The following is a 134995-nucleotide window of genomic DNA, read 5'->3' on the forward strand; positions in this document are numbered from 1 at the left end:
ATTGTTTGTAGTAACTTGGGTATAAGTCAAAGAGAATCACTGACTCCAAAATGATAGTGTTTGTAGATTCTGTGTCAGAAAAGAATAATAAAGGTGAAAGCAAGGCAAAATTAGAATGAAAAGAAAAAAAAATTCAGTTGAATTAGAATAACATTGAACACCTAAGGGACAACGCAGCAAATGAAAATATGAGAGATAAGAAGGGAAGATAATTTCACCTTTCTTCTGCACATGTCAAAGGATTTTATAAAAAAAAAAAAAATCCCACAAAACCCCAAAAATGTGTATTAACCGATATCACTACTTTTACATCCAGGAATATTTTCACCAATTTGCCTGTTCAGAGACATATTTAAAATAGCAGAGTGTCACACCATACACTCTTAAGTCCTATATTTAATTGCACTCTCCTACTCCCAACCTGTGTATTTGTCTGAATCAAAGGTCTCTTCCAGCATATATTTCATTATGTTATAAAGTTTCTCTTTTTTAAAAAACAGAGGAATTTGCATCCAAATCACCCCACTTTAATCAGTTTAAATTAACAGTAACTAAAAAGAACTCATAAAAAATGTGAAATTAACACTGATATTCAGCTTTTAGTAAGGTTCTTGTGTCATTTCATTTTTTCTATGCATTGAAGTAATCTTCAGGAGCAATAGAATAAATCTTTGTCCATTATTTTGTAACTGACTGAAGAGGTTTTTAGAGAGAGAATAGAAGTTACATAGCAATTTTCCCTTGGAATATGCTAACTTGCAAATGGATATAAAGTCCTTTTTTAAATAGAGGGAGAAGGGCTGAGAGTTATTTTGCCACTGATTTCCCCTACAGTTTTGTCTTTGTGAACGCACGTAACAATTTAATTATGAAGTAGCATCAGATTATTACAGAATTAATCAATTAATAAATAAAAAGGACTCTTTTTTATGGTATCCATCAAGCCTTGCAGCTTGGAAATTGTAAAGAATGTAAAATTAGTACCCTAAATAATTATAAATAAGTCATATAAATTTAATAATCTTCCAGTGTGGTTTTAGTAAATGGAGCCATGTCACACTCATAAACACTAGCATGAGAAGCTTCACAGCCAAAGAACACTGTAGCAAAAATATCTGAGCATAGAAGCCTTGAATCATTAAATCAGATTCTAGAGGGTGAATTAGTTAGTTATGTTATTAGTTACTTATTAGTTAGTGGATTAGTTCAAACTCTGACAATTAGTTTGAAACATGAAATAATACGAGATTTCTAACCTGAAGTAAGATTTCATGCTGTCCCTTTAGTGTCTTACAGACAGGTGTAACCTTGAACACAGTGAAGCTCAGTTGATCTGCACCGTATAAACCTGTGTTTAGAGCTTAAGCCAATGAGCAATCTTCACCAAAAGTGACCAAAAGTATGAATAAAAGTTATACCTCATGTAGAAGACCATGGCAAGAAAAAACCCATTAAATTCTATGTCAAAGATCAAGTAGGATTACTTTTTATTTTCAAAATTAATCACTAAATAATCAATTTTGAAGGCAAGAATCAATTTCCTAATTCTAGATTATATCTAAGACAGAAATATGCTGTTTGAAGTGCAAAACCACACTATAATTCATATGCTTTAAACATTTACATGTGGAAGGTAGTCAACATCAGCTTGGACATCATATGGTAACAATATCGTCAGTTAATTAGTATTTCAGTTGAGAATTTTCAGTTAATATTCCAGTATGTATTTAAAGGTTTTCAGTTCAGAAAACATGACAATGCCCGGTGTTGGCTCGCTATCAAGACAGAGGTAGAAATGGGCATTTGAAAATAAGCTTGAGCAAAACTAAGTTTTAACAACATAATATGCATAATTTAATATTAGCTGTGAGGAAATGAGAAACAAAGGTATACATCTGTCTCTTAGGCAGTACTTGTCAAGCTAGATAGTGGATCTACAGTGACAGAAAATACTGACAGAAACCTTTTTCAAAAAGTATTTGAAAATCTCACCAGGAACAAGTGAAATTATAAATTCAAGGCTAGTAGCGGTGAAAGTACACACTTTTTTTCATATCAATGCTATTACCAGAACTAATACCATAGCTAAACTAAAAAATATTCTCAAGAGCTTTAGGAGATAAATGGTAGCTCACTGTCTGTAGTTTGAGAGAGGAAATGAAACCCTTTCATTTAGCTGCTTCTAAAGCCTACTGAGTAAGTAATTTTGCAAAAGATGCTGTGGAGATAGTTTTGAAAAATCAGTGTAGTGCATCGGAAATGGTTACAGGTTGATTTTTATGGAACCTAAGGGTGAAATGCTGGTGCCACTGACATCAGCAGCAAAATGTGGATTTAATTCTAAAGGACCTTCGGCTTTACCTGAAGACTTTTTCTTCCACAGCACGGCTATAATATGAGCAGTAATAATGTACATCTCATTCCTGTCCGTATCAAACAAGAGACCTCAAAACAGTGGAGATAGAACTGTACTCTAGAGGAAAAGATAACTGTTTCTCCTTGATTTCTGGTGAACTTTTCAATTAAGGTTAATTCTAATAGCTCTTTGTACTGCGTTCAAGTTGTGGGCAAAGTTCTCGCACAGTAAATTAAACTTCTGATTTCTTTAACTGCTCTCCAGATAATAAAGCATTTTTGTTGCTACAGAAAATTCAGTCAGCAACTCAGAGCTGAAAGACTCATTATACAGTAATAAAACCCATGAGATTATTCTTTATGAAGTTCTAATATCCATACTTTTAGAAATCTAGGAAACAGCAAACCAGCTGCAGGTTTGACACTTGTTGCTGCATGGTGTCTAAGTCATAGATTATGTCTAAAAAGTATAAAATTTACCCCGAAGTGTTATTTATTTGAAATGTTCTGCTAAAATGTACTGCTATAACTACAGTACTATGGCCTTTTACTGAATTATGGAACTAATATATTCCACACGTTCCTGGTATTCTCTTTTTCAAATACAAAAAAAAATTTAAAATAGACATCATACTTTCAGGTTTTTGAGGTGGAGTTAATTTCTGAAGAATTTGCCAAGATGTTCTGCAGATTTTTGCTGGTGCTGCACTTTAGCAGCAGAAGTAAAAAAAGATTTTTCAACAGTTTAGTGGAAAATCAATTATAAATTATGTGAGGTACCTCCAAAATTTTCCACAGAAATGGGAACATATCCATTCATTTTCTGTAAAACAAAATGGCAAAGTTCCCTGCAAATTTCTTCCAATTTTTCACCTCGATTTTTAACTAGACTCAATGATATTCTTGTTTCATTTGGGCTTCAGACATCTTTTTACAAGACAGTTTTGTTTGTTTTTCATGTGATGTTTTCCCACTTCACTTAGGTGGTAATTTTACTTAAGTAATGCCCATGAAATCTATTAACTCCAGTCTTTCTGAAATTGGGTTAACCTTTGCAGTGAATACCACGTGGATATTTTGGATACCTGGGCAACACAGCTTGTTTGAATATTCATTCGAAAATGAAAAAAAATTAGACTTCATGCAGTTTTTGTTGTTTTTTTAATCGCAGTGTGGTGGAGGTCAGTAAGTTTGAAAGAGGCAGATGAGAACTTTGCATTTCAAATTGCCAGAGAAGTAGAAAAGTATCTGGAAACAGGGAATACATTTATGTGCCTTGTCTGCCTGAAGAAATGATATTCATTCAGGTAATCTATTTATCCTATGAACCTTCATAGCTCTTTTTCAAATAAATAAAAATCCATTGTAATTGTAATTGGAGTCCATATAAGCAAAACGAAAAATAATCTGCAAATGCAAGTCAATGCCTTATACACATAGCCCTGGTGTTGAAGAAATCGAAATCTCTGGTTCTATCGGCCTAGAACAACTTCTGCTTGTATTGATGGGGTAATTTTAGAGCAGGCAAAGTTCCACTTGAGAAGGAATCACAACACCCGGTCATAAGATATATGGATGTAGACTAGATGTATTCATAATATGAATGCAAGCTAGATATATTCCTTGTATGGTGGCCTAGAGATACCTCCATAAGGGCTACAGCTACTATATCTTCAGTTTGGTAAGTGTGCCGCTATTGCTGGTGTGCTTACCATCAGTTTATTTGGGAAGACAGAGCAGTCACCCAAAATTAATAGAAAAAGAAAAATGAAGCAATATCAAGATGGGAAAGGATAGCTGATCTTGGAATCAAGCTTCAAAGAGATGAGAGGATAACTCAAAAGATTACTTCCTGCTTAAAATTGAGTTTATATTTAGATCATTTATGAAAAAAAAAAAAGTTATTATTAAAACCCATGCTCTTTTCACACAGAAATATAAAAGAGCATTTAAAATACAAAACACGAGCAGATTAGAGGCCTTTCTCCCTCTCTGTCTCTATCACGCACAGTTTCAGGCTTTGTATGTCATAGACATCAAACTAACAAAAATCCACACACTTCATATGCTAAATTACTTCATATTTTGAAAATGAAACATTTGTATTGACAGATTATTAGCTTCCAGTGTCGCCAAAAGGAAGGAACTGCCGTGGTGCTGTACAAAAATTCACAGTTCCAAAAGCAATTCTACAAATCATACAAAAATAATTCTGCATACCAGGCCATGAACACAGCATAATCTTCTTGGGTGGTAGCCTACTCTTACAGTTCCAAGTCTTCAGGGACTGAAGAGAATATGAACTGTCACATTCACCCCATTCCCTCCAGTAGGAAAAGTTAAAGGATCCTCCGACTGAGGTTTTATTTACTGCATCCATTCCCTGTCTAGTGTAAACACTGAGGTTTTCATTGCCATCTTCAAAGCTTGTTGTTGTTTGAACGCTCATACTTTGGACAACTTCTTTTCAATAATATTCCTCCAACATATGTATCTTAATTCTGTTCTGAAGAGAACAAAAGTCAGGGATATGCCTTTCTTCAGAAAAAAAAAAAAAGAAAGAAAAAGTTCTTAACTCCAGACGGAATGAAAACAACCTTTTTGCCTAGACGTCTCAAAATGATGCTATGCCTAAAAGTCCCTTCTCCAGGTCATCTTTCATACTCCACCTTTTCTGTTCTTCCATGTTGCTAAATCCTTGGTCCAGGCCCTCATCATCTCATATGGGGATTTACTTTCTCCAACTATGGCCTGCTGAAAATTTATCTAATCCAAACTACTTGTTTTTCTTCTCTATATATACTTAGGGTATACAGACAGGTACATGTTCAGAGACAGATTCATCTCAGCCCAGAAGGGAGGTCTCAGATGGCAAAGACACATGCAGAGCCTGGATGTGAAGATTTGGAACAAAGCCCAACCCAAAGGTTATGCCTGGGTTCTGGGACTAAGTAAACAGATTAGCATTACTCATACCGATTAGAACGAAGGTGAAAGGGATTAACAGGGAAAAGATTAAGAGTCTTTGTTTATCCATATCAGATTTGAGGTAACATCTGGAAATTGGTAGAAAGTTCTTAAAGAGACAGTAATTAAAGTCAGTAAAGTGAAGCACGTTTTAAAATATCTAGCTGGAGTGTGACCTTAATGCTCTGGCATTATTTTTCAAATTCAATATTTATTTTCATATAAAACGTATATTGGGATATTATAATAATTATCATCACCATCCAATGCACAACTACTACAAATCGCTTCTTTCTTCCAGATCCTTTCTATTGATGTCTAATGCACAGACATTTTTAAGACCTGGAAAATAAGTTCATGTGGCTTTGAGGAAAAAATGTTTTGGTTCTCTGCTAGGCAACAATATATATAGTTTCTTTCAATGTTTTTATTTAATCACTTTAACTGGCACGTCTCCTGTGTCCTACCACTGAAACTGTATCATTAATCTGGAAAAGGTCAACCACAAAGTAAAATTTTAAATTGAGTTAAGCACTGTTCAGTTATATTATTCTATAAAAACTGTGAGACACATTCAGCACACCGAAGATTCATCTAATCTTTTATCTTTCTTTTATCTTTCCTCCTCGCAAAATCCTTATGGGTTGGTGTGTCCCAGAGAGTCTCTGTTACAGTTCCTAGGTTTAATGCACCTCTAATGCATTGTGTCTTTTTCAGCGGCGCTATTGAAGTCTTAAAACCTTGAAATGAGACAAGTTTTTGGTAATGAGCCCTTTATTTCCCCCCATTCAGGAGGAGATTGAGGCTGTGGGTCTTTGAGATGATCTCTGCAAGTCTGAGTTCAGGGAGGATCTCCTATCCATGTATTACTGGGACAATGTCAGGATTAGTCATCTGTAACAGTGCTAGCTATCATCTACTCAGTACAATAAAAGCTTCAGAGAAAACAATTCATAAAGGAATGAAGAACTTCTATGCAGATCTAGTTTATCAGGCAGGCAATCATCTTCTACATGAGGAATCCATATAGAAGTATTGGAGAGCCTGATTAAATTACTTCAGAACTTTCACCTATGTGTTTCTCTAATACAGACTTTTATCCTATTCTGGAATACACAATGTCAACTTTTCATCCATAAGGTTTGGTACAGACAGTTTCAAGATCACGACCTGCCAGACCTCTTTACTCTAATCAAATCAGTATGGGTTATTTCTCAGAGAAAAAAGGCTATGAATCACCCTTGGCAACTGAGGTTAATCACCCTGACAAGCCTCCCTGAATCCATGAACTTTCCCCTTTCCCCAGTAACCTTAGTACCAGCAGAAAATGTTCCTTTACCACCGCTTTTACGCAGGAAGATAGTTCCTGGAAATCTCTTAGAGGTATTTGACAAGCTTTACAGCATTAATACGATGCTTTGCACACACCATGCTTCCAAAGTATCTTTTTTTGCCTTCAATCTTCAATATGCCAAGCTCCATGAATTACAAGACAATGTCATATTCTAGGATATCTTCATTACTGGCAGAATTTTAGTAAAATTACTTTATTAATACAGTAATTACAGTAGTATTAGTAATTTACTTTAATATACACTTGTGTTTTTTTTCCCAGCAAAATATGCATCAGCTTGAATCTGGATAGTTTAGAATGCTGCAGATGGTGTTAATTCCTGATTGTTCATAGGCTCTGTATCAGACATACATACCTCTGAGTTTACCCCTAGAAAAGCAGATGGGAAGGCTGAAGGCTTAAGATCCATCCACTCTGTTATGCAGAGTGTTCCCATTGCAAAAAAGAGAGTTTTGTGTGAAGACTGAGTTACTGATTTATTTCTAAAACTCAAGAATACTCTTCTTTCATTTTCAAATGGAATGCACAGCACAGATGACATTTGACCATTTTGCATCAGGCTAACACTGTTTCAGCTTCCTGAAGTGGGAGAAGAGCTAGCCTTCCACTTATGTGACACTGATGACTATTTCTCGATTATAAAACAGTATTTGCAGTCAGCCTTAAAAGAGACAGATTCTAGCACATCCCCAAATTATACACTCGGCACAATGCCCATCACCGCAAATGATATCCTATCAATGTTTGCACGAAACAGAAACCAAGTCTAACGGTATTTTTCTGGCAAAACAAACAGGCAGAGATGCTTCCAAGTATTGCTTCTCTGATACTTACATATTCTTTTAAGTCTTCTGTCAGTTGGCTACCAGGCCCAAGCTGAAGACAGTTTTGTTCTGAACTAGGTATCAAAATCAGAAGTAGTTCCCAAGATAGATCTGTCTCCTGTTCCACTGCCCCTTCTCCTGGGTACTACACTATTGACACTTGGTTCACCAAGCAGCAACTTTCTCTTCCTCTGTTCCTGTCATCTCAGACTTTTTACCTGAAGGCCACTATTTCCTCCATGTAAGTAGAGGACCAGTCCTCACCCTCACATCCCCATCTCTTCTGGCACCACCCAATATTGTTTTGACAGCAACCATGCTAAAATTTGGTTTATAAATTTCATCTTGTAAATGATTCAGCTGTCTATATCCTTCATAACCAAAAAAGGAATGATGGGGAGGGGAAGAATACTAGGTGAATCCTTTGATAAGGCTTAAAATTAGTGTAGTCCCAAAGCAAACACTAATTGTCTTTAATCAGCTTCCAAGAAGCATTATAGAACACTTCTAGCCATTAAGCACTTCTGTTCCTAGATACAAGAACAGCTATCCTAACATAGTCTGATGCAATGTGAAAAAAGTTTTCTCCATAAAATATTTAATAAATCTACAAAAGCAGAACAGCAGATAATGGGCTACCCCAGTAAATCCATGAAAAGCAGGATTGAGTCATTAGATTTCATTGCTTCTTGACTTCCCAAACAGATTGTCCAAAAAACACAGCCTACTGCACATCAGAAAAAATAACCACATCCTAAAACTGAGATCAAAAAATATGTGGGGATGTTATTATAAGAATTTAATTTGTTTTCTTTACTAATTTGCAAAAATAGATTAGCTCCATCACCAATGAGATGAACAGGTTTCAGTTCTTGTTGAAATTCCTGGAAGGTCTACGTGGATAAAGAATTATTGTGGTTATAAGTACCAGTATAGTATTAAAATATTGCCTATATGAATTAATTCAAGTAGGATAAATGTATATTATATGTAAAAATCTCTCCCATATAAACTAGATATTGAAAATAATCTTGCTCTGGATAGATATAATCCCTAAGGCAACGTTTGCTTACTTTACTCATCCCAAAGCAAGAAATGTGATAGAAGTTCCAGTATTCTACATAATGACACTTGTATAAATCAGGCTGGATTTGCCCCTGAAGTTAAAATGAAATAACTCTGAGAAGGACAAAGTAAAATAATTTACCATAGAACATATCCAACAATCAATAATGGAAAATCTCCTTAGTTTCCAAAGTCTACCTTAGAAGCTATGCGTATTAGTTGGTTTCTCTTCATAAAGTTAGATATTTCTTTTAAATTCAGTAAGAACTGTGAATTTCCTAAAAATACTTATATAACGTGTAAGAAAGGGTTGAGGAAAAAGTAAAACCCCTGTGAGCTGAAACTTAATAGATTGCAGTTGGTTGCTCCAAACTGTTTGTGGTTAAAAGCATTTTAAAAGCACAGTGTTATTACACTATGAGTAAGTCAGGTTTTCTTTCTTTTTTTGTTTTTCTTCTCCAGTGTAATTTTTTACCAGGAATTGTCACCTTGAGCAAATCTTACGTTAACCCGAAAGCCAGATGTTAATTTCCCTAAACTGTTTTTGTGTGACTGCCTTTCCCGAAGTATCATGGAAGCCATAAATCCAATTTCAGGGGTACTGAGCACCCAAAGCTCCAGCTAAATCAGTGGTGGTTGTGGACACTGGGTGGCCTTTAAAAACAGGTTATAAGGCAATGCTGCTGATATAAAGTATCCCTGGAAGCTCCTAGCACAGAGAACACCCATTGACTCATCTGGTATTTCCATACATGAAAGCTTGGAAAACTGCTTTCTGTTCTCAAATCTTTGGAGGCTCTGGGACTTCATTCAGTCTTATTATGGATTTTCTTAGTTTCCATCTCACCAATACACTTATGCATTTTAAAGTAAATTAAAACTAACCTCTGTGTTTGTGTGCGTTTCGGTGTCGTTAGATCTGTGTACATTCCTCCATATTGTATTTTGAGGTAACAAAGATAAACTCCTTTTGCTACTTAGAATCCAGCCCAAAAGAATGGAAACAACATGCATGTATATATTTTAATACCTTTGGCAATAATGAAGAGACGATCTGTCTCGGAGAAAGAGCAAGACAACAAACTTACTGCTGTTCACCTGCCACAGTATCACCACTATCATTTTGGTGAGGTCTTCCAGCTTTGAGAATCTGAGTAGATGTCTCTCTACTGGGATGTCATCTTATTTTTGGCAAATTCAGAGTCTTGCAAACTTTTGCTGTTCTCAGCAAAACTATACAGATGAAACACTTAAGTTTAAAGTAGCTTGCACCAATATTACTAGGAAGCTATTTTTTCAATCCGGGATTGCTAGAGCCCCATGCACATTTCTGTTAGCCATCAAAAAGGAAGAAAGGTGGAAGAAATGTGTCTGGTAACCTGTGGTTCACTATGACAGCTTTAAGTGCATTTGGAATAATACAACAACTTCTTTGCATTGTCAGAAAAGTACAAGGAAGTGATAAAAGGGGTAAGTATGTGGACCTCAGAATAGGTGAGAAAAAACAGTGTCCAATAAGATGACAAAAAAATTTGACACTTAATCTGCCAAATGCCTACTATTATATTTCAAAACTCTGACTTTCAAGAGCAAAAAAGGCATTGTTTCTCCACTTACAGATGCTCTGCAAAGTGAAATTCAAACAATGTTTTAATGGAGAAAAAAACCTAAGACACCTGCAAAAATGAAGCTATCTTAAGTGCTCCTTAATTAAATTAGACAGTATTGAGCTGAGACCCAAATAGGTGTAAAAGGGATTTCTCATGCAAATATAGTCCTCACATAGTGTTCTGAGCAATTCCTTTTAGCCAGTGGCTGGCACAGGGGTAAGGTCTTCCAGATCTTTTGAGAACAGGCCTGAAAATCACAGCCCCTAAAATCTCTTATCTCAAGCTGCTTTTAAATGCTGATTTACACCCTTATGAAAAGATAAGGAACCAAGTAATTTGCCAACAGTTGCCTTTCCAAAAATAAGTCAATGTTTATTGGCTTTCTGGATATAAAACAAAAGCTTTTGAGTTACAAAAGTCACTTCAGCAAAGTTTTTGGTCAGACAGAGAGCAGGTTAGCTGTTCAAGATTTTTTCTGATCTCTCTGTGTCTGGAATACTTCCTTTTATCCAGCTTCTCTATGTGACTATATGCAAGTTGTATGAATGAATGCTTTATGAATGCAAATGTTAACAGTTCATTCAGTGGTAAAGTAGAATTACAACGTTCCTGTCCACTCCCCTCTCATTCTTATCTCAACTGTTTATGGTGCTGCATTGTAAACAGATCACTGAAACAAACAAAAAAAGGCCACCCGGATAGCTATATCAGTGCAACAGGGGGTGAAGTTCCATACTTTTTTAGTCCAACTCATATGCAAGTTGGTATGGAAAACGATAGTGGAAAAGGTAGCAAAAAAGGGTCCGTCTTCAGCCAGATCAGTTCACTGAGCTGACTTACTGAATGAATGGTCTCTCCCTAATGCCTGTAAAGGGGAGGTGGCAGGACAGGAACATAGAGGCAGAAGGCTGGGAAGGGAGAGATTGCTGTTTCAGTGACAGCCCTCACTCATGTTCCATTGAATTGACCCTAAAATCACTCCCTGAGAGGAAAACAGTGTACGGCATAGTGGTAGGGTGAAGCTTGGTTTTGGAACTTCCTCTTCTCTGCTTGTATAGGGACACAAGTAGTACCCATGGACTCTGAAAGATCTTCTCTTTCTTCTCCATTTGTCCTTGCCCTGTTCCCCTCACTTATTTTCTCCCACAGATGTCTCCATTCCTTTGGTTCTCATGGGTTCTATCCGTATAGGAGAAGATCCAGCACCTTCCTCCTCAAGGAAGAAGCATATGGTCTGGTACATATTTTGTTCTTCAGGCAGTCAATCCTACACAGGATTTCTGTGGCAAGAATAGGGATTTTTTTTTTTCAAAATTAAAAAAATCAAGCACATATGCAGGAGGAAGAGGATTCTTCTGGAAGCAATTTCACTTCCAGCAACAGAGTTCAGGTGTGTGCCCTGAGCACTCATCAGGAGGCAGGACTTCAACACAGGATTTATGTCAACATTCACATGTAAGCATGAACTTATTCTGCTATGTGATGTAATGTTACTCAAACAACTAAGGCCTATGGTTTCAATATGAAGACATATTAGACTACTTATAGGTAGAGCCAGGCAGAGTTTTGTCAACGCGAATGCAGCCTCTAGTATTTAAATGTTCAAGCATAGAATAGAACAACTATGGAATCAGCAAAGGAAAATTAAATTAAAAAATCACATAACTGGAATGCTGTCATGGATGGCTATGTCCTTTTCAGGAAAGACAGGCCAGCGAGGCATGGTGGTGGAGTTGCACTCTATGTGAGAGAGCAACTGGAATGCATCAAGCTCCCACTAGGGGCAGATGAAGAGAGGCTTGAGAGCTTATGGGTAAGGATTAAGGGTCAGGCAAATATGAGGGACACTGCTGTGGGTGTTTATTACAGGCCACCTGATCAGGATGGGGAAGCTGATGAGGCTTTCTACAGACAGCTGAAGGTAGCCTCGCAATCACAGGCCTTGGTTCTCATGGGGGACTTCAATCACCCTGATATCTGCTGGGAAGGCCACACAGCCAGGCATGCACAGTCCAGGAGGCTCCTCCAGTGTATTGATGATAACTTTTTGGCACAGGTGGTGCAGGAGGCAACAAGGAGAGGAGCACTCCTGGACCTGATACTGACAAACACAGAGGGACTGGTGGAGGACATTAAGGTAGGGGGCACCCTAGGTTGTAGTGATCATGAAATGATAGAGTTCAGGACCATGGGTACTAAGCACAAAACAACAGGATGTAAAATTACAACCTTGGATTTCAGGAGGGCTAACTTTGACCTCTTCAAGAAACTGCTTGGAGAGATCCCATGGGCTAGGGCTCTGGAAGGCAAAGGGGCTCAAGAGAGCTGGTTGGTATTCAAAGACCACTTTCTCCGAACTCAGGATCGGTGCACCCCGAAGAGAAAGAAACTGGCCAAGGGACACAGGAGACCTGCATGGTTGAGCAGGGATCTTCTGAAAAAGCTCAAGTGGAAGAAGGACGTTTACAGTAAGTGGAAGAATGGACTGACCCCTTGGGAGGATTACAAGAATGCTGCCAGAGCGTGCAGGGGTGAAACGAGGAAAGACAAGGCCACCTTGGAATTAAACCTGGCAAGGGATGTCAAGCTCAACAGGAAGGGCTTCTACAAGTATATTGCAGGGAAAAGGAAGACCAGAGAAGTTGTGGGCCCACTGTTGAATGAGACAGGAGCCATGGTGACAGTGGATGCAGAGAAGGCAGAGTTCCTTCTTTGCTTTGGTCTTTACTGCTCGGCCCAGCCCTCAGGAGACCCAGGCTTCGGAGAAACTAACAGGGAAAGAAGAAGACTTCCCCTGGGTTGAGGAAGATCAGGTCGGGGATCAGTTAGGTCAATTAGATATTCACAAGTCCATGGGCCCCGATGGGATGCACCCGAGAGTGCTGAGGGAGCTGGCGGAAGTCATTGCTGGGCCGCTCTCCATCATCTTTGAAAGGTCCTGGAGAACAGGCGAGGTGCCTGAGGACTGGAGGAAAGCCAATGTCACTCCAGTCTTCAAAAAAGGCAAGAAGGAGGAGCAGGGGAACTACAGGCCGGTCAGCCTCACCTCCATCCCTGGAAAGATGATGGAACAGCTCGTTCCGGGTATCACCTCAAGGCACGTGGAGGAAAAGAAAGCTTTCAGAAGTACTCAACATGGATTCACCAAGGGGAAATCAGTCTGACTAATCTGATTGCCTTCTATGATGGCATGACTGGATGGATAGATGAGGGGAGGGCGGTAGATGTGGTCTACCTTGACTTAAGCAAGGCGTTCAACACCGTCTCCCACAGCATCCTCATAGGGAAGCTTAGGAAGAGTGGGCTAGATGAATGGATAGTAAGGTGGATAGATAACTGCTTGAAAGACAGAGCTCAGAGGGTAGTGATCAGTGGCACAGAGTCTAGTTGGGTTGGAGGTCAGTGATGAGTGGTGTTCCCCAGGGGTCAGTACTGGGTCCAGTCCTCTTCAATATATTCATCAATGACCTGGATGAGGGGATAGAGTGCACCCTCAGCAAGTTTGCTGATGACACAAAGCTGGGGGGGATGGCTGACACACTGAAAGGCTGTGCTGCCATACAGAGAGACCTAGACAGGTTGGAGATTTGGGCAGAGAGGAACCTTATGAAATTCAACAAGGGCAAGTGTAGGGTGCTGCACCTGGAGAGGAATAACCCCATGCACCAGTACAGGTTGGGGGCTGACCTGCTGGAGAGCAGCTCGGTGGAAAGAGACCTGGGAGTCCTGGTGGACAACAGGATGACCATGAGCCAGCAATGTGCTCTTGTGGCCAAGAAGGCCAATGGCATCCTGGGGTGCATCAAGAAGAGTGTGGCCAGCAGGTCAAGGGAGGTCATCCTTCCCCCTCTACTCTGCCTTGGTGAGGCTGTACCTGGAGTACTGTGTCCAGTTCTGGGCTCCCCAGTTCAAGAAGGACAGGGAACTGCTGGAGAGGGTGCAGCAAAGGGCTACAAAGATGATCAGGGAACTGGAGCACCTCTCTTATGAGGAAAGGCTGAGGGATTTGGGTCTCTTCAGTCTGGAAAAAAGACGGCTGAGGCGGGACCTTATCAACACTTACAAATACTTAAGGGGTGGGTGTCAGGAGCATGGGGCCAGGATCTTTTTGGTGGTGCCCAGCGATAGGACAAGAGGTAATGGGCACAAACTTGAGCATAGGAAGTTCCACCTAAACATGAGGAGGAACCTCTTTACTTTGAGGGTGGCAGAGCACTGGAACAGGCTGCCCAGAGAGGTGGTGGAGTCTCCGTCTCTGGAGACATTCAAAACCCGCCTGGACGCGTTCCTGTGCAACCTGCTCTTAGACAACCCTGCTCTGGCAGGGGGGTTGGACTAGATGATCTCCAGAGGTCCCTTCCAACCCTATGATTCTATGACTCTATGACAAGAAAATAATTCCTAGTGTAAGATGACACCCCTTTTTTCATTAAAACCATGTCTTTTCATATGACTAAAAAAGAAAGGAGAAAAGTACAAAGATATTTTTGTTCATTTGTTCAGCTTTAACATAGAGGACAAATAATCTACATGTTGGATGTGGTATTAATATAAGAGGTATCATTCTAATTAGTATGGAACACTGAACTTTTATTAGAGAACAAGAGCAATGAGTGCAGAATGGTGACTTTCTGTTTAAAATATTTGGAAGACAGGCTCACACTATGACCTGCTTCCAGTTTCCAGTGGTATTAGGGATGAAGCCAGTATAAATCCAGTTGTCACAAAAGAACAAGTTATAGTATATATTAAACCACAAAAAAATACTTTCAAATAACATTAGGGGTATGACTTAAGCCCACAAAAGCTAGGAAATTCAGAGTTAGGGCTGCAACTCTGTCCTCAACTCACCCCTTTTTGTTTAGGTATTATGGCAGATATGGAGAGGGCTCCATGAAACATGATGGTTTTGGTTTACAAGGGTTAGCACAAAATTTAGCGTTCATCTGTGCTTTGTAGGATTTGCCAGTTAAGCTAGAGCTGACAAAGCCTTGCATGGAGTGGCAGATTATATGACGAATAAACCAGATCTCTGCATTAAATGTTAATAATAGAACGCATGCCTTTACCTGATTAACATTGTGATCCATGTTCCAGGACTTCAGATAATTAATTTCTTTTGGAGACATTTGCTGGGAGTCATGTGATTAGTGGGCTAACCTGTGTCACGTATACAGGTCTAGACTGAGTGAGCATGTGATCACAGTGACTGATATTTGGGTGTGATGAAGATAGCAGCCAAAACAGAAATGCAGCAAGGTGGGTTGATAACTAGCAATGAATATCTAATGGAGAATATGTGATCATTTGATGAAAGTGATGAGATTCAATAAAAAGGAGACTTAAGAAGTAATAACAGGTTAAGAGATGAGCTCAAGAAGAGACCAGAAGCAGAAAATTAGCTACAGAAGTGAGTTGAAGGAGGTTTTTCTCTGATACACAAGAGTATGACTTACATCAGTTTGAGTTGAAGCTGTGAGGAAAGAGAAACAGAGAAACATATGCGCATGTTTTATTTATCTCTACCTATGTCTTATGCTTGCTAAAGTGAAGAGTGACTGCTTTCTGGAACACTCAAAGTTTTTGTGTATTTGCTATCATGAGTTGAAAAATATTCAGGATTTTCACTTGGTTTGACCAGCCTTGAATCAGTATAGCAAAAATTCCCACATCCCTGAAAATTCTCCATACTTCTTTAGTTTGTCTGTGAGATGTATTTACATTCTGAGGTGTATTTACATAAACAAACATACCTTTTTGCTGACATAACGCCATCTACACAAGGGTTTTCATAAGTATTGCTAAGTCAGGTGACATGTAATTTCTCCACACTCCCAATAATGTAACAAAATATTTGCACAGGGCCTTGGCTTCATGTTCTACGTTGTTTATGTCCACTAGGTACCCTGGCGCTGTCAGCCCCTCCACTGGATTTCACAGGAGCACATCGCTGACTTCATCATAGCAGAATCATGTGATGACTGATTTCCCCAAAGTTCATTCAGGTATTGATTCATGCTTTCCAAAAATTCAGACCATGAGTTACTTTAAGGTTTCCCAAACATTTCAAAGAGCTGTAATGGGTCTTGAATTTGCAATGAATTTCACAACTTGCAGAGTTTTAAGTAATTCCATGGTTTTTGATGTAAGCTTCATTGTTCTTCATAAAATACAGTAACCTGTGATTCTGTGCTTCTTTGCAAGAGCTATGCATGAGGATCTGAATAATAGTTCCATACTTCTTGGGTTGAAACGTGTATTTTAATTTCAAGACATAGCAAAGAGATTTAATAAAACTAACTGATGTACAAGGGATCCCCTTTTTAAAATCTCCCAGTGCTACTTTACTTTGAAATTGTGGTGATTACTAACACTCAAAGTACATTTCTAAGTTTTGATTTCCTTACTCCTTAAAAAAACTGAATTCTTGTAAACATACTGCCATCTATGTCTAAAAATAACATAAATGAACTAACAGCTTTATTTTAGCTATCCTTGTGTCATCCGTTCTCAGAGTGAAGACGACAAAAGTACAAAGTTGTCATCATTCTCCCATTCACGTTTAGAGATAAAGCATGGAACCTACTCTTCCTATGAAGTCCAGTCTCATTCAAGTTTCAGAGCTAGACAGAACAGTTGCCAAAGTTTTTTTCCTTTTCATCTAAGCCTGTAGCTTAACAGTATCAGATCAAAAGGAAAAATTATCGGAAACAGGCAGGCTTTACACAGTTCCCCTCCAAAGAAAAAATTGCCCCACATTTGCTGGAAATCCAGCCTGTTTCACCAAAAAGTTTGCAGCCTTTGTTAAATTCTGTGTAAGAGTTGGGGTCTGTTTACCAAAAGTTTCAAACTACTAAAAAGATAAGACAGACACTTTTTACAGCAAGCTACATTACAGGCATATAGACAACCAAGTTACCACGCACCAGTTGAAATTCTGTGACATTTTATGTTTGTTTTCTTAGCCTCCTTGATATGTGAGGCAATATAACCTTTTTCCTTGAGACTTAAGCTAGATTTTATTAATAAAAGACTGACTGGCTGAGAGGATACACAATTTCAGCTACCAAGACTGAACAAAGCTTCTACAATTCAACCATGTGCCCAAACATTCGTGTTGGATGACCTTGTATTTTCTTTGAGCAGAAAACATCCTCCCATGCTGTAACTGTTGCTTTGCTGATGTATAATTTCTTGTTAAACTAATGTTGCTTTGTTGTGAGTCCTCAGTCTGACCATGCTGAACCCAATCTGTATAAGGCAGTGTTTTGAGAAAATTGCTATCACAAGTGCTGCTGAAAACTAGACCTCGGTTTAATTCCCTGTGGAGTCATTTTCACATTCAGTAAACTTAATTTAAATGAACTACGTTCAGTCTGCCACTTACCTTCCAAATATGAAAATATTTTAACTTTTAGCTTCAATCAGTACCTCACCAGAAGAAAATGAACAGGAATTAGCTTAGAGTAGCATAATTTGAAACATTAAACAGCATAGTTCATTTAACTCGGGACAACGTTCACACCTGCCACCTGAAACCCTGTTAAATTCAGAATTCATTACAAGCCCTAAGTACAACCGATGTTCCTTGAAAGGGCCGCAAATATTCCGAACAAGCCATGACCCAGTTTTCAGCACAGTTGCGCCAAACTATTTTTGTGTTTAAATAAAAATAACAAAAATGCACATTTTTGCATAGTTTCAACACAAAATTGAGGGGGCAGAAGGGGAAGAACTGTGGGCTGAGATGAGTTTCACTTTACAGTTTTGGAACAACCAAAACTCAAAGTAAAATGAACATGTTGAGTGCATAGAACCACAGGAACCAAAACCAAAGAAAAGGTTGGAGTGGAATGTTATTACAGCTTTTATATCTATCAGGGTAGCTAGGTACTATCTGGCCCCTATCACATAGTATTTGAATAATGCATTTCCTTGCAATTTTTATATGTGATTCTCTACCAGCGAGGCCATTACTGGAATCGTGTGTATAATTCTGATGCCCACAATTAAGAAAAGATATTAAAAAATTGTGTGGGGCTCAGGAAAGCAAAATAAGAATGAATCAAGGTGTGGAAAACTAGAATGACGGAACAGAAAAGCTCAGTCTAGTAAATTTGTCCAAGAGAAACTAAGTGACCTGATAATAGTTTATTAGTGATTAAATGAGAAGACTTTTGACAGTGGTTTTGTTGATTTTTAAATTAGAAAAGATAGATATCCAGAACTAATGGCTAGAAATTGAAGCCTGACAAATTGAAAATAAGAATGAAGTGCATCTTTTGGATTATCAATACAATACCAAATAATTTACAAGTGTTATGGTGAAATTATTCACCACTTTAAGTCATTGAATGCAAAAGTGTCTTAAACCATTTTTCCTAAATCCATCAAACGTGATTTAAGACTAAGGTTATTAAGATAAGATTTAGAATATGATTATGAGAACCTCAGTCACAATGCAATGAAAAACAGAAAGGAAAAATTCCCATAAATGTCAGTATATGAGACCAACAGATGACACTGCAAGTTGAAATTCTCTATTTCTCTGAAATTTCCAATGTTTTTTTTTTTTTTTCATTCTGGTCGAAATTCCATCAAAGTTAATACAATTTTTCCTGATGACTTGAAAAGACATACTGTAAAGTAAATTTGAGGGCTTCTGAAAATCTTACCCTTACTCTCACAAAAGCTGACATTTGACAAGGAGCTGGCTGTTTTTCTGCTTTACATTCTTTTAATAATAAGTTCCCTAAGCAGTAAAAATGGTAATAATAGTTCCCCCATAAGGTACTTTTGCTTTGAGAACAAAGTAACAATGCATCCAGCCAGATTAGAAGCCTTAGAAAATAGTTTTTAAAGCTGTATTTCTTGCAGCGCTATTCCTTTCTTCCAGAAGTATTCCGGATCATATTGTTTACTGACTCTCATAAAAAGAAGTTGAGGGAGAAAACCCTGCTTTATCCATCAGTGAAATGCAACCATCCTCCAGTGCAGCACAACAAAATCTCCCAGCAGTTTGCTCATCCAAAATTACGGAGAATATGAGGCAGCTAGCTGGATTAGCAAAAGCAATCATCTTGCAGAATATGCAAGTCATTTCCTAGATTTTGTTTTCACTGAAAAACAATCAAGAATTTTACTCTTGGTCTCCCAGAATGCAGCAGTAGAAACCCAAAAACAAGCCTTCAGCTACTATAAAAGAGGTACTCTGCATCACCAGCAGCTGAGAATATTAAATCAGGCTGAAGCTAGGACATTTTTATGCCCTTTTAGAAGAAGGCTGTTAGTGACCCATTTTTAGACTCAGCTCCTCAGGATTAAGATGGCTTTCCCTGTGTATCTTGCAACGAGACTTAGTAAGCTACTAGAGGTTAACATGGGACAATGATTCAAGTTATGCAGTCAATTGAACAAAAGTTCCTCTCAAATTAGTGGGAGTTCTGCTCAGTTGAAGGACTCAGAATTTGGCCCAGTAATAGAAGGCCCTACTCTAATTAAGTTATTCATTTTTAGCCCTAAGCATTCCTCCTTCTCAGTGGAGCGTGCCAAGAAAACTAAAAAACTGAGCAGCACAGAAGTAGTATTAAACTTTAACAATGCTTTGCACTGACACAGAGAGGAATCTCAGAGCTATTTAGAAACAATGGCATGATCTGCAACTGGAGCCAGGGAATTCACAGTATATGAAACTTACAGATGTGCTTTTCATTGGGACCATCCCCTGTTCTCGTATGCTGAAGTTGTTCTCATGCCTCATGCTCCTATGCATAGTGCTTAACCTAACCACTTAAATCTCACCAAAGTTACTGTTAGTTATGTGCCAAAGGTTATAAATGCCCTGCTGAAAAGTTAGCTGCTTATTTCTTACATGTTACTCAATTGCAGCTAATATATTTCTACTTTTTATATTTAAAATATAATTTAATTGAACTGTATGTTAACATTGCTGCTTTGGCGTCAGTTCTACAAATACTTAAAATTTGTCTAATTTTTATTATGTAGGTAGATCTCTGATTCATTTGTTCCAGAAAAACGTAACAGCAACCAAATCATGACAATATTACTGTACACAGATGTCAGATTTAGTTTAACAACAAAAAAAATACTCATAAAGCTTTTAGAAACAGTTATTTACATTTTGCAAGCATTATTTTTTTTCTAAAGTTTTGAATTTTTTTTAAAAAAAATATTTTCTATTTGTTCAAATCCTTTCAAGTTATTTGCATGTAGCAGTAGAACAACATGCTTGACTGACTTATATGTTCTTCCTAGTTTGGTTGGTGAGAGGTTACTGATTTAATTCTTCCAGGTACATAGGCATGTGCAACCTTTAAATTCAGGGAAATATGCTAATCTTGAATAGGAACAGTGTAAACTCCCATCTCAGATGTCTATCTCATGGAGAGCGTAGCATGGATGACGATCCTTTAGGGATTAACTTAATGGCAATTCTCATTTTTGAGTGCTTGACTTTGAATAAACGCGTATGTTTTTAAAACACTAAAGTATGAAATTGGCAACATCCATCAAATTGCATTATTTAGATACCCACATGGATAGGGCTGCTATATCTTGCTGCATAGCACAGACCACTATCATTTTGAAGAGGAAGGGAGCTAGTAGTTGATTGGTCTTACTGATTATTCTTGCCTTCAGCCCCTTTTATGCCCAGCTGCATCATGAATTTGCCAACCAGTTCCAGTCTTTCTCTGACCAAATCTCCTTGCCTAGCTAGTCCTTGAGTTTACCAGGTATAGATGGGTAGGCTTTTTGATTGGCTTCATCTCATATAACAGTGTATATGTTATCATGTGACTACTCATTTGCAAAGGATTATTTTTTTAGTTATTCGGTAGAGCAAAGTAAGCATTTCTAGAGTATGATTAATCCTTCTAAAGACAGATTATTGAAACAGGTCCCAATAACATTTCGTTGATGATTAAAGGGAGCCTAGGTGGTCAACTCAGTTTTCAATGTTTACGTTAGAAAGATCTAAAGTTAAGTAAAATTAATTCCATCCTTCATGGCCAAATTATATGTGCAAATCAGGTGGTCTGTAATTCAATAAAGGAAGTACAGCCATACAACAAATCCCTATGACTATCCCTGGTAATATTCAAGTAGCAGAAAAGGTTCACTAGTGGCATATTCAAAAGTTGCTGATGTTTACCAGCTATGTCTCATCAGCTAATCTCTATACTAACAGACTGTTGACTGCATTCAAAGATCATATGTAGTCAATAGAAAGGTGAGGAGGACATGACTGCTATTAATTATTAGTTTAAGATCATTTCAGGTGTTGACTATATGAGCCAGCATTCCTTGTCCCTGCCATAGGCAAGCAGTCTTACTCCCACTCCTGTGCTGGCATCTGCATGGCTGTAGTGTCAGCAAACTAATTCAGTCAAAAAGTTAGTAGTCTTTACCTGGATGAGTTCTCTAAAAGTCAAGAAGTGGGAATATGCCACCATGGTCTGGGGATAGGTGAGGTCAACACTTTTGGCAGAAGCATCTACTTAGATCATCTTCAAGTGATTGTGAAAGTACAACCTTAGCTACATGCAGAGAGATAATTCTGATTATCTTCTGCATTGCCACAGCATGTAACCACTCATTCTCAGATTCCTGCTAAAATGCAATGTAAAACTCAACACTGAGTATCATTTGTTAGTGTCTGAGAAGTCATCTGACAACCGGAGAAGGCCCAAAAGAGCACTGAAGAGGTAAAAACCTTGGTGTTCAAGAGTAATCAGAATCAGTTCAGTGGAAAGTTTCATTTTTAAGTGGGAAGAAGTTAAGTGAAGAAAAGCTGTCAGAACAGCCAGAACAACTCATAAAATCCTGAAATTTTAGTTCAAAACTGAAAGAAAACAGACATCCAACATAAAGATCACCTTTTGACAAATTTTATATCCCTACTCCAAAATACAAGGGTTCAAATCTTCTCACTAAAATAGTTGCAATTTTTTTTTTCTTGGTTTCTTAGAAATAACTGAACTATTCAGGGTAAAATTTGCTCAAAAACATCCTGTCTGACATAGATACATATCACAGAAAAGTTTCCTTTAATAGTTAAAGTTCAGCTACTGAAAACAAGATTTTATAATCAGACACATCTGAAAACTTTAATACTAGGCAGTGTTTCCAGTCCCAATAATAATACTTTCATTGTAGAAACCTGTGTATGAAAATTCTGGTGCTGAAGTGAAATCCTAGATGTACAATAAATATTGATTTTTTAAGTGTTCTTTCTACAGATGTTACATGAGCATCTATAGAAATACATATACTGAGTGCTGTGTAATAATAATAATGGTAATAAGCACATCCCATGTAATACTCATCCTTACAAATACATACAGTATACAGAACAACTGACACTCACAAATAGCCCTGTGGATTAAGCATATAGAACTATCACGGTGCAACTGCTTATGAACAAGTGAAATCATACCTCAGAAATAACTTCTAACTTTAGCTCTCATGTCCAATAAGTAAGTATTATTTATTATTAATTTATATCATAGTACTGTTTAGAGTGTCCAGTAAGGCAATGTATGGACATATTGAAAACACAGCCCCTGCCTTCAAGAGCTTACAGGATTAAGTCTGACCTATTTATCATAAAGATGCTGATCCAGATATTCGTAGGGATTTGCTTGAAGTAGTGTTTTGATTGCATGTTTCTCAAGAACACATATCACTTCGAGATCTTCTAGGTAATATGCTGGTAAAAGGAAATTTACCACACACACCCCTCTAAGCCTGCTGAGGGCCCAAGGGCTAATCAAAAACACTACAGGCCTTTTAACAACGAATCTGAATTAATCAAATCATCCCTGCTGGTTTTTGTTAATGTTTGGACAATCTAGCTTTTCTGCAGTATGCTCTTGCTGTCTGAGTAGAGGACAAGGAGCCAGAAACTCCTTGAGTTTTAATGCTGGCTCTGACACTGATTCTCTCTGCGGCTTTGGGCAAGGAGTCATTGTTCTATAGTAAAATGCTTGTATTGGCAAGACGATGAACTACTGTAGATGATCTAATAAAATTTTTCCATCTTTAATTTCTATGATTCTGTAATGCAATGCTAACAACCTAAGTTTCAGCCTCTCATCTGAAGAGAGGAGATAAGTCCTGAAGGGCAAAGGGGTCCAAGAAGGCTGGACGCTCTTCAAGAAGGAAATCTTAAAGGCCCAGGAGCAGGCTGTCCCCAAGTGTCACAAGTCTAAAGGGCGGGGAAAATGGCCAGTCTGGATGAATAAGGAACTTCTGATGGGACTTAGGAATAAAAGGAGGGTTTGCCACCTTTGGAAGAAGGGACAGGCAACTCAGGAGGAGTACAGAGATCTCGCTAGGTTATACAGAGAGAAAATTAGGGAGGCAAAAGCCCAGCTGGAGCTCAACTTGGCCACTAACGTTAAGGACAACAAAAAAAGCTTTTATAAATACATCAACAAAAAGAGAGCCAGGGAGAATCTCCATCCCTTACTGGATGCGGGGGGGAAAGTTGCAACCAATGACAAGGAGAAGGCTGAGATACTGAATGCCTTCTTTGCCTCCGTCTTCAATAGTCAGACCAGCTATCCCCAGAGTGTTCAGCCTCCTAAGCTGGAAGATAAGGATGGAGAGCAGAACAACCCACCCATAATCCAGGAGGAAGTAGTCAATGATCTGCTTCTGCACCTAGATGCACATAAGTCTATGGGGCCGGATGGGATTCACCCAAGAGTACTCAGGGAGCTGGCAGGAGAGCTCACCAAGCCTCTCTCCATCATTTATCAACAGTCTTGGTCAACAGGGGAGGTACCAGATGACTGGAGGGTGGCTAACGTGATGCCCATCTACAAGAAGGGTCGGAAGGAGGATCTGGGAAACTACAGGCCTGTCAGCCTGATCTCGGTACCAGGAAAGATCATAGAGAGGATCATCTGGAGTGAGCTCTCACGGCAAGTGCAGGGTGGCCAAGGGATCAGGGCCAGCCAGCATGAGTTTAGGAAAGGGAGGTGCTGCTTAACCAACCTGATCTTTTTCTATGACCATGTGACCTGCCTTCTGGATGCAGGGAAGGCTGTGGACGTTGTCTATCTGGACTTTGGTAAGGTCTTTGACACCATCCCGCATAGCATTCTCCTGGAGAAGCTGGCAAATCATGGCATAGACAAGTGTACTCTTCACTGGGTTAAAAACTGGCTGGATGGCTGTGCCCAGAGAGTTGTGATTAATGGGGTGAAATTCTCTTGGCGGCCCGTCACCAGTGATGTCCCTCAGGGCTCAGTTTTGGGGCCGGTTTTGTTTAATATCTTTATCAATGATCTGGATGAGGGGATTGAGTGCACCCTCAGTAAGTTTGCAGATGACACCAAACTAGGTGGGAGTGTTGATCTGCTTGAGGGTAGGAAGGCTCTACAGAGGGACCTGGACAGGCTGGATCGATGGGCCAAGGCCAACTGTATGAGGTTTAATAAGGCCAAGTGCCGGGACCTGCATTTTGGTCACAACAACCCCAAGCAATGCTTGGGGAAAGCTGGAAAGCTGCCCAGCAGAAAAGGACCTGGGGGTGCTGGTGGACAGCCAGCTTAACATGAGCCAGCAGTGTGCCCAGGTGGCCAAGAAGGCCAACAGCATTCTGGCTTGTATCAGGAATAGCGTGGCCAGCAGGAGTAGGGAAGTTATTGTGCCTCTGTACTCGGCACTGGTGAGGCCCCACCTCGAGTTCTGTGCTCAGTTCTGGGCCCCTCTGTACAAGAGGGACATTGAAGTGCTGGAGCGTGTCCAGAGGAGAGCTACCAGGCTGGTGAGGGGTCTGGAGACCAGGTCATATGAGGAGAGGCTGAGGGAGCTGGGCATGTTTAGCTTGGAGAAGAGGAGGCTGTGGAGAGACCTCATTGCCCTCTACAACTACCTGAAAAGATGTTGTAGAGAGGTGGGTGTTGGCCTCTTCTCCCAGGTGAATAATGACAGAACCAGATGAAATGATCTGAAGCTGTGGCAGGGGAGGTTTAGATTAGATATTAGGAAGAATTACTTTACTGAAAGAGTGGTCAGGCACTGGAACAGCCTGCCCAGGGAGGTGGTGGAGTCTCCATCCCTTGAGGTGTTTAAGAAATGTCTAGATGTGGCACTTCAGGGCATGCCCTAGTGGCAGAGATTGTAGGCTGTTTGGTTGGACTCGATGATCTCAAAGGCCCTTTCCAACCAGGAAGATTCTAAAGTGCTCGCCCAGTTTGCCTGCACACGAAGCAGGATTAAAGTTATAGGACACAGGACTTCACAGGACTGAAGCTACAATGCATAATTAGTATCTTGTTTAGTATCTTCTTAATCAACAACACCTATAGGGACTGTGTAACACAGAGCCAGATTGAGGAGCCTCCTCTCCTCTCTACTCATCATTGTCCTTGCTGGAGTTTGTTGGAAAATTCTGCCCGTAGCAATCTGGGGACCCTTCTTGTGTGTTTATGCCTTGCTTCACTAGAAAGTTTCTGAGGAGTAAAGAAACCACCAAACTAGCCAATGGTGGATTTTTTTTTCTTCTGGGAAAGGTAAGGGAAGAGGGTAAGCGCAATAGGGCAAAGTTCCTAGAGTGATGCTTATGCCAATGCATACAATGACACAGTTGTTGTACAAACGCCTGCATTCCCCAGCTGTTACAACCAGCTCAGTTACACTCACTAGTTGCTGACTGAAGATGGAGATTCTTATGCATGAGTCTAACTTGACCTAGGCAATGGATTGAAGAATAATAGCTCCGAGTTTAGCATAACCCCCCAAAAAGTCCAATAATAACAATATGCATCTGAAAAATGTTATTAAATTTTCTAGGTCTAGAAAGGCAGAAGGCATGCAGTAAAATGAATGGTCCTGCACATATAATTAGTTTTGTGTTAGCTTAGTTGCTTCCCATTTGCTGCCCAAAGAATGCCAGAAGTAGTAAGCATTGTAGTTTATGGACCCCATTCTACCCTTTCAATGTATGTGCCAAAAAGTCAAAGTGAGACTGCTGCTGATAATACATAATAAATCTTGCTTATCAGCTATACAGCACTATACGTATCACATAGAAGGAGACCGCAGAAAAGAGTAACCAGATCTACCGAAGGACTTTCTCATTGTCCAACCACAGTGAAAATTGGCTTTCTCACACCAGGCAATGCACAGAGGCAACTAATGAGTTATGACAATGTTTGTCAGGGATTTCCTGGCAATTAGCAGGCTATATTGTTGTTTCCACAACTGATTTTTTTTTCCTTAACCTACTTTCTTTGATAAAGGATGTCACCTTGGTCCTTTGCTCCATTGCTATGCATCATACCAAGGTAGACAAAGGAGAAAGAAGCGTGATCCTTGCTTGAAGAGCAGCAATCTCTTTGCAGGGCCAACAAGTAGTCAGACTTTCTTTATTGTCCATGGGGAAAACAGGAGAGAGCAATATAGAGAATACAGAGATATACAGAGAAAGCTTGCTATCGTCGCAGGAGGATATGGTGATCTGCTAGATGAAGGCTGCAAGACAGCGTTCCATCAAACTGACAGGAGTAAATAGGGGTACAAAGATGATTAATGCCACTCTCCAAGTTACAGTGCATTTTGGCGTTCATAATGGTATGCCAACAGCCAGAGAATTACCCTTTGCAATCATGTGACTATCCTGACATGAACATACTAACATTGATGACACATTTAGCTTATAAACTGAAATTCTGCCAAATTAATTTTCAGCCCGGAAGAGATCTCTTTGACATACTGTTTTAATAAGTTATATGACTTGTGTCACTAGACACTTGCTGCATTAAATTAGTCTGTAACATCATGACATCATCGTGAAAAATACATATAATTACTGCTATTTACAGCAAATATTGGTGGAGTTGTTAAGTTAAGCAATCAGGCCAACTACAGAGGAATGGTTGGCTAACCAATTATCACATTTTCTTAGAAATGGATGCATAAACCTCAAGACATACCACAGTTAAAGTCTATTTCAGTCACTGGAAAACAACTGAAAGACATCTAGAAACCTCTGGAAAAGGATATCCCTCCCCCCTGAAAAAATTTACTTCATGCAAGTCACAAGAAAGTTATTATCCGAGCTAGGTCACTGACAAGAGATGTTATTAATGATCCCATTGAAATTATTAATGCATTTAACAATCACTTTGCAAACTATAATATTATATCCTGGGAGAATACTGAATCATGCTGGTTACTTGGATGAAGATCAAATAAGCTTAGGATGAAAAGATCAGACTCTGAGAAAGTTTAGAGCACTTTGTGATTAATAAAAATTAAATGCCAGAACTACTTGATTTGCATTTAAATCCACAAAAGAGTGTCAACTGGACTTTACCACAAGAGTCAGAATTATACAATAACTAAGCACACCTCTGCACACACAAAATATTAACATTAATACAATATAAGGATGAGTCTACTGCTATAGTTATAAGCAAACATGATACAGGAATATTGCATGCAGGTGATGCATATTGAAACCTCTCTTCAGTTCACAAAATGGACATTACCGTAACGCCTTGGTAACACATAACTGTTATGGCACTTTGCAGACAAAAATTTCTTGATCTCTCTGTTTACTTCCAAAGCAATTTAAGGACGAATAGCCTAAGTTTCCTGTCTGATCATGTGATAATAAGATACTGTATGCATACGGATTTATATGGTGGCTTATATTTTACGGTAATTCTTGCAGCCTGTTATTCTGTAACAATCCTAATTCAATTTTAAAAGATCTCATTACATTTTAGATATGATAGGGACAGGGAATGAGAAATATTACTATGAAATAAAAATGTAATCAGTGTAAAAGAGGCAAGTGCTTGGAACTATTCTGTCAAGAATAATTTGGGGATAGTGAAACCTGCTGAGGAAATGAATACTGAACTAAAATGCAGTTTTTCTCAACCCTCTTTAGTTCATGTCTCACTTCCATTAAAAAATTCCTTTGTGCCTAATCACAGCATGGCTCTGAAACAAGCAATCACGAGGCTGCTTCACGTTTCATCTGCCATTGAGAGCACCTCCAAGATGGCATAAACTCCCTGGTTGCAAAGGACATGACTAAATGTTCTCCTGAAGTCTCTTCCAACCTGATTTTCTAGAATATCCAAGTCCAGGAGTCAGGTGCCTCCTGTTCTCTTTCTTCTTATTGTTTCTACTGTCACCTGTGCTACTTGTGCAAGCTCAGCTGAGCTTCTACAGATATATTACCACATTCTGTTACCTCCTTATGTATGAAAAGAGAAATTTTCCCTATACCATGCTCTTCTCTTATTCCATTACTTTCCCTTCAGGCCTTGCATCGTACTTCCTGGCATCCTAACAAATTACATCCATCACACTGGAAATTTCCTCCTCTGCTGAAATTAACTTTCATTGCTACTCACAGTCTTATTACCTGTCCATATATCTCTTAAATCAGACTACAATCCTAATCCAGATTAGGTAGGTAGCGACAGAAATATATTATTCACCAAATAGCATCCCTTGAGCAGTTCACTTCCCTTTACCAAATAAGGCAGGGAATGTCTGTCAAACACTTGTCACAAGTACTGCAGGTCAACAGCTGCCACCATGACTGGAACCTTTTCCAGCAGAAATTTCACAGAATAGCTGTACCTTCACCAGTTGTCTCCGCTCTTATTCCTCTAGGTGGCCCCTCAGGTAAAAAAGAGGTACTTTGGCATGAAAGTGTGTGAGAATTTCATATTGCTGTTGCCTGTCAGGAACCTATTTAGGCAGTGAATGGATTATTTCTGTCCGGAATACAACAGAAAACTGGGAAATATATTTATTGAATTCTGCTCATAAAATATATTTTAAAAACCAACAAAAGAAGTTTTCATGTGACCATATCTATGAAAGCATGAGTGGAAAGAGAGTACCGTTCAAAGAGAAAGAGCCCATTGCAAGGAAAAAGTACTGTTCAGCAGTTAGTGACACACACAGTTAAATGTGCTGTTGAACAGAGATACTCCCGAACCACGCACTTATTTTCTCTGCTGAAATTCTGCAGCCCCCCCTAAAACTCACATATGAAAGAGAAAAGGTAAAATCTCAGTACTACAGGTATTTCCCTCCTTCATGCACACATTTTCTACTCATTATCCGTTCTTAAATTATAATGAATAATCAGAGATAATTATCACATTCCTGTAATGACAGAGAACCTGCACATGCTAAGATAGTGGCATAATTTGATATTTATGAAATGCTTCTTTATTTATGAAGCATCTGTCTAGAAATTTAATTCCCCCCACTGCAGCGTTTCATTACAATTCTAACACAGATGAATAATGAACAAGATTCCTATCTAGGCTATTAAAATTTGAAAAACGAATACCCTTTGATGAATCCAAACCACCACCTCACCCAGCTACTGTATGAAGTTCTTAGTACTTTCGTTTATTTTTCTGTTTCCTATTTCAGTCAGAGAGGTTAAAATAGGAAAGCCAAAAGCTGGAAAAGAAACAAAATGAAAGAGGGACAAGGGAATGGGTGTGTGAAACGTTAGGGAGGTTAAATAGCAAAAGGTTCCGATTACAGTGCATAAAGAGGCCAGAGAAATATTAAAAAAATATGAAGTTTATAACATTGGTCAGAGAATTAAAAAAACATAGAGAAGCAGCATAAGAATAGATAGACGACAGCTGTGAGTGGATGAAGAGAGAGGAAGAATAGGAAAGGCCAGATCTTGTTCCCACAGAAGTCCATGGCAAAGCACTCGTTGACTTCAGTGGGAACTGGAGAGGCCCACAGTGAATGAAAACTCATTGCCACGAGGGAGGGAAAGGGAGGAGAACTGGCGTTAATAGAAGAATGAACAGGGGTAGGGAAAATAAGAATGAGAGCAGTAATTGAGGCCCGAGGTGACAGTCAGAAGAGCATCCGTAGCCAAGGCTGTTAGGGAGCTGAAGGCCCTCAGCACATCACAGGACTGAGGGCCTGGCTGAGACCCAAACTCAAAAGCCCTCCTAGCTTTGGCAATCAAAGATCCCAGAACTGGGATCTCCACATCATTAGTGATTTTGGAAAGTTTTTTCACCAAATGTCAAGTCCTGTCACCTTTGCTTCATAGTAATTTAAAGTAGAAACCACTGGGACAGTTTGTCAGGTAACCTGCAGTTGACTGTAATGGATGGAGTAAGGGTATCACCACGAGGCTTTGAGTCATTGTATGTAGCACGGGAACTGATGTCTACAGTGGAGGCTGCTCAGCACTTTTGAACTGATGACCCTGCTTTCAGTCACCAAATATGTTCTGAAATTTCACCTACTTAGACACTTTTACCATGCAACTTGTAATGCTTGGTGTTTTTCTTAAAGTAGTACTTTTTCAATTTTTTGCCCTCTTAGTTGCAGAAAAAAGTTTGACCCTGGGCATATCCCAAAGCTCTCAGAAATTCAGGGACAAATAAAAGGAAACTAGGCATCATTCTTAGGGTGTGTTTCTATATTTAGCCTATGACTTTCTTAATCTTTACCTTAAGACACCAGTTAACCTACTACCCCCAAGCCTCATAATTTCTTCATGAGCTAGCAAAGACTGTTAAACTCACCAGCAAAGTATGTGTATCCATTCCCCCCTAGTGGAAGATAAAAGCCTTCTGCTACAACAAATTACTTTTTTAGCTCAAGTGCTAAACAAACAGCTGTGTTACACATTTCAAGAACCCAGACCCACTGATGACCCACGTGAGGATCCATAGTATTTCGCAGGATTGAAAGCTTGGTGGTATTTTAGTCCAAGTTTTGTTCCTGTGTTGTCACTGCAATCTAAATTGCTTTATGAAGCCGTGATGTGCCTATCTTGTGCACATGTATATGGATACAATCAAAGTCCATGATGATACAGTTCTTCAAAGTGAAGCCAGGCCTTATTTAATGTATGGTGCTCCAGGCTGTCTGGTGAATGAGAAGAGCTACTAGAGGCCTGCCATAAAGCATAACATTGAGACTGGAACATGCAGGAGGCAGAGGGATCTCCTCAAGGCTAGAAAAGTTAAAGCTTCCCTGGGTAAATGGATTCTGCCTCATCCACTCTTGCAGCCCTTCAGTGCTGCTGAGAAAGTAAAACAATCTGAAATTTTCTGAAGTGGACAAGGTGGTTGCTTTTTGTTTGTTGTGCAGTGTAAAACCACACAGCATGTGTGCTGAGCTCTTACTGCTGTACCTGGGGTCAGTGAGACCAAAGAGGTCTCAAAATGAGCTCTAGTCCTCACTTAGACTATTCTTATAATGCCAACTCATCTGTGTCAGACTCGCCACCTTATGTTCTTTCACTGTTCTAGATATAGTCTGTCGTACTTCTGTGATGATAATAGTCTCTACTGGACAAGACTGACACTAAAATGAAATCATTAATATTTTTAAAGTGCTATGGACTTATTGGAAGCAATAAAATAATGACAGTGGGTCTTCATGTAAATTTAAGCCAGATCCTACTTCTAATTCTGAGATCCTCTAACACCCATTTCTGTTTCCACCCAATCTTAGAAACACCTCATCTCCTTCAGAGTCTCAATTACCTCACAGTGTAACAAGTACCTAAAATTCTGCTTCTGCATATTCACAGAGAGGTATGTCACTGTAATTAGGGTTTATTTCAATACACATGCTTTCCTCAGCCTGATTTGAATCTAGAAACTCCCATCTATGTCTATTAAAAGACTTACTCCCACTGATTTCTGCTAAAACCTAGCTGGCCAAGAGGGTGGTGCCTCCTGTTAGATAACAGTCTAGTCAGTATGGCATTTCTCATGGATGTAGGAGGTACAGACCCAATTTCCCCTTTCTTCTGAGATGAGTCATGCTCAGGGCTTCCACACAATAGAATTTTGGGCAATGTGAGAAAGGGAGGGTAGAAACGCTGATTCCTTTTGAAACTGTGCCACAACATGAAAGGAGGATGTGTATAAACTTTCCGGACAAGTTGTTAGGTTCCATGCAACAGCAGGGCTGGATTAGAAAGCCCTGCACTCCATTGTAGGTTTTTCATATTTTTAAAGTATTCCTTTTTAGGAAAAAAGTAAAATAGATATTCCCTATCTTACGCAGCAGCTGCTCACTCATTTCCACTCCCATTCTCAACTGCATGTTCTAGCCATTAAATTAAGGAATTATGGTTAACATTGTCCTCTTGCTTATCTGATCAAGTAAAACTTAAATGCTTTTTTGCACAGTGGAATGGCTGTTGAGAACACATTGGATTCCTCTGTCAGAGAGATGGAAATTAACTAAACCTGGATTTCTACCATGTCAAGTGAATGCTTAACTAGTAAACTATTGCATCACCAACATCACCGCCACAGTACCATCAACTCCTTTGCTCCCTCCTCCTTTAGTCAAATTTGGAAATAATAGTGTTCCTTGCTCTTTACTCATAGCAAGAACTTAGATACTTCACTAAGGATGAGAGATAGGGCTTTTGTCCAAAGTGCAAGGATATGCTTTCCTGTACCCTTGAGTAAGATACTTAAGTTTCCACGGTGGAAAGACTTAAACTGCACTTTTGTTTTCCATAATCCTCTATGTGTCATCCCTGGACAGCAGTCTACTCAACTTGATAGTCAATTTGCATAGCCCCCTGAAAGATCTTTACTCTTCCTTTACCTCAAGTACAGAGTCTGGTCACATAACTCCAGGGTTCTGGAATCCCATCTAAGGTCACATATTCCTTTTGAACTAATCCATTGGCACTAATGCAAGAACCTAGTAGAAATATTTCTGTACATGGTAAAAGTGCTATATTCAGGACATGGTTTGGATGGCACAGATAAATAATACATAGGGTCATATATTGTAAAATGAGACTGCGAAGAACTACTGAATAAAGACCAATCTTCAATGAGCACCATTTGTCATTGCCATTAATGAGGCTGGATTTCTGTAGAAGGGGGATGTGGCTGTCTATTTGAAAGTGCTATGTAATTGAAACTGATATCATATCACACGTATGTAAGGAGAGCAAATTTCTGTTCAAATAGCAGCTTCCCTGTTTGAAGTTCCTATTTTCTTAGTATCCTTTAGTAAGCTTTTTTTTTTTTTTAGATGACAGTGTAGAGAAAGAAAGAAAATTGTTGAAGGTTAATAGAAAGTTCACATGTAGATATAGAACATCTCTATATGTCTACTGAGTAAGAAACAGACAACACAGTGTACTGCCTTCAGGTCTTTAGAAGTTGTCTTGGGTTTCTTTTTGTTGTTTTTTCTTCCAATGATTCAAAAACACACAAGATGACCCATTTATTACAATTAATAGACTGCAATGGGGTGTTGTACTATGCTGATAATCTCACCCATTTTACAGAGATTTCATGAGGCTTAATGAATTTATTGGCCTGGTCTTGTTTTCTTTATGTACTTTCAAGACTGTTTTTTACACAAGTGGAACTTTTGGATAGTGCAAGATACAAACACACCTGTCTAACACATGAAACAGGTTTTGAAATCTTCCCATAAAAGAAAAAACTGCAACACCGCATACATTGTGATTTTAGCTTAAACCTCATTACAATACTCTTATTGCCATTGCTTATGCATTTTACCTTAGTCCTGTCACTCCCCAGGCTGTCATTTTCAAATCAAGTGTCAATGATTCCCAGTGGTCTGTATTAACTCTTTCTTTGTTGAAAGACCAAAGATTAAAGCCAAGACCACGGGGTATTATCAGATGGGAAATATTAATTTACTAAAGCATCTGAACATTTGGAGTAAATTTGAAAACAGAACCATCTGTTATATAAACTAATCCAATAGACTCCACACTTTGTATAGCCAGCCGCTGTCAAGTAACAGATTATGAAACCAAGTAATAAATCTTAATTCAAAAAATGTTTCTCCATTTGAAAGGTTTGAGAATTTATTCTTCCTTTCTTGCTTTAATGTAAACTTGATGCAAGTTGGCGGAACTCTCTGACCTGTAGGGGGTCTAGTATTCACTCAGATCCCTATGGGAGGCTGTGGATGAAGTCTCACAGAGGTCAATTGCAAGGCAAGTCTTGTGATACGTGCCTCTCGTGCATCACTTACTCTCATGCACGCTATGCGTGAGTTGCTGGGTCTGGTTTTGAGATGGGTACCCCAAGGTGCTGAAATTCAAAACATGGATTGTACCCACCTTTTTTGAGACTAGTCAAAATAATGGAAAAAAAATAATCTTTCCTGCAGCCAAGATTTAAATTCAGGCCTCTATTCATCCTGGACTGCAATCCCTGCTAAAGACAAACACCCTTTACAATAGTCAGGATTTAAATGGACTCCAAACAGACAAAGTTTCCCTCTTTTTGATACAGAGGTTATGGGTGCACATACCAGCCACCAGCAGGTTTCTTACAAGATGCCAGAAAACACTCTGTTCACGACAGCTGGTTCAACACACGTAGCCTTACAATTCCTGCGTCTAAGTCTGCCCTTTCCCCCACTCAATGACTTGGCAGAGATCCCTTCTCCTTCTAGTTTTTGGGTATGGTTTTTCCTCTACCCACGTCACATCAAACTGAAAGAAGTCGTGTAACCCACCCCCCTTCTTCTTTTTATACTAATTTGTGTGTCTGTCTGTTACTGACTTTGTGTGTTACACTGACGTGTTTACATATATTTATTTATTTATTTATTTTTTACTGAACAGATTGAGACAACATGGTTAGGAAGGTCACCAAACAAAGTGTGTTTCCTAAGTACAAGAAGGATTTTAATCTTTGGTTCCTAATATCCCTGTCCAAAATATAACAACAATTGTGACATCATATTAGAAGAAAAATTGTATCTTGGTAGTTGCTGTGAAGACATTTTGCTTTCCTCATTTTTTTCTTCAGAATACATGAGCTATAGGTCTCCTAACAGGTACAAACAACATTCTTATGTAGTTAGCTAATTATGAAACCTGTGAAAAAAAATGGATATTAGTAGATGAGATACTGCAGATTCATTGGGGTTTAGGTTGCTTTGGCTTAGCTCAGGCTGCAGCATGGTGATGTAAGCCAACAATCAGATTACACAAGGGAGGAAACTTTTGAAAACACTGTGCTGATACACAGTGGAAAAAGGAAAATACTGAAAGAAGTTTTTAAACACATTATTTCCTCCTCATCTTTATATCAAGAGCAGTACATTACTTCTCAAGGCCTTCTGCTGCTTTCAGGTATCCCACCTGAAGGGTGAGATACTAATTGTTACGAACAGAGGAAGTAGACTGTTTTCCTAATGTGATATATCTGATTAAATATGTATAATTGGGCAAATTCTACAAAACTTTGTAGCTTTCAGAGGAAGAACTATACTGTTAGCAGAACTCCTTTTTTAGTTTGTTTTTTTTTTTCCTTTTTCTTTTCTTAACTTCTTTACCTCTCTGAACCCACCATAATCAAAGACTGATTAATCTATTCCAGTATTCGCTGAATCCATTAATCACTCAGACTGCTTAATTCACTGTCCAAGATAGTCTTTGGGAATACAGCGTACAATTGTTTTTCACATAGGGGAGGCCTTTCTGTTGGAGTAATATCACTGACAATCTGACCGTGTTAGTGATTAAGTGATTCAGAGTTATATCATCTAGCCATTTATCAGCCCGCTATATTTCACAATTAGGTATGAATTTCTGCATTTCTACCCTGCATGAATTAGGCATATTCTATGTGGATTTTTCCAAAAGTTTGCATATTCTTAAAAATTCTAAATAACAAGAAAAAATTGTCAATGGAAAACTACTAAGAGACATCTGTTCTCCCATCGATTTATTCAACAATTTCCCATTAGCACTGAAGGGAGAATAGGCTCTGCAGAATGCAATAAAAATGTGTTTCACTAACTAAATAAATTCCTTTATATATTGTGGCAAGACAAATAAATAAACCCAGAGATTTACAGACAGCCACCTTGGCTGACATTTCAGAGAGCTGGAGCCTTTAGCAATATTTTTTGCTTAACTCCATCCTAGCAAAGCCCTGTCTCTTCTCCCAAAACCTCATTTCTCAACTCTCCCCTGCTCTCCGCTTTCAGGCCCACTTCCCAGTTTCTTTCTCTTTTTCCTTCCAAGGTGGGATTGCTCTCTTTGCTCCCCAAAGTCTCTTTCTTGATTGTTTTGCTTTGCTTTAATGAGTCCAAGGCTTCGCTCTACTCCAGAAATTGCATTTACCCTTTTTGTTCCCAAGCACATCTGCCTCCTCCAAGCTTTCTCTCCTGTTCTGACCTTCGTGCACTTCAAGATTTTTTTTGCCAAGTTGATTTCCCCTGTCTTTCTAGTCTCTTTTTACTTGTCTACTCTTTTTCTACTCTCAGTGCCCTAAAACCATGCCACTATTTCTTTTTTCTTTTCCCTTTAGCAGTGACAAAATAAAATTTGAGCATGCAGATTTGTAGATTTGTAAATTTGTAAGCACAACAGAATAGCAGTCATTGCTGCATTTTTTTTTCACCCTATTAAGTACAGGGAAGAGGGAGGCTTGTAAAAACTGACCCAATGTAGACATCACTAAAAACAATAGAAACTTTCAAGCCTCATCTGTGGTGTCCTATCCATTGTCAGAAATTAATATGGAAATGCCATTTGATTTTAAACTTACAATTTCCGATTCAATAATGAAATATTCAGTGATGAATGTAATAATACCTACTTATATAATTCAGATTTGATAACGTGGTATCATCTGCATGCTAATTCTTACAAGTCCCTTGTCCTATAGATTTGCTATTTCTTTCATGTGTACTGTGGCATATGATAAAAATTTAAATTTCTTCTGCCTCTAAAATGACCAACATTCCTAGCTTGTCCTTGTCCTACTGACGGACATTACTAAAAAAAACTAATCTGTTAAAACTCTTACTATTTTGAGCAAAACCAACATGTTATAGGCTATTTGCAGGTTACTTTACATTTTACTTTGCTGCTAACAAAGGAATTAATTTATATCAGGGGAGAGGGGGTTCTTTCCTGTTCCCAGTTAATTCGCTAGAGGCAGGATTAGAATGTAGGCCAACAAAATAGATATTTCTTATTTAAATTCATTAATTTCCTAGTGCTCTATGCTACATTCCTTAGCCAAGCAAAACTCCTACTGACTTCCTGTATTAGGTCCATCTTCATTATTTAGCAGATTGACAGAACCAGAGTGGTACCATCTATTACTACTGGCAAATAACATTTGAATTCATCTTCCCCTTATTCACGAGATGACTCATTCTGTGTCGTACACACTTCATTTTTGATTTATGTAAGACGTACATTTTAACATCCTTGCTGAGACTCGCAATTATTTAATCTATTTTTGTCATTCTATTCATTCCCTTATTCAAGTCATTTTGCATTAATAATCAGTCTCCATTCTTCTTCATTATTTAGTATTATTTGGTATAATGGAGTGTGTGCCAACTACGACTTCTGGATGAAGCTTCTGGATGAGTGACACATTTACTGCTGAAAGTTAAAACATATAAAACTTCAGACAGTGAAAAGCAAGATCTTTTAAAAGTACTGTCTAGTTTTGAACATCATAATTGTGACTTGAGCCAAGTTAGTAATAATAGTATGCTTTTCCCAGCTATTTGTATCCATACAGGAAATAAATATGTTCTCCCCAACAATTCAGTACTGAGAACTAGAAATGTAGCTCTTCTCAGTTTTTGAAATACGTTGTTAGGTACGTCACGGGGAATGGGAGATGTTTCTTTAGCAGAAATATTATCTATGAAGAGACAAATAGACATAAACATCTTATTAATTAGACGATATATGTGGTCTACTTTGCCTGTAGGACTGCCTTGTAAGGCTCATGAAAACTGAAGAACGCTGAAGTTTCAAGACTTTTGCTTTACAGACCCTGCATATTGTTTCCTATAAACAACTGAATGTCAAGACACTGCCAAAAACTTCTCACAAGCTAGAAAAGGAAAAAAAATAGGCTTCTTCCAACCAAGAACCCTAGCTATACCTCTATGCTACCTATACACACAATAAGTTCCCCAAAACCCCAGGAAAAGTGTCAAGGTTAAGCTCTTGAAAGTCTTTTCACAGAGTCATAGAATCATTTGGGTTGTAAGGGACCCCTGGACATCATCTATTAACCCTCTAACAATATCAGCTCTTCTCCCCTCACCCACCACCCTTCTGGTATGAGCAGGGTCAACTGAAGCAGGTTGCTCAGTCACAAACCCATTCAGCCTTTTAATATCTCCAAGGATGGAGACTTCACAACCTCTGCAGGCAACCTCTTCTAGCCTTTTCAGACTCTCACTATAAAACCTTTTTTCTGATGTTTAATCTGAATATATTGTGTTTCAGTTTGTTTCCATTGCCTCTTATCATTTCACAGCATGTCACTGAGAAGAATCTAGCTTGACCTTTACTCCCTTTCCCCCTTACCACTTTATAAAATCCCCCTAAGCCTTCTCTTCTTCAGGCTTAACGATCCCAGATCTCTGTCTCTCCTCCAAATGGCAGATGCTCCAGTCCCTAAATCATCTTCATGCCCTTCACTGGACTCACTCCAGTATGTCAGTGTCCTTTTTGTACATGTGGGAGTCCAGGACTGGAGTGGAAAAAAGGAAAGGATCACCTCCCTCCACCTGCTGACAGTGCTTTGACTAATACTACTCAGAAAACTGTAGACCTTCTTTGCCACACGAGCACTTTCTTAGCTCATGGTCCACTTGTCCACCAGGATCCCCAGGTCACCAGGTCTTTTCTGCAAAGCTGATTTCCAGCTGGTTGGTCTCCAGCTTGTGCTGGTGAATGGGGTTATTTCTTCCCAGGTGCAGGACTACACTTCCTTTGTTAAAAATCATGAGATTCCTGTTGACCCGTTTCTCTAGCCTGTCAAGGTCCCTCTGAAAGGCAGCACAACCATTTAGTGTATCAACCATTCTAATTCCGCATTATCCACAAACTTGCTGTGTGTGCGCTCTGCCCCTTTATCAAGATCATAAGTGAAGATGTTAAATAGTATTGTCTTCAGTATCCGGTCCTGGAGCACACAAATAGTGACTACCCTCCAGCAGGACTTCATGCTGCTACCCTTTGATCCCAGCAGTTCCGCCAGTCTTCAATCCACCTCACTGTCTGTTTATGTTGTTGTCCAAACTTCATCAGTTTGTCTATGCAGATATTACGGGAGACAGTGTTGAAAGCCTTGCTAAAGTCAAAATAAACAACATCAGCTGCTTTTTCTTTTTGTCCTTCTTGAAAACAGGAGTGTCTTTGCTGTCTGCCAGTCCTTAGGAATCTCTCCCAACTGCCATGACTTTTCAAAGATTTTTTTAAAGCAGCCTTGCAATGACTTTGGCCAGCTACCTCAGCATTCTTAAATCGCAGTTTCCTCAGCAGTGTTACAACACATTTAGAAAACACTATCAAAGCATTCCTGTAATTAATTGATATGTATACATGGAAAACAAATCTTGAATTGTGACATATGTGTTTTCTGATTTATGTTGCACAGGTAAAGAATGTGAATCTCTTTCAGACCATTCTCAGCAAAGACAGTAATTACTTATTCTTCCTATTCTTCCCAAGATGATGAGAGTATCACCTGACTTGAAATAAATCACGAAACAAAAGCAGAAGAACATTCATTTCACCAAATAGGTGTCATTTTTTTAAAGTGTTCATTGTAGGAAAGGATTAGCTATGTAAAGGGTCAACAAGAGATAAGGTCAACTTGGCTTCTGCTCGTTAAATGTTAAGAAAGTAAGCAAATAATTGAATATCATGTTAGCAGACCTTCACTTCTCACCCAGAAAGAGTATAGTTGGAAGGAGTAACTACTCAAATCTGGGATCCTCATTATGACAATGCTGGCCATTATTGGACATTGCCATTTGGCATCAAAAGGTAGTTATCTTCGTACACTCTAAATTATCTATAACAAGGTGTCAAATTTCCAAAGCAAAATAATATAATTCTTTTTTGACACAAACCTGTATGAATTAGCTACCTAGAAGAGGCTCGCTAATCCTTCATCATTAGGCTAATTCAGACATCTCAAAGATATATGTACTGTGAGCAGAGCCAAATATTTTTCTAAGGTATTAACAGTAATATCTTCAGCACAACTGATTTCCAGTTCCTGCATTATTTGTCCTATGTCACTGTTTTCCATATCTCTATAAGTGTTCATTTTCTGGCTTCTTCCACAATTGAAGTTCAAAAACCATCAATCACTCTGGTGACAGCAAGGAAACCAACAATGATAATCAGTCTTTTAGGGACATACATATTCTTTTTCCTGTTTAAATTCTCTGATTCCAGTAACCCAATAAAATGTCCCACCATTAACACGGGCCTTGTTTTGTAAATCATTATATATGCATATAAATCAGCTTTCTGATTATAAATTATAAATCTAAGTTCTACAAGGCAAATAGCTTTTTAGAATATTTAGGATATCTTGCCATAAGGACTCAGACCCACCATCAAGTTGCTTGACATTATCATACAACATATCTTCTTTGTTTGCCAGTTCACTCTTAGCCAGAAATAAAGGGAAAGTATTGGGACTTAGCTTAGTCCAAGAAAACAACTTAAACTGTGACTCTTTTTTCCAAATGCCACAGGCTAAGAAGACCCACTTACATTTGCCACAGTTCAGCTGACAGCCAATAGCATTTTAACTTACTATAACCTGATCTGAAATTGAGGATGGTGGAATAGGACTAACAACATTGGACCTTCAGCTGTGCAGAAGATACAGGGCTTTCACTGCTGTTGGAAAGCCCTGCTTATTTTTGTGTCTTCTAGAATATTTTGTGGAAGAGAAGATGCCACCCAAGATCTTTAATTAGCTAAAATTTATTAACTAAACGAGTAGCCTGGATTACCTTCTGCAGCACAGAAGAGTAAGATTGAGAGTGCCAAAACTCATGCAAGATATATATATATAAAAATATTTATCTTAGAAACAGTGGCTATTTATTGGTTTGAGATAAAATACAGTTCCTAAAAACATTCACTCTCTTTCTCCTAGTTCCTTTTTCTCCAGATGTTCAATACAAGTCTTTACAGTGAGGTATTATTGAACTGTAGTATCTCTGTGATTTTTCTGGATAACACTACGTGTAAAAAGTTCCCCACAATGAAGAACATTCCACGCTTGATCGGGGTGTTACTAGCACAACGTAAGCTAACAAACACATAATAATAAAGTGTTTTACAGTGAAACATTGTTATATGTTTCAAGATCATTGAAGCGGTTCAATTAATTTTGAATATTCGTCTAGTAATTTGAGGGGATTCTAAAAGTATTAAAGCGCTTAAGTTCTGTTTGGCTAAAATTTCGCACAGTGGTAGGTTAAACCTTTTCAATGATCTCAGGATTAGCCTTAGCTTTCAAAGCTCATACAAAGGAAAGTTCTATAGTCCTTTCATCTGAGATCTTATTTTCTTTAGGATTATGAGATAATGCATCTGGAACAACATTCATTCATCCAGGTTTGTGGTTTAGCTGAAAGTCAGTCCAAATTCCTGTAATCGCAAATGACATCTGGCTAAACATGCACTTGGGTCAAGTTTAGACCTCAGCCACTATAAAGGGCTGTGGTTAGATAGCATGCTTAACTTGACACCTCCCAAACAGAGGAATACATGCTCAGTCCACACCAACACAAGAAGTTAAAGTTACACATTCTTTTTTTAATTTTTTTTATTTTTGTCCCCTGTGGCTCAACTTTTTCTTTCAATAGCCTTCAAGATTTATTGTCAAAAGTTTTTGTAGTGCTTGCATGGTGGTTTCCACAAGAACTTAAGCTAAAAAATGCTCACACCTATACCTGATACCTCCCAATGTTGTTCAAATCATATATCAGGTTTCCAGAGCATTAACCAGTAGTTCCATGTGTAAAAAGTGTGTTGCACAATCTGAGCAAGCAATTTGTTTATGAAACGGAAAAAAAAAATGAACTACTTTGACAATGGAGAACATATCAGAAAAATCTGTAAAACCAGAAGCATCTAAAGTTCAACTATACTTTAGTCAAGTTGTAAAAAAACTAGGGATCTCCAGGTCTGCTTGTACCAAGTGTTTCAGATGAGACTTCTTAGAGACAGGTTCTAGCCTCTATCATTCTCATTACCCATTTTCTTATATGGATGCATATTGACCTTCTCTCATCATTATTTTCTTTGAATCTGCGTGAGAGACTGAATTTCATCTCATAGTTCCTCCAGGGCCTGGAACTGGTCAGTCTTGCTTACATTTTTAAGGGCTAATACAGAAAAATTACTCTTTTTGAATCAGCCAAACTGATAAATCTCTTTCTGCATCTTACTTCGCTGGAGAAGTGAAGAGTAATAGATGAATGGAAACTTAAAGAGGATCAATTCCAATCCTCAGCTATTGAATGATATCTGTGTACTGACTAGAACACAGTTCTGTTGGGTAAAGACCATGAGAAATGTAAAATGGATGATTGTGTCTGTCCAAAATGTAGATTTTAGACTTCCAGTGAATACCTATGCTGTTACATGAAGTTCTATTGTGGATGTGTTTGATGGTTTCTTTTTTTTCATGTTAGTTTTGATTAATATTTCAGCAAGACATTGAAGACATGCTAAACTATTTTAAGGCAACACAGAATTACAGTCCTTGCTGTCATTCCTCCTAGGCTAATTACACCACTCATCCTACATCTCTATATTTTCCCTTTATCTCACAAGATTTCAGCTATCGCTTCTTCAGTGGTCATACCAGGCAAATCTGTGTCCCATTAAGCCTTGGGCTTCCGAGTCTTAATATCAAGTGAAGACTTTTTCTGGCACAAGTTATTACCCATGGCATTCAATGACTGGACACCCCCCATATCAAAAAAATATTGTTTCATTAGAAAAAAAGCTTTTACAAGAAAAATCTCCTGTATACCAACTTCTACCTGAAGTTCACTATCCCAAATCCTCCATATGGTTGCAGTTAGTAAATAGCAGTGAAAAGGAGAATTTATGCTTAAGGAGGCAGACAGCCCATGGAGGTACACGCTAATAAAAGCGAAGAAGAGCACATAACAGAGGAGAACTAAGAAATACTTGCTGCACTGCTAAATATACAGAAGGAGAAAACAGAAAATTGTATAGCAAGAGAGAAAAAAAGGTGCCAAAAGCCTACTATAGGAAGAGTAGAAGAGAAAATTAGATGAGCCTTGTATTTAGGTTTGGGGTCTGGGGGTTTTTTGGTAACATCTGATTCAGCTTGACTTTGGACAAATCTCAAACTATTTCTACACTTTTCTGCTTCTAAAAATGTGCTTTTCTTTTGAAAATGTATATTTTCTATTCCTTATATGCTCTCTACTTACTCCTACTACTTTTATTAAGGTGGACCTTTATGTTATTATATTTACAGCTCTTTCCTACTCCTTCTCCCCAGAGCATGTTTTTAACTGCCTCCTTTTCCCTTTGGCTCCAAACTGAAAGTAACACCTACACTGTTGATGGCTTGGTCACGGTCTTATAATTACCCCCAGCTGTTTGTCCAGGAGGCTTTCTTTCTAGAACTTTAACTTGTTTGTTCATTTTTCTATTGGTCAGATATGGAAAAGCCTGTAAACCCAAATAACTGTACAGTAATTAATTTACTAACCAGATCACCTTCTATTTGCATATGATATTCACTTAGCATTCTCTTACTTTCTTAAAGAGAAGCTTCAAGTTCAGCTTTTTTTTTTTTTCATTTAGCATTTCCTAAAGGTTTTTCTGGGAGTTGGTCAAGTACCCGTTTGTAACAGTTTTCAGTATGTTAATATTTGGTAATACTGCAAAAAGAGTTTCATGAGGAACGAGGAGAACCCAGGCAGTGTCATTGAGAATCAGGACTTTTTTTTTCCCCTAAACTTCTGTTTGAGATCCTGCATTGCTGGATGCAAAAATCCATTCTACCATATGGAGTAAATGTAGAGAGGTAGAATATTTTAAACCAAAATCATACAGAAGTATATATCCTTAGTGAGATAAAACACTTTCCTGTAAAAATCAGTAGCTTACACAGAGTTAAATACCAGCCATCCAACTTTAAGGCTATGAACACATTCTTTAGCTCAAATTCTCTATCTTTTCTTGTCAGTATGATTAAAGGCTCAGATTCAATGTAACTGATGTCTAAGGAACTTTAATTTTCCTTTGATAAACTGACAAAAAAATCATTTCTTTAATGTTAATCCAAAGGGCACAATGTTACAATGGACTCCTTGTGATACACTAAAACATGTGAAAATCTGTTCTTATCTTCAGAGCCCTTTACTAGCAGACACTACAATACCCTGCCAGATACACGGGTACATGCAGTGGATTAGTCTGGTGCAATTAGCTATCAACACTTGGTATTCATTGCTATGGTGGGGAGAGAGGCGTATATAATTTCCCACAACTATGACAGTAAAATAATAATTGGTTCAGCATCAATCTCGAAGAACAGGGAGCATACGAAAATCAGTAGGAGAACCTGAGGCCCAGCACATTAATGATATCTTCTCCTAATGAGTGTCAGGAGTGTGTGAGGGGGTACTAGTGGTGGTGTTTAATTTCTAGGTTCTACCAAATTCATTGCTTTTTTCTTGCTGTTCTTTCACAATTTTTTGGACAGATGCACACGCAGCCTTAAAACGTTTGTGCAGAGTAGGGCTACACTACTGCAAGCATTATAAGGGAATTACAGGATATGAAATTTATAGCAAAAGTGAAAAACGGAGTGTTGTCTTTGTGATTCTAGGCCAGTGATATAATGTAGGACCACATTTCTACCCTCTTCTCCATAAATACATCTATACTCCAGAAACGTACATACCCATATATCCAGTGGATGTGTACATGGCACATGTAACATTTATCTATATTTTAATTTGTTTCCTCTGATATTTTGTGCCTTGCTTCATTTAAGAAGAAATACAGCATGACAGAAGTTGGGCTCAAAGGAATTCATGTCTGTACCGTCACTGGAATGAAATGTCTCTTTCTCCTATCCCCTGTTCCCATTTTCATTCAAATTGGACGGAAGAAACAGCCCTAGCAGATTCAGCTCGTCAGCTATATTGCTGGTAAAAATCTGTTTGGAAACCAGATTCCTCCACATGAAAATGTGTGTGTTAATTAGCCCCTTTTGTGTCAGCCTGTTTCTGAGCCAAGTCTGAAGAGTCATTTGAGGGCACCGAATGTCTGTTCTGAGGAGAGGCTTACGTGATTGAGAGTGTCATGACCACTTGAAAAACTTTCTTCAAGGATGAGAACTTTTCTGTTGGCAACATGTTATCAGGAACATCTAGTCCAGCACCATCAAGGATTTTTCTGTTTATTTTAAAAACATGCAGACACTACAACTCCTTCTGGTTGTAGTGATACAGGGAATTGAGGGCAGAAGAAAAAACACTCCGGAAGAGATTGATTTAATGAACTAAAAGCATTTTACCATGAATAAGTGCCTGGATTTAAGTGCCACAAGTTTACCTATCAACTCCTGCTCCATCTGTAATGCTTTTAAGCACAGACAAAACCCAAGAAATACAGCTACGGCTTATGAATTTCAGCCCCTTCAGAAGACTGGCAATGATCAAGTGAGGGGTGTTGGTCAACCTATTACCAGCAGAAAGAATAAAATCCAGGGGTATCTGCATGGTATGTGCCCATTTTTACAAAAAGGGCAGACTTAAAAACCTTCCCTTTTTGGCTTTTGTGGCCAATAAGGACAGTGTATTCCAAGCCATCCTGACTTCATTGGCTCATATAGGGCCCCAATCCTCTGGATCGAACTGGAGTGAGCAAGGAAAAACTAACCAATTTCCTAACAAAACCAGCAAGTTTCTTCATTTCCTTCCCCCACACTAAGTCCATGAACTCACTCTATCTTTCCCACAACTCTTGTCTCAAAGAGGCACAAGGTTTATTTTTTCTCATAACCACCCCAAACTGCATTTCTGAGAGGACGCTACTTCCTTCCATTCTCAGCAATTTCAGAGGCTGCCAGAGGCTGCCCCTCTTCCCAGAAGTCACTCACAAAGTCAACAAGCAGTTTACCCTCTAACTGTTTTGATGTTGGCCTGCCTTCCAGCAATTCTCAGTTGGCACATAGTTTCCTGCAGACTATAATCAGCTTGGCACATGTTAAAACAGCCATGCCAGGGCTATGGCCAGAACGAGTCGAGTCAACGGCTGTGTTGCAGTTACAGCTTGCCTTGTTAGAGTTTCAGCAGCACACTCAAGACCAGATTCTCCGACTGCCCACGTTGCCTAGCACTTCAAATCTCCTTTATGTTGAATTGAGAGCATCGCAGTTTTAATGTCAAGAAATAAACCTCAAGAGAACTCTCCTCCAGTGTGCTCTAAATTCTTTACACAGCTTAGATGATCTGCAGTTCTGCCAGCACACCCCAGTATTCCAAAACATCACACCTAACACAGCATAGACCATCCTGCCCCGAACTCATATCAGACTGTTAACCCCCGTACCTCTACACAAGATACGTCCCTTCAAAACCCTGCTGAACAGAACAAACTTGTGAGGCAGGCTTTTTTTCCTTTGGAGACAAGATATTCAAAACTGGGAGATGGGTGTGATCATGACCTCAGGGACAAGCAAGAGGAAGTGGACTACATCATTCCTTGGGAAGGGAAACGTAAAGAGGCAGATACCCATGTCTACAGTCGTGAGGATGCAGATAAAGGCAGTGGAACAGCTCTCCTATCTATATGGCCACAGTCCTTTTCCTGCTAAGGCACAAGGACAGCCTTGGTAGGCAGGATCAACATTCAGCAAACACGAACAGCCAGCACAGACTGAATTGGCCACTGTTAGTAGGATTAAACACAGAGCAGCACTACTCCAGCTCAGCCCACCTGTCTAGCTACTGCAGTTCTGTACATATACAGCACCGGGGAGTCCAGGCAAGTGATTTTACCCACATGACAAAGAAGAGCACAGAGGGAGCATCCAGAATATCCTCAAAACTGGTCAGTAAAGTGACTGCTAGGTACAGGTTTCCCAAAGGATTATTGACAGTTGTGGATAAAGGGCTGCTCTTGACTCTTGATTTTGTTTTTTGTAAGGCAGGATGTCATGTTTGCAGTCATATACAGGAACTGTGATAATAGACATTTTTCAATGAATGCTCAGTGGAGAATTCAACAGTCTGTATGACAGAGAATGCTGGTGGCACTCAGTCTTTGCCCATTGTTCTTCCACAAAACCAAGTTGCTGTTAGGGGATGCTTTTTTTCTTAAATACTTTGAAAAAAACTTGTCACTACATGACTCATATTTAAATTTTCTGGTTTTCCCTGATCAAACTGCAAAAAATCATTATCATGAATGAAAACATCCAAATAAGGCAGCCCATCAAAGGCATGAACATGTCACAGTGTTTCTGTAAAAAGTCAATGCTTAATCTGACTGTGATTAATATGGGTAGCCTTTTTATGTAGATTCTGACTGTGTTGGCAAAAAAACCATTTTCTGTTTTTTGCAAGGGGAGTATTTGCATTTAGCAAGAGAGAAAAAAAGGTTTGTCTTTCAGGTTTCACCGCTTTTTAACAGTCCTTTTATCCATGTAAGGCTAATAAAATCTGCTTAAATTGGAAAACAGAAGTGAATGTTACACTCAACCAAAAAAACTGGCTTTGCTGTTTACAAAAAGACTCTATTATTTTGGCCTAATGCACAATATATGTTGATACAAATGGTATATTCCCCTTGCCTTGCAAGAGCAGTATCTACCAAGGTCGAGGTCTTCACTGCGTTGGAATAAACAACGACAGTCCAGGCTTCTCCCTACTGGCATTTTGAAGAACTCCGTAGTCCTGAGTGATCCCTATAGCGCTCTCCACACTGCCAGTCCACCTGCTTCATAGGCAATGCCTTTGTGCTTTGAGTGAACCAGAGGAAAACTCAGCAGACATGTGGCAGCTGTTCCACGTAGCTAAATTCCTTGTAGTCTCATTGTATGATGGAACCAAGGATGCTCACAATGAGCATCCTCACAGTGAGCATCCTCACATGAATGACTGAGAGACAGTTGGTCTTATGTTCTTGGTGCAGCAAAGAGAAACTGGGACCTGACTAGAACAAGCACTGTCCATAAGACACAGTCCTCGAGATACGGTGACCATATGTGCAGAGGGCAGAAGAAGATTGTTTTATTTCTGGTTCACCTCCTTCCTTGGAGCCTCCTGCTTCCTTCCTCACTCCTCTCTAACCTTGCTAGATATGACTAATCAGAACATGCAGTCACAGAAAGATCAATAGCAATGTTGAAGGGAAACAGTGAGAAAGCTCCTTTATGAAAAGTAGCATGATGGGCTACAGAGCGTTTGCTGTACAAAGAAGAGAGCAAGTATCCTTACGTGAGGTGCTACGAGAGACTATATCCCAAGGATAACCTGTGAATATGAATGATATGGTTGAAAATCATTGTGGTCTTGTACAGGTCCTCTGCCTGAGATATCCTTGTAGGGGAGGTCGTCTGGAGCAACGTAGAAGAGCTACATAAATATAGGAATCAAGGACCCATAAATAACTTCCTTTCTTGAGCTTGTCCTAGTGCAGGAGAGTTTCTGGGCCATCATACCTTTTCCTAATTTATGCAGAGAGGAAAAGTCCCAGAAAAAGGTATTTCTTACAGCCTATGGTAATGACTGAAGATATTTTCCAGTTACTACTGGAACATAGATATACGCATAACGTTTCACTGCCTCCCAAGATCCGGATTCCTTTCTTTCCTGAAGTTATAACCCTTAAAATCAATGTTTATTTAACATTATGAACAAGCCTGGACATGTCTATCTAACAGAAGTCTAGTAAAATGTATCCGTGTTGCCAATGAGCCATTGAATGTCAAATTTCTCTTGGAGGAACCTTTGAAATAAAAGCAACTAATAAATAAATGATTCTTTGTTAATATAGGTCACTCAATCTTACAGTTTATCAAAAGTCAGTCATTTAATGGTATGCTTGAATCCGTGTGTGGTTTGCTTTCTTTTTTCCTTTTGATACTTTTGGTATTAGCTCAATTTCAGAGTTCCTACAAATTTACTGTAAAGGATCTGTTTGACAATGAGAGAAGAAGTTGCCAGCCATGCCAATTATAGTGATTTTGTGGTGTGGGACTTTAGGCCACTGGGAACTAAAGGCCCATGCCAGAAAAAGAAAATGCTTTTCTAGGCATCTCTGCTTCTTTCACAATTGTATTCACATATCCAACTCAAGCTATGGCTTGCTAGTATGTTATCTAAAGAAAGAGATAAGGTTTGCATTAGGACTTTTCCGAGTAATTGATATTAAACAGGGGCACAGAAGAAATTGGGGGTTTTTAAATCTTCTTTTTTTTTTTTCCTAGGAAAGTAACATCTGGAACAAATAGAGTCTTTAACTGATTATCATTAACACAATTGTGTTGTGTTCTCAAAAAGCTATTAAAAAGTGTTAACATGGTTACATCATGAACTTCAGCTGGTTCTTATAACACATGAATCAACTCAAACCAGAAGCGTTCACATAATGCATGTTTATAATACTGTATTGTAAAACATGATTTTGAGAACATTTTCATTAATATTAGCATTACTTAGCAGTTCCAACAGTTATTTTGAGGATAGATTTCACTACCCATACTACACTGAACAGTATTTAAGCATAAATATAAACATATTTGCAGTTCTTTAGGTAGTAAGCCAGTCATCAATCAGTTTGGATGGAAGAGACAAAAGCATGATTTTTTTCTTTTTATAAAACCATTCTGTCTCACCTGTTGTTCTGTAAACACTGTAACTTCTGTAAACACTGCCTTTAAAAAAGGATCACACATGATCAAAATCAAATACAGACTTAATTAGTTTTGAAATAAATTAATAAATATTCATAGTCAGTATGTGTCTCGGAGGGTCTATAAGAATGTTAAAAATGTCTCCCTGTATTAAGCCCCAGTGGAACATCACAGTTTTGGGTTTGTTTTTTTTTTTTTTTTCTCCACTATGCTCAGCATGGTGTATCAGTGCAAGTTAGGAAGGAAAGAAAAACATAACCATCTGTAACTGCAAGGATAAATTCAGGGACCTAGGACCCATCATTAACATCTGCTAAAACCTACTCTTTGTCAGCAGTGTATGCCCTCACACCTTTATGGAGAATAAAAGTATCAGCTAAGCCATTTCTTTTAGCAGACAGATCTTGACAGAGCTTCCCAACTAATCATGAGAACACCTTGGTTAGTTTGCCATACATAGTAGCGTGTTAGCCAAAGGCCACATGCCTGCTGAGCTACAAAAGGACTTAAATGTGTTTTGAATGAAGATTGCTCTAGACTTCTCAACTCACCTGATAGCCATGAAAACCCAGTAGTAGTTAGCAAGTACAAGTAATTAGTATGCAATGCATCTGTATCACATCTGTTCTTTTTACATACAAGGCCACGTAATGGTTGCCTCCAGGAAGACTGAGCCACATTACAATTACAGGAGGCTGTTTCCCAGGCAATATTTAGTCAAAGAGGTTCCTGTGACTACATACAGACAGTGAAACTGAGAAGCACTTCCAATTTCTCTAGTCAAGGTGCAAATCTTGAGCCTTGAGTCAAGCCCTGAGCTCACACCCTTCTTTGCTGTGGTTTCCAAAGAAAACCCGCTTTGTGAAGCGTAGACGCAGCCTCCAAAAACAACATCTCTGTTAAGCATGGCATGGAACACAACAATACAGGCTGTTTTTTTTTCCCATCTTTGAGCACTCCATGGCATGTGCAGCCATGGAGAAGCAATAATAATTTTACTAAATGGTGATGAGTTACCACCTTTGTGGTAGGAGGAGTAAGGTATGAGCAAGAGGAGTGAGTCTCATGCTCAAAGCCCAAAAAATGACATGTTTGCAATTCAGGTGGATGTTTTGCAAGACTGCAAAGTGGTCTTGGAAATGCCAGACATGTGGCCACTCTTGTAGCCTTGAGTCCATCCTTTTATTAACCTGTAATTACGTGACCACACAGTATTTCCCCCGAAGAAATCCTTCTTCATTCAGGGAAGAAACAGAATGTACAGTGGGGGATGATGAAAGGGTTCACATGCAACTGTAAATCTTATTTTTTTCCTATCATGTGCCTGATTTTTCAACCATAAAATCTCCCTTTTTAACTTAGTGGGGAGGGGATGTTATTTTTATATAGTAGCAATGTTATACATTCTTCCAATGGAAGAAATACTGGCAAAACAGACAAGTGTTGTTCCAGTAAAGAATTGAACAGTAAGTTTACGTGTATTTCAATATGATTAGAGTCATGTATCCCTATCACAACAAAAAGTAGACAGAAAAGCACTCAGCAAAATTTTGTTGCCATATAAAGAATAGGTTTATAGAATAAGAATAGAAGAAAATTATAAAAATTATCAGTAAAGTTTAGAAAAAGAACCCAGAAACCTATCACACCTATCAGAGCACTGTAATCTTCTACCAAAAAATTCAAAGATAATTTTTTAAATAAAAAAAACCACAAAAACCAACTGATTCTACACCAGTATGTTCCAATTTTGCTAGAGTCCATGGTTCAATGATTAGCACACTCAGTTTTAGCGCTTATACTATATAAAAATATTCCAGACATACATGACACAAAGCTTCAAACAAAACTCACTGTGCCTGCTAAAATTTGCTCAAGTTTTGACAGATTAATTTTGTACCTGCAGTCTTTATGCCAGCTCACATAACAATTGCCTGCACCCCTCTAATGTTATGAAGAATAAAATACCATGTCTCCTCCAGCATAAAAATCATATCAACACTGAATTCTGCCCTGCCTTGTTCATCTGAAATTTGATCTTGTGTTCACAGCCGACCTGGCCTAGACCCGTGTTTCTGAATGACCCAGTAGCACATAGATCCAGTATTAATGATTATAGAAACATTAAAAAAAACCAAAAACAACTGTTAAAAATCCAATCATTCACCAAAAGATAAGTATAAAAAAAACCCCACAAACATTGCAAAGTATAGGTAGATACCATGCTTTTATGTATGCTTTCTTTTCTGTTAAAAGACTAAAGAATGGAAATAGCCATTTATAAAGAAAGAGAAATCTTTTAAATCAAACAATAAGCAAAGATTTTTCTTCCACTGATAAAATTTGCTACACAGCCTGCCACACTTTTCAAATCTCAAAGGAATGTTTTGAAACACTGATGATGTTTGGAAGCATCTAAAAACTGCACCAATATTCAGGTTTTTACCGTAACGGCAATGTTGTTGCCCATAAAAAGTAAATTTTAAACAGTAACAGTTTTCTAAAGAAGCAGTAATAATCTTTGATCTAGAAAATATCCTACGTAATCAAAAAAACATGCAAGAAAAAGAAAGATTTAGCAAACTAAAGATGTGATAGCTGTAGAAGTAGACATGGAAACAGGAAATTCTGGTTTAAATAGGTAATGTGGAATATGAAGTAGACGTGTTCTCCTCTTAATCTTTTGTGAGAAAAGCTAAAATGCTGAACAATGAAATAATTTGGCTCAAGACTCTTTTTTCTCTTCATCATCTAAACTTCTGACACTTTATACTTCTCACAGAACTTGCCCCTCTAAGGAAGGTGAAGCATGTTTTCTTACTTCTTTGTGTGTTTTTTCATGTGATAAAACCTTTCATATTCATGATTTTTTATTTTGATTTTTAAAAAGATCTAGAAAAATATTCTACATAACACTGAAGGAAAAGAGATTAAACTGTTCTGGAAAGGGTAAGATTCAAATCGATCTTACCGATCTGAAATGGTAATCACCTATTAGTATCAAAAGCAGTCAAGTCAGCGCTGCAGGTGCTCATTACCACTGAAAAGCAACCCAGACAAGAGCCTCTTTGCCAGCAAGTTTTTTTTCCACACAGGAGCATGGCTCAACCCATAGACAGGTTCAGAGACTGAAAAAAGGTTTCATGCTAATGAATCTGCTTGTAGAATCATGAGTTTATTCTATAAACCAACTATGCATACACATTTAGACCAAGGATTATTTAATAAATTGTTCCCTATATATCCCAAGCACTACATAAGTAACCATTGCTGTCTGCCACCTCATGGGATGCAATTCCCTTTCCCGTTATATTTCACTTTTTTCAGATATATTACTTCTCACCTACCTAAGTTTAAATAACAACATTGCTTTCTTGAACAGCAGAGTAATGAAACATAATTTTTTATCATACTTTAATATTAGTCTGCTATAAAGAACAATCATTCCAGAAACAGTTTTGCAAAGGTCATTGATGAGAATACTTGTGAATGATGTAAAAGAAAAAATAAGAAAGTAAGAAAAAGGAAGCATCTGTTGGGAATTCTTCCAGCTATGCTTAACACTTCTGGAAGATGACAGAGACATAATACGCACAGGGCTAACACAGTAACTTGTCACTTCCTATAAACATACAGAGGTGTTTTTTGGCCGCCATGATGTTCTCCAAAAAATACATGGTGTGGCTTGCTCTGCTTTCTCTCTACAAGTCTCAAAGTATGTTACAAAACATTTCAGAACGGTTATTCCTGTTTCACAGACAGGCAAACATGGAACTGATTGGGGAAATGGCTGAAGTGGCTCAAGGTAGTACAGTAATTCAGAGGCAGAAATGATAATAAGAGCCAAGTTCAATGCAGTCGTATTTAAGATACGTTAGAGATCAAAGCTGCTTTTTTCTTTGGTTTTACGCATTCACATGCGGAATGCCCCAAAATCCAAACCCAGAGATTTGCAAAGTCAGACTCAATGGCCTAAGCCACCATTGCCTTTCAGAAAATCTAAAAACATACCCAATGACAAAATAACATTATCAAAGACAAAGTGGATGAAAATAAATATCTTTTATTTGGGGCAATTTTGTTATTCTGTGGGTTCCTTTTAGTAGTTCCATAGTTAAATGAATTATTCAGTAGTTTCTTAATGAAAACGTACTTGACCAAAGTCTAAAAATCATAATTAGGTGAGGTTGTTTATGGGTTTGGGTTATTTTTTTTCATTATCTCTTAATGCTTTGATCAAAATAAACCAGACCATCACTGTAACTAATAGGTCAAACTAGAGGTGGCCAACGTATTTGTAACTTCTATTTGAAGAAAATAGAAGTGAAAATGTCAATAAGAGGGCTTAGTCTTTGAAGGTACAAACCATACTGGCTTCAGTCCACAAAACACTGTATAAATTTTATGAGATAAGTCCCTTCTGAATAGTAAATCGTGGAAGTGAAGAGAAATGAACCTAGAAGAAAGCGTCCTGAGCAATGCAGTAGGAGCCAGATTAATTGTAAATTAAAGAAAATAAAAAATGTACTAAGCAGATGTTCTTTTTGTTTAGAGACATCTTATTTAACCTCCAAATAGTGTTCGTTTATAAGCGTACACTTCAGAAAGTGTTCCTTATTGTAACTCATGCAAAATCTCTTCAGGCCAAGATAAAATATATAGGCATTTTTGCCATGTCCTCACACTGTCTGCTTTCTGTGGAAATATACAACCTGCTTGTGACAAAATTTATAGTATTCACTTTGTTCTCTTCTATCGTCCTTTCTCAGTCATAAAACCAAAAAAAACCCAAAAAAACCATCACGCATAGGCATTAGAATTCATGTGTCTAACTCATGGAAAAAGCAAAGTACCGTTAAATATATCTGCTAGACTGTATTTTATAAAAATCTGTGAACATGGATTAACCCTTGAGATGACTTAGGAAAAAATGAATATGTCTCTACATTTCATCTAAATGGCAAGGTAAAGTTTAGGAAATGAAAGAAATGCCTAAGGCCATGCATTTTTCACTCTTGAGTGACTTTTCTCTTTTAAGAGACTTGTGCAAATCATCCCTCATCTACCAGGAAGCTATACACATAGACGTAAACCCCAGCCTACCACAATTCCCACTTGTTTTGCATTCCTTCTGTGCATGCAAGCATAAAACTTATGCAGTCATATTTCTCAGTTTTCTTCCTTTGTTAATTCTGACTTTTTGCTTCTTTTAGGAATAAAACAGAAAGCAACTATTTGGAGCAAAGATGATCTATTCAGTGCTTAACATTGGGAAAGGGAGAGCAAGACAACAGACAGTTGAAACTGGGAATTTCCAGTTTAATGGAAAATTCTGGTATTCTGATTATTCTGAATCAGAACAAACTATTTCAAAATTTCCCACAAAACAGAAATTAAAAAAGCTAAAAAAATGCTTTCAAAAATGTTGAAACACATTTTGTTTGAGCTTTTTAGTTTTGTTTATTTAATATTACTTTTCATACTTTGGGGCTTTTTTACCAGTCAACACTACCCATTGTCTCATGCCACTTAATAATAATCAATAAGTAATTTCCATAACATTATATTTCTTTAAGAAAATTATGTGTTTAAATTGTGAAAATAATATACCCAATAGTCAATGTATATTTTGTTTGAGTAGGAAAATAAGATCAATATTTGGCTTTGTATTATTTTTACCAGCAATTGTTTCTAAAACCTAGGGAAACGAATGTACTAACACAAGGATATTCAAAACAGTAGCTACTTTAACTTATACCATAAATTAAAATACAGCATTCAATTTTATTCATCACAGCATTCTAACCACACACTTTCTCTGCATCGCAGTTGCAAGCAATAAAGTTCTTGCCTTCTTGTGAGCGAAGCTGTTATTCCTACTCCACTCAATGTGAAGTACTCAGTTCCTTCAGTTTACTAGTCCGTGGATTAATTCCGACCTGTTACTAGCGCCGATCGTTTCTACCGCTACTACCTATAAGCAATAATTCTGGACCGAGGTTCTCACGTATCCATCCTACTCCTGAAACACTCACGTTTTTCTTGATCACTGCATATGAGGGGGTTTCAATTTACATGATCCTTATTTAATCGTGAAACTTGCACTTTCCCTGTTTTGCCCAAGCGAGAAACTGCTTTTCATGGCACTGCTCTCTCCTTGGTGTCTCTTCACTATTGCCAATGTAACAACAGCTCAAACTGCATACCTTCATCTTCTCCATCAAATCTGCTACTTGTTTTTCATGTAGCCATGATGCTACTTAGGCCACCATGAGAAAAATTGTTTGGAGTTTTTTTTTAAACAGCCCATTAGCTCAAATGAATTAGTAAAATGATTTCTTTCTTCATTTCCTAACTTTTAACATGATGAAAGGAATTTTCCAGCATATACTTGACTTATCGCTAACGTCAACACAACATTCCATATTAATAAAATACTCTCTTTCACCCCTTTCTCCAAAGTTGTTTCCTAGAAAAGAAAGCCAAACTTCTCCAATAGTAAACACATAATATTTTACAAATAATTCACTAGAGACTATAAGAGCTAAACAATCATTTGTGTGTTTCAGGAAATAATATTAACGTTGTAAATAACATTTTATCTTATCCAAAAGTAAGCAAGATGATTTATGAAGCAAATAAAAAGAGGCAGCTCCAAACCAAAAAAGCTTAAACTGGAGGCTAAGCAAAGGAGAATAAGGAAAATATACACTCAGATCATGCTGAAATTAAATGAAAATTGTTGTATTCTCCACTTTAAAATCTCTTCACAAATAGATCACAAAAATAGTAAATGACAGAAGACAGAGTACCTCTACTTATGAGGAAGCCAAAGGTAACACTCAGGCCAAAGGCTGCACTTACAAGAATCCCAGATCAGCATGCCAAAGGAAGGCCTTATGGCAGGGTTCAGTTACCTGCAGGTGCTGAAAGCCATTTGAGATGCCCTAAAGTATGCAAGAAATCTGTATGAGGTCAGCAGATAGGACACAGAGACTTATGGGAAATAAGTATCATTCTGTAGTGGAAGCTGAGGGCATGAAGGATATCCCGCAGCACTAAAAATGACACTAGATTCAGGCAAAAATAATGTCTTTAATGTCTAATATCATGATTGGGACCTCAAAAAAAAAAAAAAAGACACAAAGAATACAGTTCCCATTGGCCCAGTGAACTGAATTCAGTAACCAGTCAGTAAGTTAAGGGAAGACTGATAAGACATCATTCCTTCAAAAGGCTCTTCTGGTTTTTGGTGGGGGGCTGGAGAGGACAGGGGCCACTTTACCCATGGCATTCAGTATAGCTCCATCATCTCTTCACACTGCATGAATCTTACTGCGTCCATGTAAGTTCTGTGCAGGATGAATGTCCTTAAACCAACATAATAAAAGGCAATCTTGTCTCTGCTATTTTCATATAATGAAGAACAGCTGTTCAACAGCCACTGTGCTTATTGTCTTCTTCCATCCTGTCTTCCACCATGCTCTCAGCCCTATCACCCTCTCAGGTGATATCTATTACAGTGCTTCTGTCTTGGTTCCAGAAAATTTAATCCCAATGTAAGAAAAGAAACAACAGTTACAGATAACAAATAACTGCATATAGGTAACAGTGATCCAATATGAAAGAAATTGCAAGAGGATGGCATACCGGTTGCTTTACTACAGTTCAGATTTTTTCAGGCATTGCGGCAATGTTCTTACCTTTTAAGGAAGGATTTAAGGTGGGGGGAGGCGGGGGTGGTGGTAGTGGTAATATATTAATTAGGATAATTGATTAGTTGTAGGTTTGCTAACTGTCTTCTATAAAATGGAGTTCTTCCCTGAAAAACTGATACATGAGCTGTACACCATTACAGCGCGTTAGTGACATCAGGAGTATTAAAGTGCAAAAGATCAGAATACGTGAATTCTTAAATATCTGACTATCTCACATTTTTCATATATCTTTGTGGCTATTGCATCACTACAGGTTATACTTAAGAAGTCAAAGATATATATGCTATTGCCTTTTAATGTAGAATAGTTATGCATATTCCAATTAAATAATTTTTTTTGATCTGGACATCTTTTGTAAGTATTTTGCTGGCTAACGTACATTCTGTAGTTTACAGATGCATTTTATTTAAGGTAATGTATGTAGCCACATAAGCATTCAATCATAAAGTAGTAGTCATACAGTACTTTATTCTAAATGCTTTATAAAGTGAAAGGTATTATATTTAACAAAGGAGAAATGAATAAATCTCCATTAATCAACAGATTGCTGTATTGACTAGAGTATTATCACCAGAAGAGAAGCTATATTTTAGGAAAGTAGCAATCCCCGGATGGATATGTCCTGAGGAATGTTGAATTTTCTAGAAAAAAAATGGAATTATTTGTTAGTGAAGAAAAGCACTGCACTAACAGTAAGTCTACAAATGACTACGAAAAACCTCTCTTGAATCTATTCTGTTTTCCCGCCTTTTCACAACACCACTTTAAAACAAGAACTAAAAGAAAGACGTGAAGTGCATGAGAAACTTATGCTGGGTTGGGTGGAATGAGGAGAGAAGTTTGGTATGGCGTTATGGAAAGAAATAGTTTTAGCAGTTGTGTAGAGACACCACACGATTCTCTGGCTACTCCGAAAACCAAAAGTTGCATCTTCTACTGCATGCTGCTCTCATGACCAAGAGAGGTCTGGTGAAACCTAGGAGAAAGCAAGCAGTGAGGAGAGAAACGAGGGTTTGAAGCTCAGGCAGTGGGGAAGCGATGAATGAGCGGATTCCTTCTGTTACTTAAGAAGAAAAAGTCAGAATTATGTGCACCCATCTGTAGTACTGTAAAAGTCAAAAATAAAGAATATCAGAGCTTTGATAATTTGTCTTCCCACATTCTTCTATTAGGCTGGTGAAATAAGTGATACGTGTGCTACGAGTTGCAGCAGGCTACGTCAAGCTATGTATAGAATGGTGCCACTATTCAATGACCTCTGAAATGCAGAGGGAAGAATAAAACAGACGAGATTATTAAAATACAATACCTGAAGTACAAATGTGTATTAGAATACTTGAAATATTGGTATTACCTGAACTAAACAAATTTACCTCAAAGCCCCCCGTGATTCCGCCATTATGCTACATTAGACAAAATCCTTCCAAAGATTAATCAGCTTAGCTAACCATACACCGTTTAAAACCGCACAGAGCAGCGTATTAGGCATTCATAGAGAACACAAATAACCAAATGTGTCCTTTCTGCCTGGCAAGCACCATATAGTTCAAGGTGGATCTGAAAAATGAGAATGGACCAGGGCCAACATGATCTCAATTGTTATTTTCAATAATAAGTACAGCTAGCACCTCAGCATGCAACCCTCACTTGAGTGGAAGGGGAAAAGAACAAAATGCAATGTTCTGAAACGGCTTTTGGGGAAATCATGCATTGTTTGTGACATGTATTTGGCCTCTGGAGCTGCAGTCTTATTTAATCCTCCACTTTTAAATGCCATCTTCCAAAACCAAAGGGTAACAAGTACGAATTGTATCTATAAAACAGCATCACAACTTTATTCTCAATAGCTAAGTATTGAAATGCAAGCATACATTATAAATAGAAAAACAGCTGGCTTGGAGCACATTGCAAGCCACTAGCACAGTTGAGGGATTTGAATGACATCATAACCCGTGAGAGCATGTTGCTGGCCAGCTGGTGTTATTTATAATATACTCATAATTGAGGAAAAATAAAAAGGCAAAAGTTAGGTATTGCAGAACTGACGAAGTTGAATTCTTTCTTTCCCAGTGTCATTTAAATTGTTATCAAGAGTAATTATGGAGATTACTACACAAAAGCAGGGAAAATCACTTTATAATTAGAATGGCACATTTAAGATAAATGTCATGGAAGCCCCCCCAGACTGGTCCACTAGTGTTGCTATATTCATAGTACTGTAAATTCTAGGAAATGATACGACTTCTCCTGTGTGGGTGCTAAAAGATCACAAAGCTATTTTGCCCTATTTACAAGTAGCGCTCAACAATTCTGTTATTTTTAGCAAATTACAAACTGCTATTTTAGGGTTAACAGCACAGAGAGTTGGAGGCTTTAATTGTTACTCAGCATATAGGCGTGCCAAGTTTAATAACCTAGAGATGAATTAAGAAAAAAGTACATAACCGACTGCCTGTCTTTCTGTGCTGTATAAAGAAAATACCTGTGCCCCTATGCATAAATAAAATGTGTACGTATACACAAAGGTATGCATATACACAAACAATGCCCTTAGGTATGTAAGTTTTCGTATATTTGAAATGCAGACACACATACACACAAACAAATACAAACGCACACATAGCTATCTGAAAGTTAACCAGAACACATTTTCTTACTTTTCATGGCAGCACAAGCTTTTTTTGTCTGCTAGCCCCTCAGTCACTAATTCACATTCTTTTAAAGGGAAAAAAATATGCTTCTGTGCTCTAGTTTTAAAATGCAAAGGTATGATGTTATTTGTCACCGTGCCCAAAAAAGTCCTTACTCGGTAACTTTGCCAGAAGAGGGAGAGAGAGAGAAGGCAAATGCTCCCCCAGCTGTTTCCTGTCTACAGTGTCTGTGTAATGTAGATAAATGTGAGGATTTTCTCTAAATCCCTCTTCTGTTTGCTAAATCTCACTGTCACTGCTAAAATCAGAGCAGATAGAGCCTGCGCAATGGAATAAAGTCCTCAATATTGAAATGTGACATTGCTCTCAACATCTCACATCTCTCTGGATTTCTTTTTTCTCATCATTACTGCTAACAAATTCATTTCCAGACTTTGCACTTTTAAGAAGCAATGGAAAAAATCAACAGTCTTTCAACACAATTAGTTAAGTGCTGCTTTTGTGATTTCTTGAAGGTAAATCTTTATTACTATTTCAAATATTTTTTTTTGTTTTATTTTACTGTGTATTGTCTGCTTCTGGTTTGAAGAGTATTGTGCACTTTTCAATAACATTATTTTAGAACTGAGAATTATTTATAAATTGCTGAACATGCAATTTTATGTGATCTGGAAAATGGCTGTATGTAATAGTTGCAATTACATAGATAACTGTAAGGGTAAACTATTGCAGATACATGTCTTAAATTTCACTTCTATTCAGAGAACTTTGCAATATTTCAGTTATGTCATTATTAAAGGGTCCAATTACATCATTGTCTCTATTGTTAATTAATGCTTCTGAAAACGAGAACTTTTAGCTATTTTCTGCAGGTGCAGGGTTTTATAGGAAAAAAGGTATTATTCACATGTTAAGTTTCTGCAGTTTTATTATACACAATTATGGAAAAAAATGTTCATGTTTTCACAGGGAAACTTTTAAGGGATGTTGTCACTGCAGCAATTTTCTGGCAGCCTTGTTACATTTACTTGGTTTTTGCTTTCATAAATTAAAAGTAAATGTGAAGTTCAGTTTGTTTTCTACATTAGAAACCAGCTGCGACTCTTGCTGACCTTGCATATTTGTGTAGCTTAAGCAATGGTACATAAAGAAAATGGAAATTCCCCTACATGTTCATCTCCAAGTTTTCCCTTGCAGGGAGGGCTGTTTCAGGAAAGTTTGCATGTGAAGTTTCATGTTATGACCCTGTGATTTCTACACATTAATATAAACTGTCTCTAAGTAAATTTGGCTTCATTAGGTGCATTGACCTCTGTTTCTGTCAATTGGCCCTAGTTCAACTTTCCATTATCAGCAAATTTATATCCTTCAAGAACTTTTTTTCTTTCATATTTTGCAAGGACACTTATGTAGTTGACAGAATTCTTCTCTTTTAAGTGTTTAGGGCCTAATTATTTTTTTTAGAGTGTCTTCCACTTTAAACACACTTAGCTCATTCCTTAGTGGGATTCAAAAGAGAAGGTCTGTAATTGCAATGGATGAAACTATTCTCTTAATGTATAAATGGGCATCCCTTCCAATGTACTTGAAAGATGAAGCTGATTTTTTTTAAGTATTGAGCAAGGCACTAAGAGACATAAAAGTAATGTGCTAGCTCCTCAGCTGGTGCATCCTGCCAAGCTTCCTTGGAATCAATGGAACATATTGATTTAGGTTAGGATGTAGCTCAGATTCTTAAATCAAAGTTAGCAGTATTTAAACCTTGATTCATTCTAGGGTATATATGCTTTATTTATACAATAATTACTACTGAATACTGTTATTACATACTAAATACATACTTCTACTATGGCTTTGTAATCAGGTCCAACCTCTATGTAGCAAAATGTAATATTGAATATAACTCTTGATTTTTTTTTCTATAGCATATACTATCCCTAAAAATGTTGCCCCTTTCAAGATATTTCTAATTATTGTAGATGGTCTTATGACCAAGCATGTGAAGAATCCTTATGCACGACTTGTGCCAACCAATAGTTTGTTAGACGAAGAGGATTTATATAGAAGAATTAAGAAGTAAAAGAAATGTAGAGTGTTCATATATGACATTCTTCTGTGGTGCCACTCTTCTGGACCATTAAAAGAGGAATGCAGCAAAAGCTGGTTATTTTACTGAAAAAAGAGGAAATTCCAGCTGTGAAAATATGGTCAGTCATTCTATGCAACTAAAAGAAGTGCTTAACCAGGCTCATCCTGAACCTGTATTCAATTTCCAAATGTAATTAGATGCTTCAATAAACCCCACCCACATGCCAATGCGTTTTCTTTTAAACTCTCAATTTTCTAGTCAAACTGGGGACGTTGCAAGCACCCTGCCTGTTTGTAAAGAACCTGAAGCAATATTGGATTACAACTTTGTATTTTCTTAAGAATATTCCCCTCAGAAATAAATGGGAACTTTGATTTTATCACAAACATATTGAATCAACTAATGTTATGTTTAATTAAAATGACGAAGTAAAGCTCAAGTTTTAAACTATGTTCTGGAATTAGTTTTGATGAAACAGCACTTAATTTAACAAATAATTCATTGAGCCCTAGAAACATGTGAGTCTGTTTTCTTTTCCCCAAAGTTTTTACTTGTTTGAAAGTTCTTGACTCTTTTTAAATTTGGAGATAAAGTTAAAAATTCTCTGTGGTTTATACTGTGCAGCCTTTTTGGCTTCCACTAAAGGAAAAACAGTAGATAATCTGTTTTGTTGTAGTTCAGTGCTGATATTTATCTGAAAATGCAACCCAGCTGAAAAGTCTTGAAAAATACAAAATTGTTAAATGGCTAAGATTTATGTTTATTCCTGGCCCAAACGTTATACAAGAACAAATTGTTAAATACAGGATGTATTTGTAATGTCAGCCTTCTGAGGCAGTATGCTAAACAGCTCTCTGCTTTACCTCTTCAGAGCTGGGAACCATCTTAAACTGCAGGTGCATCACATTCACCTTAGAAATGCAAAATTATGGCAGGGGAAAAAAGAAATTGATGTTGTTAAGATATGGAATCATTACAGGAAATAATGCCGCGTGTTATCATCATTCATTTATAGTCTGCTCTTCCTCCACCTGCCATTGAAGTCATGTCCATGCATTAAAACTTGCTGGTTTTTGCATGGCAAAGTTGGCTAAATACCCTTGTGAATGGGAAAATAATTATTCTTTCTTCCTTTTTACGATATATCATGGGATTTAGATTTGTTCATTATTTTCACAGTGGAAATACCAGGGGGAAAAAAGGGGGGATAAATTCTGACTTATTTATAGATTTGTCTCTTACTCAGCTTTGATATAAGTTGGAAAAGGGAACTCGTCCAGCAAGGTGCTAAGATCCCTTGCCAAGAAAATAAGAATTCTTAAAAATTATTGACTACAGAAGGCTCAATTCCACACTGGATGAGATCCCATATGAGCAGAAAATAGATAATTTCATCAGTTCTTCAAAAGTTCAGTGAAAAAAATAAGATTAAATGGTCCCCGAAACCCTAAAAGAAACTTTATGAAGATTAATCAATTTCCTCCAATTACTTTGCACTAGTCTGCTAATATAAAGCAGTTTTAAGCCATGGTTAACTGTATGTGCAAGAAAGATTTCTAACTTCTTACCTGACTGCAATACTAACATTAACCTTGAAACAGAACGAAATTTAATGCAGATTTACACCTTTTGAAACTAGCATTTTTGGCAAGTGACCTAAATCAGTTCAGAAAACACATTAAGCACATTCTTCACTGTCCTGCTACTAAACATAAATAGCTTTTCCTAGTATTTAAAAGAAAATGTTACCGTCTTTGACATATTGGGTAAGACCTTTGGCTGATATAAATTGATATAAAAATAAGTAGATAAACAGAATGGTGCAAATTTACACCCATTGAGGATTGGCCTTTCTTCAAGCATAAGTCCAGGAAAAAGATAGTTTGTAACCAAATGTAAATGAGAAAAGAATTATCACCTCTGTGTATACCTCATAGCCAAACCTGACTAAGAGGATATAATGGACGTCAGAGAAAGTATAGCTGCTTCCATCAAGTGCAACTGCTTAACACTCCCACTAGTGCTCCCCTTAATTTCTTGAATCCTTCCAAATGCTGCCTTGCTAGTAAGACAGGATTGTAAGAGTCACTGAATGGGGTCCCCTACTATGGAAGGTCCCACGTTAACTCTTCTGTAACTTCGGCAAGCGCTGCCTTGAAACTTTTTTTGTCCTGGTATTTCCCTTTTTAAGGTGGTTGCAGAACCATGGAGTAATAATTATGACTCCTTTTCCTACTGGGCCAAGTTTCCTTCCATCCACTTTACAGCCATTTACTCTTGTGCCAGTGCTGTTCTTTATTTTAAATAGCCCTTGTCTGCCTATGCCACCTCCATCTCTCACAGTACGTTGTCAGGCAACTGTCATATTCCCTCTTAGCCTATCTGGTCTCAGACAAAACGACAAGGTTGTCTAGTCTTTCTCACTCAAGTTATTCCGGGCTTCCCCTTGCCTGTCTACTGAACTCTTCCGTATCCTCCTTTTGCAAGAGCAACCATAAATCATAGTTACTACGAGGTTCTCTAACTACGTGTGAATGTGAAACAAGAATATTCACCAGAGGAAGTAATCAGTTTACAAACTACACAGACTAGAATATGTACAGTGTTGCAAAATTATGGTGAGGCATTTCCTGATACTGTGTTTATTGTCTAACAAATTACAGCACGTCCACATCCTCAACTTGCAAGGGTGCAAGAGTCATTTTCTTTAAGGAACCTGTTGGGAAATTCTGACACTGCTTTTGCTTCCTTGGCAGGTGAAGATGCACACTGCGTCCTACATTCATTTCTTCTACCTTGGCCTGTGTTTGCTTACCTTAACCAGTTCTGCTGCTGCTGGCCCAGAAACACTCTGTGGAGCTGAGCTGGTTGATGCTCTTCAGTTCGTGTGTGGAGACAGAGGCTTTTACTTCAGTAAGTCAACCCTTTCTTTCATTCAACCACTAAACTGTGCCATGTAATCCATTGGAGTTTGCACTAAGCGGCTTAGAAATTATCAAAACAGGCTGCCAAGTATGACTGGTATCCTCTATCTCGGAGATGCCCAAGTCTTCAGTGACCATGAAGTCTCAGTAAAGAATAGAGCTGTGCCTGTGTTCAGCCCCTCTGAGTTTCTGACAAATTTTCCTTTTCAGATATGTTTTTAACCACTTTCCAGCTGTTGCTGTTCCACCTGCCATATTGCTGCTTTCTGCTGACCTGCCACTGAAATTAAATGAATGAAAGCACACGGTAGACCCAAGATATTCATGAGGCAGAACTGCACGTACCTGTTATGTCAGACTACTCGTAAACAGTTTAAGTACACATTGTATCATATTAAAAACACACTAAGCTTCAACATCTGGTTTGGAAAAAAGAAAAGCTGGAAGGTAGCAAGCAGAAACTTACCACATCCAAGTATCCACACAATTCATCAGTTAAAGACAGGTGAAGGAAAATTCATGCATGGTGAGATAAGGGCGATTAACACCCATACAGACAACAGATACAATTAAGTCTGTAACAATGTAGATGTATTAGTACTCGAGTAACTTTTCCCAGCAAGACCTACACTTTGGAAATGAACATCACATTATTTTTCCTTTGCTGTGTTGTGCAAGGCTGGAGTAGTTAGAAAAGTAACTCTTCTCCCTTGGTATCTTTTTACAAGTGCTGTCAAGATCAAGAAATACACAACTTGTAAATAATAGAAATCTATTTCTTATTTTCAGCTATTTGCTACTCAAATAACATAAAGTTAATGAAACTTTTACCTAGGAATATATTAATTCTGAATTCATTCATTAAAATATTTATTCAAAACATGAAAGAATTTGTGCTTTTAGAGCCTCTGAAGCTAGTGTTTCTTTTATTAATAACATATACTTGTCCGAAGTTAGCTCTCCTTCAGGGCCTCAGTTACCTCTCCAAACAAGAATATAACTAAGAAAAGGAAATATGGGGTGGTTAGGCTATAAAGACAAGAAATTAACTGAAGGGAGTTTTTCCTATTTATTTTTGTATTCTTTGTGAGGCCTAGCTTTTCTTTTTTAATCTTTCTTTTTTTTTTACACTTTTATAATCATCATTTTATCCTAATAATTCTTGCCTTCTAAGCTATCACTTTTGTTTTTCTGATCTTACCCACCCCATTCCTATTAATTTCTATTAGTGGAGTCATTGCTTTCAATGTTTCTCTCCTTGTTTGCAATAAAAATAGAATTAATGAAATCCAGATTCTCGCACCTTTAATTTACATTAAAACCTGATTTCCTCAACATACAAGCTGCAGACATTTGCACTATCTTCTTGGCACTTTCTATTGAAGTTTACCTTTGAAACTGTGAGCCTTAGTTTCATATATGCAAGGTAATTCACTAAAGAACCCTTCTTTTCTGTATTTAACACTTTAGGTATCGTTAATGAGCATCTACTCCAGGGTGCTGTTTAACTTAGTATTCTGGTGCGAAACACAACATTAAAAATACTGGAATCTCTCATAAAGGAATTTGCATGTTCATTTGAACACCAAATCTGTTACATTTGTCAGCAGCTGAGTTACACTTAAGGGTCTATTTGAGTGCCCTACAAATACTTTCTCTTCATGGTTGGAAGGAACATAAACCCCCTCTTGTTTCTGCACCAGAAAACAATGAGACAATATACTGCATCCTTAGAACAGCATAGCAATCTATTTTATTTTTTTTTACCGTGCATGTGTCTTAGACATTTTCCCAATCATTCTTCTCCTGGAAAATTATTTGCTGCTTGTTCAGAGAACTATCACACTTGCTTACCACAAGAGTGGCTGTTACTGCCAAGCAATCAGACTTACTGTTACGTGTACTCTTTGTGTCCCTCAAGGTAAGAGGACACGTGAAATTCTCATCATCGGCAATAACTCTCTCTGTTTTCAATCTCAGTTATTCTAAGGTTGCACAATCTGTTTCAAATCTGTACATTCCCTGAACTAGATCATCCTTACTTTATACTACCAAGATGGGTTTCTGAAGTTTTAAAGGAGATCTTTACCCTTGCAATCTTGAGGTTTATCTGCTGTCGGTAATGACCTCGTCTCTCAGTTTTCTTTCTTGTTTTCTTATGTTCTGAGTTTTCACTTGAAATCAATGTAACTGTTGACACCATAATGGTCTACCTTGTTTTGTATGAAAGACTATGGAAGGTTTTACCAATGAATGACCACCCTGTTTTACAGAAGTCTTGCACTGTTGTATTCAAAAGACTGCAATTGCAACATTCAACAGGAATTTTATGAAGTTGATACACGGCCCTTGGATGTTAAGTAGTGTGTGTCCTCTACCTGACTACTTCTGATTCATGAGGCAGCAATTACATCTGTTTTAGCCTTCTCCCCCTTATTTGTTAGTGTTTAGTCTAAAATATAGAACTATAGAAAAGTAAACTCAGTAACATTGGTAAAATGACTTAAGATCCTTATATCAAAGGTACTACAGAATGTATCATACTATTGGAAGTTAAAATTATTGCTCCATTTCATAGAACTTTTTAAGAATGCTGTATCATTTACAGAAGTAAAAATCCAGTCAACTTTTTTCTTTTGTTGTGAAAAGAATGTCACTTTAAATTGTATTTTAAGCCTTCTATTCCCATACTCTTGTTCCTTTATATAAAGTGTAATCAATGGTAATGTTTGCCTTTAACTTGCACAGGAAATAGCTGTGAGTGATGGTTTTTCTTCCGTCATTCTGTATTTCACTAGAGACTCCAAATATAAAGAATACCTTTTGGTTGAGGTGGAACCCCTGGTTCAGATTCAAGGTCAAAGCTTCTGATTATTCCTTGGGAGTTGTGGGTGGAAATGAAGATAGAAATAATTGAGTTACTTTCTGTTGAAACTCTGTACTCCACAACCACAAGGCTGTATCTATGTCTAGGACTGGAAGAAAAAAAAATTTCCTTTATATAATCTGCTCTGCCCAACTTCCCAGCTATAAAAGGAAATTCTTTACAGCTTCTGAAGAGATGCCCCAGCTGCTTACCACACACAAAGAAAAGTATCGACTTCAAGAGGAAGTCAAATGTGGTTTCCACCACTCCCTTTCTTCATGAGGTAGACTGGCAAGGAATATTGAAGTTTTTTTTAGGGGAGGACACTGCACAAATCCTGAAATGGAGCATCTGCTTTTTCCATTGGTCACATTTAACCCCAGCCAGCACTGGCTACTGCTTGGACAGCTTTTTCTCTCCCATGATTCACCAGTGAAGAACAGGTTTTTGCCACCTTTCATCTAGAAACACCTCTCTAGCACAACTTCTGCCACTCAAGTTCTTGTGTGCTAGCTTATGTTAGGAGAAGCCAACACGCAGAGAGCCTGGCCACAGATGCACAAATGGCTACACTTAAACACAACTCTTCTCAATTAATGTTTCTCCAGTCTCAAAAACTCTGGATTCAATAGTCATGAGGCAAAATGGGATAGTTGTTATGTTCATTTGAATTTTAATGCCTAGAAAGGTGTAACATGCCACTACTATTACAGAACAATGCTGAGGGCATAGAATGTCTGAAAAACTGGAAGGACACTTACAGGAAACTTACAGAAGCAGTAGCCCAGTAGGGGGGAAGTTTTGCTTGAAATACTCTAGTCTTATCCCAGGAATGACTGGGAAAATAGTCTAGTCTTATCATTTTATTTTTTTTTACTTCATACAAGCTGAGTTTAATGGATAATCATTCACCCTTGCTCATGTTGTTCCCTGAGAACTATTACTACGATGAGAAAGGAAAGCAAATGTAGTTTGCCCCAAGGAGCAAATGCTATATTCTTTTTTATTTAGTTTCTTCTCCTTTGAAAAGATACCTTTTCCTTTTCCAATAAACTGATACCAGTTTGGCTAACAGCACACGAATGCCAATAAATAGCTTTCTTATTTCTTTAGACGCTTTTGGTCATTCTAATTACTAAAGCCCAAGTTAGATGGCAATATTTATTTGAAACTATGGCAATCAATTCCATTAGTTCATAACCACCTTTTTTCTGTTAAAAAAACCTGCTTTGGTCTTACCGTGAATCTTCTGAAGCATCACTTGTACAGAAAAGAAAGAGAATATTTCGACACCTGACACAATGGAGTTCCTCTGGTATTCTTCAGAGAATGGAGAATGATGTGTCACATGCTTCCATATGTAAAAAAGTGAATCCCATAAAAGACAGGCTTTTCTGGTATCCACCCTAATGGTCCTTGTGTCAACTGCTTTGTGGAGAAGCATTACAGACTTTTACTACCTTTTTTTTCCACTAAAACAATCAGAATTGTGTGTTGTCCTTGGGAATATCCCCAGCTGTGTGCAACGTAGGACTATTGGTTTATAATAATCAGAAAATCAGGATAAGACAGTGAGCATGATTTTGGGTAATCAATCAGAGCTGTCACCAGATATACTAAGGTATATAGGGAGGAACTGCTGCCTTAGAGAGGAGGAAATAAAGGGCATAGCAATAGGCAATCATGTTTTGCGTTTTCCATTTCTCTTTAGTTAACAGCTTCTTGTTTACTTCGGGAAGTCTGCTTTTAAGATGTTAATGAAGGTTTCTAGGCCTGTCAAACCTATCAACTTAATTACAAGAGATGGCATGGCATTCAGTTCTCTAACTGCTCCATACCTGGAGGAGCTGTGAGTCATTAGCTCCTCTCTGGGTCCCTGATTGAAAGGAATGTTAATGTTACAAGCCCAGGAGACCCATGCTGAAAAGCTGTGGTGGACACACACAGCCTGTGGTGTCAGTGACAGTCTTACAAATCTTTGCAAAGGAATTCTGGTCATCTTGGCTATGTTCGCACAGAAAGATTTGAGAGAGTTTTTAAGTTCCTTGGTCTGGCTACATGCCCCATTCATGTCTAAATCCTGTATCCATGTAAGAGTTGAGTGTATTCCTCAATCTTTATCCACAGGTTCCTTACTTACAGGAAAGCTAGCCTGGAAAGGAGCTAAGATATGCTTTACCAGACCGGAAGGGTCAGTGCTCAGGGCACCAGGACTATAGGCACAGTTATTGATATACCTCTGCAAGAAAAAAATACAGCTATGGCTTCTGGAATGGTATCACTGAATAGTCAAATAATTGATACGTAAGTTTGGTGTGGGCTCCGTAGCCATTAGTAGTAATCATTGAGGAATTTCTCTGAAAATAAGACAGTCTTTGAAAGAATTTTGTCCTTTTTTTACCACCCTAAGAAAGGTTAGGGAGTGTTCATAAAGGCTAACCTTAGTTTAGTGAAGTTAATCTTCTTAAGTTACCTCTTTAATAACAGAGAGAGTGGTTCTGCCTTTTTTCTCCATGGATCACAGAGTGGGTCTAGGAGGATTTAGCATCTAAAACACACTAAATTTAGACACAGCAAACAGGTCTCCTCTACAGCTAGTTCTCAGGTCACCAAGGATTTCATAATTTTGTGACCTTCTCATTAAGAGGGACTGTAGTAGTAATGATCATTTTAATGAGGTGACTGGAAGCAAACCATTGATCAAAATTTCAGCAGGAAACATCTCTGCAAAAAGTCTCTACTACCAAACCCAAACAAGTACGGTCTCTCCAGAAGTTCAATTTATATGTGTCCTTATTAGCTGTTAGATGTTAGAAATGCTAATGCTTTTTATGATGTTTGCCTTTATCTATGCACTAGATCAAGTTTCAAATTTCATCTCAAATAGCAGAAAGCTGTTATTTGACATTTGATTCCCTAACTGCTATATGTTTATTTAATACATTGTTTAGTCTCATGTTGGATAAAGTCACTCAAAGAAGCACTTGGCAAGATCAGCATTAATTCTTGGCATAGATGCCCCTCTTAGTTTTCCACTGAATCTTAAATACCAAGAAAAACCCTTCACTGACTTCAGTTGTGGCGTATGCTTTCTGCAATTGGCCAAAACCTTTGCATATGGACCTCTTCATTTGTTCTGGTATTAATAATGCATTTGCAATATTTGATTAACGGCAACAAGATTCGCAATGCAAATTACTCAGTTTAGCAGAACCACACAGCCTCTTAATTAAAACCTTTTGCATTAACTACTTGAGCATCTAGGGCAATCCATACAGAGTGCTCATTCAAAGAACAAAGTTCATGCAGCCATTTCTCTAGACCTTATTCAGCACTTTAGCTCTTATGCATGCTTCACACCCCCTCACATAATTGAAAATCAAAGACTTAAGGCCATTTTAATTTCAGAGCTTTGCTAAAAAAGGACGGATCTGAACTTGTTTATTGAACCATACCCAAAGGTCAATATTTCCCTATGATACAACCTTAATTGTTCAAAAATACGACGACAAATGAAAGGGTAACCAACAGTTAAGTCGTTTCTCAGTCTAGAAATCAAGACAAAAGAAATACCACAAACGCATGCTTATTGAAGAATTTATGCTAAATTTATCTCTGGTAATAACCACAGGAACTTCCAAGTCAAAAAGACGAAAAAGCCATTAATTCATACTTTCTTTGTGGTGCATTTAATGCAAAATCACTTCAAGATATAGCCCAAGTACTGAGTCTAATTGTTCAGTAATGACAGGCATATTTCATGTTTGCATCAGTGAATGAGTTTCTGAGAACACGAATTTGAACACATCCATAGCCTTTGGAGTGGCATAACGTATACTGACCAATGGGTCCCGCCAACTTATAGAAAATTTTGCATTGTCACTGTAAATAAAAGTTTAAAAAATTGAAACCAGCTAAATGCCTGTTTCAACCAAGAGGCTATACCTTAGGCACTGGTTAACACATAACTCTCAGAATAATAGGGTAAATTGCTTCTCTTACTATATCGAAGCAAGCAAAGTGAAATGCTAACTTCTTTTCATACTTTTTTAAGTGTTAGACAAATTACATTGGTGAGCTTATCTTGTCAATTTTATCTGAGTAACTCCTAGGTTAGATTTCTTATTGCCTCTCCAGTGTCAGTTCCTGGTAAAATGGTTTGGAATTCCTTTGAAAACTGCTTTAAATTCCTTAGTAAACTTAAATTCCTACAAAATCAAACACAAGACTGAGATACTTGCAGTATTTTCTGATTGAATCCCATGTACAGTCAAATTTAATATGTTTTCAATGTTTTTGCTCTTACAAAACAGAGTTGAATCTGTTTGTTTACTTCATGTTAAATCCTATGCTAGTGAAAACTGGAATAGCTTCCTTTTATCAAAGAAACAATTTAGAACTCATCCCTTTTTTTTTTTTCTGAATCTACAGCATATTTACGTATTTCCCATCTTGCTTTTGAAATTCAGCTGTGATCCCAGTTTTCCTTTCTATGTAATATAACTGCTCTAGAGTAAGAGAATGCCTCCAGAGAGAAGACACTTCTGCTTCCTTGTGTGCCCATAAAAGTGTGTAAGTAAGGAAAGTGTCCTGTTAAAGCACTTCCATTAGGAAATAGTGGCTCACACCCAAAACTGAAATTATATGATTTTTTTTTTTATGCAGAACTATTTTTTATAGTGTTTATGTCTTTGTGTGTTGGGCAGAAATTTACACAAGGCTGAGTATGCAGAATAAAGAAGGGGTTGGCTCAGACAATTCTGACTCAATCCAGCTCAGTGAACAAAACTGTTTTCTTTCTGAAAACAAATATTCTGGCAATGCTTATTAACTATTTCTATCTCCAAAAAAGTAAGCACTTAAGTAACACCCTCAGCTGCTATAAACAATAACTTCTAAGGAAAGTAAATACTACTGAAAATTGTTTTGAATTCTAAAGAATGTTAATTAACAGCCATATCTTACTAAGGCAACAGATAAAAGCTTAAATTACACACACAAACTCTGTATTCCACAACAAGTCTGTATTCTGAAGAATATTTCTAAATGTATGGCTTATGCAAAGGTAGAAAAAGAGTAAGTGTTGTGGGGAAAATTGTAGAGAATATGTCATTATGGTTGTGGATCTGAAAAGATGAGTACATTCCCAATTAGCTCTGATGGCTGTGTGGTACTGTGTATAATAAAGCCAATTTACAACAGAGGGATTTTTTTCAGACTTGCATTAACTATACTGAAAGTTTCTTTTAACTCAGCCCCATCAAAATGACTGGATAAGAACTTCTACTATTGTTTTTGTAAGTCTTCAGTGACTACTTTAAGTTACATGGAAGCTAATAAGGACATCTACTTTAAGTTAACATAGCAGGTTTAAGTTGAATATGTTTCTGTCTTGAAACTTCTGTAGACAAGTAAGATATAATAATTTGTTTCTACTTCCCCTGAATTCCTGAATTACTAGTCAACAGGTCTTCCATGAAAAAACTTAGTTTTTCCTACGTATTTCGAGTTTTATGTTTCTTTCCATTAAAGTTTCCAGCCTTTCACAGACATATTTAGTTTGGCAGGAAGAATCTGGTGACTCATAGACTGAAGAGATTTGAGAGCAAGCTACTGAAAATGTATCTAATTTCTTCTTGTGTAATTTGGGAGCAAGCTACTGATAGTATGTCTAATTTTCCTAGTTTAATCAGATGTATTATTGGCAAATACATGTCCTGAATAAAAGCCATGTTTATTCCTGAAATATATAGCTAAGTTTAAATGCAAAACCACTATATACATTTGCTTTTAGAACAGTTCTGCTTTTTCTAATTGTTTCTGGCATTTTACTCGAAATCAATAGGCACTAAACAAAAACAGAGGTACTATTGAAATAATTTGCATTATGACCCTACTTATATTTTGGAATTCAGTGATATCAAAGTATTCCTTAATGATGGTTTTTGGCAGTTTGGGGTTTTTTTCTTCTTTTTTTCAAGGGAAGATAGAAGTGTAGGAAGAATAGGTGATGTTATTATACCTCCATGATGCATGTAGAGAAGGACAGATATACTAGAAAAGCTCTCATTTGTATTTTATGTTGTTGATTGTATTGTTCCTTTCACCCCTTTTCAGGCAAAGACTTTCAAATTCAGTTCTTTATAGACAGACAATCTCTGACAAACATCATTTTCATTTATCCACATATAGACTGAACCTTCTGAGTGATAAAGACTAAACAGAGCTTGATCCAATATACACAGGGAGATTCTGGTTTAGATTCATTCCATCTACTTTTGGGCACGTAAACAAGGTATCTGAGTTAGGATCCTACTCAAGCTTATTGTATAGAGAGCGAGAGGAGTTAGAAACTTTCAGAGCTCTCTTTAAGTTCTGAGTATCATATAGGAGATACTTCTCCTTCTCCACTAAATTAAGCAAGGAAGCTACGGCAATTGTAGCCTTAAGTTAGTTAAGTCAGTTGAGTAAGGACCCTCCATTAAGAGCCTAAATTTTGGTGGGATGACTCTATTTAAAACCACACAGTGTGGAGATAAGGATGCACTCATATGGACCACATCTCAGATCAAATCAAACCCAAGCTTATTTTAGCTGCCGTGCGATAATACAGTTAAGCAAAGACCCAGAATGTGCCTTATGCAGGTAACCCAGTTAGAGTTGCTCCTTTGGCCTTTAAGAACTCCCAGGCTTTGTTCTTACCAAGTGTGAATCTTGTTCGAGAAAGCACTCCACTCTCAGAGAGGAAAAGTAGAAGGGAAAAGCTTATCTATTATCCATCTTAATAGAGTAGATAGTGTATACTCTTACATGCCATAATAAGTAACGCTCCTTCGTGTTTTATTCCTGTATAATGAGACAAGGTGCACTTACCCATGCATAAATAATGAAGCAATTTTTCACTGCTGTTCACACGGTTTCATGTCTATTCCTATGAATATACATGGCCCAGCAGTTTTTTAAGAAATTGAGACAATAATAATATTTAAAACCTGGAGTGACATCTAAATAGAAGGCGTCATTAAAGAAGCATTATCTCCATTAGAATGCTCTGCCATAAAGTATCACAGAATGATGCTCAAGTACAGTTTTGAGATACTCATTGATACAACAAGCATGCAGTTTTGAGATCTCAGGCAATCTGAAGGTTTAAAAAATAGCTACTGCTGACCTAATGAGCTCATCTATAAAAGCAGTAATATGACTGTAGTAAGACAGAACCCCACCTGAGGTGTTAGCCATCCAGTGAGTTGAATCAACAGCACAAAGTCCCTCTACCTTCCTTGCTTCAGTACCTCCCTTCATCCAAAGCAATACAGAAACAGTACAGAACCACTTCAAAGATAACAGCATTCCATGGTCTTCTCTAAAGTGACCCCTTTGCAGGGAACAGTAATTGCAGTAGTTAAAATTTCCAAACCAGATATGGGGGATAGGAACTGTACTTTAGGTTGTTCAGATCTTGACAAACCTTTTTCAGTAACTGTATTGTTTTGAAGCAGAGTACAGCACTAAAAACCAGAAAGGATTATTTATATTTGCTATGAACAAATATGTATATGATTTAGCTTATTTCAGGCTACTCTTAATATTGTGCATTGTACCATTCTTAGTTAGCCTGGCTTGAGGGAAATGGGGTAGAAATGAGGGTAGTGTTTCCACAGCATTCTCTCACTCGACTGTTATGTATTGACTTCTGCATTTAGAAGTCACGAAGGGTGACCTTGTACGAGATACTCACATAAACGATTTTCATACGCTTGTAGAATTCCACTGCTATTTCAGGAATTAGATGCAGTAGATTTCATATAGCTATCCCAAGCTATAATAATTTAAAAAATTGGAGTGGTCAAGATAATACGGTCATTCAAAAAATAATAGAAAGATGTTTTTGTAGAATTTGATCCTTATCATTCTTTTTGCAAACAATGGAATGAAATTCTACAACTGCAGCTCTAATGGCATTATGTCAACTATTATAATTTTTGTTACACGGTCATCTTATTTTAGTTTTTGAAAGCAGTAGGAGTTCATGCAGTAAAAAACTACTATTTCCTGTTATCACTAAGATGAAGACTAATAAAATTAGAAGAATTCATAACTGGTAATATTCTTATTTCCTGCTGCTCTTTCAAATAGAAATCTACACTCAGGTATGAAACAGATAAAGCTCAGATCTGTGAAAAAAAGAGTGAATTTTTTTTAATAAATCAGGCTTGAACTCCCCATCAAGAATCAAATAACCTGCACCAGGTTTGAATGCAAAATTATTATCTTGAAAGAATAAAACAGTTGGGAGTGCCCTTTTTGGGTTTTTTAGGATATAATATTACAAAAAAGTGTATATCTGTACTTTCATATGGCAGAGAAGAGACATTGTCAAGGAAAAGCTGATATGTACTATAATAAACATGGGACAAATATGATACGAAAAAAGGGGAAAATAATGATGTTAATAATCCAGGCTGGTCCTGTCCATGAGATTTTTCACTTCATATTCCACAATCAGGAGCCCATGGATACTTACTCAAGGTTATCTGTTAACTTCAATTGGCTCTGGCTCAGTGCACTGAGGATAGCATAAGTGAATTTGAGGAATTCTCTGTGCTCACTAAAGAAAACATTGATCATTGATTTTCCTAGGTCTTTTGGCCATAAGTATCATTGCACCACAAATATTTTCCCTTGACTGGATTCCCACTGTTTTCTAACCAGCCATCTGTTTTTCCTAAGAACTACCAGCTGAACCTCTGATATTTTTCCTCCTGTATTATAAATATAGCAAATAGAGGCTCTTTTGAGCAATCAATAGGTACTACTTGTGCCTGATTTTAAAAAGGTATGTGCACATCAAAATCCTCCTCATTTTCAACATTCATTCGAACCAACCTGAAAGGTTTGTAGTGTAATTTTAAAGTATATCTATCATTAATGGTACAAACTATTAAAAATTATCAATTTTTCCTACATAAGTGTTTGCTGAAGTGTCTAAATTGTGCCTAAATCTACACTAACCTTTCAGAAGTGCTAATCTATTTTCAAAAACTAGTACGAGTCTCATGAAAAGTCAGTGAGACCTTGGAGGCTCCTAAAGGCATGTGACGCAGATTTTCAATGTTTTTTAGGCACTGAAGAGGCAGATGGACACTCAAGAGATTTTTCAAAAGCAGTCATGTATCTAATTTCCACTGAAATCAATGACAGGTGGTCCTAGGCAGTTGGGTTTTTTTAAAATCCTTCAAGGAATAGGTCCGTGGTTTTAGTCGCTTCGGTGTCTTTGGAAATATGAGTCAGGGTCCTTAGCTACTTGTCTAAATTTTGCTTATGTACCTTATTGACTACTTGTGAAAAAGCTATCACTATTAAAAACTCTTTAAAATAAGAATTGGCGTAATGACTTGGCTTCCTCTCTGACGTTAAACATACTAATACGCTTAGTATGAAATCTTCTTATTTCTAGCATAAATATGTGAGGCATCAGATGAAAGCTAATAATTTCCCAAGTGAGCTAAAAATAATGAAGGCTGAATTTGAATAAATATTCTAAGAGGCATTCTGGAACAGACAGTGGTTAATAAGTACTGTAAATGCTACCTTTCTACTAAACTCATTTGCAAGATGCCAAAGCCTAAACATGGACCACAAACAATCTGGGATAAAGATCAAACATGAGAAAAATTATAATCATTGCAGGAAGTTGGGGGCAATGAATATTTTACCGTTTGCTTTGTCTTAGGATCAGAAAAACGTAATTAAAAAATCTCTCAAACTTCTTTAGGATGTCTTAATTTGGAGTTTCGTGTACTTGTGACTTAGACCTAGTCTCAACTGAAATGAGAGAGCACCTAAATTTACTGCAATAATTCTAAATACATTGTAACGTAAGGAGTAAGAGAATTTGCAGGTTTTATTAAAAAATTTAGTTTGTGTAACCACAAGTAATGCAGGAATGTATGAATTAAACACACTTTTTAAACATGTGCTGCCACTCAAACAGAAGAGCTTAATGAAAGAACTGGTGACTTAAGACTTAAGAGTTTTAAGAATCTCTTAAAATCAGGGAATATTAGCCTTCATTTTGGTCACAGGCCAATCAGTTTTATGTTATGATACAGTCCATAACTAAATGACTGGAGTCTTTAACAAAAAATTGTATCTGCAGTTATGCAGGATGCATACTTCTTGGGAGAAGCAAAAAATCATTCAAATATTTATTCTGTCTTCACTATGTGCTGGGTGATCTCATGCCCTATTGACTTCCAAGATCCAAACACTGCAGACAATAAGAATTAATATTTTCCTCATAAACTCCTCTAGAGTGCTCATCATAGAAGTATTTGATTGCAGCACTCAGACAAATACATTATACCCTGCAATTTCCCAGGAAATCATCTGTTTCTCTAAGCATTTGTAAGTTGTTGGGGTTTTTTTCCACTAGTAATTGCATATCCAACTGGAGATTGCAAGAATTAATTTTCCAAAGTAATTTTAACATTTCTGCTAGTACATTGTATGTTCAAAACAGAATACAAATGTCAGTGAATTTAACCTAGAGATGCAGTTAAGTAGTACCTTCCCTTTATACATGGCAGACTGGAGCAAAAAGGCAAAAGCATATTTTAAAATATGCAGCTGCAAGTGTGCCACTTGCTCAATAGCAGCTTTAGCATATACCCTCTCCTACCTGAGCTAACAAAGCACTTCTGCCAAGAAAGCTGGAAACAAAAGCAATGCAATAGGTCTCTCTTTTTGTTCAACTGTAAGCATCTTTCCAGTGAATCATTAGCCTCTTTCTGCCTTCATTGGAGCGAGAGAAATCGCCTCATCCTTGAGAGCTGCATAAATTCTAGGGCTGCTGCCGTGCAGGGCAGCAGCAAAGCATTAACCTGGAATAGTTTTTGTTGCCAAGTGGCTGGTGATAAATAGAATTCGGTGGTTCAGAATAATTTAAAATTTTAAATGATTGAAATCTCTTGGTCAAGAGATCTGACTTTAGATGAAAAGGTTAAAAACAATGAAGAAAGAACATAAAAACACTTCTTTTCCTTTACAGCTAGTGAAGGAGCTCATGAAAGGTGGTACAGAAAAGCCCTATATATGTTCACAAAAAGTTCATCAAGTGCTGTGATTGTGTAAACACCTCTCAGAGTTGCATGCTAAACCTTCGGCTGGAATAAGTAATTTCCTTTCTTCAGTAATGACAACATAAATTTGGCTTATCCATTCATGGGTAGTCAGCTGAAACTACCAACTGGACGAGAATTCATTCAAGTGATTTTATGATGTGAGTGTTAGCAGAGACCACCGGTGCGTTTCTCAACAGTCACTGTATAAACATAATGTTTTTCACATAGCAAGCTTTGTTGGCAATGGACAGTAAACTACTAAATAAAAAGCCACTTTATCTGTCAATTTGGGGGTTTTCCTGCTTTCCCAATGCTGCATCAGTATTGTATGCAACACTTGGAAAACTGTTTGTTCTGAACAACCTAAACAATAATATTTTGATAAAGTTTTCTTTTTGCCATTTCCCTATAGTCTCAGGAGACGGAGAGATGTCTCGGAACATTAAGACCTAATTTGTATCAGCAGTAGATTGCTTTCTTGCTGAAACAACTATAATCACAGAAACGTTGTGACTGAAGCAGGCAGTTGAAATCTGAAAGTCCCATTGTTTCTTATTTTGAGCCAGTACAGAAAACCCACCTTTCCTTTGAACCACCTCTACCTCTTCGGTTTGCGTTATATCCTCATACCTTATTGAAAGCAGATTCATAATGCTGTTTTAAAATACTGCTTTGAATTCATTTTAGACACATATAAACTACAGTAATTTAGCTGATGGCTGCTTGATTTCACTGCAGTGAGTGAGAACGCAAGCAATCCAATGACCCCAAGTTCACTGAGATTGCTGGAAAATAAAAACAAGGGTTTGGAAGGCCACTGCTTCAACACATAAAGAAATATATTGAGTACTTCAAAAGATATAAAATTCTTAGAACTGTTGGACAGGCTTCTGTGTGTGAACATTCCTGTCCAAGTGGCATTGCTAAATACCATGACACCAATCAGAGGGCTGACATCATGTTGTTGTGTAACTCATAACCATAGCAATGTCACTTTAAAAAATGCATTGTATGTGCATTCGGCGGCTTAAAATCTCAACTGTGTCAGATGTTAAATGAAGTACAATTCAGGAGATTTATTTTGAAATGTGAGCTCTTCATATTTTTTTTATACGGGGAAAAGAAAATGTAAAGCTTCTTAAGCCAATGTTAACACTGGAAGCTTGGATTCAGGCAACAGATACAGTAAGAACAGGTTTCATTGCCAATATAAGTCATAGTGATATAATCTGGTAAAAGAGCTAATCCTCATCATTTCAATGGACAACAACAAACATGAGCTTTTGCATTACAAAGGGACCATGATGCACCTAAATGTATACAGTCAATAAATAGCATAGTACTCCCAAATTGCTGAGCAAGCGGTTTATGCGTCAGTCCAAGTTAACTTAGTATAGGTTAGGTCTGACAACTACAAGTGATGGAGAACAGCATGTAACAGAAAATGGGAATGTAGTCCGCCTCTCCTTTTCTTCAAAACTAAGCACCCATCCAAAGAATCATTAGCCTCTTTCTGCTCTCACTGGAGCAACAGAAATTGCCTCATTCTTGCGAGATGCAGAAATTCCAGAGCAGCTGCTGTGCAGGGCAGCAGCAAAGCATTGACCAGGAATAGTTCTTGTTGCCAAGTCACTGGTGATAAACAGAATTCAATATTGCCAGGTACTAGTAAAGGGAATGACATGTACCCTTTGCCTCAAGTGACTTGTGATAGGGAGTATCTGGTGTTGTCTGTTACCTGCCGCCCTTTGAGAATATCAGTATATTGGAGCTGTACATCAGAGGCACTATGTTGGACTCATTGTCCCTTTATGTGACCGCAGTCATCAGCAGCGGTATAATGTAGCCATTCCCCTCTTGATGATCCAATGACGAGACAACTCACACGGTTTTTATGATGCATAAAAATATGAAATAAAGGCTTATTATACCCCGTAGGCTGCATACTATTCAATGAGTTTTGAATCTATGCTCCAACAAGCTAAGGGATGATATGCCCCATACAACACCATCATCTGGGGTAGACTGAATTACAGCTTCTTTAGCAAAGATAAAAGGACCTGAATTTCTCTGGTAACAAATAACGAGACCACCATCTTTTCTTTCAAGACTTGGCAATATAACTGCTACTTGAAGTGCACAAGAAATCTGTGCAAAGATTACTTCCAGTGTCAAACTCACAGCCACTTGATTTCTTGATATAGAATCATAGAATAGTTTGGGTCGGAAGGGACCTTTAAAGGCCATCTAGTTCTAATCCCCCTGCAATAAGCAGGGACATCTTCAACTAGATCAGGTTGATCAAAGTCCTGTCCAACCTGACCTTGAACATTTCAGGGATGGGGCATCTACCACCTCTCTGGGCAACCTGTACCAGTTTTTCATCACTCTCACTGTAAAAAGCTTCTTCCTTATATCTAACCTAAATCTACCCTCTTTTGGTTTAAAACCATTATGCCATGTTCTATCACTACAGGCCCTGCTAAAAAATTTGTCCCCATCTTTCTTATAGGCCCCCTTTAAGTACTGACAGGCCGCTATAAGGTCTCCCTGGAGCCTTCTCTTCTCCAGGCTGAACAACCCCAACTCTCTCAGCCTGTCCTCACAGGAGAGGTGCTCTGGCCCTCTGATCATTCTACGGCCCTCCTCTGGACTCGCTGCAACAGATGCATGTCTTTCTTGTGCTGGGGGCTCCAGAGCTGGACACAGTACTCCAGGTGGGGTCTCACCAGAGCCTTTCATCCACCAGTTCCCCCAAGACCTTCTCCTCAGGGCTCCTCTCAATCCCTTCATCCTCCAGGCTGTACTGATACCAGGGATCGCCCTGACCCAAGAGCATACGTGCTGCGTAAGATGATCGTGTTGCTAACCAATTTCTTATATGTACAGAAAATTTGTTTATTAATTTTACACCAGAGAAAGAAATGGTGAGATATTGAAATGCATGAGTCCAGCAGCACACAATTATGGCTAACACGGTCCCTTTCTGTGCAATCCATGAATCCAGACTTCTGAATACGAGAAGCCTAATTGGTGTAAATTCTCTCTAACCTTTTATATTTCAGAGGACAGACCAAGTGCTTCTGTAGGTAGGCAATGGATAAAGAATAAAGCAGCTGGGAGGGCTATGGCTATTTCTAGTTCTGGGACTAACTAGCTTACATAACCTTGAACAAACCAATTTTATCTGTATTTGTCTTACTTTCACCATGTGTGAAAATGAGGCAATGATATTTATTCACCTTTTAAATGCTTTTGAAATCCCCCGATTCAGGTAACCATTCAGATCCATCCAAATACTATTTTTTAGAGGCTCATCCATATATAACTCAACCACTGGAAGGGTTAAAGTTTTAAGCAAAATGCCACATTTCAGTAAGGATGATAAATTATAGGTAATAGTCTATCAGACTAAGGAAGACAGTTCAGTAAATACAATAAAAATAGATCTGTTTATATAAGGGATAAAAATTGGCTACTACTTTCAAACTAGAAGTTAATGTATGCCATATTACTGCAGAGAATCCCTCAAGCCATTTTTAAACAATACTATAACAGTTACATAAAACTTAATGGCAAGTTAAGTAGATCACCCCAGCAGGCCCTCTGCTTACTGCAAGTATATGGCACAGAGTTCATAGGTTACTTGAGACTCATTCTCCGAGCCAAAGGAGTCAAACAATAACACTTCTAGGCACTGAAACACTTTTCCTTGGATTTCAGCAGAAGCAGATGTGGGGCTGACTACACGCTGAACAAAAAGAATATTTTGAAAAGAGGATGGCAGCAAAAATATAAGCTCAGCTTGCAGTTTATCTGTAATCATCCTTGCTTTTCACCTTGACACTAGCTTTATAATATTACCCTCTTCATCTGAAGATCAGTGCAAAGCTTCAATGAATCGGAAGCTCATTTCTTCATGTGTGCTTCAGATTCCTCCGCTGAACAAATTGGTGCAGTGTTTCAATCTTCATTTTAGTTTGGGGTGTAAATTCTGAGTCATCATCATTTAATTTTCTCCAAGCTCGTGTTTTCTGTTTTTCTTCCTGGATGTGTCATAACAACTGAATTGTACCACCCCAGTAAAACGGTAAAGCCCATAAGACATCTGCCAGCAACAAAACACTGCGCTCTCACTCTAATTCCCCACACATTCCACTTTTCACACCACTTTCCCTCGCATCCTCTCAGTAAAGTGATAGAGCTTAGTAAGCAATTTCTTTTCACTCTCCACAACACTCTGCCAATGCTAACACAGAGATGAGGCAATAAATCAAAAGATTCGCCTCAGAGAAGGGCGCACTTGCCTTGCATGCTCTTTTTCTAGCCTGCTTTCTATCAATATTCCCATGAGGTTAACTTCCCTGAAGTCAGTGACTTCCCTGCAGGTAGGATATCTCTCAGTTCTGGGTCAATACTGTGTTAATGAATTGTGAAGGTACTATTTTTCAGAATCACTAAGTAATTTTGATTTGGTAAAATCAGTTGAGAAAAGTTTCACTCTTTCAAATAGAAACTTTGTAGAAAAGTTTCCAGTATTGTTAAGGCAGGAACAATAGAAAAAAAAATCCCTTAGTCTGAGCTTTGAGATACCCATCATTAATTTAAAGGTGTCATTAATCTAGTATATTTTTTTGAAAAAGAGTCATTATACACCAGAATTGTATGCAGAAGAAAAGAAGGCAAGACCTAGCAGTAAGAGAAAGCAGAAAAATTTCATTTGGAAAGAGGTAAAAATAATGAATCAAAAGAAAATATAATTTAAGACAGAGGAGCCTTTAAAAGTTGCTAATAAAGTTCTGTATTTGGCAGCTACCTTACCTGAACTAGGACTTTGATTCCTTTGAGGGTGAATCATCTTTGAACCAGGTTTCAAGGACAGTTCTCCTCTCACAAACGCACAGCACATGCAACTGCATCCAATTTTTCTTACCAGCTCTGGGTTGGGGAGTGACTGCACTGTGTACTAGCAATTGCATGTCAGTGGATAGCTACAGAAGTATCAATCTTGCAGTCCTGGTTAGCGCGGACTGTGAAGAGGAGCATCTCTACAGAAATACTCACACCAGATCCCCTAACCACATTTGGTTAACTTCAATCTCAGCAGAGTCCAAAAAAATACGTTTTTAAGAGAAACTTCACCTCAGTGTTCAGATGGGGAAATGTCGATATCGGCCAGCAGGTTCCATTACGGCAGCAGTAACAAATGATAGCAGCCATTCTAAAGAGCAGAAGAGTTGCCAGATGACGGCTCCTTGAAATTATCATGGGGGGGTTGTAAAAAGAAAAATGCCCAACTCGTCAGAGAACTGAACTGATAAATACTAATACCGTACTGGTAATTACCTATACCTACCTTTACTGATAAATACCTCAGAACCTTGAAAATTTGCAATTTTTAGGTGAATTTCCACATGGAGGACAAAAGTGCACTTGTCTGAACAAAGGCAATTTCCTTTTTGCCTCCTCACAGAAGCACAAGGGTTATTCAATAAAACAGCCATACACTTCAGAGAAGAGAGGATTGTGTTTTAATAGGGGCAAACCCATGTGGCTTCTAATCTTATTGTTAGAAATTACTCAATAGTTTTAGCTGCACCTTTCTCTCTCCCATTCCTTCACAAGAAGAAAACAAAAAACCTCAAAAACTTATCAAAGATGCTCAATGCACAAAACCTGAAACTCAGACAGTTAAGGATTGGTGAAGTTATAACAACGTTAAGGCAGAGATTAATATTAGAAAGTGTCAGGCAATCTGAAGTTTAGGTGGTGTTACCTGCTCCAACAATTAGTGTCAATGGCAATATTATGGTGCCAAATAACCATAATTTATATGTATTATTACCAAACTTTGTGTTCTGCTGCTCAGTTGATGATAGTGTTACAGGATATTTAGTTTGCTTTTGTAGAAGTATTTAATTTTCAAACACTTATATGCACTTTGTGCAATGAAACAGGATGAATTGTTCTTTAGGGATTGGGCTGCCCCTCACTGATTCCAGCTTGAGCTATACCAGATGCCATATAGCCCATCCAGAAGACCTAACTCTTAATCTTTCTTCTTCTACATCCACTAAATATGACTTTATATAATTGCGCCAAAGCACTGAGACAATAATGAATGAATGGTCCATGAAGAACTTTGGAGAGGTTTCAGCAATTTCTGTAAGGAAATGAGTCAAAAAGAATCTGAAAAAGATACAGAACATGGTGCAATAATGTCTGGTTTCTTCTGAACAAAAAGAAAGAACAAGTGTCCTATCACTGATATTTTATCTTGAGCCAGTATGGTGTCTAATGTGAAAATTTACAATGTGAAATAATAAATTAAGAACGTCTGTTCTATTAGGAAACAAATACAGTACTCAATAATTACTAACAGCTTCAACACTAAAATGTTAACAATATGTTTGAATTTTTAAAGACTGCATTTCTTAGCAATTTCACAGTGTATCACTTTGAAAGACCTTGTAGATACTTGCCAGATGTGATACAGTGGTAGAGGAACACTGCAGCAGGCAGCTTATTTATCCTTAGATCACCCCACTCTCTTTCTCTCAAACCAGAGAAATGATTTCTGAATTTCCTAATGATCTTGCAAGATAAACATCGAAAATTAGTAGTGCCAGAAATTACTACCTTAAAAGGAGTATTATATTCTTTAATTCTAGTGCTAAGAACATAAACCTTTCCTAAGTCCTACTTATCAGTACAATGACGTCATCCCGGAGTAGGGGGAAGGATAATCTTCCTTGTTGCTGCATTATTGAAGAATGGCAAGGAGTTCTGATAAATACACTGCTCATCATGCACATAAGTTTAATTACAACCAATACTAAACAGTCTTTTGCGCAGGATGGAATATGTCGTGGATTTTAAACACCGTATATTCTTTTCTATATTTCTAGTATCTTTTCTCCCTACAATACAACAACATGTTCCAAGCGTTTTTCAATGCTCCCTCTCTGCTCTTTGCCTTCACTCCACCAGCTGTCACTCCACTGACATTTCCCAAGCATGAAGCTGACAAAGAGCAGGGTAGGGCTTAAGTGCTTAAGCTGGAGGGATCAGTAGCAATATTTTAAAATATCAATATAACTCAGTGTTTCGGGGACTATTTCTGATATCGTTACTTGAATGGACAGCACTGTGTGCTACAGAACCTCTTGCACTGAATACAGTTCAGTTATTTTAGAAACTTAAAAGATTACTAAGCTGCAGCACACAACTATTTTATCTGTAAATTTCCTGGTTTTCTACCATAATACTTCATCTAAACTAGAAATGAAGAAAGCCTAGCCTGATTAATACTAAAAAATTTCTGTATAGGCAATTAAGAAAACTATACGTAATGCAGAAAAGAGGCCAAAGGACAGAGTACAGGACACATATTTGAGAAGTGTTTTACTTCCTGATTTGCACATCTTGTCTGCCAACTTGTTTTTCAAATTCCAGAACTGTATTTACAGGTCAAAATTATCTAAAATTCTAGTCTAAAAAACATCAAGAAGAGTTGTCACATGGGGGTACCTTCCTCCAACAAGCTTTCTTCTCACTTTCTAGTTCTTGTCTGTTATTTCAGTCACTGTAATCCACGATCCAAGTACTGACAGGAAAAACTACTGCAGCATGCAGAGCTAGCATAAGCATTTTCTTCAACCTGTAAAAATCCTGGTCCCACTGCTGAAATTAACTCAGACGCTCCAACAGCAGAAAGACAAGCCAACGCGATTTTCAATAGCCTCCAAAAATCTTACCTAGTGACCATAATTTTAGGAAACATTCAAGGTAAGATTTCCAGTTTGCCAGCAGGCTCGATGACAGCATTTACCATTCTCATGTGTATCTATAAACCGAACAGGGAGGGAATCTAAACTTCTCTTTGCTCAGCAATAGTTCCATAGGGTTTCTGCTCTTCCCACATTATGTGGTAAGAAGGAGGGAAAATGGTCACAAGCCTCTCTGATACTGCTCATGAGGCGACAATATCGTGATACGCAGAAGGAACATCGGTGAAGCAAACACACGGCGAGGCTGTTGCGTCCAATAGTGCGGACATACCCTTACACTGCAGCATGTTTCCACTGCTCTGACTTGTAGGCGCTGCCACGCTGCTAACCAAGTGTGAAGGAGCCCTCTAGTGTAAAAAAGAAACCGAATCTACCGCCCATATTTTGCACACAAGTGAAGCAGCAAAACAATGACAGCAATGCCACTGTCAGTCTCCAGCAACACACACTGTCCAGAAGTTGCAACCATTCTAAAACCTCCTGGATCTCAACACTGAAGGAAAAAAGGTATATATACTTACAGCTGGTCTTAATGGGTGTTACAGATAACGTGATTTTAAGGCTAATGTGTCACTGGCCATAAAACCAGTCTTAATTGAAAAAGGAATCCAAAATCTCGAGAATGATGCAGAAATAAACTGCAGGCCCTGTCAGCTAAATATTTAAATTTTTCACTACACCTTGAGGATAAGAACAATTGATAAAAAGCATTTACAGGACAGAAACCCTTTTGTAGACCCTGTGTACTAGGGTAAATTTTATCTATTATGTGCTGATCACTCAAATCTTTCAGAGGTGTAGCCAGTTTGCTCTATAATATAAATAATACCAGGAAATTCCAGTGCTCAGACCTATTTGCTAGTGATGCAACTTCATTACAACAGCTTGACCTCTTTATCTTGTATGATATAGAAAAAAAACCCTATATATATCACTATGGGGTTTAATTCATGTAATATTCCCATAATATATATACAGTAGAAGACACAAAAAGCCACTGGAGAGGCAGCATATGCCCCTATGGTACCTGTATTATTCTATGAAGACACTGCATAGTAGCTGTTGGCAAAAGACCACAGTTATGCATGTAGAGAGACAGACACATAAAGAGAGAAAATTAGAGATTCAGTCCCACACAGGTCAATAATATGCAGCTATTTGCTGCATCAAAACTTTTGGTTTATGATTGGTATCACTAAGATTAGAGAAAAACAGCTTATGATGATGCTTATGTTGATTGTATTTTATTGTCACTAATTCTAAATGAAATATATGTTAAATTTACCTGGTCTAAAACCAATATTGTTCTGAAGTTGTATAGAGAAAACCATATGCAATAGTTTATTTTTGTGTTTTTAATCTTTAGAGTGATCACAGTTGATTGCATAGCAGTTTTATGATGCTGGATGGAAAGTCAAAACAATTATGAAGTTTAAATTGATAACAACTTATTTAATGCCCTGCTGTCTAACTGCTAGAGGGATAAACAAAGAATACCTAGCACGCTGGAATGAGTTTAGGAAATTCATTAGAAAAGTTATGAAGTGATATTAGAAGAAGACAAGAAGTAATGCATGAGAGGCATAAGCAACTGACAGATGAGGAGAGATTGCAAATAATTAAGCAAAATCACAAGAGATGCAGTTTAGATAATCATTTAGAAGCAAAGAAGAGAAAACTCAGACCCATTTTAGACAAACAGAATTGTAAAAGTGACTTCATTTTACTTCCAGTTAGGATTTTATCCTGGATGCTGACACGAAACTTTTCTGAATCTCACAAACGGAGAAAATGAGTTCTGCAAAACTAGTGTCACCCTGGTTAAGGCCCTTATGCTGGAAATCTTATGTGAACAGCCACTCTCACTAAACTTGCTGAACATGTCACTTCCGGACAGGCTGCACAGCCTCCTTGGGTTATTTTGGCACCTCCTTTTCTGGCTAGCAAAGAGGAGTTCAGAGGAATGCAAAAAGAAAAACAACGGGAAAAAAAATCCAACTTTCCCAAACCACAGAAAACTTTCATTTGGTATACATTTTGGCCAAAGGTTCAGTGAGAGCAACAGTTATATTTTATCCAAATATCACTCTCAATGGAAAGTACCCTAAAAAGTTTTGGTACAAAAGGACTAAGAGAAAGAAATACTGTACTGCTGACATCTACATACACACTCAAAGTCTATAAATAGTAAAAGTGCAGGAGGTTGCAAGTATTATCACAAATAGCACTTTTAGGAGGCAGAGTCAGAGGAAATTGTATAGATTATTCCACTTTTTAATGACATTTGAGTGGCTAATGACAAAGTTAATTGGAATATGTTCTTAGAAAAACCCAATTTTTAACTGCACATCTACAATATCTGAAAATGACTTAACCTCCCCTCAACATTTGCCCATTCATCTAGTCGTATCAAATCAGAGAGAAGAAGTAAAGCAGAAGACGTTACAAGGATTTTGGTGTTTTGGTGATTTTTTTTGTGTGGAAGTATTGTTTTCTATCCTATTTGATTCAGTTTATGTATATCAATATCAATTTTAATTGAAGGATTAACTAAAATTAACTACTTAAGGATATTTATTTGAAAATATTTGTGACCTTATTAAGTCAAATTTGGGTACCGACAGAGTATGCGTGAACATAATTTTCCTTTGTACAGCTTGATTCTTAATGTCATATTTGAATACTGGATTATTAATTTCAAATACAGCTAACTGACTTGTAACTACAGAACTAAATATCTAAAGGCTCAAAAGAAAAACATTTGAAAAGGCCTTAATACTAATGCCTATGTCCAAGAAATATCTTCAGACAGAACTCAGTATCTGTGCTTTCAAATGATCAAAAGCTTTCTTCAAAGTCCTCCAGGCTTTGAGATTTATTAACATTTAAAGGAATAAAAATTGAATGGTAGGTGTTGAAGGCTCGAGAATTAAAAGTGGCTGTGATTTCTAATAACCAATGAAGGAATAAAAGAGATTCTTTAGAAATGCACTTCATAGGAATTATTTGGTTCTACTTTCTCATTTTCTGTGATGCCATGTAAGCCCTCCACTGGCCAAGTATGCTTAAAACAAGTATTTTTTTCATTTTCCCACAATACTTTTTTTTTTTTTCCCCTATAACCACCGTAGCTCCTGAGCAGGGATCGGCTCAGCCTGGTGAAGTGGATGTCATGATGTGCAAAAATACTGCCCCAGTGTTGAGAAGAATGATTTTGTAAACTGAAGTACATGTAACAGAGTTATCACTTACATAGGATCATAGAATCATAGAATCATTTAGGTTGGAAAAGACCCTTGGGATCACCAAGTCCATCCATCAACCCTACTGTATAAAGTTCTCCCTTACACCATATCCCTTAACACCTCATCTAAATGAGTCTTAAACACATTCAGGGATGGTGACTCCACCACCTCCCTGGGTAGCCTATTCCACTGTCTAACCACTCTTTCCGTGAAGAATTTTTTCTTAATGTCCAGCCTAAACCTACTCTGCTGCAGCTTGAACCCATTCCCTCTTGTTCTATCGTTAATTACCTGTGAGAAGAGACCAGCACCAGCCTCTCTACAATGTCCTTTGAAGTAGTTGTAGAGAGTGATGAGGTCTCCCCTCAGCCTCCTCTTCCTCAAACTAAACAGTCCCAGCTCCTTCAATCGCTCCTCATAAGATTTATTCTCCAGGCACTTCACCAGCTCCGTTGCCCTCCTCTGCACTCGCTCCAGCACCTCGATATCTCTCTCATATTGAGGTGCCCAGAACTGGACACAATACTCAAGGTGTGGCCTCACCAGTGCTGAGTACAGGGGGACTATCACCTCCCTACTTCTGCTGGTCACACTATTTCTAATACAAGCCAGGATGCCATTGGCCCTCTTGGCCACCTGGGCACACTGCTGGCTCATGTTCAGCTGCTTGTCAATTAGAACCCCCAGGTCCTTTTCTGCCAGGCAGCTCTCCAGCCACACTTCCCCAAGCCTGTAGCGATGCGTGGGGTTGTTGTGGCCCAAGTGCAGGACCCGGCACTTGGCCTTGTTGAAGCTCATACCGTTAGCATTGGCCCATCGGTCCAATCTATCCAAGTGTCTCTGTAGAGCCTCCCTATCCTCATGTAGATCAACACTCCTGCTTAGCTTCGTGTCATCTGCAAGCTTGCTGATGATACACTCTATGTCCTTATCAAGGTCATCAATAAAGATGTTAAACAGAAGTGGTCCCAACACTGAGACCTGAGGGACACCACTTGTGACTGGCTGCCAGCTGGATTTAACTCCATTGACCACCACTCTTTGGGACTGCCCATCCAGCCAGTGCTTGATCCAGCAGATCCAGCAGATCATATGCTCATCCAGGCCATGAGCCACCAGAGTCACCATTAAGCATACACATTAGGACACCAATAAGATAAACGAAAAAGTCTACGCCATTGTAATCATAGCGATTCATCCTACTTCTTTTCTGCTGAACTAGACTCCCCTGCTTAAGTGATTGTGGATGCAGAAAGTTTTGGCTCCAAAGAAATCAGTGAGCAGGTGTAATTTAAAAGCCAGATCAACTTCAACATTGCCACAGCCCTTTTAAAGTTTATAGTATTCCTGTATGACCCACAGAACAAACCTAGAGAAACAAAAGGATAGCAAGAATGCCAAATAAGAGAAGGCATTGAATAACATCTTTAACTGATGCGGAGGTTTCAGTCACTAATCAAGTCTAAACAACTTGGAAAGGAAATAGTAAAAGAAAGGAATAATTCTGGTTACTTAGAAAAACTTCTCTTTAAATGGAAATGAACTTATAAAACCTTTGAACTTCCCTGAAAAGGTCATTGAAACTTAGCAAGTGAAAACTTAAAAAAATTTACTCAGAAACCACATTCCCTTTTAAAAACTATGACTGGGGAGGGCATCGTCAGCCCTGCAAAAGAAGGATAACTTCCTATTTACTTCATAAACCAATTTTACTGCCTATAAGCACTTGCGCTTTTAACGATCCTACAGAAACTGTAGGTTTGGTATTTACGATGTTATACTGGAACCAATTTCTGCCTGCACTATACCAGTGTTTCTTTATAATCCCCCTGCATGTCTTCAGTAATAACAAGGTGAGCTGGGTGGTCAAGGAGAACAAGAGCAGTTTCATTTATTATTCAGCAGTGACTTCTTTTTCTTTATGTTGCTGCCACTAGAACTGATTCTCCTAGCTCCTACTGCAGTATTAAATCACTACAGAATGGAGCTACAACTGGTAGAAAACCAGTGTGAGTGAAAGGCGAATCAGACATGACAGTATATTTTAGTTAGGTTTAGTTCTAGATTTGTTTCCAGACACAATTCACTGTCCCTTTCTCATCCCAATGACTTCATCCTCATTCCCTAATGACTATGTACTCCACTGGAAAGTTTCACTTCTTCTTTTTAGACAAGTTTAACAGGAGCATCATGACCTCAAAGGAATGTTTCATTTCAAGATTAGATTTTTACATGCCCTACTGACTCAAAAATAAGGTTAAAGGAAGACGGGTATATGGTTTAAGTATTGGCCTGGTGCTTATTTTGATGTAGGTTCAGTTCCTGGCACTGTCACAGCCTTCTCCTGTACAAATAATTGAGATAGATTCCATAAATATTACTCAAAATTAAGTACTGTCTTTCTCTACAAAGAGCTGTTTAAATTTAGGATAAAGTACTGTTTAACATCAGTGAAGATAAAATAATCTGTCTCTTAATCTTTCTGTCTTAATTCCCTTTCTGAATGTAGTGGTTAATTTGTCCTTGCTAATCAGGAATCTTGTAAGTCGATCTTCACAAGTACCCTGATATGCCAAAAGTAGCAGACAACCGAAAATAAGTTTTCTGGAAAATAATTCATATTTAAAATGCTGGCCGTGAGAAAACTACATGCTGGACTTTTATCAAAAGCATGAAGTCATCTTACCATGTTTAAAGTAATTTTTGAAGTAATTAAAGTAATGTCATTCTGACTTGTACAGAAAGGTTCAATAACTGACAGTCTAAACAAGATTCAGACAATACTGCACAGGTACAAAGCTGAATCTTGTTTATTCCCTATGCTCTGTTGCTGCACCATTGTACAAGGTTGGATGCTTCTTGCTGACAAAGCCTTTGGCAATGATACCAGATCTTACTAAACAGAGCTTGTAACTCTAGAGCTTAGAGCACATTCGAGTAAAACCACTGAAGTTAACTGCGTTAGACAAATACAAAACTAGTGCAAGTGAGAAGTGAGCCAGGCCCTTGCTGTTGTCTTCTTTCACCCTCCTGCTTTCTTTTCTATTGTCACACTTGTTTCTAATAAGGGAATGAAAATTGTCTGCCTCTATAGTAGATAAGATGACAGTGGTCTGCCCTCAACGGCTTACCCTCCTGTAAGTGCTACTGCTGTATAAATAGAAATAAAAATTGTAATGTGTGTCAATAGGTGCACGCCTGGATAGTCAGGACTTATTTAATGCAACAGCCATTCACACCTTCTGCCTCTAACCACATGGTGATTCCAAATGCAGGAACAAGGGTACCATCTTTGTCATTTATTATGTCCTTTCATTTCTCAGAATACAGCTGAGAAAGAGTACCTATAGAGATAAAAATCTTGATTACACAGCACAAAGCAATGTCCTGCTTGTTACGTGGTCAGTGGCACTAACCACATAGCAGTCATTCTGCTTCGCACTGCAGATCAGTATTCTTTTGTTCTTACCTCCTTCAAGGAATCACACCACATCCCTTCCCTGCAAGTCTTTCTAGATGCGACTGAGATAGTATTTACTCACTGAATTGTAAGGTTGGAAGACAAAGCAAGTGATTGTTCATTATCAGCCTGATGCAAAGCCTACTAAGGGCAACAGAAGTCTTTTCATTGACTTTAATAGGCCTCGGATCAGGTTATCTATAAGTAGCTTCTGGCACTTGATTCATCAGGACATAATCCTGAGTGCGCTAAAATATTTCCCAGGGACTTCAGTGATACTAGGATTTCACCCCGATATGGTTTTTGCATTGTTATTCACTTGGTAATCCAAATAAAAGGCAGTTTTATATTGGCTATGGGATAAGAAGGGTATGAAAGCTCCTGTCATGATTGATCATCCTTCCATCACACACAAGAGTAAGCAGTAATTATTTACTGTGAGAGCATATACAAGAAGAGGAAAGAATATATTCTCAGTATGGATGGATGACTGTATTACCACTGTCCCTCTTGATGCACTATAAGGGGCAATATTCAAATGTAACAATGACCTACTGGTTTCTAATTATCTTGTCCTAAACCCCGATAAACCTGGCTATTCTTGCAACAGTGAATTTCTTTCCAGCAAAGCATTTCCCTTGCCAAAGCATATATTTTTTGGCAGCATCTGGCACTTTCCAGCCCTGGAATCTGACGTAGGCTTGTAAATTGTGCTAGGTTGGCAAGGTTTTCACCCTCTAGAGCACTGAATTGGTGTAAAATAATACATTATATTGTCTCCCACTCTTTCTGCTATTTTTTTTCCTCAAAAGAATTCTAAACTCTGAAATTTCCGTTTTGTATCCCAGTGCAATACTCACAAAACTCTAGGTCTTTCTCTTCACACGTTGCAACTGGCTTAGGAACTACTGTGTGAAGCATAATGGCTCTATCACATGCTTAGTATACTTAATGGCCTCCAAAGCAGCATGCCATAAAAAGGGCAGAGTACGGCGCAGCTATATGTGAGAGGAAATTGTTACAAGTGCTATGCTTTGGAAATAAGTTTAGGGGAAGAGGATATTTTTTTTTCCAATTAAATACACAATGAAGAATAAAAATGCTTCTGAAAGCGTATTTCTAGAGGAAAATGTTACCTTCTTCAACTGTGTGGCAGACTAAATAAACACATTGATACAAATTAAAAATTAAGACACCTTTTGGAATAAATCTACATTTGTTGGATAACTGACCTTAAAGAAGTGAAATAGTTGTTTTACCCTCCATTTGAAACCTCAAAGAGTTTTCATTTTTTCGTAAGGTCAAGTTTATAAATCTTAATTATTCAGACAGAACACTCTGTGAAGTCTTGATAGATTTCTCTTATAGATTAGTACTAACTGAGTGCCTATGCTTTCCCAGTCTTACTCGCCTAGAATTTCAGAGCAATGAGCAAACATCTTGCCTTAAACTCAGTAATTAATGCAACCCAGGATTCCACAAAGCAGTAGCTGTAGTGCAATATCTCAATATTAACAAATGCATATGCTTTCATAAAGATTTTACTTGTGCATACTGATAAAGCTTATCCTCTATTCTCATGCATATTAAATTAGACTTCAGAGCTAGAGCATTCACTCATTGAGCATTTATGAATGCTAATATATGCTCATTTTGATGAATACAAACAAAAATCAGTCTAAGCATAATTATTTTTTGGCACTAACAAAACATCGAAGGAAAATGGAAGCTAAATATTAAATATTGTAACTTCAAAATGCATGCAACTTATTTACATGAAAATCAGATTGCCTACTTTGCAATGTTTAAACCTTGAGGTATTTCTGTTAGGGGACTTTACAACAGTTCACAAGATTTGTTGTTTGCCTGTTTGTTTGTTTGTTTGTTTGTTTTAACAGTTCATAGAAGTATCAAAATACAGGCATTTCCTGCTGATTGAACATTGACTCATAATTTTCCAAATACAGATCAGAAATTCCAGAGTACCCTCAAGAAGTATTACCAATTTAACATTAAACTGTTTGTCTAAGATCACGAGATGAAAAGTGATATCAACAATCTCTTATTTTGCATATGCATGCATTTATAATGCAAAAATAAACAAGAATACTAGCCTGATATACAGAACATAGTTGAAGAGGTATGGAGATACATAATTAAACAGTAGACTGGCTGGTGTGCTTTTTAGGATAATATGTGTCATTGTATTTAACTGTAAAAATGGAAATAAAAGAGGATGGCTTTGTACTCCACCAGTGACATACATTTTGCGATTTAGGACAAATCACTTTCAACGGAATTCATTTTCTTTGACTTCAGTTACCTAGAAGTTGTGCGTATACTCAAAGACTAGATCAAGTATCTTCTTCTGTAGTCGATGAAAGAACATGGGCTCTTTCAGAGGACAATTCATTTCATTCGAACATTCAAAACAGGAATAAGTCACTCTCCAGACACACCTGCTTGTTGACTTGACCATCTTAAACTAGATCCTTAATTTTCAGGTAGTAAAGCTGAGTAAGGTGAATCTCAAACTCAGCATCCCTAGTCTTCCGTGCCACTGTAAGGCAGACAGTACATGCAACTCAAAAATACTCCAACCACCAGCTCCCAGTCTGGATCTAGCGTACAGGATGTGCTTGTTCGGTTACTACATTGTAATACAGCACACCACCGACTCTCAACCTGGTTGTTCAGGCCACAGAAAATTTCTGTCTGAACTACTGCGTCATAGTACGCTTACATACATGCAGATACTGTAAGCCACAAACTGGTAACAGTGGTAAATGAGCAAAAAAGTTTGTCACCGCACTTCTTTGGAGGATCCCTCACAGAGGTACCCCAAAATTGCTATCAATGCTTAAAAATTGTACAAATTATATTACCCTGATGTTTTGATAGAAACGTTTTGAGTTTCTCAGTACAAGATTATAGTACACTAATAGGTCAATAGACTTTCACATTACTCCAAAAGGTGCACTTACAGCTGAAGATTCACTCTAATAGTAGGTTAGGAATAAGTTCACTGTTTTTCAGATTTATAATGTTTTCCTGAATTACAGTCTAAATGTCATTCTTGGGTTCTATTGCTGGCCCAAAAAAGATGCTATGTACAGCAAATATAAAGAGTCGCATAAGAGCTACAGGACACATTACCCCAGTTTTAACTAGAGTCCTCTAAAGACTAGATTAGCTTTGTGTTTATCTGTGGATTAACGGCTAATTAATCATTTAATTTCCTAAAATGAATGCTACACCATCATTCTCCACAGAATCCCTAGATAGTTTGACAATTGAAACTTCTACAGTCCACCTTCACCAGTGCTTCTCACATTGAAACCATCAGTAGAGCAAAACCAATAGCAGCACCAGTGAGATATTTTGGAAGGAAAGGGGCGAACGAAGAAATCAAGAGTAAAAATGCCCTACTGAATTACTACACTGACTTTGCATTATTTAAAGGGAAGTACTGTTAGTACCGAAGCCAGCTGTTTAACTCTTGGAATTCTGTACCTTGGCCTGCTTTCAGGGGACTTCAGAACAGTGTGACTAGACTTTCTATCTGCTTGTAGCACATGGAAAGAAACATTCACATATTTGGTACAGTCGATTAAATGAGAGCCAAAACTTGTATTAAGTAAACTTTGACCTACATGATATGAAACCTCTTTCGAGCTAGCAACTGACAAAAAAGGAAAGAAACCTCCAAGGAAACCAGTGTACATCAGCAAAAATGAATGCCTAGGACTGTTATATGTCCACAGGCAGCACTTTGAAGGTTAAGTAAATATAAGGAACTTTTTGATAACAGCTGGAAGGCAGCACTCCAATTGTGTCAGAAAGATGAGAAAGAACTATATGGGTGCCCAGTATACTGACACACCAGGATCAGTCAGTATTTTAAAGCAAAATCATAAAAAAAAATAAGGAACAGAAAACTGGTATTAAATGTGCAGAATCACCAGACGTACTTACTAATATGGATTTTGGTCTAGAAATTAAAACTTAAGTGCTTAGTTATGTCAGTTCCTACGTAGGAGAGCACTCAGGCATGTGCTTACTGTTGAATATGTGCTTTAGTCCAACAGACCGTGTGGGAGCTTGAACATTTGCCTAGATCTAAGTGCATAGGTTGGTAACTTGATGAACTGGGACCATCTGATCCTGCAGTCCCTCCAGAAGAAGATGAGCCAAATACTGATAAAATCTGTAGAAGTGGTAGTGTCTCCTTGTAATTCTTTATCTCATCTTTGTCTGTGATAGCATCTTTTGTATACTGCAGCACTCGGGAGGTCAGCAGCAATTTAAAATTTATTGGTTTAAAATTAATTTAGACATCAGATGCTTCTCAAAAGCAGAGTCCACAATCATGATTACTGAAAAAGAATCATTTTCCCTATTTTTTTCTATTTATCTGCTCTGTCTTTTGTACAGCACTTCAGGTAATACCACTTTCTATTTCACATGAATTTTAAGTATACTTGATTGCTTAGGTCTTTCAAAAAACGTTGGGAAAAATCTTTGAAGGAAAAAATCTTTGAAGGAAAAAATCTTTGAAAGAAAAAATATAAAACTATTTGACTTCACAGCACTGTTATCTTTTTATGAAGGATGAGCATTTAGTATGCCATGTAATACACGAGTATTTATAAGTCAGTCAAGTTCCATTGCTGACCACATCACTGATGTGTTAGTGATTCCATTCCAAACTTGTTACATGTACATACAGGTTTTTTAAAGAGCTATAAGATATCATAGCCTCCTTCATAAAGTTATTATTCTGATAGAAAGAAAAACAACTCATATATGTCCTTGGTCTGGCTACAATAAAAATAATTTTGAAGTACACTGAGATTTTCAGCTGAATTCCAGGATTCAGGATTTGTATTAATTATTTATGCATATGAGAGTGCAGGAGAAATGTTCCTACTGATAACTAAATGAAGCAGGCAATGCTTCAAGATATTTTATCAACTTCATAAATGGTTAAATCTATAAATGGTTGAATACAAAGGGTAAAATAACTTCCATGTAATCACACAACAAGATAGTGGCTCCATGAGAATAAAGCTCAGAATTGGCAACTTCCAACTGCCAAAAAAACAACGTGTGAGTTCCTGCTCGACTTATAGCGAAGACATCATACACAAATACATAAGTGATGTTATTAAAAGTTAGAGTACATGGCTCTAGTTCCTCTACTTTATGTACCACCAAAGAAAAATCAAACATATTCCTGTTGAAATGACTCTATTTACCAAAAAGTCAAAAATTTCGTACAAGAAATGATACTGATAAACTGGTAGAATGATATATAATCCATTGCATGTCACTGTTTTTTCTGATGTCTTGAGTAAAAAATAATTAAGGAAAGAAGAAAGCATCAGATCATATAATTGAGCTAAATTTAAAATGCCAAAATACAAGCAATGCTGTATAAGTACAGGCTCAACACAGACAAATTGGAAAGAACTATTGATTGTTAAGAGAGATGAAAGATTATTCAAAAAAAATCACCCCTACCAACCATTTCATCTTTGGCTTTAATCATGACAAATCTAAATGTTAAACATATTAAATAACAAAATTTTGAGATCTTCCAAACTTTATAATTTGTTTGACTGTTTCCTTCACATATCAAAAGATGCCACTATCAGTCCTTAGTCCTCCTTAGAAGACCATTCGGACCAAAACATACCACTAAAAAAAAATGCCCCAATAAGTGCTCTACAGAGTAGATAATTGGCTTCAGTAAAGAACAAGGACACTTATTTTTCTAACAGATTTTACACAATAAAGACATTTATAGCCTTGCTACTCATGGCACGAAGATTTCTTCTATCAAATTCTGTTGTTAACTCATGGAAGTTCCTGGCCAACACATTTCATACTATTGATTCTAAATTTTGTCACCTGGAGGTAATATTATCTACCTAGCATGAATGTCATGAGGAGCTAAAATCTGTAAGATTCTTAGAAGTGCAAAATATTGAAACAGTCTCTTCTCCCAAGTAGCAAGCGAAAGGACAAGAGGAAATGGCCTCAAGTTGTGCCAGAGGAGGTTTAGATTGGATATTAGGAAAAATTTCTTCACTGAAAGGTTGTCAAGCACTGGAACACGCTGCCCAGGGAAGTGGTTGAGTCACCATCCCTGGAGGTATTTCAAAGACCTGTAGATGTGGTGCTGAGGGACATGGTTTAGTGGTGGACTCGGCAGTGCCAGGTTAATGGTCGGACTTGATGATCTTAAAGGTCTTTTCCAACCTAAACAATTCTACAATTCAATTGCTACTAATCCTGAAATCTTCTATTGGATTGATAGCGTATTTTTTTTAATAGGTAACTAGGTAGAAAAGTCACAATAAGCCAGATGAAACTAACCAATGAACTGTCCATCCTTATTTTATCCTTAGCAGTAGCCAGGGAAACAACCAAACCTCTATGCCTGCGAGCTGCTATGAAACACTATTTAAAGGAAATTTTTTGAACAGAAGCTTTTAGAGTGTGTTTGCTTATGAAAAATTGGCAGACTGAGAAAAGTAAGTTAACTAATCAACCATTTGTACTTACAGCTCAGTTGTATCTATCAGGAAGAGTTACACCTGCATGTCCAGGAACAGAATTTGCCCTTCCAGGTTTTAAATGGGAGCAAGACAAAATGTGGAAGAGCTCTGGGTATCCCTTACAGTAATGACACTCCACATTTTATCTTGACTGATAAATTTTACAAGTATTAGGCTAAGATAACCTGATTAACAGACTTCAAAAAATCTCCAGGGAATAGCTTATATTTTATATTATAACTCAGTGAGTGAAAATAGCCTAGAAAAAAAAAAAAACACACCAAAACTCTGTGTCTTAATATTTATCATACTTTTCAGTGATACACAGAAAACAACACACACACACAAAGGCAAATTAAAATATTACTGTAATCTACTCCTGGCTTGCCTTTCTGTTCAGTCTTATGAAATGAATAATTTAGCAGGCAATGTACACTATAGAGGCCCTCAGTGGATTGCAATATACTAAGTAAGCATGTTTTTCTTTTTGTTTAATTTATAGTCCCTGGAAGAAAAGACGTTTAAAAACCTATTGTCTGGGTTTAAAAAGCTCATAGGGATAGTTATTTCTTAGCTGACTGTACTGCTGGCTAAAACGTTAGACATACTTTACCACTAGAGGTCTTTTCATTTATGGATGTACTAAGGCCTCAAGGGTTCTTCATGAGCGGACATATGTTTTAATCACAGACAATTCCAAAATGCAATGTTGTCTTCAAACTGACAACTGCAGGACAAGTACATGGATATTAACTTAGAATTTGCTGTATAAGCATCGGAGACAATAATTTCCCAAAGAGAAACGGAATTTTCATATTTTTTGCTACCCTTATCCTTCATCTAGCTTGAGTAATTTCTTAAAACGTAAACTTCTGCCAAACTCTGTGAATAACAGATTTTTTGGTCTCAGTGATAAAACTGAAGGGGAAAAAAAAGGCAAGAAAAAAAATTGGTAGAGCTGACTGAACTGAGTTACTTCATTTTTTGGATCTTGGTGCAATTTTCTTTCCTTTTTTCCATATTTTTGGATTCTTAACCACTGTGGATCACTTTGTAAATGGAAACATTTAATGCTGAAACTGTCAAAACAAAACATTTAACCTTTTCAGAATTTTACTGTCTGAAACCAAATTCTACCAGAATTTTAAAATAGATGTAGTAAGTAAGAAACTACAGTGTTTTTTTGTGAATTCACTGTTCCTTCATTTCTAGTTAGTCATAACATGGCAACTGCACATCCAACTGGGCTGCATACAAACAAGCCCAGGAAATAACAGGTCTGTAATCTTTGCATAGTATAGCAGAGAAATCAGCAGTTCCTAAAGAAATCATAAATCACTGAGGGGAAAAAAAAAAAAAAAAACAAAAAAAAAAAAAGAGAGAAGAGCATAAGAGTTCTATGAATAAAAATGTCACCCTTTATTGCAGCTGCGTGAAAAATGCAAAACATTTGCCAATCGAGTACTTTCTACAGACGCCCAGTACAAACAAAAAACACAGGGAAGGATGTCAGTCCCAATTCCCACCTTGTGCAAAGCTATAGAATGTAAAACCTTCTCCTTTTAACTCTCCCATCACCCATCTTCGTATTTTTGCTGTATTTCTTGGTTATTTTGTTACTTTATTTCCTGCTTCCCACTAGTTTTTGAGCTTGCAGATCTTACAGCCTGCGCAGTGGTATACAGTATTTATCTCCCCTGTGGAACACACTGACTTCACATAGTGGCTCAGTGTAGCCTTTTTCATTAGAAAACACTTGCCTACAACACAGGCATGATCTATGATCTTTAAACACCAGCTACCTCAGTCAGCTCAACCAGTTTTCATCCAAAAACTAAAGGGCAAATTTCCTTTGCAAGGCTTCCAAATGCCAAATTTTAACTGCCTCCCTCTCCATTTTCAATGCCAAGACAGTTCAAGAAAATCTTCTAATAATACTTTTCTAAGAAGATATAATTTTGCTCAAAAGCTTAAATAGCAACCACCCATAGACAGAGATCAAAGCTGGCCATTTCCAGGAACATCTTTCGAAGCTGTATGGAGAACAGGGTCAGAATAGATACACACAAGCAGCCTCTACAACTGTCATTGGTTGTCATTCGGTTAAAATAATGCAACTTATTATGATTACTGCTGAGATCTTTGCATTTTCTTTCTAACATAAAAACTTTCCATTTGTGTTTTGAATAGGTAAGCCTACAGGGTATGGATCCAGCAGTAGACGCTTACATCACAAGGGAATAGTGGATGAATGCTGCTTCCAGAGTTGTGACCTGAGGAGGCTGGAGATGTATTGTGCTCCAATAAAGCCACCTAAATCTGCACGCTCTGTACGTGCTCAGCGCCACACTGATATGCCAAAAGCACAAAAGGTAGGCCAGGTTGACAAAAAAAAAAAAAAGCCCTACCCTGTTTTAGGGAAGGAAAATTCTGTCAAGGCTGGTAACATCGCAAACAACTGATGTGTTCTGCCTGCTAAGGACACTGAGATTTAGTGGGGTTTTGGAAATAGTGTCCATCATAGGAAATGGTGTATTTTATCTCATGTCCTAGAACACTGAATAAAATATGGAATCGCTAAGATAGTAGTTGTGAGGCTTTATCCTGCTACTGGGTAGTAAATGAAAAGTACTCACATCATCCAACCATAAATGGCACCTAAGACTTCTTTCAAAAGAGAAACCAAACACTGAATGTTTAACAACTGATCTATCCAGAAAGTCCTCACCCATCCTTCCTTGTCAGGAAGATGTAGAGAGAATGATAAGAGGGAAAACACAGCTCTACTGCTATTCATTTTACATGTAAATGAACAAATGATTTTTTTCTTTCCTCATTATTTTTGTGTTGATTTTTTTTTATTTATTTATCAGAAATAAATTAACTGGATAGTCATTGCAATCATGACATACTTCATTTTAACTATTTGACGTTTAACATGTATATTCTCCATGAACTTTAAATATTCATTGGTACTATTTGTATAGTTATAGAGTTCAGAGTATCCAGATTTTTGTTGCTGTCATACTAGATATACTGTGCATATATGTAGTTAAATCTCATCTCACCTCAACAGAGCCTATAGTTCAAAAAACCCATCTTAGACTAGGCTACCATTAAGCTCATGTCCAACTGTCTCTCCTGTTTGAGTTGTGAACATCTGTTTTACATGCTATCTGTCATCTGCTGTAAGCCTCTAGTGATATATTTTATTGCTGTTGACCCTGCCTGTCCTACACATACATTGGCCCCACTCCTACAGTTATCTGAAAATTTTTTCTTATAAGAAATGGAATCGCATGAAATCCAAAGATTACATAGGAAGTTAGGAAATCAGCACTATATACTAATTTCCTTAATATCATCTTCATGAAAAGAACAATTGTAATTGTTCCAGCATCAGTTTCTTTTCCATAAGTCAATCCATAGAATGGAATCCTTTCACCTCTTCCTGAAGAGTTTTCAACCTTTTAAACTTCTGGCTGTATGTTTCTTCCTGGGAAGTATCACCTTAGCCATGAACATCCCAGAAGGCACACATGACAACAAGAGAAGTCTTCTTCAGGTAGAACTCAACTATAGACAAGAAAACCCTCTGGCTTGTTTCTGTCTGGGCACACATATATTTAAGACTTGCGGGAAAAGAAGAAAAAAGGCTTGGCCAGTAATCTGTGTGCTCCTTCCCATACTTGTTGCTAAGGTGATGGGTAAAACATTCTGTAACTTCAAGTAAAAGGAGACAAGATACCTGCCAGCTCTCCACACCACTTTCCTTGGAGGGCCAAGGAATTATGTCATTCTGTAGGCAGCTGTCCTCTTCCCAGCTCGAAAGATAGTCGGGAAAACCCTTTTCTTACAAACAGGAAGGAACAGAAGAAGGGCCTTGCATCTTTCATCAGCAGCAGGGGAGGTGGTGTTCAAGAGGGGATGCTGGAAGAAGAAAAAAATTAGGGAGTATGCAGTAATTGAGAGAACCTAGATGCATAAGAATTCATCCAGAAAATTAAAAGGAGGAAAAAATCAAGAGGTGAAAAGGACAGTAAAAAGTCAATGAGGAATGAGGAGCAGAGTTAAAAAAAGGGGGAGGAAATTAGATCAAAGAGGCTGAGAAAACGCGAAATATTGAAGAACTGAATGATGCATGGTGCATCACACAGAAAAGACAGAATTTTTAGAAAAATAGAGAAAATAAAATTAGAGAAAAATTAACATTAAACGAAACGCCACCTTTAAAGAAAACACATGGGGAAAGGAGGAGAGGTGAACAGAAGCAGAAAAATTATAAATGCTTCTTGATGGGAACTTGGCAATAAAACAACAGAAATCTGATGGGAAAAACAAACTGAAGTTTTCATTAATATCTGTGGACGGAGAAAACTAGATTGAGGAAACAAAAATACAGCAGGGATAGGAGAAACTATTATTCAGATTTATGATCGATAAAAGGAAAATACAGGGAAGGGAAAAGGAGGGAAAAAGAATTCATTAAGAAAAACTGTGTCAAAAAGCTCTGGTACATATTCTCATATAATTATTTTTTTCTTTCTTTTTTTCTTTTTTCAGGCAGCTGTACATGCCTCTATTAAGAAAGATGATGCTATGCTCATACTTTCTTCTTTGGATAGGAATGCAATATGAATGCATTTAGCAAATTCATAGTGTTGCTATGTCACTGATTTTAATTAAAAAATTAGTATACTAAAGTCATATTATTTTTCAGTTCAGCAATGTTTTTCTGCTTCAGAATATTTTTCTCTCTTAATATTATATCTTATATAGGAGATACCTATCTTATAAAGTGAATATATATATGTAAGATAACATATATGACCTCTTTCATATTTTCTGATTTAGATATAAGATTTAAGGAAGGATTGAATGGAATATATAAGATGTACAGTTACTTTCAGATTTCATACACAATCAGTTTCTTAAGCTTTTCATTCTTCTAATGCATCTCCTCATAACCTTTGGCATCTCCTCATAACCTTTTTAATAGACAAATCCAGGATCTGGGTTTTGGTTTAAGTGCTTTTGTAAGTGGTCTACTTTCCCAATTGCTTGAGGAAATCATTCTTCCAATGCGCAATTTGGTAGAATAACTTACTTCAGTGGAGCAGGAACGTTCTTCTGATTATAGGTTATGTGAATGCCGATCTTCAGTCACTACATTACAAACAAGTGTTGCTACACTACTTGCACAAATCTGAATGATGAGGGCCAGGCAATGAATGATTAATGTGGGCTGGGAACCCCAAAATGCCTATTTGCTGCTATAAGGCCAACATCAAGAACTAGTTTTAATCCAATTACAGAGACTGTATGTGTAGAGTTTTGTTTGTTGCTAATGAACAAAATATTTGTTTCTCTATAGGACCATTATTTGTCCTGTTCTAAGACCTTAACCCACAAATAAACATGAAAGTATATTGAAAAGTAAAAAATAAACACTTTGTTATGATATACTTAAGGGTATTATATACATAACATACTTTACAGATTCACAAAAAAAAATGAAGAAAGAAGGCAGTTAGAAGCATTGAGGAGCGATTGAAGGAGCTGGGACTGTTTAGTTTGAGGAAGAGAAGGCGGAGGGGAGACCTCATCACTCTCTACAACTACTTCAAAGGACATTGTAGAGAGGCTGGTGCTGGTCTCTTCTCACAGGTAATTAACGATAGAACAAGAGGGAATGGGTTCAAGCTGCAGCAGGGTAGGTTTAGGCTGGACATTGGGAAAAAATTCTTCACGGAAAGAGTGGTTAGACAGTGGAATAGGCTGCCCAGGGAGGTGGTGGAGTCACCATCCCTGAATGTGTTTAAGACTCATTTAGATGAGGTGTTAAGGAATATGGTGTAAGGGAGAACTTTGTAGAGTGGAGATGATGGTTGGGCTCGATGATCCCAAGGGTCTTTTCCAACCTAAATGATTCCATGATTCTATGATTTTGTTACTGCCACAGCTGCTGTATACAATGGAGAACATACCGAGCCTTATCTCTGTCCTAATTTAGATGCCCAGCTTCCACAACCTCTTTTGCACTCATCCCGTGACAAAATTACCTTAAACTATAGGAGCCAGGGAACGCAACAAACACACATAATAGCTTGCAGAGAGGAATCTTTTATTGTGCATCAGAGCACAATGTGATAGCTACAGGCTAACCACCCTAAAGTCTTCATGAACAGATGGGATAACTCAGATTATCTTTCCGGCTGGGTTTCAGCACTATGGGCCTTGAGTAAATTGTGAACTACAGTAATATGTAGTTTCTGTTAGTGCCCAGCAGTTGAACATCCTTCTCAGTCACCTATCTAAAGGATATCAAACTCTCACCAGAACACATCCTCTACTTAAAACGAAGTATCACCCCAATACTTTCTATTTTTTAAGCCAAAGCCTACAGAGGTCACTTAACTATCTGAGTCAGCAACTCTGTCTGGGATGAAAAAAATGTTTGCAGTTTGAGAGGCTTCTGGAGCATTCAAATCACTTTCTCCAGTGTGAAACAATAAATATGTCCAAGCTGGGTTACAGGAAATATAGAGTGAAGTGGAAAGTCTGTTTTTAAAGCTCAATTCTGTCAGAAGAAAAGCTGTCTTCTTGGTGACAATTGTTGGTCAATGAGAAAATGCTTTAGTTTCATACAAATTTTTTTCAATAGCCTTCACACATTGTTGTAACAATCATATCTGAAGTAGATTTTATATAAAACCAACATACCTGGCTGAGATTTAGTAAGCCATTCACTTTATATCTTTTGTTTCTGTTCCTCTGAATTTGATCTGCAAAGGTAGATTGTTCCTTTAAAATAGAATAGAATCTATCCATATAATCTACATTCAGCCAATCTGTGTTCTAGAATATATTGCCCTGATCATTCAGATCCCTCAGCAGAAGAGCAGCTGACCAGAAATATAGAAATGAGACAAAATATGCAAGAATTACAGGTAATGCAATTAGTTTTCTCTAATAGACTTCCTAAGGAAAGCTGGGTGATTAAATTTGATTTTCAGTCTAGTATTCAGATTGAAGAAATAAAAAAAATAAAATTCAGGACAACTGTTCTGGACTATTTAGATAAAGGAATAGAATACTTTTAGTTCCTGTTGCAACACGAGACCAAGGGTGATAAAGATCGGTTTTCTTTTTTCAGTTTATTTAGTTTACTTTGATGTATATACCTTGCTAGTATTAATATTTATGTTATTAATGCTAATTAGTTCTCCATATCTCTACCGTGCTGAATGAAAAAAATGATGTTTCAAAAAGAGAAAGTCAGAAGTTTCATATTGGAACTGCTGCAATTGAATATTTTGGTATTTCCAAAGAAAAAACATTTTAATCTCAAGAATGCAGCTTTTTGATTTCTTACAGCTCTATCTTTTTTGTGGTGAAACTGATCTTCATTAAGCTATTTTCAATCTCCACAAATTTCAGGGAATTTAATATTACTCAAAGTCCCCTTACTTTGCTTCTAAGCATTTTAATTAAGCTACTGAAATCTAGTACTTCACCATTTTGCATTAATTATAATTCTGTTCAAAACAGGATGCCAGTTAAAAAAACAGTTAAAATACTGTAAAAATTAAATTTGATTAAAACACTTGTACATTTAAAGAAATACGTAATTTTTTGCAAGATCACAATCCAGCAAATATTCCTATCAGTCTTGCAGCAATTTTCTTTTGTAATAAATTTCATTTGAAAATTTATGAGAATGAATAATATTTATTTTAAGAATAAGGAAAACCTAAACATTTGATCAAATAATCCAGCCAACCTGCAGGATACGTTGTTCACTCATTTACTGATCCCTCACCAGTTATGCTCATCCAAAGCCTGTTTTCTTTACTTGCTTGCTATTTGAATACTCTGTTGAAAGCCTTCAGTAGAATTTTAACTGTTAAAAAATGAGAAATACTTAGGTATTCATCTTGCCAGAACTGATAAAAAATAGGAAGTGATCAACTGCATAATACAAATCCATTATAAATTCTATCCCAATTGCAGTTAGTTATAAGCAGAGATTATTAAGAATCATGTGTCACCATTTCTAAACCCAAGAAAGATGTCCCCGAATTTTTAACAAAGAGAACAGGTGTGAAACCAAAGCACATTACAAATCAAGATTTTTTCTGTTAACCTAAAACTATGAGAATAATTGTTGACATTCCCTTCAGTTTAAAATCTCATTTAATGAGCAAATACATCAGCTAGTAACGTAGGAGTAAAGAACAGGGAGAAACTTTTGTATTTGTGCTGGAAAGCAAACTAATGGTTTCACGTATTTTAACACTAATTTTATGTTTAGGCTTTTAAACTGTGAAACGGGAGCAAGAAGGGGAATTAAATTTCTGTCTTCAGTGTACATGCGCCCATCTAGATCTTCTTTCATTCGTTTCTTTCTCTTCTGAGAAATGCTAATAAAAGTTTAGTCTATTGACCCTTAAGTGAATTAAGTTTTAACAGCAATTTGGAAAACTAGCGAATAGAACTTAGAAAAACAACTGTTCTCTGTTCAAGCAAAGGAAATTGAGCTATTTCCACAACAATTGTGTACCTGAGGGAAGACTGTGACCTTTTTGAATGAAGCAGTATCACAGAATCAGTGGCACAAAGTTCTTATAAGTTTAAGGCTACAAGGTACCTTGAAAAATATTACACGAATGTGAAGACTGGCAAGGCTAATTTTAAACTCCAGTAAATAAAGAAGGAAAGCAAAAAAACACAGTGCCGTGCCATGCCATGCCCCCTGAGCAAAAGGATGAAAGAAGTGTACATCTTGATATAATTTTGCTCTTCCTCAGATTTTTAGTGCTTATTCTTCTTTAGGCCTCATATGTGGAAAATACACATAAATACATGTACAAACAAAGTATCAATAGGAAGCGGATTGTCTCAAAAATACATTTCAGATTTTATCTATTCTTCAAAACTTAAATAAATAGTAAGTGGGACTAAGAGAGAGGGAAAAATGTTAATATTTTTAGTGTAAGAAAATGCCATTAAGAAAACAGAAAAAGTACTGCATTATTTCTCATTAATCTTTCTAAGATTGGCAGATTCTTTTCTATTTGGCTCAGTATCAACTCACAGATACATTTACAGGCCAAAATATGCACAATGGCACTAATCCTAATTTCTATTACAGCCATGCCACATTAGCAAGCCAATGAGGCAACGTTTAGGTGTAACAGATAGAAGAATTTGGCCTCCTCAGAAAATTATTTTCTCCCATTGCTTACTTTCCAGCCTTGTTATTATGTTACTAATCACACTGCCCACAGAACTAAAAAGCTTTCAAAGAGACCCCAGAGGGTTCGTAGCTAAGATATCATGCCTGTTACTACAAACATTAGACTTTCCACTTATTACCAATAAAGCAAGAGATCTTTTAATGCCAATATGAGGTTTGAATGTCCATCCTAATAGAAGAACACTGTTACATGTTTCCCAGTACCCTCCCATCTTCGTTAAATGACCTCTGCTGTCACTGAGGTAGTTGTAATCCTTATGTTAAGGCTGCCCCATCTCCAAAGACCCAAGCTTAAGGTGACAGGTTAGCAGTCTGCGCTTCTCTGTTCACAAACTGACTTATGCAAAGTTGACATTTTGCATCTCATCTTAAAATACTTGTCTTTGTCTGGGTCTGAATATCAGCTCAGAGGATCTGATAAGGAAACATGCATCACAGATAGATAACAATTTTATTTCTAATTACCTTTTTGCTGAAGACTTGAGAAATCAGGCAAGCTTTTCTATACCAGTGCAAATGCAGGTCTGAGAACCTGATTCAGGCATTCACACTTTTTTTTTCCCAATGGCCTCAACATTGCATACTTGAAAAAATGTGCTATATGGGTCAAAGCATTTTTCTGGCGTGCATGTTACAGCTGACACCACCAGTGCCACTTCTTTACAGGTATTCATCAAAATGCTGATTCTAGAGGAGAAAATGTTCTAAAAGTAACCTGCCATCTTCCCTTAATTTCAAAGGTAGCCTGTGAATTATGAAAGCTCTTTTTCCACCTACATGACAGTATTCAAATCTATAACTGAAACCCTGCTGCATCTTAGTATTTGCTTTATTTAGATGATAAAGCCATTTTAAACTCGGACAACAACAGTAGTGGAGAGAATTTGTATTTTCATTTGGGAAACATACAGTTAATTTTCAATCTAAGTGTACTTTGAAAGCCACTGCAATGCAAAATGGCTGTTGTTTCCATAATAAGGCTCTCACTGTCCATTTTTCAGATCACCAGTGTGCAGCCTTTAATAATGTATGACTTTCTGCAAATAAAATGTAGCATATAACTTTTCCTATATGCTGGTAAATTCCCTTCAAAGATGAGCACCTAGGGGCAGCATTAACAAGGATAGTTTGCTTTGTTGCCATGAGGAAAAAAACAGGGCAGATGAGTCAAGGAATTCCTGTTTTCTTAGTTCACTGTTAACAGTATAAGCATTTGTAGCGTAAGGCAGGATCCTTAACAGTGGCAGACTCCTGTGAAGTGCCACAATGATTTTAGTGAAAATCAGTAAAAATTGAAGGGTTCATCCAGAATGAGCACTTCAGGGCGAAATTTTTATTTAGGGAAAACTAAAGGCAGAAAAGGTAGTGGTGGAAAAGCTGGATGAGAAATGGGCAACAAAACAGCAAAAATTATTTTAATTTATAGATAAGCAGAATTCTGTTGGCATTTCCACGCGAAGGAAGCTATTCTATAGCAGTATTAGCAAAATTCAGTGAAGTCAAGCCAGTATCCTACTGAGCTGGTCACAGGAACAGTGACTAGATGATTAACCTCTTCTTCATCATTTAATATTGCATTTCAACTAAGAACATCTAGAATGGCAGATTCTTAACAAAGACATTTCTTCATTATGAATTCTTTGCTATTAACAAATTTGGCTTGTCAGTCATGACACATCTTAGTTTGGCTCAATGTTCTTACCTGTTGGTGGTATAATTAATTTAACAATTACTAGTACTGCTTGGCTGGGGATTTTATATTCTGAAAACAATAATTCAACTCATATCCATTGGACCCCAATCCAAAACCAGTGAAAATTAATAAGCTCTACAGGAACTCAAGTTTTGTGACCCTTTGCCAATTTCTGATTTATTTTATGTTTAATAGATACTGGAGGCAAATGGAAAAGTTATATATAGAACAGCATTTTATATCAGGATCATAAAAAAAAAAAAAAAAACAAACCACAAAACTACTGTAATCCACAAAATCAGCTTCCATTTTCTTTCTGTCATTCAGAAAAGCAGGCAAAGATTTCATTATTTTTTAAATTTTAGAGACTACATTTCCTTCTTTTTTTTAGGGCTTAAAAAGCAGATAATGCAGTGGTATAGCTGCATACACATGCTTCACCTTTCTCAGAGAGATTTTTTATTTTTGGCTTTTCTTTGGACAACAGACATGATTTCATTTAACTAGGAATTTTACTTCTGATGAGGATTATAAATATGGAGAGTCACTTAACAATTCTGCAATTCTGCCTCTAGTCTGGTACAGAATGTTCAAAGATTTGGGCCCAGCTAACATTTACTAGCACGGCAAGTAAGGAAATCAAACTGAAAGATACATGCCACACCCATCACTGCTGCTGGAAACTGGCCTGTGCATGGAAAGACAGTGAAGTGAGGGCATTATTCATTCCAAAGAAATCTTGATTTGCCTGGCACATCACCCTGTCTCTTTTTGAAAATACAAATTATTTGGCTGCAGCTCCTGCAGTGAACCCCCAATTTTTATCCTCCTAAAGGCCTTATCCAACGAAAACCTTACGCATCTAATATGCCATTTATGCAAAAAGTAGGTAACAGAGTCCCACTCAGCAATTTTGAAAACCTCTGGCCACTGGGTACCAAAGCCCAGCAGGCACCATAAATCCTGCAGTTACAACTCCAAAATTCCCTGGCCCCTATACACCCTGCTTTTGCAAATGTCCTTGTTCTGAAAGAAAGAAAATTTTTGGTACCTACCGTATGTCAAAGCCCATCCAGGTTCCAGTATGCAGATGTTTCCTCTGCCAAGATCAATAATGACAGCAATCAAAGTGTTTATGCCTAGGAGAACAGGGAATTTAGTGTACAGAAGTTTTGTATAGTCCAGTCCTCTGTGAACTGGCAGGAGGGCTCTAACAATTGCAGCATTCAGGATAACTGTTTTCTCACTAATATAAATTTTGTGGTCATACAGCATACTAAAACCTATCTCGAATAATTGTTTTTTTCTACACCTTCAGGAAGTGCATTTGAAGAACACAAGTAGAGGAAACACAGGAAACAGAAACTACAGAATGTAAGAACATGCCATCCACAAGAATGAAGAATGAATGTGCCATCTGCAGGATACTTTGCTGTAAATAAATTATTTGTTAAACATTGGAAGACTTAAAAAAACCTATGGTTTAATAAGCTTGATGCAATCTCAACCGATGGGCATTCTCCCAGTGAACAATGCAACTAAACATTCCAATATTAAGTCGTTAGAGAACAGAACATTTTAACCAGCCCAGAGCTAAAAAATTCTGTGGCTGATATATTACTGTTTGTTAACCTGTTTTAAATGTCCTGCACAAAATCTCTTAAAGTCCTGTGCCCGTCAAAAGCCTAAAAAATTACGGGCCTTTGATGGCTCCAATTGCACTAAATTAACCTATGAACACTGGCTGCTGGAGTCATTCATCAGCCTTGTCTAAGTGGTGTTTTTTTTATTTGCACTTCTATACAAGCAACAGGCTGTTTGTTTTACAGTGTCTGATAACATTGTTTGTCTACCCCTTCATATTTGCACAGTTTGACATTCCCAGTAACAGCAGCAGTAAGGTAACATATACAGTTTAAAACATCCATTAATTCCATCTGTGGCATTTTGACAGAATATGGGTTATAGATGCATTTGTTTTAAGACAGTTTTATTTTTCCTTCTCTTGCAAAGATGCAGTTTATTGCAATTTGTGAGACAAAAGATTTTTAAAAGCAGTTAAAGCATACATAGGCTCTCAAACCATTAATGATTCTTCCAGGTAATTATTTTGCAACAATATAGGTAACTTCTTTCTTCCTCCATATAATGCAGTATGTAAAATTTAGCATATCAGTAATACACATATATCAAACAGTATGTTAAAATCTCTGTTTTATAGTACAACGGTGCTATTTTATAGTTTGTTACATGAAAGGGTCTGGCCAAAATGGTAATAGGTAAAAGCAAATACGGAAAGACCAAGCCAAAGATTAAATAACAAAATTGTTTTAAAAATATTCAGTTTAAATGAACTAAAATGGCTTCATATTCCAACATGGAAATAACCTTCCCATCTTCCAAAGAAAATTCAGATACTTGTTTCATTTTAGATGTTTGAATATTGGTGTTTCCACTTACACCCACTTATGTGGAACACAAATTCATAGATGCCTAGGCCCAGAGAAGGCAATCTGAAAAACAACCCGCAAGTGACTTCAAAGTGTTGCCCATCAGCGCCTAAATCTTTCTGAAATATCAGCATTCTATTCAAACGTAACAGAGGGTTACTCAAGTTTCTCTGCCATTTTAATTCTTCCCACAACCAGATGTGACTAAATTGACTGTTGATTAGGCTGCTGCATGTCTCTGTAAATTAGAGAAGCTAGTCTAATCACCAAATTACAGTGTAGAAAGAGTTCTCAAGAAGAGATGAGCCATAACGTCCTTCAAACTGCTATTCACAATAGCTATTCATGCACTCTTGTGGGAGACATATATTTCCAGATAACCTCTGCCGTGTAACCTTGATAGGTACTGCACTGATTCGACTCTGAATAACACTGTGTCCTATGCTCTATTTTAGTAAACCATCTCAGTGCTTGATGGGCCAAGCAGTAAAGGGGGATAGGTAGCCAACAGTGTCCCAAGGTGAGCAATAAATTTCTCTGTGAGGGAAGGCAAGAGAAGGCAGGGGAGAATGGCCTATTCCATCCTATCCAGAACTGCAACATGGTTCCACTTGCCTTCTTCTCCCCATCACCGTGCACGCAGTATGCTCAGACAATGGATGAAGGATCACCTGGTCAGCCCCAAAGAGGGCAGGGAGAATACTGTATGAAGCGAACAATTAGGGAGATGTTAGATTAGATCTGTAAAAGAAGTATCTCCTTCTAAAGGTTCAGATCTGCCTTACTTCCTGTGACATCCATGGGAGTAGATGACTGAACTATTGATTAAAACACAAGAGAAGAATATCTGTAGATTGCACATTGTACAGCTCCTCAATAGTTTCCTGTGAAACAGACAGGGAAGGTAGTCTTAAAAGTCTAACAAATTATTATAGCTCCTTTTTTTATTCCCATAGAAAATTTGGGCTTCGTATTTTTCCAAAGAAAGTGCAGTGTATTCCTATGCAATTCTTTAAACCCCCCGCTTTCTGTGAGATACATGTTTATATGTACAATAGGCTGCCATCACAATGTAAAAGCAGAACAGTAAATGAATAAAAAGAATATGTCACAGGTATCACTGACTGAGATAGTTGTGTTGCACAAGGAAGAAAGTACAGAGAAACAGATGGGGAAACTAACCTAAATTATTTACCACCATTTCAATAAACAGAAGTAGCAATTCTGATATCTATCACAGCTCTTCAGGCCTTCTTTTGTCTGAGGGGATGGAGGGGCAAGTATTTTTACTTCAATGGCTGTTACGAATTCTGAAATGCATTCTAAGAATAAGCCACTATTTAGATGTCACAGACATAATACATATTTCCCTTTCATGTCCCATGACTCTTTCTGTCCCCTACCTCCTCTGAAGTTCTAAGGGAAGAAGGGAGGAAAGGTGTGAGCACAAAAAGCAATTTGCACATCTCTGTGGTGGCAAATTTCTTTGTAGATAACATTTTACTGATGCATTGTTAACATAACTGAATAACCGTACATCATTGTGCTATTTAATTTCTGTAAATTAATTCAAATTTTGGTCTTATCTTGGGATTCATGCACTCACATTCATGCCACCGTATTTCTCCTGTTTAAAAATCAAATTAGAAAATGTCACTCAGACAGCAATATCTAACATCAGAGCTTGGCAACTGTCTAAACAAATTAGAACAACTCTTGAAAGAAACTACAATAAATAATGAATAGCTACAAGCTTCACAGGCAACGCTTTGCTTTACTAGAGAATAAATGTTGTCACAAAATTGAGAGTACCTCCACCACCGTAGAGGTGAGAAATGCATGGATGGGAAATGCATACTTGTATAAGAAATCTGCAGTCATATGGCAGGGAGCACATGATATACCAGTCAGTGTGAAAGATAAAGGGCTGCATTAGCTTAATAATCTCAATAAATCCGCTACTTAAAGGAAGTTGAAGCATGAGCCAAAACATCGCCCTCCCAAAAGTACAAAGTAGTCTGGCTTGAAAAACTTCTAATTAGAGAAAATGAAGGGTTCAGCTGGATTTTCAAAAGCACTCCAGATATTTAGGAACAGGGCTCCCACTGGATGCCACTGATTCTGATAAAACAATTAAGTGGTAAAGAAAATCCCACTCCCCATTCTTCCATATCATGTAAATCACATGACAGAAGTCACAGATTTTTGCATTCTAGAACAGACATAAAACTCCAATTATTACACAGAATGTCACTGAAGTGCAGAAGTAAAAATGTAAATTAAACCTCATTATTTTCAGTTATTTCCAAAAGGACTGCAGATCTAAACCCACTGAAGTTAACATATCTCTTTCATCAAGGTAGCAAAACTTGAGACTCATCTCCATAGTAACCATAATTAGTCATTAAGAGTTTAAATGGAAAATGAATAAATTTCATATTCTGCTCAAAATGTACTTACAAACCTACACTTACATTTGTGTGAAAGACTTGTATGAGGCTCATTTGTACCATTCAGTCAAGATAGAAAAGAAAATCAAATAATGGGATACTGCATTCAGTCCCTGTAGATAACGTTACAGTAGGCTCCCTTTGCCCAAAACAGATTACAATTCCATTTTAGAGATTAAAGGGTAAATTAGTGCTAGGCTTTCTTTACAGAAGTGAATTCCATACACAACTAGTAGCTATGTTCAGTTTCCCCATGAGCTGGTTGTTGATTTAGTATCAATGGTTAAAGTTGATTAATGAAGACTCTAGGCCAAGCACTGTGTCTTCCCGGCTCTCCATTTTAACTAGCAAGTGCATGATAAGACAAGTTTAGAAACGCGTATGCATATTTGCTTTACCTCTTACTGATTTGGCCAACAATGCCAAAGTGGTGCTATTGTTTTGTTTAAGAAAGTACTTGACTAAAATATAAAAGAAAGCATAAATATTTTTTTAATGTATGAAAATTACAATTATATAGGTATGGTTATTAAAATAGAAATAAAACTAGCCATAACTTTTCAACTTTTTGTCACTCAGCAATGGGAAAGAAATCTTAAATCGATGGAGATGGGGCAAGAATAAGAGTCAAAATGCCACAAAAATTCATAGACTTGAAATGCAATTCTGAATCTACTCCAAGTCAGAAATGCAGATGAAGAAAAGCATTTAAAGTCAAGGAACAATGGATATAACTGAAAGCCTGTTCAGATTAATGCAAGTCCTTTATCATACCAAAGATTTTTAAGCCATACTCAAGCCTGAAATCAGTGTAGAGTTTGGCTTAAAGTCAGTGGCATGATATGATCGAGATTTTCATTAAGCCCATGTGGTGGTTTTTTACCTAATTCCTTCTCACTCATGGCACGCCCCCAAAAAGTCAATAGTCTTTAAAAGAAAAAGCACAAAGAAGTGCATCTGGTTTTAACAAGGAACAAAAAAATAAATACTCCTAATATGAAACTGATGCTATTTTTAATTCTCACCAGTTTCAAATTGTGAGAAAAAGTTGAAATATATGGCTAACAGTCTGTGAATTTTTTTTAACTTTATGTGGTCACTATGAACATCCTAATGTGCAAAATTTCACATTTCATTGTTTTGTTTTGAAATGATGGTAAATTAAGCCCAAATAGAGATTCTTGGAACCTATAGGCTAGATAGAATACTTATGTTCTGACGAAGGTATAATCAATATATTTAAAATGTTTTATTTTTAGTCTGAAAAGGAATAGTAATAATTTATTTGGGGACTCAACCTATACTGGTCCCTCTTTTAAGGATATTGTTCAGTGCAAAAAAGTCTTCCAAACACCAAACCTTTATTCAAAACCAACATTCATTCCTCCCTCCCCCCAGAAAACATACTTAAAACATTATTGTAACATAATTTTATTGTTTGTCTGTTTGTTTTGGGGGGGGTGGCTTTGTTTCAATTCGCTTTGTTTTGATTTGGGGGGCAGGGGTAAGGAGGAGGAGATGAGGCTTTCAAGTGATTAAGATTTTTTTCCTCTTGGGTACAATCCACAAAAAATAAAGAATTTGCCTTGATGAGATTACTAATTATCCAATTCCTGTGTGCAAGTAGCATTAAGCAAAGCAACTAGATTAAAGTTGTCTTGAAAGAAGGAAAAAAGTTATTAACACAAAGTTTTTACTCATTCTAATCCTACACTACACATTTTGCTTCTCACAGCATTGAAATATTCTACTGGACTATGACTGTCTGAACACACAGTATCTGATATATATAAATCTTCTTTGATTTTTTACATGAAGGGTGTTATGGAATATCTGAAACTTGATTACATATAGTACAGTATAGAGATACCAGTCTAGCAGAGACCAAAACAAGAAGGACCTCCCTGATGCTTACATTAGGAAATATTTTATTAGTTGCATAAAGGGTGTGTGTATGTATATATACACATATATATATACACATATGTATGTATATGTGTATATATATAATGTTGTAAGGTGTGTATGTGCATGTGTGTATGCATGTGTATTTTATGCTTTTCTTCTTTTTCCTCTGAAGTAAAATTTGAATTTCTTGGTTTTTACACATTATTTCTCATGGATTATATTCAATAATCCAATTGGAACCTAATTTTAGAAGAACATTTTATAATATGGATGTCACAAGTCAGATCCTACCTTTGTTTTTCATGCCTAAAGAAATGACCTGATTTTTAAATCATAAGACACGAATTGCTGTCATCAGGCAAATCTATTTATCTGTTTAAGTACAGATATAAAATACTAACTTTGAGAGCCTTATTATGAAAACATTGATTTAAAAATTTTCTTTTATTTCATTCTTCTCCAGATAAATTCTGTTAAGTGAGATTTTTTAAGTGTAAGCATCCCTTCAAAGTAAGAATAATGGGTAATATAAACAGAGAAGAATGAAAATTTCTGTCATTTAATTATATCACCTCAGTTATTCACTTGTCAATTAGATTTTTTTTTAAGAATAATTCATGCCTCTCTATAGCACCCTTAAATATTTCAGAAGTGGAAAAGACTGAGCACTGTAAATTCCTATATCCCAAATTATTTATAATAATTTTTGATTTCTGTGTATTCTTCAGTAACTTTTTATTTTGCCAGCTTGGCTCACAAAAGCATCAACGTGATACTTCTGCTGCTAAACATTCTTTCCCAAAAATATTTAACATACATACACCCACGTACAATATTTACTTACTCACATTTGATTGAAGTTCTTAAGAAACAGCATAAATATGGTTGGGAGATGTTTAAATTTTTTTTTTCCCCACATTTTAAAGGTATGAATCATTTTTTTATCTAAATCAAAGACATTCCATCTTACTGTATTTTACATTCATTAGTATCATCTCATTCCTCTAAAGCAACAACAAAATACCTGCAGAACAAAAAGAACTCTGTCTTGATAAATAGGATCATGCTTCATGTGCTTGTGTTAAAGAAAAAGGTTTAACCAGATAACTATATTTACAACTGATTCAATGAAATTCATATTTTGTAGTGAAATATTTAATTTTGTAAATGTTAAAATCAAATGAATGCTCCACTCTTCCTGTTTTAGTGGCATTAACCTGTTTTATGGTATGAAAAAGCCCACTTCAACAATGATCAAAGACAAAGGATCCAAGACCAATAGACTAAAATGCTACCAATGAAAGAGGTACAAGGTGCTTATTTTGTGCACAGGGATGAATTCTATCTTAATTTTTTTTTTTTTTTAGATTAGAATTTCAAATCAAGTTTACAGGAATACTGCATAAGAATTATAATACTCTTCATTATTTCTACTTAGAGACAAGTTTAAATATAATAAAGCACATGCAAGTTACACTGCATGACACAGTATATAACTCTTACCTTTTCATTTATTACCATTTCTAAGGAATTAGTTCTACTGAATTCTATAGAAATCCTGTGCAAGATGAAAAAACAGTTGCTAAAAGTGTATAATGATAATAGTTGCCTGATTAAACTAAGTCTCATCAAACATGAGTCATAAAATGCTCCACTGAAAGCATACTGGTACTTCATAATGTTCTGAACATCTTCACCTGTAGTCTGACACTTCATGTTGCTTTTATCAGAATGTGATGGTTCTGTTTCATAGTTTCTTAATCCCTGGAGTCTTTGGGTTGAATATTAAACATGTTTATCAAGCCTCAGGATTTTAGGAAATTTAGGAAAGTTAAAGTAAAAGAAGCAGCACCACCTGCTGCTGATAATCAAATCATACACGAGCTTTCTTTCCTCCCAAATTATCTGCAAAGCCACACAGAAGTGCTAAATGAAGAGATCAATAGCACTTGGTTTTCAGGAGGACACCGTTTCCAATAAGAATATTAACTGTACTCCCTTTCTTCAGTGTTGGACTTCAATTGGTATCCTGACTAAAACTGGGGTTTCCATGATGCAAGCATGAATGTGGATACATGAATTTCTGATTTCACTACTGAATAATGCTAGTATTAACATTTCAAGTCATTATAACCAAACAGTGACAAGTGTTAAATGTTCATTCACTAAAAACCATTTAAACTCTCGATTAAAGTTCTAACTGGATTTATTCTTTCTTTTTTATTTTCTTGTGCTTACTCATAATACAATGTCACTACTTGATGACAAATAATATTTCATACTGTGTATGTAACATCATTGTGTTGCAGAATCCCCCAAATACCTCAACAATGTCTTTGTTGCGCTATTCTCCCCATTTAGCACTTATAAGCTTTTCTAGTAACAACCAATAAATCAAAAAACGGAGCTCTTAATATGTACAAATATTAAAAAAAAAAATATCAAGGATTTTTGCTAGTTTGCAGTTCATGTAATGTCATCTTGACCATTCTCTTCCCCTCTCTCTACAAGCTGTCTAGAACAGTAAACTTTGCTCCATAAATAATAGTGTATTCATGCTTTTAAAGGCTTTTATATGCATTTATGGTAGGTAAAGGTTGGAAGAGGTAGTTGACTGATTTTCACTTTTATCTACTTTGATTTCAGTAAAGGGCTTTGTCACTCTGTATACATAAAGGCTAATGCACCCTTCGGTTTGTAGAATGTACTGAAATGTTTGCAACCCTCTTGGTATCAGGTCCAAAATGTGAAGCATTACTGTTAAGAGGGTATCTTTCTAATGTATTTGTATGTATAGTTTACACCTCTGTGAGGTCTAATAAAGGATTATGGTTAATAAAAAAATGCGTTGAAAATTCCTCATCCACATAGATTTTGCAGTAATTCACATTCTTCCTTTCTCTTCCCTGGCGCGTACGTTTAAATTCTCAGAAAACACTAAAGTCAGGACATACCTTAACAGGATGAGCAGACTTCACTCCTAAGGTAGGACTGACATGGAACGTTAACGAGTGGCTCAAGAGCCTTCATAAAATGAAGTGTCAGCAGAAGTGAATTATGGAACCTAAGGATAAAATTAACAGTAATGAATGACCAGGAACAAACTGTATTCATTCACAGATGAAGATATCTGAACTCTGGTACACAGCCACTCACTCAAAAGCTCCTTGTTGTGTGAGAACTAGGTGGTAGCTAATGTACACTGACTCTTCCAAAGATATCCAAGGGACATTTAAGGAACTACAAACTACTACGCCTTATATCTCTCTCACTTAAATTGTTCTCAAGAATAGAATCTGTAGGTATATGAATAAATGTTATATGATAAATATGGTATCTTGCAGGAAAAGGAAGACTGTTGTTGCGAAGTTAAGCCTCAGAAATCTGCTGGGAGTTCTTTGAAGAAAGGACAAGCATGTAGTCAAGAAAGATCAGGATGCTCTTCCATTTCCAAAATTCTTGTAAATTACATCCCTCATCCAAAGTTCTTTAAAACACTAGACTGTCATAGAATGAGAGGGAAGTTCTTCATATGTGCATAGCACTGATTAAAAGCAGAAAAGATCAATCAGGAAAAATGTCCAGTTCATAGTGGAGGGGCACCATATGTGAAATCCTGCTGCAATCTGTTCTAGCACCCATGCTGTTCAGCCCTTTCCTAAACGAGCTGGAGAAGGGGTCAATGGTAAAGACAGAGTTTGTGAATGATATTAAGGCAATCGGGTTGATCAGGCATGATTATGCCTTGGTAAACCTATGCTGACTGTTTCACTTGTCGTCTTGTCCTTCATGTGCTTGGAAACAGGTTCCAGGAAGAATTTTTTTCTATAACTTTCCAGGTACTGAGGCCAACTCATATCTCCACGAATCTCGTCCCTCTCAGCTGGGTGCAACCTTTGCCTTTTTTCAGTCACTATACTCCCACAGTTGTCATAACCTTTCTAGCATGATGGAGAGCAGCCTCACAACACCACTGCGTAGCTCCTTCATCACCTTCATGTGTATCCCATGTGGTCCTGAGAACTTGTGTATTTCCATTTAGCTTAAGTACTCCATAATTCCACTTTTCTTTGGTGTGGGCAATGCCTCACTCTGCCAGTGAACTCATGGTTCTGGGAGGTCTGAGAACAGTCTTAACACTGCAAATGCAAATAGACACAAAAAACGCCTCTGGCCCAGGAAGTCCCTAAATTGTAAATCAATGAAAGGTAGGGAAGTTTCAATACATGTTGCCTTGTTCTAGCATTTTCCCCTTTTTTTGGCTACAGTGCAAAAAAGTTTCCTGGACTGGTTTTCCCATCTTATCTTTACTCTGACTTCTTGTATTTTTATCCTGCTGGCATTCTAGACTCTAAGCACAAAATCTCTAAGTGCACAATCCCTAAAGTAATATCCTTCACACAAAATTCTTTATAGTTAAATATTCACAGCCAATAATTTTTAAACCCACACTGTCTTACCGTAATACTTGAGTAATTTATGGAGACTTCCATTTAAAAATAATCACCCAATAATAATAAACATATTTTCATATTTTCTTACTGATGATGCAGTTAATGGGGACTACAACAACTTGTGGATTTGGCATGTGGCCAAGGAACATTTTAAAAATCCATTAATTTGTATTCTTAATCACAGTTTTTTAAAGTTTTTAATCATATGTATTGCATACATTACCACAAATTTTCAATCTTGCATGAACAACATGTACTTGTTAATAAGTACAACTGTATGGTAAACCATGCTAACACAATCAAAATAAGAACAGTCCACAAAGATTAAGAAAATGTCTAAGAAATCACTAATATTTCAGAAAAAAATTAGAACTTTAGTGGCCAGATCCTTTCTTCAATTGTGCACTTCCTCAGATGCATATAATTTAATTTATAGAAATTTTTGATTACAGAGTTGCTGCAGATTAACCAAGCCTGGATATTGATTTACTGGGAAATTACCATATTTGTTGTCTTAACTTGGAACTGGTTTTAGATCACAGCTAAAGAGAAAAATCAATCTAGAAATCCATTGCTAATTGAAGGCCAGCAGGACTTCTGGAAGCTTAGTAAAAAATAGGACTATCAACAGCAGCTGTTAAAAATGAAGAAATTCTTGTTTTATTAGTGTAAAGTTGACATTGTGTCTGGAGAACTAAACTGATTATTTTTTTTTACTTGGGCAACTTCATTCAGCTATGTGTGGTTTTGTCCTGTATTTTCATACTGGTTTACGCCTAGTTAAAAATGCCTTTATTCACACATTATTGTCTTAATTTTGGCTTACGACCTTATATTTTTACTTGTTGTATCTTTTGTACATACTTTTTAGATAAAGTTGATTAGTGGTGATTCTAAGCCAATTTTTCATCCCTGTGGAAAGTAATTACCTCTGAGAAGTATGTTTTACCAACTGAGAGGATGACAGAGCCATTAACATTCATAACAATTTGCACATGTTGCGCTATGCATCAGTGGGACACAGATTTTCTGCTGGCTTTCTGAAAAGAAGTCATTTGTCATCTCTGTATTTTGACAACCAAAATGTTGAGAAGAAATTGAAGAGAAGAGGAAGAAAAGTGTTAGTGAAACTGAGATAAAACAAAGATTAAAGCAGGATCTCCAGATTACCGCTGGGTTGGTTTTGTTTGTTTGGGGAGAGCTTGGATTTAACCTTTAACAGAACAGCTATTTCAATTAAAATGCTCTGTCTCTACACCAGACTCCAAGCCCTCCTCTACCCACCTTCTCAGCACGTGCTCTCTCCACTAAGTAATGTTTTCACTGTTTTGTTTGCTTTTTCCTTCTGTTCCATATATCACATATTCTTGCTACATAGTGACCCAGTGCAATAGGAAAAGCAGAAAATGCCTTCCCAGCCCTTCCAATGAGAAGAGCTGATAAGTTGACTGATTTGGGCACGATGTCAAGAAGCGAGAGGTAAAGGTTTGAATGCCATCAGGCTGAAAATGGAATCAAATGAGATCTCCCATTGATTCTACGCATACTGCAATTAGCCTGCAATTTGAAAAAAAAAGCAACAATGCCAGCATTTTTTGGGTGCCTGGTACTGCACCATTAAGCATGCCCTCCGCCTTCTGATAAGATCAAGACCTCTGAAGACTTAAATGCTATACAGGATAGATGCCAGATCCCAGTGTCACTTAAAGAAGAGGGTCGTATTTTAATTCTCAAGGTGGAACAGCTCTGGGCACACAGCATGCTACAGAACTCTAATCACTTAAAGATGTTTTAGGTTTAAAAGCAGATAGAGCAGGGAAAATCAGTTATCTCCACCATTACGAGGCCACAGAGAAGCTACTGACATTTGTTGAGTTTTGGTCTAGGCATTGGTATTTCAGACACATATCTTCTTTAATTCTTTCAAATTGTTTATGTTTCTATCGCATCCATGATTTGTATTCTAGTTCACATTACAGAAGTATCAGTCTGTTAGCCGTGTTTGGATTCATATGGATTTTATTGAAACTCCTTGACTGCAGAATACCTACCAAAATCTGTATTCATACTGTGCAAGGGAGACAGTTTTCTTCATTTCACATTCTCCAAATCCTTGTTTTTCTGAAAATATTTTATATCATTGCCTTTCTTACAGATCTTCACCTGTATATTGTTATCATTGTTGGTACTTCCCAGCTTCAAATACTTTTTCGTACACATAACTGATTCCTAGTTCTTAGAGCCAAATCAGTCGGTAAATTTCTTTGTAATTTAATATGCTGATCACAATTCTGTACTGCTTTAAGCACATCCCATTGTTGTTTTAGTAGTCAATAGATAAGCGATTGACTTCAGACAAAAGACATGAATGAGCCCTTTCTGCAAATATAACTTACTAGCAAACACATTTCCTGCTGTTCTTGTTCTGTCTAAACAGCATTTATCTTTTTTACCCAGCTTTTAAACTTAGCTCAAATAATGCATGTTCCCTGCTATGCCAGCCAGAACAGTGTCAGTTAATATGAAAACATTTTCTCTGATCCTTACTTTCACTTTTTGCTCTTTCTATTTCAGTGTCCACACTGTCTGTAGTCACAAAATCAAGATAACTTAATAGCTGAACATGCAGCATGCTAACCCTACCACTACCCAAGGACAGTGAGTCAAGGAATTTCATCAGCATCTCACAAACTTAGATCTCATATTCAAATGGGGACATTTCCCTTGCCTTTCTGGGTAACCACTGACATCTAGGGTTTTCCTTTATACCAGTTTGAAGCTCGTATTTCTGTGCCCTGTAGAACGCCAGGGGCCAGCAAGTCTGGCTCTGAAATACTGCTGAAATCTTGAGGATAAAGTCAACCTGCTTTCTAACCGTTCTATTCTGAGATGGACTGAAACTTTCCTGGGCACTAAATAAAGAAAATCTCTAGTTGGCATGATTTGTCTTTCAGTCTTTTTGCATTTCTATTTCCTTTTCACAAGGAAATGGACTGGTTCTTCAAACTTATTTGCTCTAAGTGCCAGTGCAGTAAAAGAATTACCAGTACAGAAATGCCATCTGAGCCTTTGGCAAAGATTCTGTAAGGTACTTGAATCAGTACATAAATATGTACTATAAGTAGGCCCATTTAAAATGTTTCTCAGTAATGAAAGTGATATTATTAAAATCGTTATAATTCCATGTCCATAAGCATTTTTTCATGTAAGTCTATTAATATAGATATACTATTATATTTTTTCTTTATTAACTCATGATATACCTTTTGCTACTTCAACAGAAAGCTATGCAATGAGTTTTATTCTTTTTTAATTTCTCTCTTTGATACTCTTTTTACATACTTCACTGACATTTTTCAACAATATTTAATAAGAAGTACATTTAAAGCTTATTTTATTTAAGGATTTAAAATTACTATATGCCTTTCAAATAAATAACAAAGTATAAACTTCAGGCTTCCTATATTTCATATAGCTCTGATTCTTTCCCCTGTGAGAGTACAAATCCTTTCATTTGGTTTTGTTCTGCTAATTACCTTTTTTCATATGTGCTGTCTTACTTTTCTCTGTTCCTTTACTTTTTATTTCTTTCTATTCCCTTATCCAATGCAAAAACTACCAAATCCACATATTCTTTCCCTGATTTTTGAAAGAGGATTCTCATAGAGTAAGGTTTTTCACTGTCTTCTAACAACAGACAGACTCTTAATTTGCTTGCACTCTCTGTTTTTCTTTATGCAGCTGGATCTTTGCTTTTCGGGTAACACTGTTAATTAAGGAACTGCCACCATCATTTGTTAAAGTTAGCTTCCTAGAAAGTATCCATATAATCACATTTAGCTAACACATTAGAACCAAGTTAAGAATGCTCTGTTAATGTGTGTTTACATTTTTATCTGAAAGTACTTTTACAACGTATTGACAAATTATTGCCTCAGAAAATGTCATTTATTACATATCTTGATCTAAAACAATCCTTTTTGGCATCTCTTGAGCATTCAACAGTACTGTAAGTGCTTTCTCTCTCTTTTTCAACTGCTGTTTTGTGTGTGCACAAGTTTCTTTGGAGAAAAGATTTCAGTGCTAAACATTTTTCCCCCATCCCTTATGTTCTAGTACTTAGACCATCCTGAGAATCTTTCAGGAAGCGTTTTCTATGCTGTCTGGTTTCTGTGTGAGAGTAAGTCTATGCCACGAGAAAGAAACTTTGTCCTTCCCTTTGCAGTGCTCACTATTCCTTCAAGCTTCCCAGCAGCAGATAAACACAGCAATTTATTTGCTTAAAGCTGAAAATTTCCAAAGAATATTACAAAACCTCCCTCAAGATGGCTCTCACATCCTCAAGTGTGGGAAATTAATGGCTATGGTTTTACTTTGTTATGGTTTGGACAGAATAACTTCCCCAATGTCACTCAGCACACCAGAGTCAGATACAGGTAAATTGTCCCTGGCACATTGATTAAAAAAAAATAATCAGAGTTATCCAATGACACCACAGTGCTTCTCCAGCATCTTGTGATTTCTTCTTGACCTTTTACATTATTTTCTTAAATTCTCTCAAGCACCAGAAAGGATGAGAATGATTAGAAGTACATGGATGTATGCAGCACAAGCTTTTGTAGATGAGGGATTTTCCAGCTGCGCAAAAAGCTGACTTGATGTACAGTACAAAAATTTGAAATGTTCATAAATCTATCAAGGCAAACAACGTAACAATCAAAGGCAGCTTTTATTTGAAATGACTCTCCTACTCTAAAAAATTCTGTTCAATATTTGGCTAAAAATGATACTCAATAATTTATAATAATACACTGGATTCTTTCCTATCCAGCTTGCCCCCTTACACAGAAATATTTATTACTTGCCCAATTTCAGAGTGTACATACAATTACAGATACTACTCAGGAAGAGAGTAAATCTGCAAAATTTTAACCTCAAAAGTTTCAGGAATCTGAAAGGCCAAGTGCAAAAATGTAAAAGGTGAAACATAACAGTAATTATATAATACTCTATGATGAAGGCCCCTCTAAAACTCTCAGTTTAGAAATGTGTCATGTGGTGCCTCAAATTACTGAAGCCTGAACACATTATCAAGGTGGTATGCCATATAATTTGAACATAACATAAAAAACTGACAGTAACTAGTACAGATAATTATGTTATGAGATCATGAATGAATAATTCTTTCTACTTATGGAACATCTCATGGTGTTTTTCAGAAGAAAATGAAGCAGAATTATCTTCATTTTGCATCAGATGAAAGTGAAAGACCAAATCCTAGCTAACTTGCTGAAAAATATACAGCTAGTCCATAACAGAACTAAGAGCAGCATTTCAGAATTCCAACTCTGTTTTTATAACTGCTGTTAAAAAAAAATATCTTGCTACAGACATTCTACTATTCTAGATTGGGGAAATAAAGCATCAAGTGTAGGTGAGATCAGATGACAAAGCTACTGAAATCAACGGGAGGTACTTGTGAGGCTTTGAAATGTTTATGACATCCTTTTCCAGTTACAAAGAGATTATCTATCTTCATATGTCATGGGAAAATGCTACTTTATACATTTATGTTTGTTGCTTCTTTCTTTAAGTTTGCCCTTTAATTGTTCCTAGTCACTGTTTCAAATTCTGTCTTTGTTGATAAAGAATTTAACCTGTGTACTAAAATGCATACATAAAGTCACCTCAGACCTTTCAGAGTAACTTCAAAGAAAAATAAAGCTATTGCATTGATTTGAACATAGCGTTAGAGAAACACATCAGGTATATATACAGGGAATATATTTATCCTACTTTTACCATATCATCCTAAAAGTTAAGTATAGAAGTCTCAGCCATCAGAATCTACCAGACTGCAAATTCAGAAGGTGAAAGACAGTAAGCTGGTATCCTGACATCAACCTAGAAGTCTTACTGAAAACACCATATAGTACCATCCTCAGATAGCACAGACTTCTAAAAAGTCCTCCAAACAAAAACAGATATAGGTTTCTACAAACATTGTAAAAACTTACACATAGCAGTTTCAATTGCAATCTAAACTACATATATATACACTCCTAACAGGTTTCTTTTTATTATTCTTCTGCCAAAAGATAGTCTCATCAGTGTCTTGGAAAAACATACCCAGAAATTCAGCTACCAAAAGGAATGGTAAAGGGTTTTTGTATCTCTCTCCAATAATCTCTTGAGAAATCAATGCCTACATGGGACCAAAACAGAATTTACATCGTGTAAGCAGTCAAGTGATATTTAATTAGGAGAAATCAGCAACTGCTACATATTTCTCAACATTTGCTCTGTCAGTAGGGCTGCACAACGGTCATTACAGGGCAAAAGTTTCAAAACAGACTAAAAAGAAAAATGAGCTAATTCAAGATGATAACAAAGCAATACTTTTTGAATCACTAGTAACTGAGACTACTTTTCTAACCACCATGTGGCTAGTAAGATTTAAGAGCCTTGTAATATATTTATGAGGGAAACAAGAGCATCAGACAAAGAAGCTATAACAAGTACACACTATTTTATCAGATGATTAAAGTTCCAACTTTAATTGAATAAGGAAATGCTTAAAAAAAAATCTCAGTGTGAAAACAATTCCTTCAGTCTCTGGAGAACAAAACTGTATTCATATAAGAGGAAAGGCAAACATGTGATTTAACAACATCTTATCAAAAGCAAAAGGAGACAATGAAAAATTGAATATTCATCAATACTCCTAACAGCATTCACAGAGGTTTTTTATGCTTAATCAAGTGACATGTGGACAGTTTTTGAATATGGAAAGGACAATACTACACTAAATTCACATGCCAGTTATTTGTCATGCCCTTTGCTCAGAAGAGGTCTAAGATTTTGCTTAGTTTAAAGGCTTGATAATGACTTATCTGTTTACACATTACGTCAAGAAGGCGGCAGTAAAAGCATGTAAGCATCTCATTATTGATTGAAAAAAACCATTCATCTCTCCTTAAATTCAAGATCTGAAGAAGATCAGGTTCATAAATAAGAAATTATAGTGCATGTTTTCCTACTTTTAAAAACGTCAGATGACTGCCTCAAACGTATTTGGAAAATATACTATGGAACTTTCCAAGAATTTAAACATCTAATTGAAAAAACATTTGGATATAGAAGATTGTGTGTATAGTTTATGTATTGACCAAGCAGCAGCATTTTCAGGTGAAAACATTTGTTTCAAAATTCTCATTTTGATGTTCTATGGCATGCAGAAGAGCTAATCGACAGTAGAAACTTGAAGAGGAATGCCATCTGACCTAGGGACACCTCTAAATGTCATGTTAGAGCTTTGGGATTCAAGTACTAATTTTGGTCATCCATATTAACAAATGCACACCTACCTCACTGTAGAATTTTAGACATCATGAGACACTGAACAAGTAATTTCTGATTTCTACATTACAACTGCTTTCGGCTAACTTTAACTTCTAATTTACCTTAGCATCTGCTTGACTCACTAGAGAGAAAACAGAGGAATTTCCAAGAAGTTTCCGTCTTTCTCCATTGTGGATTTGCATTCATTCCTCACACCTACATTTAGCCATTGAAAATTTTAGTTTCCAGGCTTTCCCTTTAAGCAGTGGAGAAAAATGTCCTCTGAAAGTGTCATAATTTTGCCTTACCATACATAGGATAAACTTAGTGGATACTTAATGTTTTAAATATTAATGCTTCACCTTTCTATTACCACAAAATCTATGACTGAGAAATTGTGACAAACCTTTTCATGTAGCAACTGAGAATGCCTTATCACTCATGTAACATGATGTTATGGATTCAAAATTACAACTCCTGTGCTGAGGAATTTCTCACATCCTAATAGAAAAAGATGAGGAAAAAAAAAAAAAGAGGCTCTTAAGAGGCTCTGCTAATACTTTACACATAAATTTAATGACACAAGAAGAAATGCTCGTCTCCAACAAACCAAATTTACTTAACTATTCATGTCGTTTCTAAAGGAATTAATTCATGGTAAAATGCATCTTCCAAGCTAGGGGAGGAGGAGTGGAAGACAGAAAGAAAACACAGCAATTTCAGAAGTGTTAAGGCTTCCACTGGCATACTGTACTCAGTTTTTGCATCAAATTCCATAGGTGGTGTTGAATGGAAAGTACCCTTTGGTGCATAGAAGATGTTGAAATCTGTTTTCACTGTAAATTTTGAAGTTCACTATGCACACAGCATTCTGACAAAGCTACCTAATTTGCTGAAAATTATAAATAACCTATCTTCACAGCTTCAAAAAATGTTCCTCTAAACCGGACATATATGTAGCATAGTAAGCTTTATTTTACATCTGACAAACATGAATCTATTTCTTTTGTGCAAAAGCTGTAGCTGAAATTTGAAACAGACACAGATTTTAGATTCACTCAGTAGCCTTTCTATGGCTATATTATTTTAGGTTCTGTCTCTGGCGCAAATTCTCAGCAGACACTCAAGGCTATGCTCGGCACGCAAAATGTTCTGCTCTCTAAAATAAGACTTTTTTTTAAAATGCATAATTTTAATGACTTGCTATCTTTCAATAACACAGAAATCAAAGCAAGCTCTCTACCTTCATAGCAATGGAAATCCTAAAAGTTTAAACACGCTTATTACAGTGTCAGTGTGAAGATATTAACAGCTAGTAGGGCACTCCGCTGTTATATTTGTCGTTGATTAGAAAGAAATAATCTGATTTCTGCCTTTGGTATCCCACAGATGTGAAGCAGCCAAAAGCCAAAATTTTTGCATAATGCAGAACTAAGGACAACCAGACAGGAAAGGAAAGTCAAATATGCCAGTGGAGTGGGAACCTACATATTAGAAAGTATCAGGCTGCTATGAGCAAGAAAGATGAGCAGTGATATCAAGGAGAAAACAGCCTGAGAAACTGATGCATAGGGAAAGTAGGCCAGGGATGACTGACCAGAGTATCTCTGAGGAAGCTTAATCAGTGCACATTTGGTTCCTTTCCTCATTGATTTTAACAAATGTGGGTTTGCTTGCTTGCTTTTTTTCAGCCCTGCCTTGTCATTTTGCACCTTCTCCTCCACCCCATCCCCATTTGCTCTGTAGCTTTACTTCTCTAACTTGTTGCAGCAATTGTAGCCTCAATATATTCCGTTCAATGAGCTTCAGTGAATTTGGCACTCACCTGACTGTTTAATATGACAGACACAGAACTTTTAGAGGGTTTTGAGAGGAGAACAGCTCCCTGACTTCAATATAGCTGAATGCATGACAGCTCAAATGTGACACAAGTCTGACTAACAGAAAATACCACTCATACATGCTATGCGCAGCAGGTGACAGCAGCTCTGAATATTTAAGTTATACAGTCCTCACATTAGAAAACTAAAAATTGTTCTGCTATAAGCCTGCCTAAGAGCCCTATCCAAAATCTAGTATCATCAATGGAAACTTCTCCTTTCATATTAATGGAACTAAAGGATGAATTTAAGTTGAGTGGAGTTTGGTCTCGTTTGTTTTACGAGAAAGACATAAAGCATGACTGTTCTGCAAAGCAAATATTTTTACAGTCCATCAGCCTTGCAACAGACAAGTGAAAACACAAGTGGGGGAAAAATCATCTATAATCATTCTGAATGTATTCATGTCATTCAATTCAGAAGGAAACCAAGCCTTGAAGTTTTGGTGTCTTGTTTTGAGACTTGAACAGGTTTATTGCTCTCTGTATGTTATTAGCTAGAGGTTCAGATCCTACAATAACAACTGGTCAGCACTGTAAAAAGAAAAATCCTAAGTCTGTGCACAAGAATAAACTGGAAACTCACCCTTCCCAACATTATGAAAAACACATCCATGATATGGCACTGATCTTAAGAGTGCTAACATTCCAAGGCTCATGCACCAGGCAACATTCCTGTCAGCCAATTTTACATGCCAGATGTCTTAGAGGAAATGAGATCCTGGAAAGAAAAACCAATAGAAAAGAATACTATGTTTATTTCATGAAAACACGATCATGTTCTTTTAGTACAGGAAAAAATATAGGCCAAATGGTGCGGGTCTTAAATTGAGCAAAAATCACACTATAGTCAAGAACTTTACTGATTAGAAATCATGTATTTTGGCTCAAAGTGATTGATGGAAGACAGACCTGAAGTATTGTGCAATTACTGAAAAATTTGATATGGATAATATTATCATAACATTCCCCACAATAACAAAGCTCATAAACACATAGGCAAAGGGAAGAAGGGAAAGGAAAAAAAACCCAAAGAAAAAGGGAGGAATTTAACCATTAACTTAAGTGGGTTTCCAAATAAAGCTATATTTGATAAATGAAAATGCTACCTAAAAGCTAATATGAAGAAAAACAGCACATGGCAGGAACCAGTAAGTTAGAAAAAAAGCCTCTATTTCCATAACTAAAATGCTTAATTAAAAAACTGTTCATCCTTCTTATAAAACTCTGAATTAAAAAAGTAAGGATAGAGAAGTCTACCATGTGCATGGAGAGACACTATGGACTTAAAAAGACCTTTCAAAAAAAGAATTGTTTACTATTACTATCAGAATGTGCAGGAACATACGAACATTAAGGAGAAAGAGTCATATATCTTAATTTCCAAAACAATGAGAAAAAAAAAAGTGAGGATGCAGTATCCCTAATCCTGAGCACTTAGGGAACCACAGTTCCTTGATTTATTTCATAATCATGTGTTTTAATACCTATTTTATATACTGCAATTTGCATAAAATAATGATTCTTTAAAGGCATACTCCAATGAAAAAATATTTTCATTCGTGGATGTAAAAATTAGCAAGAAAGAGAGTGAAAACTTCTTACACTTTTCTGCAGAATGAGATTCTAACATGCTTGACCAGAATGAGACATCTCCAACACCTGAATTAGAGTAAAAATCTTAACATTTAGCACTTGCTACTGTGTGCAAGCCCCATAAAATGCCTTTTGCCTGGTCTTTTTCATTTGAGGACACATTTCTTGTCCCTCATGGACTTGCAGCATTTAATACAATTGGGGAATATTTATCCTGAGAAGTTACAAATAATTTATGGGACAGAAATTTTGAAGAAGGAAAGCTAGTTAGAAATATGATAGTATTACCAAAAAAAGAAATTAGGGAAAAACATTGATAGCTTCTGTCGGTGGTTTTGCTGGAATTTTAAAGCACTTAAATAAAAGAGCAATTTCACAAATATTAACCAACAGTGACAAATTTAAAGGGACAAGAAGACGAGGTGATGTCCTCGCAAAGTCTTTTGGCAAGAAATGAGAGCCTAATTCCCTAGGGCCATTTGAATAACGCTAACTTTTGGCATTTACTGGGCAATTTCAGTTCCCTGAATTCAAGTGGCCTTAAAGCATTTGGCTTTAAGAGGATTTAGGGCTACAGCGACCAGGCTGCCAGTTTGGAAAGGCTAGCTTGGTGACTTTTTTTTTTTTTTTTTTTTTTTTTTTTTTTTTAAAGTCAGGCAGAAATGCTGGAAAAGGCAAAGGGAGGAAATGCTTTTAGGTCATTTTGAGGGGGGGAAGAACAGATTATAAACCAAGAGGAAATGATTGTGTGAACAGGGCGAGCCACAAACACTAAGGAAGCATTATGAAAGAAAAACCAAACACAATACATTACAATTCTACAAAAAAAAATAAAAATACATATGGTAGAGGGATAGAAAAGGCATTGAGCAAGACAAGATTTTCCTAGTGCTGATTATCTGAAAGAACCTTTCACCTCCGAGTGGCAGAAATCAAAAGCAGAGTAGACCTTTTAAATAAATGTACTTTAGTATTCCACAATATTAGCTCTAATCACTACACCTTAAATGTAGTACAACTGCAGACACTTACTGTATTTTTTTAATTTTTCAAACTATAATGAGAAATATTTGATGATTAGATATATCCTTTTACTTTACGCTAAAAGGACATGGAGAGGACATGGGAGATATTTTAATGGGTGGGGAGGGGGAAGAATGTTATGTTAGGATCAGCAGTGGCATAACAATAATAAAATTATTAGGCATAAAAAAGAAACATTAATAAGGGAGTTGGAACAAACTTTAGTATTGTATTACAAAGATATTAAAGATGGTTTCCTCACCCATCCAAAATAATTTCCAATTTCTGAAACAGGAGGAGAGGGTGAGAGAGCTGGGACTGTTTAGCTGTGAGAAGAAGGGTTCAGGGGAGATCCTATGAATGTGTATAAATATCAGATGCAAGGCAGTAGAGGAGACAGAGCCAGACTATTTTCATTAGTAACCAGTGAAAGGAAAAGAGGCAATGGCATGTAAAATAACAGAAATTGCACTCAAACATAACAAAAATTTTTTTTTTACTGTAAGGGCACTCAAACACCAGAACAAGTTGCCCAGAGAGGTTGTGAAGTTTCCACCCTTGAAGATATTCAAACCCAACTAGACACGGTCCT

General features: G+C 37.2%; 1 protein-coding gene across 4 annotated transcripts; it reads left to right on the plus strand.

Annotated features, from left to right (window-relative positions):
- The first annotated feature begins 60418 nt into the window (after nt 1-60418).
- On the plus strand, nt 60419-120947 carry IGF1 (insulin like growth factor 1). Of its 4 annotated transcripts, none has more exons than XM_074581642.1 (4): nt 60419-60802; nt 65133-65289; nt 102541-102722; nt 112621-120947. In XM_074581642.1, the coding sequence occupies exons 1-4, from the start codon at nt 60740-60742 to the stop codon at nt 112678-112680; spliced, it is 462 nt and encodes a 153-aa protein (XP_074437743.1). In that variant the 5' UTR covers nt 60419-60739; the 3' UTR covers nt 112681-120947. The 4 variants fall into 4 exon arrangements, with proteins under 4 accessions (XP_074437743.1, XP_074437752.1, XP_074437735.1 ...); XM_074581651.1 differs by lacking the exon at nt 112621-120947 and adding an exon at nt 105850-105941; XM_074581634.1 differs by lacking the exon at nt 112621-120947 and adding an exon at nt 104914-105064.
- The last annotated feature ends 14048 nt before the right edge of the window (nt 120948-134995 follow it).

The sequence above is a fragment of the Larus michahellis genome, chromosome 1 (genome assembly GCF_964199755.1).
Source record: "Larus michahellis chromosome 1, bLarMic1.1, whole genome shotgun sequence".
In the NCBI taxonomy this organism is placed as follows: Eukaryota; Metazoa; Chordata; class Aves; order Charadriiformes; family Laridae; genus Larus; species Larus michahellis.

Excerpts from the sequence above, each read along its gene's own strand:
- IGF1 (XM_074581623.1), top strand. The coding sequence starts at position 60,740 with ATGGAAAAAATCAACAGTCTTTCAACACAATTAGTTAAGTGCTGCTTT. Across the intron at positions 60,803-65,132 it reads GCTTTTGTGATTTCTTGAAG|GTGAAGATGCACACTGCGTC; the intron begins GTAAATCTTTAT and ends CTTCCTTGGCAG. Across the intron at positions 65,290-102,540 it reads AGACAGAGGCTTTTACTTCA|GTAAGCCTACAGGGTATGGA; the intron begins GTAAGTCAACCC and ends TGTTTTGAATAG.